The sequence below is a fragment of the Rhododendron vialii genome, chromosome 2a (assembly GCF_030253575.1).
Source record: "Rhododendron vialii isolate Sample 1 chromosome 2a, ASM3025357v1".
Classification (NCBI taxonomy): domain Eukaryota; kingdom Viridiplantae; phylum Streptophyta; class Magnoliopsida; order Ericales; family Ericaceae; genus Rhododendron; species Rhododendron vialii.
In genome coordinates this window covers 33429539-33573717 of record NC_080558.1, presented here as the reverse complement: position 1 = coordinate 33573717, position 144179 = coordinate 33429539, and the positions used below count along the sequence as shown (strand labels likewise).

At 38.6% G+C, this 144179-nt stretch overlaps 5 protein-coding genes across 11 annotated transcripts; 1 reads left to right on the top strand and 4 right to left on the bottom strand.

Annotated features, from left to right (window-relative positions):
* Positions 1–13105: 13105 nt before the first annotated feature.
* Positions 13106–13510, bottom strand: LOC131317451 (uncharacterized). The gene has a single exon (XM_058347005.1). The coding sequence runs from the start codon at positions 13508–13510 to the stop codon at positions 13106–13108; it is 405 nt and encodes a 134-aa protein (XP_058202988.1).
* A 16184-nt stretch (positions 13511–29694) lies between these two features.
* On the top strand, positions 29695–41399 carry LOC131312542 (DUF724 domain-containing protein 3-like). 3 transcript variants are annotated; one of them, XM_058340392.1, is made up of 9 exons: positions 29695–30549; positions 32652–32831; positions 34603–34699; positions 34780–34854; positions 34938–35009; positions 35093–35398; positions 38422–38496; positions 40235–40339; positions 40464–41399. In XM_058340392.1, the coding sequence occupies exons 1-9, from the start codon at positions 29914–29916 to the stop codon at positions 41150–41152; spliced, it is 2235 nt and encodes a 744-aa protein (XP_058196375.1). In that variant the 5' UTR covers positions 29695–29913; the 3' UTR covers positions 41153–41399. The 3 variants fall into 3 exon arrangements, with proteins under 3 accessions (XP_058196375.1, XP_058196387.1, XP_058196381.1); XM_058340404.1 differs by lacking the exon at positions 34780–34854 and having other exon boundaries at positions 29752–30549; XM_058340398.1 differs by lacking the exon at positions 34938–35009 and having other exon boundaries at positions 29752–30549.
* A 4575-nt stretch (positions 41400–45974) lies between these two features.
* LOC131315566 (small RNA 2'-O-methyltransferase) lies at positions 45975–66384 on the bottom strand. Of its 5 annotated transcripts, none has more exons than XM_058344702.1 (10): positions 66159–66384; positions 63350–63626; positions 61325–61411; positions 58496–58953; positions 56806–57051; positions 54533–55485; positions 53656–53807; positions 53465–53581; positions 52736–52873; positions 45975–46645 (listed from the first exon to the last, which is right to left on the bottom strand). In XM_058344702.1, the coding sequence occupies exons 2-10, from the start codon at positions 63620–63622 to the stop codon at positions 46235–46237; spliced, it is 2835 nt and encodes a 944-aa protein (XP_058200685.1). In that variant the 5' UTR covers positions 63623–63626; positions 66159–66384; the 3' UTR covers positions 45975–46234. The 5 variants fall into 5 exon arrangements, with proteins under 5 accessions (XP_058200685.1, XP_058200686.1, XP_058200687.1 ...); XM_058344703.1 differs by having other exon boundaries at positions 63350–63629; positions 66224–66377; XM_058344704.1 differs by having other exon boundaries at positions 66224–66374.
* A 6170-nt stretch (positions 66385–72554) lies between these two features.
* LOC131316965 (LRR receptor-like serine/threonine-protein kinase GHR1) lies at positions 72555–83142 on the bottom strand. The gene is made up of 3 exons (XM_058346547.1): positions 81287–83142; positions 78871–80412; positions 72555–73397 (listed from the first exon to the last, which is right to left on the bottom strand). The coding sequence occupies exons 1-3, from the start codon at positions 82338–82340 to the stop codon at positions 72811–72813; spliced, it is 3183 nt and encodes a 1060-aa protein (XP_058202530.1). The 5' UTR covers positions 82341–83142; the 3' UTR covers positions 72555–72810.
* Positions 83143–85284: 2142 nt separating this feature from the next.
* On the bottom strand, positions 85285–110030 carry LOC131316964 (obg-like ATPase 1). Its single transcript, XM_058346546.1, has 12 exons — positions 109749–110030; positions 106233–106400; positions 104237–104360; positions 103016–103107; positions 97391–97489; positions 96521–96634; positions 94804–94868; positions 93426–93542; positions 91674–91749; positions 90000–90092; positions 89285–89335; positions 85285–85655 (listed from the first exon to the last, which is right to left on the bottom strand). The coding sequence occupies exons 1-12, from the start codon at positions 109833–109835 to the stop codon at positions 85557–85559; spliced, it is 1185 nt and encodes a 394-aa protein (XP_058202529.1). The 5' UTR covers positions 109836–110030; the 3' UTR covers positions 85285–85556.
* Between the last annotated feature and the right edge of the window lie 34149 nt (positions 110031–144179).

The window sequence follows — 144179 nt, the reverse complement described above, 5'->3', positions numbered from 1 at the left end:
AGGCGTTAGGGTTTAAATCAGATTGCAAAAGTTTATGCGAGACGCATACACTTTACTGTCTTTCCTCTCCCTCTCCATTCTTGCGATCTACGTTCACCGTACTCTCCGTTCGCCACCGTTCGCCGTTCTCTCCGATCTCCGTCGTCGTTCATCATTCTCTCCTCCATCCCAATCTCCCTCCCTCCCCTCTCTCTCTCTCTCTCTCTCTCTCTCTCTCTCTCTCTCTCTCTCTCTCTCTCTCTCTCCCCGTAGGTATGTATATATGTATCGTGCATTAATATACTTGGATTGAAGCAGAGATTTAAGTCTCCAAATAGGACACGTTCTATGGATTCTTACTTTCAAACCTGTTTAATTGGCCTAATTAACCAGTTTGGGGTTCTTAGAACTAGTTCAGGTATTTCTCAAATTGAAAATTTGGTGCAGCAATATGAAAGGTAGATATAGGGAAAAATTACTTGAAAATTTTAATGTCAATTTCAGCTCTCCATGAGTTACGTGTTACAAAAGAAAATTAACATTATAAGTATCCCAAGAAAAGGATATTGTGATTGCATTTCAAAGCCTTCTAATTACTTGTAATCTAGGAAAAGAAAGAAAACTACGATAAGGTGCTGCTAGTATCATCACCATACAGGAGGCTTTCCTCCATGGACTCAGATGCCTGCCAACTCGTTGAAGCCAGAGATGCCTACCAACTCGTTAATGCAATTACATGGCTTGATCAAGGCCAGAGATTTTTCTGTTTTGGCAATTCGGTATTAGGATAAGGTTTTAATTTATTTGATGTTAATCATCCAGGAGTTTTAGTAAGTGAACACTGTTGCTCCTAACAATTTGTAATAGCTCGAACCCTCAAGCACCACCATGTAACACAATCACCCTCAAGTCAAATTGTAATCCTTAAGACAGAATCCAAAATGAAAATATGGTGATTAATACCTTAACATTTATGTTGTGTAAAATTCCCAATCAAAAACACCAAGACCTCAACCCCGTATAATTCCCGTGAAAACTTTCTCTTAACCTTCCCTTTGTTCCACAAAAACTAATTCAGAAAAGAGTTTTCAAAACTCTCCCCTGGCTCTCGGACAAAAAGCAAAAACTGAGGTGAGGAGAGTACACTAAATTCTCACGGCCCTTTTAACCAGTCTTTTTCCCCTCACCCCTGGCTCTGTCTACCTTCTCTTTTTTATAACTCCTACGGAGTCTTCTCTCCAAGAATTATAAATTAGCCACATGTCCATGAGTAGCCAAATCTTTTTTTTTTTTTTTGTCTTGTTATCATTTAATCTTCAAGACACATGCTCACAAGTTCTTCAGATACTCCCTTCACGTGCACATACTCTCACCCAGTTGACACTTAAACTATGCATGCAAAAGATCACTTTGTTTTCTTCTCTTTTTTTTTGGCAATCAATGTCATTTTAGTTTTCCTGTTAAATACACAATATACTAATTAAACCTTCCTACATATTTATCTCCAGCCACATATTTCTTCTCCATTTATCTATCTTCCCATTATCCCATGTAAAAAGACAAATCAATAAACATGGATAATTATACCATTCCTGAATACTCGATGGGGTATTACACTATTAGTGCTCTATTAGTTGTTGTAATTGGAAGCTATTTGAATACTTAATGATGCTGTAGACTGTACATTAAGATGCTTTGATCTCTGCAACAAATTTTACTGTGCGATGGGGTTAAGCATAGGGTATGATGCATGGTTGGACTAAAAGTTCATTTAGTTGACAATGGCCCGAATCAAATTTCAGCAATCTAAATAGTATTTTAGTTTTTTTTTTTTTCAGAGCAGTTCTACTGCTTTCCATGACATGAAATTAAATGGCTTTCGGTTCTATAGCAAAGAGATGTCCACACTAAATATCGGTACAACATCATTTGGTGCCACCTATTACAAAAGGAAAAAAAATTGAACGTCAACGCATTTCAACAAGACTTATCCTAATTAAAAATTGAATGTCAACGTACGTATTTGTATGTATATAGTGTGTGTGTATATATATTTGTGTAGAGGATATTTTTGTAATTGTGTAGATGAAGGCTATACTCACTAATGAAGACTGGAAGCATATTTTTCATGGCTGGACTTTTCATACTGTATGAAAATAATTTTCGTACTAGCATGTTATATCATGGATGACTCTAGTATTGATCTGAGGCCTACTGATGGCTCCTTGTGTTACAGAAACAACACCGTTCTCGTGTTGTATGGGAAGGCTATGTAAGTAGCCATTATCTTAGAACTTACTATGTCTTATAACACGAATTTGTTGTAATGAATTTGGAGAATTCGTAAAACTAAAGTATAAGTTACAATGTTATTCAGGGGAATCCTAAAGTTGAAAATGTGATGTTGATCTGTCGTTGCAATGATAACAATTTACGACAATTGGGGCGGCCTTCACCCCGCATTGTTGAGTTGATATACCAAGCTGGTTTTGGTGGAATTTTGGAGATGCCGTTTATAACTTTGGACTGTGCTTTCATCACCGCACTCATTGAGCGTTGGTGGCCAGATACTCACACATTCCATTTGCATTCAGGCGAGTCCACAGTAACCCTACAGGATGTGGAAATAATTATCGATGTCCCAGTTATCGGTAGACCGGTTACTGGGGACACAACATTTGACAAAAAGAATAAAAAATAATTATGCGAGCGTCTACTAGAGTTGGATCCACCAGGAGAAGTTATGAGTGGGTTTAAGATTAGTTTGAAATGGTTGCGTGATAACTTTGACGGAAAGGTCAAGGAGGGGGATGACGAAGTCACGGTATTGAGGAAAGCTGGGGGTTACATTCTACAACTTATAGGTGGCATACTTTTGCCGGACCAATCTAGTTCCCATGTCCACCTACGCTTCTTGTCTTTGCTTGACGACCTTCAACTTGCCAGTACTTACAGTTGGGGGAGCGCTTGCCTAGCCACCCATTACCATTACCTAGACTTCGGCTCTACTGTTGGATCAAAAGACTTTGGGGGGATGTTCTTACTCCTGCAAGTTTGGGGTTGGGAGCGCTTTCCTTTCCTTGCCCCCGCACGTAATGGGAAGCAGGTCATTCATCTTGGTTCTCCTCTTAGTGGACGGTACGATTTCTTAACGAAAGATGTCATTTACATTTAGTATTGAAATGTTTATTCTTCACTGATATATTAATGTTGCTTGGTATCATTCGACGCCATTGATATATTAAATTTGTAATGGTGAAGGTGGGACGATGAATTCCACTTGCCAAATTTGCCATGTTGTTGGACATTACCGATTCTCTTTAGACGTGCAGAGGCCGAATGAGGTTATTGTTTACGTTACTTTTCGTTACTTTGTGACAAATTGTTGGTCCTTTAGGAAAAGACTTGTGATTTGCGGATTATAAATAAAGTAGTTTTGTGCATAATTTTTAAAAAAATTTGACACCAAATTAGAGTTCTCAATTAGTTCTTTAACTCAGCGTCACTTAAAAAATATGCACAAACATATCCGATTTTTTTATCCAAAACTTACCCGTCTTTTCATATAAGACCAACAATTTGGGACTGGGGGAGTACTTATAATTTAGTTTCTTATGTTTTTTTTAATTGTGCTTTCTCAGGTGGTGTGGCAGCCGTATAATGAGGACTTTATCCAATCTTTGCCAAGATTTTGTAGTGTCCGAAGAGGTGTTTGGATGGTAAGTGTCCCACTCATCCAGTTCTCTCATGTTGAGCAGCACCAGCCAGAGCGGGTGTTGCGTCAGTTTGGAGGGAGAAAAACCATCCCCCCCCCCCCCCCCCCCCCCACCCGCCCCGCTCCTATCTGTCTCTAAGGGAGTTTCATGGTATGGATCTTAGGAATGGTGCGAAGGATTGGAGCAAGTCGATACATTTGTGGAATGATAGGGCCAACAATATTGTAAACTTTACCGATCCTGACATTCTTGCCTACCTCGCTGATGACCCATACCTATATTGGTATGAAATGATTGCCTTACATTTTATTAGCAAGATGGGTGCAACTACAAACACAGCGGTAATATATGATGATATTATTCTTCTTCATATTACATTTACTTTCATGTATGTAACTTTTTTAAAAATAAATTGTAATGCAAATGCAACTGTTTGATAGGCTTTCTATGTCGTACCTCCCTACTGAGGCAATTTAGGCAATCGCACAGAAAGGAGTCGAGTGCTTGAAATTCTAAGAGAAGTTATTCCAAAAGATAGCTCCTGAGCATAAGATACGGGATCAATAAGTAGAGGAGAAATTTGATGAGGACTATGACCATATGGACCCCCATTTACAAGCAGAAGAAGGGGTCCACCAACAGAACCAGCCTCTACCGCAACACCAGCCTCAGGGTCCTCCCGAAGAGACACACGCAGAATACCAATTTGAGGAACCCGTTGCAACAAGTAGTTCAGGAGGACCAGTGCACCCTTCAGAGCTTTCCACTCCTTTCAGTTCAACTATATTAAATATGGATGGGGTCTCGATGAGTCCGTTACTTAATTACTCACCAGCAGCAGGGGCAGGGGGTTCACAATCGTAAACTCCTTCTGAGTTTGATTGGGCCAACATGCAGATATCCACTGTTGGTGGTGGAGAGACCATTTATGAGTGTAGGTCGAGTTTGAAGAGGAAAAGGATGGTAGAGTCGCAGGATGGGGATTCACTTGGCCAAGTCACACAGCTCACAGAAACAATAATTCAGTCCGAGGAGACACCAGAAGAGGAGGGGGGAGAGGAGGAGGAGGAAGTTGACGTGGAAGGTGGAGGTCATGTTACCCCAGATGGGCCGCGTAGGACTGCGCGTGTCTCTAGGCCTCCACGTTGTGGTACTGGAGGACATCTTCACAAGAAGCATGGGGACACTAACCATGAGAAGGTCGTTGATGCTACAAGGGGTAGAGGTGGGGGTAGAGGTGGAAGTAAGGTTAGGGGTATGGGTAGGGCCAGAGGTTGAGATACAGGTTCGTTTAATTTGTTTTTAATTTTGTGCTTTATTTGTTTTGCATAATTGATTAGTAGGATGAGCACAACCCGACGTGGGTTTTGATTGTGGAATTTTTATAATTGTAATGGTAATTAGGATGGCAAATGGATCGGTGTGGACATTGAATGATTTTTTTGTTGTTTTTGCTATTTCTTTGAGACGCTTAGAAGTCGGGATAGCCTAACATACAAAGGAAGCTCTGCTCGATTTTACCTAGAATTAACTTACACGGGGTCTAAATTCACCAAAGCCAAAGAGTATTCACCCTGGTACAATAGATAGCAGACACGTATCCGACACGCGTGTCGAATACGTGTCCCCTATCCGACAACATAAATCCCTTCTAAGTTTTTGACAGACCCCTAGGTTTTTAGATTATATCATACACCATAAATCCTGTAGACACCCCAATCTGGGTCTCCCAATTGATTTACTTCGTTTTTCGATTTCTTGTTTCCCCGATGATGAATTGGATCGAAAAGCAATCTTGGGAATGGAAAGGTTTGAACTTGGAGTGATTGGAACCCCTTCTGAACCTTTTTAAACACTTTGAACCTCAAAACCCTAACCCTAGGTTTGACCAGCATGCATTGCTATAGCTCCCACGTGCGTTCGTCAATTTGCCATGTGTTGGTCAAAAGTCAAACTTTGACTGTTGACCAGCGCGGAAGTTGGTGGCTCAGGCGTGCGCCGGACTGGGTCTCTCAAGCGCTGATCAATACCTATCCCTATCACCTTTTTCCAGCTGGATTTTGTGATGATCAAGGGTCTACTGTCCTGTAGAACCCTATTTTCGTCGCCTGAACAGCGTTTACAAGGCTTGGGGTGCACCACCCTTACAACCACTCCCATCAACTTTTTAACCTCCCTTTTCCACCAAGCAACCACAACCAGCGTTGTTGGCTAGTTGTATGGCCTTGTTTGCCACCCACCACTCTCCTTCAACCTCCTGTAAATACCCCCATTAGCCTTTCAACTCAAGGGTTACCAAAAATCAAGCAAAAAGGACACACAAGCCCAAATATACTTGATACTTCCTCACTCTAACCACTTCCATACACCCATTTCACAAGCCCTACCACTTTGTTCAATCCATTTCCAAACCACCCAAGCAAAGGTATAAACTTACTACCTATTTACTATTTGATCCCTGAAGGGGGCTGACAGGGCTAGGATTGGTAATCAATACCAATTCGGCCCCTAAAAGTCAGCAAGGTTACAAGAACTGAGAACTGGCTCTCTCACGTGCGCTGGACCCATATACTCGCGCGTCTGTCATAGGCTGCACGCGATGGTCCACATGGGGATGGGATGCTGGTTGATTTCTGTTTTTGTGTTGTATTATAAATCACTGTGGTGCATATTAAAAATTGACTAGTTGTTCTGCATGACAAATTTATTAGATTAGCCTGGCATGCTTAACTGTTTGTTTGCTTTGGAATGCCCCTGGGTTGCTTCTGAACATGTCTCAAAGCCCAGGCATGCAAAAGCAATTCCTGGAAGTCCAGTCATGACCCAAGCGCGTGTGTCCCACTTCAACATGCGCGAGTTAATCTATTTCCAGAGGCTGCCTTTGCATGGGCAACTTGGCCTTTGGCCATTGTTTTAATACCCCCACTATTTAGTGGTTTATTTTAATTCCATTCATTATGTTTGTAATTATTATTTACTTTCAGAACATATAAACTGCTTGGTTTGCCTCCTGGGTGAGCACTGGTCATTCCAGAGCCCAAAAGGGGATAAAATTCAATCTGTGGTGAAACATTGACACACGTGCATGTGTATGGGTGTGGCGCGCATTGGTGGCTTGCATGCAAGTTGATCCATGCATGCAAGTTGACCACTGTTCACATCAAAACTTGTACAAATGCACTATTCTGATATTTTATCATAGTGTTGAGTTTTATCTCATTTATTTTCCAACATTTCATCCATCCATGCTATTTTTATCACATCCTGCAAGTTGTTACAGTTTTAATCCTCGATTGACTATTTTCCCGCCCTAATTTGCCAAAAATTGATTAATAAGAGAAGAATTACAAACTTTTTCACAAAATGACTTAATAGAGACCGATCTCTGGATTAGGCGAGAGGGGTGCATTAAAACTCTTCCTCTCTCGTAACCTGGCTCCCGAACCCAGATATGGTTATGACGGACTGGTGCTTTCACTTTTTCAAATCAAATAGCGCGGCAAGTGGTTCGAAATACGGTTCATTGGGTGTCGAACCTTCAAACCCGAGTGGCGACTCTGTATTCCAAGCTTGCGCTCCCTCAATTATGGGCCCTGCTTTAGGAAGGAATGGAATCCTTCCTAAGGGCATGCTGCCCACAGTGGCGACTCTTTTGGGGATAATCGAACCAATATTAATCCACACTTAAAGTTTAATGCGCTCGTGAACAATCCTTTAAAAAGTCTGTCAAAACAGTGAGCTTCGCGCTGCCGAAGGTTAGAATGGTGATTTAACAGGACCTTGTGTCTAGCCAATCTGATCTGGGACTTTTTCGATTGATCACTTGTGTAGTTTTCTCTAAAGATGGACTAAATAAAGTGAACCAAATTTGAAAAGGCATTTTGCGATTTTCTGATATTTCTCTTCTTAATCAATTTTTAGCATTTCTCATTTGCATCGATGTGGGATAACCCCGTTGGAGTGTTTTGGGCAATCCGGCACGGTTTACCGGAGCCCGGGGACCCCGAATGCCTAACAACCTTCGACGATGATAAGTCATTCTACCATTTGACTGTTGCTCTGCGATTATGCGGGCAACGGGAGGTATATCTTGGCTTTAGTTCGAGGAACCTGTTACAAGCCAAAATCAGCCTTTGCATATACAAAGCACTAGCACTCTTCAAACTAGGATAAGTACCCACAGGGTAAGATCTATTTGCAACTAACCCCCATATGTTGTCTACGTTTTACTACTTTCCTTATCGCATGCACTGTACATACATTTCGTCTTGCGTAGGGGCATGTTTTAGGGCGGCTTCTAGGTTCTCGTTCTTTCGAGTTTGTCTTAAACTTATTAGGACACTGCTTTAACCCGATGAAGAGTCGTGCATCTCGATGGTGCACGTTATCAATTTTCAAAGTCCTTAAATCAACGAGACTTTGGGAAATCAAAGCTCTCTAAACCTTTGTCGAACACCTGATTGAGGTTTCAAACAGAAAACGAGGAACAACAGAGAGAATGACATGATGCTTACACCAGTTAGGTAACAAGTGCCTTGTTACTTACACTGCCCGGTTAATAGCGCTGTGCCACTCACACCATTCTGGTTATTGTATCATGACATTCATATCGAGTTATTCCAACTTCAAAGTTGAAGCTCCAAACAGCGGAATGGCCAAAAGTTTAGGGTTCTTTTTGACATCCTTTAGAATCACTTGTTTCAAAGCAAGGATACGCCTTCGAAAAGAATTCTAAAGATTCTAGCAGTATCCGAACATCTTGAGGCAGACTCGTCTTCTAGTTTTAGAGTTTAGGGCGACACTGACGACGCTGGCTGCATTTGTACTTTAGTCTTTTATTTAGATTAAAGTTGTTGCAGGACCTCTATTGAGCATTCTTTTACTTTGCTGAAAGTTCTGAACCATTGCGCCACCAAGAAGAGTATCAAAGCAGAAAGGCAAACCCACTTGGGAACGTCTACATCAGAATCTGATTCAAAGGCTTGTCAGATTACAATCCCAGTCAGTCACAACGGAAGACTCTCCGCGTTCTCTGTTAGCCACTGTAGGGAGGTATTCCCGAACAAGTCCAAGAAAAGCCCGAGCACGGTGAAGTAAAAAGTCAACACACTGTAAACCAGCGATATGAGAAGTCAATGGACCAGAGAGGTTGTACGATTCTCGGAACAGTAACACAAGACGTTATTGGACCAAATACAAGGAAAGTGACATGTGATGCCACTATTCAGATACATTGTTCGGCAAAGAGCCGAACAGGAGGAGAGCATATGGTCTCCATTATTTCTTAAGGACCAGTTACATGTGAAGTAACTGGTCCAGGCCATCTGTTCGGCCATGAGATGGCCGAACAAAGAGAGAAGTCCTATTGAAGGGAACATTCTAGAAGGGTCCAGAATCACCGGTATTCCGTTAAAGGATGAGATCCCAAGAATATAGGATCTAAGAAAGATACCCAACGAGTATGGGATGTTCGGATCTTGTTATGGAAAGAGTCCTACAAGGATTAAGGAAATAAACTGATAAAGGAGACAAGAATCCTTGATATCCTGGGTTTCCTATTCGAGTTAGGAATCCTAGGGCAACACGGATGCTTGGCCAGCAAGCATATGCAAATCTATAAATATGAGGTAAACCTAAAGGCAAAAGGTACGCAATACACTGCATTCTTATTGCTTTCTTACTGATAATTAGGGTTTGAATGCTAGTACGTGATACTAACAAAGGCATCGGAGGGCCTTTGCCACGAGAGGCAAAGGTGCACTCACTCCTTGTCTGTTTTGCAGGACAAGGGTTTTATTGACAAATTAGGGTTACGTTCAAGAGGCACGTGAAGCCGCTGCATTCCAGTGCTGTTCAGAGCACTACTTGAATTTGTCCACCTACAACCACTCTTCAGTCGGGCTCTTCATCAATCATTCAGGAAGTGAAGCCCCCAACGTCACCGACTACTCATCTACATCAAGTACATCTGGAATGCCTGTCATGGCAGATCAACCACAACCACTCACTATGGAAACCATGCTCATGAACCTCCAGAATAGCATCACCAACATGCAACAGAGGGCTGCTCAGACAGATGCCAATATTACCCATTTGAATGACCTCTTTAACACTCGTCTTCCTCCAGCTATCCAAGAGGAAAGCGAGGCCGAAGAGGATGTTCATGAACAACCTGTCATGGTCGAAGATCCAAATCATCCAGGACGTCTCGTAGCTCTACCCAATCCTAGAAGAATTCGAGTACTTCCTCCAAACCCAAATCCAGCAGAGGATGGGCCTGTTCAGAGCCCTAACTTAACTGCTCTTGTTGCCAAGATGGCCAAACCAGAAAAATCTGTCTCCAAATCCGAGAAGATCAGTGCTGGAGGAATCAACTTGGATTGCCTTTGCCTATATCCTAATGCCAGGCTTCCCGACAAGTTCAAAATGTCTGACCTGGCCAAGTTCGATGGAAGTGGTGACCCTAAGACTCATCTTTATAGCTATCATGCCGCTATGAAGCTATTATCAGTCGAACCCGAGGCCATGTCTCTATTGTTCCCACAAACTCTCTCTGGGCCTGGTTTCCATTGGTTCCTGTCGCTCGACATTGCCAAGAGGAGGACTTGGGAGGATATTGGGGCTGCATTTATTTCGCAGTACAGTTACAATTCCCAGCTGAAAATGACAACTCGGGAGCTTGAGTCCACTAATATGGAAGCCAAGGAATCTTTTGCTGACTTCGTCAAGAGATGGAGGGCCAAAGTCGCTTTAATGACTGAACGCCCCAGCGAGAGAGACCAACTCCGTATTATCTCCCGTAATCTTTAGCCAGACTATGCCAGGCACCTAGTTCTTGTTCAAGCATATGCCAACTTTGAAACCTTCTTTGAGTCTGGCTTGGCCATCGAGGATGCACTGCAGAGTGGAGTTCTATCAAAAAAAGAATCTTCTAACCCTTCAAAATCAAAGCCTTGGGCATACTCTAGCAATACCAATGCACTGTTTGGGGGTGGGACTTCTCCAACACAGTAACCAGCGGCACTAATGCCGCTTCCTCCAATACTACCAACCACATTGCCGACGTCAATCAGGTGCAAACACCACAGAACAACTAGCCTCGCAATCAACCCCGTAGCTTTTCCGCCATCGAAGCACCTCTGTCTTCGGTTTTGGAGAAGTTAGTCAAGTTTGGGCATCTCATGCCCCTTGATCCAACCCCTCTACCTAAAAATCCATCACCCAACTTCAAAGCTAACCTCTACTGTGCCTACCACCAAGGGGCTGGTCATCTCACTGACTCTTACTTTTGCCTCCATCATGCGATCCAAGATTTCATTGATGATGGCACGCTCACAACACCCCCGAAGCCAAATGTCATCTCTAATTCCATGCCAATGCACAACGTTGTCCCGCATATCAGCCAAATATCCCTCAGCTCCACTCATATCAGTCCCAACTCCACTATATTCAACCCTACTGACCATATAATCCCAACAAACCAACCCAAGCCGGTCGTGACCATGCCGTTGGAGCCAGAAGTAGAACTCATGTTCATTGGAGAACCGACTCAGCCTATACAACTTGGTCCTACCTCGACTCATCGTGATCCCATCTTTGTAATGATAGATCCCAATTCTTCTTAGAGCTTCAGAAGCCGATTCAGGGCTGCAATGCCAGCCTTGCCTGAGGTAGAACCCAAACTCAACATGCAAGCCGTAGGTTGGGCCATAGCTGATAATATTGACTATGCCGCCCCCATAATCAATGAACGGACCGAACTTGAGCTTGAAGGATTCCCATTACATCCCAAGCAAGTCCCACTCCCCGAATATGTCCCATTTGATCAGGCCTTGAATGAGGAATGGTTGGCCAGACACAACCAAGCGATGCTCGATCCTTTGGATGGCATCTCCTTGTATATGCTATTTCAGCACCCCGAACCTTTACTTCCTGAAGAGGAATACTATTGGGATCCCGAGCTTGCTTGGCAATTTTCGTTGGGTTTTGACCCTAATCCTCTCCAAGGTTACGCCTTGCCAGATTACATGACTCACTTTGTAGAGGACGATCTTGTTTAGGAAGACCCTCGCATCTTAGGGGAATGCTTTGTCCCCTTTGCCGTCAATAGGCTTGTCAACTCGGTGTCTGATACCAAATATGACCCCGCTTTTTACATCATTGATGAGGGACTTCCGCGCCCCATAGTTCCTTTTCCAAACAGGGAGGACTGCAGTATCATGGTCACGGACCTTATCCCGCCAACTGATCTTTGGGATGTTGACGATGTAGTCAATGTCCAAGTTGGAACAGAAGTCTGGACCGTCAATCGCTCCTTGGCCGATGGCAGGCTTTGGGATGTTCCTTTCATTACCAATCCAGAGCCTGTTGCAGAGATTACGGCAGTTAAGGATTTAGACTTCTGGGACACACTGTTGGTGAAAGACTTGGCTGAAGATTTGGGATTGGACATGGAAGTGCCTACAAGTGCACCAACCGCTGATAAAGGAAAACACAAGCTGGGAGAGGTCCCTACTAACCTCTGGGATGTTAACCAAAACACTCAGGTCGTGCCCTCTTTGGGAAATATTCACAACGTTATAAGAAATGGACGGATTTTTCAGCCTGCTAATCTGCAGGCTGGGAGTTCATCCAACCCTTCTAACCAAAGGAACGAACCCTCTGCTTTCCCAAGGTCTGCACCATTTAAGGTACCTGCTGGCTCCCCGAGCACAGACATGATTCAGAAATAACTTGAGCGAATTCCCGCTGCCATATCAATCTTGGGACTAATCTGTTCCTCCCGTGAACATCGTTAGAAGCTTTGCCACACTCTCTCTCGCCTCGAGGTTCAAGCTGATATCACTCCTGAGGCAATGACATCTCTCATCCTCCCACCTACTTCCAAGCACACCGTGGTCTTCACTGATAAAGACCTACCAGTCAAAGGGGTCAATCATAACCACCCCTTGCATATCACTGTCAAATGCCGAGGACTCTGGGTTCCGACCGTCCTCATCGATAACGATTCAGCAATCAATGTTTGCCCCATGAGGCATACGACAGCACTCGTCGTATGGTCAAGGACACGCTGATGCTCAAGCTCGATGCTGAGGGCTTCGAAATAGACGTTGAGTTCCATGTTGTCGACATCCTAGCCACTTTCAATCTTCTACTGGACAGGCCGTGGCTCCATAGATCTAACATCATGGCTGTGCCGTCTGCTCTCCATCAGAAAGTCATGCTAGGACTTCCTATCAGCACATTAACCATCTGCGGGGATTCTGGGATTCGCCCCCTTAAGAAAGATGGTACTTCTGTTCTGGGAATCATGCACGACGCAGAGGACGTCAATATAGGAGGTTTCTCTTTTGACACATCCTTCCCACCTTAAAAAAGTTTGGTCCTCCAAACTTGGTATAACTTAGGAGTTAAATTATGCTAGTACCTTCGTCAAATAATTCAGGATAACGTTGACGCATGTCATCCTCTTTTTCCCAGGTTGCCTTGCCACTTGAGTGGTTTTCCCACCAAACTTCAACTAGAGGAATGGCTTTATTCCGTAATTGTTTGACTCGTCGATCCATAATACGAATGGGACGCTCTTCATAAGTTAGATTCTCTTGTAGCTCAATCGGAGGCCGAGTGAGTACATGCGAAGCATCTGCTACGTAGGGTTTGAGCATAGAAACATGGAAAACATCATGAACATTAGCGAGTTCAGATGTCAACGCGAGACGATAAGCAACAGGCCCAACCCTTTTGATAATTTCAAAGGGTCCCACATATCGAGGATTCAATTTACCCTTTTTCCTGAAACGTATAACTCTTTTCATTGGCGATATCTTCAGAAAAACACAATCGCCTACTTGGAATTCTAATTCTCTCCTTCCAGCATCTGCATAACTCTTTTAACGATCTTGTGCGGTCTTCAGCTTTTCCTGAATCAACTTGATTTTCTCCGTGGTTTGAAAGATCATATCTGGACCTGACAGTTGACCAATGCCAACCTCTATCCAACACGATGGGGATCTACATTGCCTCCCGTACAAAGCTTCAAACGGGGACATTCCGATACTTGCTTGGTAACTGTTATTGTAAGCAAATTCTGCAAGAGGTAGGTGTTCTTCCCAACTCCCTTGAAGATCCAACGAGCATGCACGCAACATATCTTCTAAAGTTTGAATGGTGCGTTCTGATTGTCCATCAGTTTGGGGGTGAAAAGCGGTGCTAAAATTTAACTGAGTTCCTAGTGCCTTCTGGAAACTTCGCCAAAAACGTGAAGTAAATCTTGTATCCCGATTTGACGTGACTGATATTGGCACCCCATGGAGTCGAACAATTTCTTGAACGTAGAGAGCCGCCAATTGGTCCATGGTGTGCATCGTTTTTACTGGCAAGAAATGTGTTGTCTTGGTCAACCGGTCAATAATCACCCAAATCGAGTTGTTTCCTTTAGAGGTACATGGCAAACCAACGATGAAATCCGTAGTGAGGTGCTCCCACTTCCATTCGGCTATCAGTAGTGGTTGTAACAATCCCGCTGGCTTTCGTCGTTCTGCCTTGACTAGCTGACATTGTAGGCATCGATTAACAAAATCAACGATGCTCTTTTTTAATCCCATCCACCAATAAACTTTCCTCAAATTCTAATACATTTTCATCTGTCCCGGATGAACTGCAAGCTTGGATTTGTGACACTTCTCCAAAATTTGTTGCTGAATGTTTGTTACGTTGGGAATGTAAATTCATCCTCGGAACTTCATTAGGCCATCAACGATCTTAAAGTCTGGGTGTGGTGCGCTTTCGATCTCTTGCGAATTTTCTGCAACTTAGGATCCTCCATTTGTTTCTGCTTAATCTCTTCTATGATTACTGGTTGAGCCACAATAGTTGCAAGTACACTGTCTGGCCCATGGATTTTCACTTCCAACTCCATCCGGTCCATCTCATTAAGTAGATATCGTTGCTCTGTGAGTAAGCAGTTCAAGTTACTCGTTGCCTTCCTACTGAGGGCATCTGCTACAATATTTGTCTTTCCAGGATGATACTGAATATTGACATCGTAGTCCTTGATCAGTTCTAACCATCATCGTTGCCTCATGTTTAGCTCCTTTTGCGTGAAGATGTATTTTAGACTTTTGTGGTCGGTATAGACGTCACAAGAGACTCCATACAAATAGTGTCGCCAAATCTTCAGTGCAAAGATCACAGCCGCTAACTCAAGATCGTGGATAGGATAATTCTTTTCATGTGTCTTCAATTGTCACGAGGCGTAAGCGCTAACTTCGTTGTGCTACATTAGTACGCAACCCAAACCCTATTGTGACGCATTGCTGTAGATGGCAAAACCTTTCCGTCCATTGGGAAGTGTAAGGATCGGTGCTGTAGTGAGTCTCTATTTCAACTACTAGAAACTTTGCTCGCGTTTTTCAGTCCAGACAAATGGTTCCCCCTTTCGAGTCAACTCAGTCAACGGCACTGCAATCTTAGAGAAGTTCTGAACGAATCTTCGATAATAGCCTGCGAGACCTAAGAAACTCCTTACTTCTGTCACGGTAGTAGGTCTCGGCCAGTTCACGATAGCCTCAACCTTCTGAGGGTCCACCGAGATACCTTCGCCACCGATAACATGTCCCAAAAACACCACCTTGCTCAGCCAGAATTCACACTTTTTGAATTTAGCTTTAGCTTCTGCTCCTGTAATGTCCGCAAAACCTTCCGCATGTTGAGCCTCATCTTTAGAGTATACAAGGATGTCATCGATGAAGACAATCACGAACTCGTCCAAGTAATTCTTGAAGATGCGATTCATCAAGTCCATGAACGCTGCAGGAGCATTTGTAACGCCAAATGGTATTACAAGGAACTCATAATGACCGTAGCGAGTCTGAAATGCCATCTTCTCCACATCTTCAATCTTCACTTTTAGTTGATGATATCCTGATCGCAAATCAATTTTGGAGAATACACGAGCTCCTTGTAACTGGTCGAAAAGATCATCGATTCTTGGTAACGGATACTTATTCTTGATTGTCAACTTATTTAGCTCTCTATAGTCAGTGCATAGTCTCATCGTTCCATCCTTCTTCTTGACAAAGAGGACAGAGGCACCCCAAGGTGAGGTACTCGGCCTAATAAATCCTTTGTCAAATAATTCTTGCAACTGAATCTTTAGTTCCTTCAACTCAATTGGAGCCATACGATATGGAGCCTTTGAAACTGGTTGAGTCCTTGGGGCTACCTCTATTGTGAATTCAATCTCTCGATCCACTGGTGTCCCAGGTAGATCCTCAAGAAAGACGTCTAGAAACTCTCGAACTATGGGAATATCATAAGGTTTTAACTCCTCTACTAGAGTTGATAAAACACTACAAAGAAATCCCTGACAACACTTTTTAAGTAGTCGTCGGGCTAGAGCAATAGATACTAAGTACGGGGGTGAAGTTACTCCTATACCTTTGAAGCAGAATTCACGATCAGGGCTTTCGATGATAACAGTTTTATTGGCACAATCAATGGAGACATGATTAACAGATAGCCAGTCCATACCGAGAATGACGTCAAAGTGACTCATCTCTAAGGGTATGAGATCCACAGAGAGACAAATATCGCCAAAACGTAAGTCACAGTCCCTATGGACTGTTGTGCAGATCGTACTGCTACTTATAGGTTGCGAGACTAAGAGTTCAAACCCAAGCGACTCGGGTTGAGTGGGAAGTTTCATGGAAAATTTTGATGACACAAAGGAATGCGAGGATCCAGAGTCTATCAATACATAAGCTAGTAAAGAACATATCAGCATGTTACCTGTAACCACATTCTCATTGTTACGTGGGTCCCCGAGTACCAAGGTAAAAGCTCTACCCTGGACCCGAGTATTGGGCTTCCCGACTCCTGTATTCTTGTTGACTGGTACTGCATTTGCTCCGCTTGGAATACTTGGACATTCGCTTTTGTAGTGCCCCTGACGGCCACAAGCATAACAAGTAATGTTTACACGACAAGCTCCAAAATGTTCTCTTCCACAGGTTCGACACTTTGGCGTTGTCTGATTTCCACCTTGTCTATTATTATTCGTTGGTCCGGTATTTTGTTTCTTGTTTGCTCCTCCTCCATTCTTGTTTCTAGTGCAAGTATTTTGTCTTTTGCGATTCTCAGTGAATCTCCTTGATTCTTCAATCTCTTGTTCCACCAATAGAGCTCGATCCACCACGTCAGCATATGTTGGCAGCCTCTTGGTCGCACAACTTTCCTAATTTCATACTTCAGTCCATCCTCAAACTTCCGAGCCTTCTTATTTTTATCAGCGACTATGTGCAGCGCGTACTCGGCGAGATTAGTAAATTCGGCTTCGTATGCGGCAACCGTCATAAATCCACGTTGCTTCAATTGTTGGAACTCTGTAGACTTCGCATCTTGGACCGATTGAGGGAGATACTTTCCTTTGAACAACTCGAGAAACTGCCTCTAGTTGATTCCTTGATTCTGAGGCTCAATTATTTCCCACCATCATTCTGCTTCGCCTTGCAACTGATAGGTTGCTAATGCCACCTTTTGTTGATCATTGCAGTGCATTACCTTGAAGATCTTTTCAAGGGCTAAAATTCAGGATTTGACAATTCTAGCATCCATCCCTCCACTAAAGGTCGGGGGCTTCAGTTTGTGGAACGCCTTCACATTTGGTTCACCTTCCTGTCTTGGAATCACTAGTGGAGGTGGTGGAGGGATTTCTATTCATACTGGAGGTGAGGGAGGCAGCTGCAGCATTTGCTGTTGCAAATTCTGAATGATGCCAGCCAAGTTGGCCATCATTCCCTCCAGCCTTATTAATCTGCCATTATTGTCCTCGGTTGGTAAGGTTGTTGACCCCGAGTCGTCACCGTTGGCCATTCTGATAACTAAACAACAAAAACAAGCATAACACTTTATCGAAAAAGCGTATATTATACCAATTTTATTGCATTGCACACGTTAATTTTATCAAATTCTGATGCAAATTCATACACATCCATATAAGATCGTCCCTGAGACTAGTAGATTCGGTACCCTCCATAGTTCTCCATAAGATCGATCGGGTCCATACTACAAAAGTTGTTATTGGTTACCCAAGTGTTCAAAATTTAAACTTAAGTGTTACTATATGACAGTGAATAAACACGTATCGAATTTGTCTATAGCGTGCCCAAGGTGTACGCAACCTATAGCTCTAAGTTTTAGAAAAAATATTTTGCGACCTGGCTCTGATACCAACTCTGTCACGACCCAAATTCGAAGGGTAAAATCCGTGACATGGCCAGTGATTTAAAAATCACCACAGGCCTTGATATCAACAACCATAAAATTTTATTCCAAAAACTCCCAGGTCTATAATTTAAAATATATTACGACAGAGCTCATTAGCGTTCGAACAGTACAAACTTTGAACTTCAATAAGTAAAATACATCATTGTGGCCAACACACACGTGTCACTTATCATCGCATCCTTTTATTATTTAGCCATAACTACTGGAATCTTCCATATATAATGACAACCTTCCTTAACCTTGAATACCTGAAAAGGTTTTATGAAAACACAAAACCAATTCAGTAAGTTACGATATACTAGGGTTACATAAGAAAACATGGGATAATTTGAATAAAGTATGCAAAGCATAATCTCAATTACCATAAAACGTGGCATCAACACAAATCCTGACATAATCCAAATAAAACATCCCTTAGACATATAATCAACAATATTTTTTAACAACTTCCAGGCTCGAATCCGAATGGGCATAATACCGGCGGTAGCATGAGGAGCGACCCCAGCAAAACAAGGGAAATGATATCAATTCCAAAGGGATACCCGGCTATATCCATCGATAGGCGCCAAGAGTAACTCACTGCCCATAATAACTCACTGCCCACAAATAACTCGCTGCCCAGATGTTGCCACAAAACTTTTTATTTCCTTTTCAAAATTAATCCCATGTTCCTTTTAAAATTCCTTTTTGCAAAAGGTCGTGCTTAATATGCACTATGTACAAAATGTCTATTTTTAATATATTCAAACATAACATTTTATAAAAACAAACATAAACAATTCGAAGAATTATGTAGCCAGAGTATATTCGTAACTCACCTTACCGCCGAAGCATAAATTATCGTACAAATAATCACTGATTAATTAACGGCACCTGTCATACCAATTTACTATTAACATTAATTAACTAATTTCTAATATAATCTTTTTAATAATCAAAGTATATAGATTTTTTTCAAAGCCCATAAAAATACTTGGAGACGGTATAGTCACGTGGTTCATACCCAAATATTTTTATGATTGTGCCTCCATCAATAGTATTGCTGCATTGGTAATTGATAATTTGATATTACTATTATATCCTACGAGAGAGAGAACAGGAGGGTGAGAGAGGCTACGAAAGAGATGATTACGGTTTGGAGATGTTTGGTGGTGATAACGGTATACAATAGTATGAGAGGTGAAAAGTGGTGGTGTTGTACAGTGGTGGTGTTGTACAGTGATGGTTCGGACGGTGGTGTTGGCTGAGAGCTATAGAAGTGAGAGTAAAACAAAATTAACTCTCGTGGGTGCAAGCCGTGAAGTAGAAACTAGAAGGAAATGGGACAAAGAAGAAAAGAAAAGGAAAAGTGAGACAGAAGAGAAAAGGATGGAATGGTGATGGCGGTGGCTGTCATGGCATACATGTATATATAATTTTCCTTAGTCTACTTCTTTTTCTTTTACAGCTGTGAGAGTGGAAGAGAGTGTGGTGTTTACCAGAGTGTAATGACTCGCCGGTGAGGTGGTCGGAAATGGAGTGTGAGCACTCACCAATTTCTTTTCCTCCTCCTTCTCTTTCTTTTCTTTCCTTCTCTCTTTTGTTTCTTTCTTTTGTTGGTGTCGTGTGTGTGCGATTGTGGTGTGAATGAATGTGAGGTGGAGTATGCCTATTTATAGTAGGATGGCAAGAGTCTAGAATTATCCTAGAGTATCTAATATAATCTAGCAAATCTTATCTAATCTTATCCAATCTAGCAAATCTTATCTAATCTTATCCAAACAAATCTTCTAATCTTATCCAAACAAATCTTTCAATATCTAAACAAATCTTTTATTATCTAGGAATATCCAATAATATTTAGACTAAATCTAAAAAAATTCAACTATATCTATTGAGTATCTTATCTGATTCTTTCCGGATTATTCCATATGCCTTGCGAGTTGTTAACAAGGTTGGGGAAATATTAAAAAAAATACCCTAATCTTTAATAAACCTTGAATCATGATCGATCTATTCCTTATATCTTAACGGTAAGCGGCCCACTAAAAGTTAGCTCCTTATTTGTTATTTTATTTTCTAACTCTTTTTAGCGTCTTATTTGTTTATAAAAGTTGGGGTGTTACAAGAAGCTTCTAAACCGACTGATGAAGCGGTTTTTGGTCACCTCCGGAGGAGGGGTTCCTCAATCGTCCATCTGATCCTCCAGCGGATGAAGCGGCTTCCGATGTGCTCGATTAACGACTTGTAAAACATAATGGTAAACTATGGGCACCGGTGTGGCTGTCTCCATCACCCCTCCAATGCCTAAGTCAGTCAATTTACTTTTGAAGAGAGTATGAACTGGGTATGAGTTTCGTAGTATTCTGTACCTTTGTGTTATGGCGGTGTGATCTTTATATAAGCATCTTGGGAGGAATCCCTTGGGATCGGGACTCTTAAGTCTTATCCACTCATGACGGGAATTGATTAGTGTTCATGGTGTCATCCTCACCTTAGGACTCCCATAATCCTTATCAGGTTTGAGGAGTCCCTTCACCTTTGAACTCTGTGATTATCATCAAGGTTAGGAGTCTTCATAGTGGACGAATCTCTGTGGTTATCCTCTAAGACTCGCGGCCTAATCTCTTTGGACGAGATAAGGTTCTGGCTACAAGTTTGTCATATTTGCCGATCTCACTTGGTTTGGTGAGCTGAGCTCGGTATTCTTCTATGAGCTACGCTCGTGAGCAGGCCTCTTTCCTTGGGCTGGTTAATAGAGGCTAGTTCTTATAGGCTAGATTCCATGTTCTTGGGACTCTAGCTTAAGCCCTTAGGGCTGTGCTGGGCTCTTTGATTTGAGCTGAGCTTTGAAGGTCATCTTATCCTTATCACCGACTTTTGGATATTTGTTAGATCCTTAAGGAGCAGAATTCCGCTGAACGTTACAATAACCGCCGAACGTTAGGAAAACGACCGCTGAACATTAGGAAAATGACCACCGAACGTTAGGGAAACAACCTTCAAACGTTAGGAAAACAACCTCCAAACGTTAGCCCCCAATACCATAGGATGGCACGTCAGGTAGGTGAAGAAAGTTCCCAGCCTAGAGAGGTCTCCACCGAGTCTAGGGAGGTCTCTACCGAGCCTAGGGAGGTTGCCACCGAGCCCAAGGAGGTCTCCACCAACCCCGAAGAGGTTGCCACCGAGCCCAGGGAGGTTGCTGCCGAACCTGGTGCATCCTATAGCTTCAGATGCGAATGGGTCCACAGAATGACGTGTCCATAGCAAATACTAAATTGGTCCGCGACCCCTCTGGACCTTTCGAACCCTGGATATTTTGGTCCCCTACAATAGCTCCTCAACTCCTTCTTCAAGCGGTCGGAGCTGAAGGAGGTGTTGAAATGTGGGGGTCGAACGATAGACAATCCTGTCAGATTTCCCAAAGCATACTAGTCGAACGCTAAGGGTGAAAGTGTCAAACCGTAGCGACGCATAGGGACGCCGAACACAACGGGTGAAAGTGCCTGAACCCTAGCGTTGCGTAGGCACACTGAATGCTAAGGGTGAAAGTGCCTGAACCTTAGCTTCGCGTAGGCACGCCGTACGCTAAGGGTGGAAGTTCTTGAACCCTAGCTTCACGTAGGCACGCCGAATGATAGGGGTGAAAGTGTTAAACCGTAGCGACGCGTAGGGACACCAAACGCAATGGGTGAAAGTGTCTGAACCCTAGCGTCGCGTAGGCACACCGAATGCTAGGGGTGAAAGTGTTTGAACCCTAGATCCACGTAGGCATGCCAAACACTAGGGGTGAAAGTGCCTGAACCCTAACTTCGCATAGGGACGCCGAACGTTAGGGTGAAAGTGCTTGAACCCTAGCTTCGCGTAGGCACACCAAACGCTAGGGGTGAAAGTGTTAGAACCCTAGCTTCGCGTAGGGATGCCAAACGCTAGGGGTGAAAGTGCCAGAACCCTAGGGGTGAAAGTGCCAAAACCCTATTTTCGCGTAGGGACGCCGAATGCTAGGGGTGAAAGTGCCAAAACCCTAGCTTCACGTAGGTACACCAACGCTAAGGGTGAAAGTTCCAAAACCCTAGCTTCGCGTAGGCATGCCGAATGCTAGGGGTGAATAAAAGGACGAGCAACTCTGCTCGGCGAGACAAGCACAATACCAGCCTCGGCGCCATTGGTGGTTGTAGCCTAATCCTCATGCATCCTCCAAGCTTCTCTCGTGTACAATTGTTATTCCCTCTTGGGTTTCTCATTCCCCAAGGTGTACCGATCCCTAAAGGGTTTAGGGTGAAGCTCAGTACAATCAAGAAGAGTTTTCGCTTTGGCGTGCTTCCTTTCTTTGTCCACAATCTTCAATACATTGGCTTGATGGGGGCTCAGAAGCCTCGCACGGCGACTGCCTTCATGCCATGCAATCAAGCTCAACCGAGGAGGATATTGTAGGGGCTCAAGGAATTGTCCACTACAAGCCACCACTATAATCATCACTCAGGAGCCGGTGCGCACGGGGAAGGTAATCAAGCCGATCGGCCAAACAGGGGCGCCCGTGAAGCTGATGAGCGGAGTCGTAGCAGTGCGAAGTTGGTTCGGGGTAAGCCCCAAAAGCTTGTAAGTTGCGTAGAACATTACCTCAATCGAACTCCCTTGGTCGACTAGTACACGTTGATCGGTAGATTTATCAATGGTAACGGTGACAACAAGAGCGTCCGTGTAAAGGGTTTGGATGCCGTTGAAATCTTATGCTGGTGGAGTGTGTCCAAACATGACTAGAAAGTTGAAAGTGGAAGAAAAGGGAAGAGAGGTATGGTGTTCAATTCCACAACACAGAGAGCTATGAGAAAGTTTCCCGAGCAGAGTCGCCAATTCTGGGGGGCTGAAAACTTCTTGACCTTTCTCCCCCTTTGTGCCAAACCGTGTGGGTGCTCGCCGAACTTGGAGAGGTTTTTGCCAAGCCTAGAGAGGTTGCCACCGAGCCCGGGGAGGTTCTTGCCGAGCCTAGAGAGGTTGCTACCAAGCCCGAGAAGGTTCTTACCGAGCCTGGAGAAGGGGTTTGCCAAACCCGATGAGGGGTTTCCCGAGCCTAGTATCTGCAAACTGGAGGGGAGTGTTCCTCCGGGGAGAAGTTCCGACGAACAAGTTAGTATGTGGAGGAAAGGGGAGTGTATTTGAACTTTCAAGTGAGAATATCTGGAGGAAGAAGGCCCTCTTACTTGGAGGGGTAGTCCACTATTTATAGGCAAACCTCGAAATGTTGAGCAAGTAGGTCGTGCCTTACACGCACATTGTACTGTTCGGATGACGTCATTTGTCAAAAGATTTGCTCTATCACACTTGTCCTCTACCTATTCACAAAAGCTTCCATAAGCTTATAAATCAACTTTTGGATATTTGTTAGATCCTTAAGGAGCAGAATTTCGCCGAATGTTACAATAACCGCCGAACGTTAGGGAAACGACCGCAGAACATTAGGGAAACGACAGTCGAACGTTAGGGAAACAACCTTCAAACGTTAGCCCCCAATATCATAGGATGGCGCATCATGTAGGGGAAGAAAGTTTCCAGCCCGGGGAGGTATCCACCGAGCCTGGGGAGGGCGCCACCGAGCCCAGGGAAGTTGTTGCCAAACCTGGTGCTTCCTGTAGCTTCATATGCGAATGGGTCCACAGAGTGACAAGTCCATGGCAAATACTAAATTGGTCCACGACCCCTCTGGACCTTCCGAACCCTAGATATTTTGGTCCCCCTACATTTTTCGAAGCACGTTAAGTTTGAGAAAGAACAAATTCCGTGTATAAGTCAGTTGGGAATGATTGAGGATGTGCCTCCGGGACTAGAGGAAGGACAAAACTTTATTGTTCTTTTCCGATTAAAGCCCTATGCAATGTCTTATTAAGGGGTATTGGAATTTACATGTCTTTTCTTTTACATGACTAGAGGCCAGGGCACACGCCATGTGTATGCAAGTTTAATTTTGCATATTTTGCCAAAAATCAAACAAATAATAAGCGGGAAACTTTTGTGCATGCAAAATTAGACTTGCACACGCATGGTGTGTGCTCCGGCCTTTAGTTATATTGTAATGCAACAAAAAAATTTGGTTTTATTTGTAAGGAAAATTTTGGATCGAGGCGGGGATCCTTGATGGCTGTTGGAGGTGAAGATGACTCCTGGTTCGAGGAGCGGGGCTGGGATGGAGGCAGATATTGGGTTCGGGAATCGGAGGCAGGGATAGTCAGATCCATCCTCGATTCGCCCCGTTGCAAACCCTAGTTCAAGTACACTGAAGGACTATCATAAGAGTCACACTATATTTTGGAAGGGGGGAAGAGGAAGGGGCGAGATGGAGAATCGATAACGGAAATAAGGTGCGGCTGGATGTGGATCCATGGCTTCCAAAACCCAATGGTTTTCGGCCTATTGGTGTGTCTAGTGCAAGAACAGGTATCAGGGTTTGTGATGTTATCAATCCTAAAAGGCATGTGTGGAAATTGGATGTCATTGATGAAGTGATGCATGGGGAGGATGCGAAGTTAGTTCCTTCGATTCCTCTCCCTATTGCAGATATGGAGGACCGATGGGTGTGGCATTTCTCTAGTTGTGGGGTTTATACAGTGACCTCCAGGGTATGAGTTTGCTTTAAGATTGAAAAGGTGGGGTACAGGACATAGTTCAATAGGAGGGGAATCGAGCACGCAAGAAGATGATAAGAAAATGTGGAATAAGGTATGGGGCCTTCCTATTCTGAATAAGATCAAACATTTTTTTTTGGAAGTGTATCAATGGTATTCTTCTGATTCGGGAGAATTTGTTTCGTAGAAGAGTTACAAGGGAGATGTTATTATGTATTAATTGCAAAGGTGATTGCGAGATTTTCCCACATTTATTTCTGGAATGTCAGTTTTGGAAGTCATCGCCTGTTGGGTTTTGTGTCGAGTATGAATGGTCAAGCATCTATTTTAGCTTGGTTTGATTCTTTGATAGAGAGATGGAAGGGAACAAAAGAATGAAAAGATGGGAGTAATTTGTTGACGTTGGCTGCTATGATTATGTGGAGGATATGGAAAATGTAGGAACGAAACTCTCTTTAACGAGAGTGCTCTGGACCCGTGACATATGGTAATTTTGGCTATTAGGGATGCTGAGGAATATGTTCAGGTGATGAGGGGTATGGAGACTGAACCAAGATAGCACAGTAGGGAGCATGGGGTGTTGGAGCAGTTTTGGCAGAGCCTAGCGATTGGAAAACTAACAAATAAATGTGGATGGAGCTTGGGTGCGAAGATCGGAGGGAATAGCGAAGGCAGGTGCGGGGATAGTGGTGCGGGACTTTAGGTAGCGTTTTGTGGCTACACGCTCGTTGAATTTGGGTGTTGTGGGTACTCCTTTATGTACTGAAGCTTTGGCATAGAGGGCAGCATTTGACTTCGCTCTCTTGATGTGGGATTGGGTTCAATTGTCATGAAGGGAGATTTGCAACAGTTAGTAAGGATTATTCGAGGTGAGATAGATTGTCCCATTGACGTAGAGGTGTGATCATAGAAGATATTAGAAGATTTAAGAATATGGTTGGTGAGTGCAAGTTTATTTTTGCTAGAAGATCGGCTAATGGTGTAACGGATGCTTTGGCGAAGGATGGTTTGTGAGGCCCTAGTGTTAGAACTTGGGAAGCTAGGCCTCCCAATTGGTTGATGAATCCTCTTGGACGAGATAGCTGTCTTATATTTTGCAATTAAGATTTCTCTGAGTTATAATAAAGATTCCTAAGGTTTTGGTAAAAAATAAAATCTAAGTGTAGCTATAACGATATTTAGGATAACTTATCTTCTTAGTGTAGCTATAACGTTTTTTGTTAGAAAAAAAAAATGCTTATCAAATTTGATGGAAGATTTTTGACTATTTTTGTTTTCATTTGATATTTTTTATAATCTGACAGGTATTTTGAAAGTGAGTATTTGAGAAGTGTGTGTAAATTTTGTATGATGTTATGGAATTTTTTTTGTTAATTTTTAATGTTCCAAAATTTCAATCCTTTTAGAAAGTCAAACTCCAATAATTAACAAATTTTCCAAACTATCCTTAGGAGTGTATACTCCCTCCATCCCGTATTGTTTCTTCTATGTGGGGAAGTCAACCTCTTACTTAAGAGACATAAAATTAAGAGCCCGTTCCAGAAACGATATAAGAACTTATTTTTTGTGTAATAAGAAGGCTTGTTCTTGAAAATAAGAAGGCTGCTACTTATTTTGGAAGAATTTATATAGGTACCGACCGGCCGGGAAGGGAAATCGTATCGGCAGCCGCGCCGGGCCGTCTCCGGCCACCGGACGGCCGATCCGAGCCGTCCAAAAATTCTTAAAAAAAAAAACGAGGGGGCCTACGCGGGAATCAACGGCATCCGAGGTGTGTAGGGTGCTTGATCCGAGCATCTCTTTTCCGTGTAGGGTGCTTGATCATATATCCACGGAAAAGGGGTGCTCGGATCAAGCACCCTACACATCTCGGATGCCGTTGATTCTCACATGGGCCCCCTCGTTTTTTTTTTTGGAATTTTTGGACGGCTCGGATCGGCCGTCCGGTGGCCGGATACGGCCCGGCGTAGCCCCCGGTACGATTTCCCTCCGCCGGCATCCATTATCATAGCAACAGTCTTATTTTTTGTATAAGACAACTTCAAACTCAAAAATTATGTGCTTACGCAAATAATTTTCCTTCCACTATGGATCTTGTTTGATAGATCTCATTGAGATCTTTAATACGGTGCAAAAAAAAAATTGAACTTTTTTTTTTATTTACATTATTTTTGAGTTTGAAAATGTGAAAGAAACTTTTTATTTGAATTTTGTGGAATGACCCTTCTTATTTTTGAATGAAAAGTGGCAAAATAAGTACTTATTTTTTAAGAAGGTTTCCGGAACGAAGCCTAATACATGTTTCCTAAAAATGTTAGATGCGTTTTTCAATATTACCATTTGTTTTCTACTACCTTTTAAACTATATTCTCTTTTATTTATGAGGATTAGTTCATACAAATGTACACATTTCTCTCTTTTAAATTTTCTTAAGAAAGCAAGCAATTGGGATATATTAAAATAAAATTCAAAGCAAACAAAATGAAACATAGAGAATATGAGTGTATTTCAAAGAAAACAACGAACGACAAGAAAAAATGATTTTTTGTTTAGTGACAATTGTTATTCTTTTTTGGAAAAATTAAAATTTCAAAGAATTTTATAATATTGTAATTAGAAAGAGGAAGAGGGAGCTTTTTTATTTGTTGTTAGCTAAAACGGTTTGAAATGGAAAAACATTTGATTGAGATTAGCCACAAAAGGGGTATTTTAATAGCATCTCTAATACACCTTCCATTTCTCCATATCTCCATATTTTATACTCTTTCAAAAAGGTGGGAAAAGGTGTTTTGAATGATGTATTTGCTCCAATTCATCCTTAATTCCTCCATATCTTCATTCCTCCTAGGTACAATTGCAGGATGAAAAAGGTTTGAATGACCAGAATATGGAGATATGAAGGATGAATTGGAGCAAATACATCATTCAAAACACCTTTTTGCACCTTTTGGGAAGAGTAATATATATATATATATATATATATATTTGGAGGATGAAAAAGATTTGGAGTACCAAAATATGGAGATATGAAGGAATGAATGATGAATTAAAACAAATATATGCACACACACAAAAAAAGTGTTTTCAAAGAGTAAAATATGAAGCGGATAAAAAAAAAGAGTAAAATATGAAGACATGGATGAATGAAGGGTGCCAAAAGTAAATTTCGAGGACCAAATCTCTAAAAAGAATGATGGTTCCTCCAAGATTCTCCCAAAAAATACAAAAAGTGATGAAAAGATGGGATAAATTAAATTTTCCATCAATATGTCATATCCGTCCTCCATTTTGAAAGAATAGAGGTGGATTGGAAATGCTCTTACTTTTTTGAAAAGTTTTGGAGTTCGTTCTTTTAAAAAATTTGGTCCTCCAAAAGTAAATTAATAAGGCCAAATCCCTCCAAACTCTAAAAATGACGATGAATCTCTCCAAAATTCTCTCAAAAAAGTACCAAAAAAAAGAGAAATAAAGTATTCTTTCCGTCTCTTTTTAAGTGTCTCGCTTCGTAACTCCAACTTATTAAGAAAATATCATCATTATACCTTTCACATCAACTTTTACTTCTACTTTCCATATTTACTCTTTATGGAGGCATCATCATTACACTTATTAACTTTTCAAAATAGAATCTACTTTTAGGGACAAAATGGAAAATGTACTAACTTTACAAAATGAACACCTATTAAGGGACAATCCAAAATGGAATACTGTACTTTAAAAAGGGGATGGATGGAGTATAAATCTTCCGTCGATGTGTCACATCCATCTCTATTATAAAACAGAAGGGTGTAGGGATAAATTGTTGTAACGGCTCAGATTTGTTTGATCCAAGGGTTGAGATGCATTTTTTCAAGTTTTATGAAAGTATTCACATTTGCCCATCATATTATATAAATGTCATCTGTTGTCTAAGAGAAAAAAAGAATCGAAATTCAAATTTCACAGCTGTGTGTGTGTGAGAACAATGAAGGGGGAAAGCAATTCTCCTTGCTTCCTTTCTTCAAGACATTTCCTCCCCTACGGGTTGACTAAGGGGTTCCCCCCTTGGACTGTCGAGCATTGGGACCGTCCACCGCCCACTCCTCCTGGACAGTCAAACCCCTCGGGAGAAATCAAATCGGGAGAGATATTTTTTGTTGCCCACCATGTGTTTGTTAAAATGCTCTCTTCTATTTTGTATACACTTCCTCCAAAATCTGGAGAGGTATTTCCCGTTGCCCACATTGTGTTTGTTAAATGTTCTCTTCTGTTTTGTAGAGCTGTAGAGACTTTGTGGAGGTTTTTTTTTTTTCCCCTTTTTGAACGGCGTTTTGCATAATTTCGTGAGTTGCTAATTTCTTCACTATACTGTTTGCGTATTCACTTGCTTCAAATCAATAAAAAAAATCTTTGCCGTTAAAAAAAAGAGAGGTTAATTTCCAGTTACCTAAAAACTGAAATAATGTCTTGAGCCACTATCAAGATTCAAAGGATATTTCAATTCCAATTGAGGTGAGTAGTGCCGTAGGCAAGGGCCGGGGTGGATAATGCCGTAGGCACGGGCAAACACTAGTAGGAATAAAGGTGGATTAGACGAAAAAATCAAAACCCGAAAAAATATTTATGCATCAGTAACTGGTGTTCCAGATTCTCAAATAAGTATTTATTTTTTAAAAAGACAATTTCAAACTAAAAAACTATGTGTTTAGACAAACAATGTTTCTACAAGATCTCATTAATATATTTTAAACGGTGCAAAAAAAATGTAAAAAAGTATTTGAATTTGAAAATGTAAAAGTATTTATTTTTTAAGAAAGTAATTTGGAACACTGACCTAATCTGTGAAAGATTATTCACCCTCACATCATGGTGAGATTTATACACTTTGTCTCTTATTTAGTAATATAATTAGAAGACGCTGTTATGCAAACACGTGTATTATGTGACTTTTTTTTTTTTGTAATATACGGTGTTTCGGATCATTTTGTGTACACCTTGAATTATTCCTTACAATTTCTTTCACGACTGTTTCACATACACATACATAATGCATAAGATAAGGTGGCTTCAAAAATTACTACCAAAAAATCAAACATAAAATCTCAAAGAGAGAACAAAATCACTAAATCCTAGTCCAAGATTACCGGGCCAACCCGTAGCATTCGCATTAATGTTTCTTAGCATTGTGTTCGACCCTGATATCCGTGGTGAAAAATGGAGTCAGAACAAGTGTCTCGACGGCACACATAAATAACTTTCCCCTAATCTCTCCACGTAGATCTGGCTCACCTCCCACACCGCCCAGTACCGCCAAAACACAAACCCTAGGCAGCATATCTCTGCCCAGTACACAAATGGATGATGAGAGTCCTCTCAACCACTTCTTCGCTACTCAACAAAAACGCAAGAAGCTAGTGATCCGTCGAAAGCAGGAGCAGCCAATGGCCCCCCGAAACGTTGTCGTCGGCCGCGGCCGCGGCGGCGTCGACCACCTCTTCTTCGGGGTAGGGTCCCAGGTCGAAGTGAGCAGCGACGAAATAGGTTTCAAGGGCTCCTGGTACACGGCCACCATCATCGAAATTGACCACAATACCCGTCCCCCTTCCTCTCCCTCTCCCACTTCCAGCAAGAAGAAGAGGAAAATGGAGCAGGGGAGGTACCTCGTTCGGTACGCCACCCTCTTGGAGAGCGAGGAGGACGAGGACGACAAGGAAACGCCAAAAAAGCACCTGAGGGAGTTCGTGGAAGGGGCCTTCATGAGGCCGCTGCCGCCCCCGACCGAGAGCCAGCACGCCTACGAGCTGAACGACGTCGTTGACGCCTACCATAGGGACGGGTGGTGGACGGGCGTCGTCGTTGGGGTACTCGATGACGGCTCCAAGTTCCAGGTGTTCTTCGACAACCCTCCCGAGCATTTCGAGTTTGCGAGGTCGGAGTTGAGGGTTCATCACGATTGGGTTGAAAACAAATGGGTCAGGGCTGAAAAGAAGGTTTGTGGCTGGTTTTTTGTTTACGTAGTTTTGTTTCTTGTTTTGATGTTTTTAGCTTTCTGGGTGTTATTTTCTTGGGAGATTTAGTGATAGGTTCACTATAGACATTTCATAAGTTCACACGACCTAAACCCTAACCTAACCCTAGGGTACCTTGTGAAAGTGCCTTAAACCCTAATCCTTATGGAAGTGCCTAAACTATTAAAATCCTATAATAAGAAAGTGCACCCTAAAATCCTATAAAAGTGTCTAAACCCTCGGGTACCCTACGCTAGGGTAATCTACCCTATCCTATAATAAAAAGTGCACATTAAAATCTTATGAAATTACCCAACCCCTCCTCTAGGGTACCCTAAAATGGACTTGAAACCTTACAAAATTAATAGGTGGACTTGTGGGCTTATGAAGTTCTCATAATGGACCTAAGACTAATTTTAGTATTTTCTTGGGGTTCTTCTCATGACTAAAAAGCTTTGTGTATTTTGGTGTTTGATAGCAAAGATGCTATTTCGGTTTAGAATCCAATATTTGTTGGTAAACTTTTACCCGTTGACAGGGGTACAAACAAGTCAAGCTGAGCTTGTTGTGTTTGAGCTCTAGTAAACAAGCTGAAAACTCAGGCTCGATCTCGGCTCGTTTTTGAACTAGCTGAGCTCTTAACGAGCCGAGCTTTTGAGTGTCAAGCTCGGCATGTTTAGTAAACAAGCCTAAAAGTCGAGCTCGAGCTTAACTCAATTACTAAACGAGTCGAGCCAAGCCAAGCCTTAATGAGCCGAGCCACGAGCTGCTCGCGAGCAACTCAGTTGGTTTGCAGCCCTACCCGTTGTATGGTTGAGTAATGTTTAATATGTGTAAATTTCATCTTGAATCTACTTCATTGGCTTTAATTTTTGGCTATTGTAAAAAACTAGGGTCACGAATCATCTTGATATTTACGGTGGATCTGCAAGGGCTGTTAACTGAACTAAGTTACTTGAGTTCGGCTTGTTACAAGGAAAGGTAGTTTGAGATCGGCATGTTTCACAAACAAATCCAAGCTTGAACGCATCTTTTGAGCTTGTTAACTTTTTGAACCTAAGCTTGAGCAACTTACTATTCGGATTGATAAGCTACCACTAATTTTTTGAAAAAAGATCTTGCCACTCAAGTTTGGCTCGCTGCTCTCGATCAACTCGACTAAAGCTTGTTTGAGATAAGGTCGACAAATAAACAAAGTAAGCTTGAACACGTTTTTGAATCTCATTTCTCTTCCAAACAAAACTTGAATGACCAACTATGTGGCTCCACTCAGCTAGTTTACATCTCTATTCTGGCTTCCTCTGAAATATGATTTTGTAGATATACTCATCTGTTTCCCTTTTATCTCTTAAATAGAGACAAAACTAAAACAAACCAAGCAAGATAATATGAAGTGATAGTAAGATACTAGAAAAATCTTGACCCAAATTTGCTCAAGAACTTGGTAAAGAGAGAATATTTACTCATATTTGCTTCAAAAATATTCGTAGTTGGCACGGATTAAGAATTATAATATCTACTCGTGTTGCATTTTTATTTTAAAAAAACGTTTCTATATGCCTCCTAGCTCTCTCGAATGAGGAGCTTCTTTGCTCCTCCGCCTCCGCCTCCTCCTCTGCCCCTATCCTTCCCCACCTTGCTTCATGCAACTAAGGTTTTGAGAGATATAATTATGAGTAATAAGGGCAACTTTTCTATAAAATTGTTCCTTTTAGAATTAGAGGTCCTTAACTTGTAAAACTTTTAATTGTGCGGACTTCTGGATAGTTTACCCATACCATACTAAACAACTCAATAGCATTGAGGTTGGACTCCAGCCCTTATTTCGCTATACTAATTGGTGGTCAGACGTATTGCTTTGCTTCTTAGTTTATTATTACAACATTGGACATATTCATCAGTTTGGGTTGTGGGAGCTCACAGTTTTCTTGTTTTCAGTTTCAGTAGTGACTTACTAGCATTGAGAAGAGAGATCATAGAAGTTGATAAATTAGTTTTTGGTCCCAATTGGGCACCTAGGCATTTAGGTGTCTAAGACAGACGGGGCTTCTCAACTCAAGTCCTATTGTTTTTTGCTTTTTCAGGCTCACGGATTGCTTGAAGATTGTACACCTAAAAAGGCTGCTGTATCTGCCAAAGGGTTGGAGGGTCAGAGCATAAAAGGCTCAGGAACAAAAAATCCCCAACGGCGTCATGGCAACTCATCTGTTAAGAGCATGAAAAACAAGAAAAAGCGTGTGAATGACCAACACAGCCACAATGAGGTAAGCAATGTTGAAGATTACATCTTTATGAGTTGAGAAGTGGTTATTTCTTTTGATTAAAATGATGAAGAATAAACTGTTATTTTGGTATAGGATGCGTTGTTATGTATGTGATAGCAGGGAGACAAATGCACTATGTTAGTAGCCTCAACCGTTACCCACATATCCGTGCATGTGGGTTTGATTCTTTTTCAAATCTCATTGCTGTAGTTTCTTTTTTTATTTGTTTGATCGGCAAAAGAGAGATTTTATTAAGCTCGATTAGAGTACATCGAGGATCCAATAGAACATTGGATGAAATACCCCCAGGGGCCAAGCCCAAACACCAAATGGGCCAAGCCCGAATCCCAAACATACACCTAATGGGCCAAGCCCAAACCCAAAAAAACTAAGAAACCAAACCCTACCAAGCAAACCCTAGCCGTCGCTAGCCCCAAGACGCCACCACTGCACCGCCACCTCCAAAACCTCCACCGCAACCGCCACCTACTGAACCTGCAAGATAAGACCTCCCGAAAGCACTGATCAAAACCCAAGTGTTTGATAATCATTGGCAACATCACACCAACCCGCTGGAGATGCAGTGAAAGCACCAGATCCAAGCCATGGCAACTCAGCAAACCACGACCCCGCAAGGAAAAACCCTGTTGAAAAGTGGGCATGGCTGTAATTTCTTGCCTTATGACTAGTTATGGGGCCATATTGCTTGCCACTATATATATTTGTGTGAAAAGACTGCTTGCAGCAATGCATTTAGTATTGAAAAGAATTGATTGCAGGAATGCATTAATTCATGAACCACAATCTATTTTGGAGTAAAATCTGGGTTTTTAGTTATGGTCACTTGAAAATAGAACTTCTGCTGTCCTATTTTGTTGGTCCATTTTAACTATTCCGGACATCGTAGAAAAATCGGTACCTTTATTGATTTATTATCTTGTAAGTGAATTTTAAAACTTTGTCTAGAAGAACTAATTGGGATCTTTGGAGTTTGCATAATGTATTAGATGTTCTGCTGCCAGGCAAAGAGCAGAGGGATTGGTGAAAAAAGTTCCACATACTTTTTTTCTCTAAAATACATTGTGGGTTGATCTCATTTAATGGCACAACTGCCAAAAACTGGCAATCACAATAGGACGGAAGGAGCATTTTCCTGTGTTGTACGAAACGGACAAGAAATTTTCCTTTAGTCAATGCAGAAATGTTTCGGATACTCTTAAATGTGATTGAAGTATCGACATTGACATCCTTAATTGAAGCCAGAGATGTGAACTGCAGAAAGCAAAGTACTGAATTTTGTTTTTGGTTTTGAATAGAAAATGAAAAATGGAGAATTGAGCATACTTTTAAGATTCGAAAGATACCCTTTAAGAGTGACAGTAAATAGTTTTAGTTACGATATACATTAGCTTTCAACTTAATGATGGTGTGGAGCATGTGGAAAGAGAACGTATGGGCTAAGCTCTAATGGTGCAATCCACATGAAATTATTTAACTCCATTTTGTTTTTCTGCTGACAGTTTTTTTTTATTTTTTATTTCCCTACTTTCCTTATTGGTGCGATATAGTTTTCTATAAATTTGATAGCTTTTCTCCAAGAAGCTAGCTTTGTTGTAGGTCTTCACTCATTTGTGTGAAGGTTAATTTTTTTGTTGCATGGTTCTGTATAGAAGTATGACTTTGGTAGTGCAATGTGATGCTTGATCTTTCATGGTTCATTAATTTTCTTTGTCTAATCATATCGTTGACAGTACTTGTTCTTCACCTGCAGGAAATTATTGAACCCAAAAGTGGGGTGAGCTCTCAAGGCAGAAAGAGGGGAAGACCAAAAAAACTTATGACTGAAAACCCTGTTGGTTTGGTCAATGGTATGTAGTAATTTGGAAGAACAATTTTTTTTGCTATTAATTATTTGGAAAAAGAAAGCAAATCTGCATAATGATTGCAGATGAGGAGAAAAATGGAGCTGAAAGTACATCAAATGAAATGGTGGTTAAAGAAAACCCTATAGGTTTGGTCAATGGTATGTAGTAATTTGGAAGTATAATTTTTTTTGTGGCTATTAATTATACGAAAGAAGAAATCAAATCTGCATAATGATTGCAGGTGAGAAGAATGGAGCTGAAAGTACATCATATGAAATGGTTGTTAAAGAAAACCCTACAGATTTGGTCAATGGTATGTAGTAATTTGAAAGAACAACTTTTTTCCTGGCTATTAATTATTCAACAAAAGAAATCAAATCTGCATAATGATTGCAGGTGAGGAGAAAATTGGAGCTGAAAGTACATATGAAATGGTTAATGGTTCTGCAAGTAATGATGGTGAACAATCGACGTTAGCAGGGATCAGTATTCAAGGGATACCGATTCTCAACCATGGTTATCCAGCGCAATTTCCACTAAGGCAGTATAACCTAATGGACAATGTTTTGGATTTTCGCTTGGCAAAGATTGATAACCAGATTAGTGAAACAATTGCGGGAAAGTCTGGTAGGAAACCTAGGAGTTGTACATCGAAGAGACGAAATCAACGGAGCAGGACCAACAAGAAATCTCCAACCCAAGGTAGGCCATGAAAAGAGTTTCTTGGTAGTTCTGTTTTTGCTTTGGCTTTTGTATTTGTTGTTTTATCTTTTTCTGATCTCTGTGAAGTCTGCCCATCTTTGCTTTGAATTAATAAAGTCTGTCAAACAATAGAAGAAAGAAAGAGAGGAAAAGAAGGTTAGGCCGTAAAAGTATGTTTCACCTGATGTAAGCTGGACTTTTTAAGTTTTCATGCTGTGTTGTGCTTGTTTATTTTTATTTTTTGCACTTTGACCCCTCTCCACTTTATACAGTTTGGAATTCCAGGAAAAATAATGGTCCTTTTGTTATTAATGCATACTGTCATGTGGTTGATTTATTGTCCTGTATTCTCTGTTTGAGAGCTTTAGTAGTATGGGAAAGATGTGAGAATTTTGTGACTACCTTTTCTCTAATCAGTTTAGAATCATGAATCTAGTTTGACTCAATCTTTTCTTGGCAATCTGATAGAATACTTGGACCTAATTTTTTCTTCTCTCTCTGTGACGGTGTATGTGCGTGGCTACTCTGTGTTAGATGCGTCTGTTAGTTGTTAGAAATTAGAATAGTACAATTCACAATTCGTATCAACAATTCGGTGGGTAGTGGATACAAACAGGCTGCCTAAATCAGAAATAGCTGCGAATCGTGATCCAAATCAGTGAATCGTTTGATTCACTTAAAATTTCCTGAATTCATTTTTGAAGAAATTAAATAGCCATCGTGTTTGGAGAACTTATTTATGTCCCCATCCCAATGGGTTTAAATAATCAAGTTATCATCCTGAAATTGCTTAGTTGTCCCATTATGCCCCTAATAATTTGTTGATGTATGTATATACACGATTTTGAAAACATATCATTAACTTCTTTGAAACAACATTAATAGCAACACGACTGCAATTTGCTCCTTTGTGTATAATCAAAACCCAGGACCTCTCGCTCTCCTCTCTCTCTCTTGAGATCGACCCACCCTGGAGAGAGACCAACCTCGGCGAACGGCGCTACGACGGTCCACTCCAGCAATCGACCCACCCCGGCGAACTCACAACAACGAGCTGTCCTAGTTACCTCGGCCAGGAGATCGAAGGATTGTGATAATGGTTGCTTTTGTGTAGGTGTATTTCGAATCTCAAAGCTTCATTGAACCAACATCGGAACGATGTTTCTATTAGGACGAACCAAATTGATGTGCTGCGTCTCGCACGGCGTCGATCTTTCGACGTTGATTTCGAACGACGTCATCATCAAGATTATCTTTCGACGTTGATTTCGAACGACGTCATCATCAAGATTACTTGCACACACGTGTTGGTGGTGATAGATCTTTTCCTTTAAAAAGATGGATCAATCTGGTTCATATGCTAATTAAGAACTCATATATTTTGTTTACTGTGGTAATGGTTGCTTTTGAAGGGTTGTGATAAATAATAATGTGTGCGCGCGTGTGTGTAGATAGGTCAATTGATGGAAAACCGCTTTATCATGTTTGGAATATTCTATTTTCTATTTAGAATTGAAATGATTGTAATTTTGAGCCACAGTTTCATGGTAAATTTGCAGCAATAATCCATGATAATACATGACATTGTTATCTTATCATGTTTGTGATTTTTGAGCCTCAGTTTTCATGGTTATGTGTGGTTCCCAAATTTATCGTGTTTATCAAATTGTCATTAACATGATGTTTGATTTATAATAAATTTGTCATATCATATCTGTGAAATATCTACCATTTTTGTATTCAACAAGTCAATTTTTTTTTTTAATAGTTTGATAGTTTTTTGATTTTGTATTTAGTTTTAAATTTTGTTTTGAGATTTTAGGGGAATGAAAATTTGAGAGAGAATTGAAAAGATTAGGTGAGAGAAAAGTTTGAAATTGGGATAATTAGAAAAGATAAGAAGAGAGAAAGGGTAGTTTAGGATTTATTTGAATTTGATGTTGGAAAGATAAGTTTTCAAACCCACTAGGTTGAGGACTTCAATATCTATAGAGGGCAGGATCCGTATTTAAGTTCCCCTTCATTTTTTTTCTCTTTGTTTGCTTTTTGGTAAAGGGTTCAAACTATTTTCTCAAGGTCTTTACTATTGTTATATGCCATCTTTTGTCTTTGTTTCTCCGTATGTAGTATATTATAGGTACTAAGAAAGGGAGATTTATTACGAGAGTGGATCGAAAATGGCAAAGATAAAGGGAATACATACAACCACCCTATAAGGGTTTGTTTTGTACTTTTAACTCTTTTTTACAAAAGGGACTATACTAGGATTCACGAACTCTAATCTCTTGGAAGTTGCAATAGAAGCAGCTTACCTAATACTCCAAGTTTCCAACATTAATACATTATTATCAAATCATCATTTAGAAGGTGGTTTTTTTTCTATTTTTGATTTAGGCCTAAAGCTTTCATTTGTAGTATATATATTTCTTTTACCCTAATCAATGAGCATATGTTTCCATGCACTATAGAAATCATAACCGAATTGAAACGATTCACGATTCAATTCGTTTCGATTATTGATTCGATTCACGATTTGACCTCTCAGTTTAATGAACTTTATTCCTATTAAAAGTGGGAAATTAAAGAGTTATCAGTCTTGGTTAGGATTTGAAGTGCTTCCTTGTGCTGGGAAAGCCAAAGATTGATTAGAACATCACCAAAAAATGAAAGTGTGTGTTCCTGCTATTGTAACTCCTAACTCTATAAGCTAAAGTAAACACGAAGAAGAAACCAAGGTAAGGAAGGGAATTCCCTAGTGTATATATGATTTGAACTGAAACCATGAAAGTAACAATGGACAATCTAGGTAAATATTGGGATATACGAGTTATGATCTTGAAAATGCACGAGAGATTGTGGAATATGAAAATGGTTTCTATTGTCAAACTATTAGGCTCAAGTTTGGGTTGTTTAATAAGGTAGCCAAAGCAAGTATGATTTTTATTCGCTAGCTGAAACTGCTTCTGTGTTGTAGAAATCCTTTTTTAATGGCTTTAATTTGTTTTTGTCTTTTTGTATTGTAGATTCTCGAGGTACATGCAGGGAAAAACCATCTGAACAGTTTGAAGATTTACCTCAGTTGATGTGGTATGGCTCAAGTAAGTTCCTACAAATTTGCAGTGAAGGATGTATTATGGAATTTTTTTAGAGATGATTATTACTGCTCCAGTCTAGACCTATAGTATTTTTTTTTTTTTACGAGAATAAAAGAGTCTAGTCCTATAATATAAACTTGAGCTTTTTTCTCTCAATATTTGTTTCCTAACTCGGCCCATGTGAGTTCAGTAATCTCATTTCTATCCCTGTCATGCATTATGTTAATGTCAGTTGTGTGAGTTACCCATTGCAATTTGAGGGACAAATACCGTTGGGGCGGTTTTGACTGATATTGTTCAGTGTGAAATCCATCAATTCTACTTATGTCCTGTTATGTTCCTTGTAACTGTTTCATGTGGGCCATGATTTGCTTGCACAAATGACATGGCCCTCACATGTTTTGTGTTTTTAACCGACATAGGATTCGACAGCGCTAATAATAGTACCGATAGTTTAGTTAATTAAGTCATCTTATGATGCAAACAATAACAAGGTATCATTCAGTATAGCATTTTTTTCTGGTCCAATCACACCAAATTATTCTGGTTTGAACTTCGAAGTTTAGCTTGCAATGGCATCTATGAGTATTGGCAGACATCAACGAATCGAAGGAAATATTAAAGGGGCCTCAACCTTGAAAGGTCTACAGCCTTTACTTCTCCTCGTTCTCTTCTTGTCTACCAAAACCATTCTTTCCTTCCTGTATGGAGCCAGAGTGTAGTATAGTTTACGTGTGCAGAATGGGGGTCCACCACTTCCCCAATTTAAACTAAATGGAACGTCCATTTAGATTCCGTGGAGGTCAGCAATGGCCACTGGTGGTGATAATTAAGAAGAGCATGGTAAGAATGAGTTGATAAATTGAATGATTTACATTTTGCATTGTATTTGTCTACTTTATATTTTATAATAGAGTTAGTCAACAATGAGATTGGAGGAGAAAGGAAGTGACTGGAGATCATTAGTAGTTTGAATATCATGGAATGATGATGAAAGCAATCGGTGGTAATAGCAGGCATCGTCACACCTGTTACCCAAATGTAGAAAAGAAAGATGTGAATCACACGACCGGCATAATAACCAAGAAAAGCAATGAAAGGATCAGCTGAATATGGTGGCTAAGGGTTGGAATATTGATGTGGATACTTCGCCCCCTGTAACAAACCCACAGGTACTACTAGTGGGCATTTATTAGTGGAATTTAACTCATGCCCCGCTCTAAGTTTAGAATCACGAGTTTTAGTTTTTTCTCCGCTTTATCTTGGGCAATCTAGTTAACACTTGGATCCTAATTTCCCTTGCTATTTGCTTCTCCACTCTCATTTTTTATTGAGGTGCTTCTTGTGCTGGAGATACGGAAAGATCTATCAGAATTTCGTAAAATCCTGGTTCTTTTCCTCTCGATGTAACACCTAAGTATTTGGGTTGAATTGAACATAGAGATGAAACCAAGGGACAAAGTGGAATCCCCCAGTACATATTACTCGAAGTGGATTTTTGAAGGCAACAAGTAACAATGGAAAATGTTGTCATTATGATCTTGAAAATTGTATGAGAGATGGTGTGGAATAAGAATATGATTTCTTTGTATCCTGGAATATGATTTCTGTCTATTATGGTGGCCGAATGAAGTATGATTTTCTTGCCCAGCTGAAACAACTATAGCATTGTACATTTCCCTTTAACAACGTAGTTTGTTTTCTGCTTGCTGCAACCATGTCATTTTTTGGCACATTGTAGATACTCAAGAAGCATGCATAGAAAAAGCATCTAATGAATCTAAAGATAAACCTCAAGAGATGTGGCGTGAAGGAATGAACTCTCCGTACAGTGTGGATGACTCAAGTAAGTTACAATAAATTTGCAGCGATGACTGTATTCTGATTGTCTTTTAGGTTGATTATATAATCATTTGCCTTTGCAGTTTAGCTATTTTTTGTATGATTACTATTTCCTCTTTCCTTTCTAGGAGCGCCTTTTGATTTGAATGTCGTTCAAAGTGCTGATGCTAGTGATGGACAAGATGAAAGTGCTGTGCGATCTCCTGCAATTGCTACCTGTGATAATAATGTGTCAGAAAAGGATAAAAAATCGCCTTTCGAAAAGCGCTCGCCCGTTTGGGCAACCCTTGAACGTATGGAAATATTTCAAAAGATGCCACAAAATCCACACTTTAGTCCTTTGGTTAAGTCTAAGGAAGATAGCCGAGAAGGTTTAGCTATAGGACAGATGGTGATATTTTCCAGTGTGGTGGAGAAAACATCGAAATTGCAATTTAGCGATCCTAGAAGCATAATTGATAGCAGTTTGGAAACTCTTTCTGATTTGGAAACTCATGGATTTGACGTTCACCCCATTAGACACCGTTTAAAGGAGTTGCTATCAAAGAAAGAAAATCAAGGACACCTTTTAGAGGAATCTCAAGAAATTGAGAAGAAAATCGCAGAGCAGAGTGTTGAGAAAGTAAAAATTGGTGAAGAGATTTGCGAGATCAATAAGAAGATGGAGGAGTTACAAGAAAAGCTTGCATTAGCTACAGCCATGGAAAAGATGACTGACTATGATATTGATACATTGAAATCAAAAATGGATGTCATACATCGAGATATTCAGAATGCCCAGCGTGATTTTGGAAGGCTTGCTGCAGCCCCTTGGTAAGTGGTGCTTCACGTGTTGGTCTCTCTCTTGGATATGCCGAATGATCATCGTAAGCTAAATCTTCGCTATATGTATGTTACAATTATGTACTCCAGAACTCCTATGCTGTGTATTTAGTAGCGCTACTTGTATTTGCTCTTTATCTAACGCTAAACTATGTTTTCACTTTCTTGTCAACTGATGAAGCACTTGGGTATGTAAGTGGATCCGATGTAATCTGAATCTGGTCAAATATGAGTTTTAGTCAGATCCTATCCGATAGTCGTACAAGTCCGAATCCACTAAATGTTGGATCAAGTTCGGATATATTTGAACCAATTCGGATGAAATCCGATCCAAACTAATCATTTTCGTATGGAAACTAAGCATTGCGATTTCAAGGCAGATGCTTCTGAAGAAGGTATTCAGACCCTGGAAATTCTCTCTAAGAGTCTGTCTCTTTCTTCTGTGTGTTTATCATATCAGATATCCAATTTCTGGATTCGGATCCGGATTGCCTTTCAATGGATCTGCGGAAGTCAGATTTGGAGCATATTTGGATTATTTTGTAATCAAATTAGGATTGCCTTTCAACGGATCTGCGGAAGTCAGATTTGGAGCATATTTGGATTATTTTGTAATCAAATTAGGATCCGGACCGAATCCAGTCTATTGGTAGGCCTACTTGGAAGAGGAAAATAAAGATAGGGAAAAGGGCAAGGCTGGCTTTTAGAACTCCACAAATAGGAATCTTAAATACAAAGACCTAGAGTTAATCAAAGCTTCACGAAGCTAGGAATAAGCTCTCAATGTTTTTAAATTTTGTTAGTATTTTTTTTTTTTCCCGTCTGGGTGAGCCGATCTCAGCTTTTCCCTGTCACTGTGGTAAGAGGCAATTTTTTTTTTTTTTGTTTGAACCTTTTTTAAATTTTTTGTTTGGCTCAAGAAGTTTTGCTAATGCTTTTGGTTTCTATTTAAGCCCAAGTTGTATGTGGTGTGTAATTGGATCTTCCCAGTTTTTGATGTCAATTACGGGCTCTTAATTAGCTACATTAACAATGCCTGTTGGGGATTAAGGGTTGAATATACTGAAAATGTGTATGGCCTGGGACATCAAAGGAATTCCATGCTGTGGAACCTCAGATCTGGTTTTGCACCTTGTTTCAGAAGGCAGGTTGCAGGAAGACATAAAAGGCAAGGAAAAAGGGTAATCTGAGAAATGTTGGTTTAAAAACACACTACTACTACTTCTATAATAACTTCCTACTCTTTTTTTGCAGTTTCTCGAATGGGGCATGCATGTATTTTCTTGGACATGGGTTACAGGTGTGTGTTCTTTGTATCTATGGACTCTTTCGGTGTAACTGGTTATTCCAAATTGGTTAATGGGCAGTTGTCAAACAACAATAATTCTATGTATCCCGACAAGTTACCTCGAAAATGCCCCAAAGGCACACACACACATCAAGTGAATTTGAACCATTGATTTCCTTTTTGGTGGCATTTTCGGGGTAACTTGTCGTGGTACACGTAGCATTTCGTTGTCAAATTGTAAGAGTTGTAACTTCTTTTTTGTATGGGGAACGTAAGAGGTATAACTGAAACATAATCATATATTTGGTTTGAGCTCTTTCTTTGTGAATTCTCTCCGGTAGTAGGATTCGATTTTATGACCACTCTTGTAATGCCTAACCCGATAGCAGTCACCCACCAAAATGCTAGCCACACACAATTCCATACCCTATTCCGTTAGGGAGATTGAGCAGGAGCAGCCCTCGCCCTACGGGGAGGGGTTTAAAAAGAAAGAACTAATATAAATACTCCTATCAAATTGTTAAATCCCCGTTTGAGAAACTTCTTTTCTTTTTTTGGCATTTTTTTTTTTTGAATTGTGAGTTATAGATTTTGGATTGTGGCTAGAATAGATTATGAATATGGTAAAGTGAAAGATATGTGCATAATAGATTTTGCAATAAAGTAGTGTTTGGGAGGATAATATTCAAAATAGATTAAGAACTGTTTTTTTACCATGTTATCTTGGTTATTTATTATGGGATTGTAGTGTGATGAATATTCATTTTAGTTTGAAAATAATTTTAAAATACTGATCATTAAATGATCTTCACAAAAGTCTCCATTTTTTTAAACACGAAAGTCCTACTTCTTGGTTGCTTATTTCAAGCAACCATTTGTACAACACATCCATAGGTCCGGGTCCATTGGTCTTCTAACAAGAAAAATAATAACAAATTAAAAAAAAAATAGACGGGTAATTAGGTCTTTTTACCCCAGCAGAAAATGAGAATGCAAAAACTCCTTCCTGATTGATTCTCAAATTGTGCCTCTATTTTGAGATACATTTTGAGAAAATGCATTATAAAATTTGGCTCCCAAACAAACAAAATATAAAAAATTGCATAATGTGGCTCCCAAACAGGCCCTAAGAATTACGCAGAGAATCAATTTGTGTGGCCAATCTATGTTTTTTTTTTTTTGGCAAATTTGAAAAGTTGTATTCAACTATGAGGCAAAAGCCTACACAACAAAGAGGAACACTATGGGGGCAAATGAGCGTCTACAGACCGGACAAACTATTAAAGAGGGCAATCAGAGCATAGAATGTGACAAATCTATGGTTACGGAACTTAATATGAGCCAAAAAAAATATACTCCCTCCGTCCCTTTTTAAGTGTTCCAGTTTGACTTTCACACATTTTTAGGAGTCAACATAATTATACCTTCAAAATATTATTTTGCACACTTACCTTTATAGAGGCATTATCATTACACTTTTACTCATCAACTTTTTAAAAGGGAATCTACATTTAGGGGCAAAATAGAAAATGTACCAACTTTTATCTACTAACTTTACAAAAGGACACTTATTTAGGGACATCTCAAAATGAATTACCACTTAAAAAGAGACGGAGGGAGTATAAGAAATTAAATACTCATCCTATTTCGAATCATCACTTAATTTGGCATCCATGATGTCATCGCGGATTAAGTTCCCGTCATCTAATTACATGAATGCCCTTATTGTGCTAAGGTTTCTAAGCCAAATAAATTTACATTTTTCTACAAGTGCAAAAAATGTAAACACCATTTGGAGATTTAAATGCTGAGAGTAAACGGTATGACTCCAAGTAATTAAAGAAAGAGTGATTCTATCTGAACTGAAGATTTTTCCACCATAATTCAAACCTCTTGTGCTCCCCATGGAATATTGAATGAGTGATTTTATCTGGGGAAAAAATAGGGCGCTGCTATTCACAGCCCTTTATTTTCTCCCATACCCCACTACATTTCGGTAAATGGTTGTTGAAAATCATAAATAACATTTCGGTAAATTGCTGTTGAAAACACGATTATATTTCGGTAACTACATGTTGAAAATATGTTCAATTTTCGGTAAACAATTGCCGAACATACATTTTCGGTAAATAGCTGTTGAAAAAAATATTATATTTCGATAATTGGATGCTGAAAATATATCTCAATTTCGGTAACTAACTGTCGAGTCTAATTGAAAATTTTTAACAAACTATAGGAGAAAATAGAGAACTGCGAATAGCAGCGCCGAAAAAAATTGTCACCCTCCAAAATGCCCTCATCTTCAACAAATTAAATCACAACCCCCCCCCCCCCCCAACATTTCCACCACCTCGTCCTGCTCTTGCACCGTCCTTTTACGGAGGTGACTTCAATAACAGTTAGTTGGTAATTCCTTTGCTGCTACTTTAGTGGTAATTCCTTTCTTGCTAATGGTTGCGCTCATAATCTAGCAAGGTTGGATCTTTAGTTAGATCAAGTGTTTGATCAAGCCCCATCAACAATAATGAAGGCTTTGCATAATGACCGTGATGGTCTTGGAGTTCATTGAGCTAGGCCCTTATGTACCAAGAAAAAATTAATTAATTTTCAAGAAAAAAAATTGACAGTTGATTGATTGCTAATGTAATTCAATCATGAATCTCAAAATGTTATTTTGAGTTTACGGACTTCCGTGATCAAATGTTTTTGAGTTACTAACTTCCACAAGCAAATGAATGTAGAAAGCTTACTGGTTATTAGTTACCAAAGAATTTTAATTGTTCTCAAGCATCTAGTAAATGCAGTGTATTTACACACTTGGAAGCTTATACTCCCTCCGTCCATTTTTAAATGTCCTACTTCGTAACTTCAACTTATTAAAAAAACATCATTATTATACCTTTCACATCAACTTTTTCCTTCACTTTCCCTTCTTACCCATCATCATTACACTTTTTACTCACTAACTTTTTAAAATGGAATCTACTTTTAGGGACAAAATAGACAATGTACCAACTTTTACCCACTAACTTTACCAAATGGACACTTATTAAGGGACAGCCCAAAATGGAATACTGAACTATAATAAAGAGACGGAGGGAGTACTAACTTGGGGGGGGGGGGGGGGGGGGGGGGGGGTGCGTGGTGTGTGGAATAGATAGCAACCATGGTGGTGAGTGGGTGGACGTGGGCTAGGGAAGAAATAATTGTGATTGGTGAGTGATGAGATTCACCCAGTAAAATATGAGGAAGTTGGGATTAAAAAAATATTTTAAATGGGTGTGAAAAGAAATTGGGGCTAGATAGATTTTGTACATGTTCAAATAGAATCATCACTTACATTGAACCAACTTTTTAGGACGGGACGAGTAAACTCTCAGGCCCCTATATTGCTCCGCCCATGAGACTCGTACACAACATGACACAATGCTCACCCATAATTCTAGCATAACATTTCCCCCTTTTTCCGCTGTGACCCGAATATAACATATGGGGAATAACTTCACAATTGATTCAACGAGTACCTCTGTCCCTGGAATATCAATATGTCATATCTTATATATAAACACTGAGAAATTGTTCTTTTTGCCAATTGGGCCAAGTTCCAGTAAATTGCATTTTCTTACAATCTGTGAGACATCTATATATCACCTTTCGCAATTAAACCTCTTCCCTAGCAAAATTCAAATAATCTAATATGCCCTGCAGCCCCGACTAAAAGTTTAAAGCAAAATACTCATCTGTGCACTAGTTCGAATTATTTGAAATCTCATAGAGCAGATGTTACTGTCAAGTGCTATTCCATTCCCATATGACACGGTACTTATGGGTCACATCTGCGTTTTTTGGGCATTCATCCCCCCTTCTGAAAAGAGCAATCTGGGAGGCAAATCCTGGTTCCTTGTCTGGGGCACCACCAACTCCGCTGAATTCAACACTGTAGTTGTGCCTCGCAGCAAGGTCAGAAGCCCAACGGCCAAACTGCTCACGAGTCCACTCAAACTTGTGGTCATGGTTACGAAACTTACAAGATTGTTGATGGTTACTATCGTCCGGATCTTCCTCTTGGGGAGTAGATCGCTGAAGTATCATGTTGTACTCATAGTTTGGTGTGGAGACGATAAGAATCCTCGGACAAAATTTACTTAGCACAATGTCGCCAAATAAGTATGCTTGATCTTCCTCCATGTGCTCAATCACCTGTTAATTATCACAACAATGGCCAATGTAGGAACCAATGAAACAAGAATTCATGCACAATATTGGGTGTACAACAAAATTCATCAACGTAAAGGTAAAGGTAAAGGTAAGTGTAAAGGAAAGGAAGCCAAGGAGACATTGGAAAGTCTACTGATACCCAGTCTGCGCAAGGAAATCATAAGGCATCCGAGACAGAGTCTCTTCTTCGAAAGATGAAGCTAATAATCAGCTCAACAGACATACGTCAATAATGAAAATTTTCTACTAGGATTTTGATTGGAAAAAAAGCTCCTAAAAAAATTTCACACAGCCCAAAGGGCACTGAAAGCGAAGACAGTTTGTCTTAAAGTGATGAATTGATGATCATGTGATCCAATGACGAAGATGTGAATCCAGTGGATACCATTTTTGACTCCTTACAGAAAAAAAGATTCAAATAACCATTTTAAGGTCTTTTGGATTTTAGGATTACTATATGCAATCTTCTGTCTTTGTCTCCCTCTACTTCATTATATGTTTTACCAAGATTATTCATCCATACACGTATACACGAAAATTGATGGAAACAAAATCTAAGGTATATCATACGAGAGCTAATACACAATACTACTCCCATTACGAGATTCCCAACATCATAAATTTCAGTAGAAACTATTGTATTTTGTACCCAAACTGAAGTCTATCCATACATATGTTAAGAAGACAATTCCCAACCAAAGTACTGAGAAATAACTAATGTTAGAATAGTGTTAGTGTTTGTCGTCGTCGTTGTCCCACGTGGGTCAGCTAAGCCTTCAAGGACTTATCGTTTAATATAAATAAAGATTATGTGTGTTAGGGTTAATTAACACCCTAAACGCTTTCTCAAACAACATGGTATCAGAGCCACCCTCACTCTAACCCTAACCCTAACCCTAATAAGTCTCTAATTCCGCCGCCAATCACCACTGTATGTTTCCGCCGCCGTTCGTCGTTGTCAGTCCAGCCGATCACTAGTTTACCCCATCCCAAAATCCTAAATCTGTAGAACACCAGTCGACTCTCAAAACAAACCCTAACCTACCGAAACTTACTGTTAAACCCTACTCAACCCTAATCGACACCAAATCACCACCACCCAACACTAATCGACCAGCACCCAACCATAATCGACCCCTACCCACTTCAGAAACCTATATCGACTCCTACCCACTACAAATTGACCTTCAAAATCATGAGACATCTAAATCGAGTACAAAATCATGTGGGTTTTACTCGAAACAATCTGCACAGGGCTCAAACTCATGATTTATGCTCGAAATCCTTCCCAACATGCAATTTTTTGCTTGAAACCTATTGCATAGTGCTCGAAATCTAACCCAGTGCTTTGGAAATCATGATTTGTTAGTCACCCAGTGCTTGAACATTGCGATTTGTTTGCCATCCACTTCTGAAAATCGCGGTATGATCTATTTGGTCTTCCGTTCTGTTCTGGTTTTGGGAGTTGATCGGCTGTTGCGTTTCTAGTTCTTTGGTATAATGTGGTTGATTGCTGCTTGGTTGATTGTTTGGTTGATTACTTTGATCTACTCGGTTATTTATCTTGGTTGCTCTGGAGGGTTGTCGATTGGTTGTTTGGTTGTTCGTATTGGTTGTTGAGATTCATTGTGATGGGTTCTACTTCTGCATCTAGTTCTAGTTCTGTTGTTGCTGCTAGTTTTCCTCCGAATTGGGCTCCTGAAATAATGTCGATCGCTACTATTCACTTGAATGGCAAGAATTATGTTACTTGGGCAAAGTCTATTGAAACATATTTTATGGGCTCCAAACAGTATACCTATATAACAGATGATCCTCCTAAGCCAACTAAGTCGACTCATGCGAATTGGGTGGTTGAGGATGCACAGATTCGTCTTTGATTGTGGAATAGTATGGAGCCCGCGATTGCTGGCACATTTGTCTTTTGTGATACTACTAAACAGGCTTGGCATCGGGCTAAGCAGTTATATTCAGGGGTTAATAATCTTCGCCGGACCTTTGATCTTCATCAGATGAATTTCTCTTTTGGCCTTGGTGATTTTACTTTGGAAGAATATTATGCTAAGTTCAGCGGTGTTTGTGAGGAGCTTAACATCTATTAGCCCCTTTCTACCGATGTTGAGGTTATGCGTCGCCACCATGAAAACTTGAATGCAGCTCGATTCTTGTCTGGCTTGCCCAAGTTTTTATATCATGTTTGCTGTCAACTACTGGAGGGCGGGAGTTGCCTCCTCTGAGTGAGGTGCTTAGTCGTCTTTGTCAGTCTTCTATATCTGATACTAGTCCTCCTCCCCTACTGCCTTCTGATCGCATCGCTTTGCTTTGGCCACATCTGCTTCTGGTGGTCACTATTTCTGCGGTTTTGGTCGTGGTGGTCAGGAGTCATGAGGAGGTGGTCGCAACTTTGGCTGTGGAGGCCACGGGTTTGGTCATGATTTTGGCCGCGGAGGCCGTGGGCAACATTTGATGGTCGTGGCCGAGGTTGGGTTTCTCTGCATTTCATTGTAATGGGACCAATCACACTGTTGATTATAGTTGGGTTCTTTATGATCTTCTGTCTGCGCATCAGGCTATTATCTCTTAGGATGATGGGAATTTATTGACTGAGGGCAATGTTTTAAAAACTGAGAGAATTGGAAAAGGGACCAGGTGGATGGGTCCCCGGTTCAACCATGGTCGAACCAGAGTTGAAACGTGATGTCATATTTATATTAATTATATATATTAATAGTACTAAATTAACTAAAAATAAAATATAAAGCATTTATGTATATGAGAATTTTGAAATGAGAGGAAGAAATGAACACCTGTTCAAACGAGCTGCATTTTACCATTTTACTCAATCCCACATCGGAAGTGAGTTAAACATGAAGGAAGCCCAATGTCTATAAAGCCTTAACAATGGATTGAGAAGATAGTTACGTGGGTGAATGGCTGATTCTCAACCTTTCCATGGGTCCCATGTACAGCTGGCCAGCATTTGATAGACCTAGTGTGAAGCGGAGCTTTAAATGTTCTGCCAATAAGTTCAAATTTTGATGCCTACCGGTTCGGTAAACCCGTGCACGGTTCCAACGGTTTTACGGTTCAGTCGTCTAGATCGAGTGGTTTTCATAAAATAGGCTGGTTTTGCAATTTTACCAGTTTTGAGGTTGGTCCGGACTGGTGCATAGGCCGGTCAACAGTCTAACCGGTCAAACCGTTCGGCCCGGTCCTATTTTTAAAACATTGACCGAGGGATCTAGCTCCGCTCCTCATGTGGTTACTATTCCAAAGGATGAGTACGTCTCACTTCTATGCCATCTTCTTCCACTGCTACGTTTGCTCATAGAGGTTCATCTTATGCTGGTCTTGCTTCCAATACTCCTTGGGTCATTGATTCTGGTGTCACAGATCATATGACTAGTGTCTCCACCATCTTATCTGGTTCTCGTTCCTTGGAAAATCTCCCCGTGTGACATTAGCTAATGGTTCTACCACTGATATTACTGGTTTGGGTTCTATTACTTGGAGTTCATCACTTTCGTTAGATTATGTTTTACATGTTTCTCGTTTTCTATATAGTCTTCTCTCTATCAGTAAGCTTACAAAATCCCTAAATTGTTCCATAACATTCTTTCCTGGCTCTTGAGTTTTTTAGTATCTCACGATAGGGAAGAAGATTGGTGGGGGTGCTAAACATTGTGGTCTCTATTATTTTAGTGACGACGAGCTATCTTCTTCAGTTGCACTTCAGTCCTCTATTTCACCATATCAGCATCATTGTTGTCTTGGCCATCCGTCTCTTTAGAATCTCAAGCGGTTGGGTCCCATCTTGTGGTCGTGTCACAGTTTTACCATAGTTGTCAAGGGCGAAAGGTGCACCGAGGCGCAAAGTCCTATTGGGCCAAAGGCGAGAGGCGCCCCTTTCTTAAGCAAGGCACGTCTATTCGGGAAAAAAATAGGAAAAATAGCATACACTAATATTTCACATAATAAGCACTAAGCCAATGAGTTTACCATCCAAAAGATACATAAAAGCATCCATCACATGTCAAATGGACTAAATGTCAAAAAAATTGTTTGACAAAACCCAGAACTTGTTTTTACATACGAAGCTATATATACGTAAAGAGAGGAAAGGAGAAGAGGGACAGAGGAGATCGATACAGAGGAGAGGAGAGATGACGACTAATCGACGGCCCTTTTGTTATCGAATCGGTTGTAGCCGGTAAGTGACTGAGAGCCCTACTTTTTTTTGATTTGCCCTTTTGTTTCTTTTGAAATCGACGGCCGAAGGTAAAATTTTAACCTAGACAACAAAATCTTAAGGCTGTGATCAATTTTGAGAGAAGCACGCCTTTTTGCGCCTCGTCGCCTTTGTTGCCCAGTCTGCACCTTATTCAAGTCGCCTCGCCTGGGGTCATACAAGACGATGGGGGTGCGCCTCGCCTAGGTGCGCACCTTTGACAACTATGGGTTTTACCGCGTGAAGTTTGTGAGTTTAGTAAACACCATCATGTTTCCTTTCCCCATAGACTAGAGAGTTTGGTGCCGAGATCTTTTTATTTAGTTCATTCTGATATTTGGGATCCTATACATGTTTCGTCACGTTCTGATTTTCGGTGTTTTGTTATTTTTGTTGATGATTATTCCGGAGTTATGTTTATCTTATGAAAGAGCGGTCTAAGTTGTATGCAATTTTTAAGCCCTTTTATCAGGAAATAAAAACTCAGTTTGGTGTTCCCATTCGTATTTATCGTAATGCTTTGTCTACTTTCTTTAATGATCACGATATTATCCACCAAACCTCTTGTTCTCGCACTTCACAACAGAATGGAGTCGCCGAGGGCAAGTTGCGACATATGCTAGAGGTCGCAAGTGCTCTTTTATTTCAACAGCAAGTACCCAAATCTTATTGGAGTGATGTTGTTCTTACTGCTGCATACCTTATCAATCGTATGCCGTCTATGGTCCTTAGGGGTCAGATTCCACACGCTGTTTTGTTTCCTGGTCATCCACTACATCCTCTACCCCCTCGAGTGTTTGGGTGCACATGTTATGTTCAGATTCCACACACTGTTTTGTTTCTTGGTCGTCCACTACATCCTCTACCCCATTGAGTGTTTGGGTGCACATGTTATGTTCATGCTCTGGATCTTGGACGAGATAAAATGGATCCTCAATCTGTCAAATGTGTGTTTCTTGGGTATTCTCGCACCCAAAAGGGTATAAGTGTTACTCTCCTCTTTGTCATGAATTTGTGTGCACTGATGTAAAGTTCAATGAGTCATTGCCCCTTTTCACACACCCCCCCCCCCGACATTTGACCACATCTTCCACAGCATCGCGAGATCCAGGCGTTTCTCCTAATTCTTTTTCTTTTCTCATTGCTCTTCGCAAAGGTACTCGTACTTCTCATCTCATTGCTGATTATGTCTCTTATGATCACTTATCTTCCTTCATCTCTTTGTGCATTTGCCACTTCTGTGTCGTCTGTATTTGTTCCTAACACTTTTCAGGAAGCCTTGTCTATTTTTGAGTGGCAGACACCGATGGAGGATGAAATGTCAGCCCCTTCATCATAATGACACTTGATAGTTGGTACCTCTTCCGCCTGGAAAAACCACCGTTAGGTGCTCACGGTCAAGTACCATCCTAATGGGTTTGTTGAGCGCCACAAAGCTCGTCTCATTGCTAAAGGTAATACACATACATATGGTGTTGATTATGCAGAGACTTTTCAATTATCTCACTAGATGACTTCACATAATTCCTTTTGCGATGAAACATGTTGATAAAGTGAATGGTTTTGGGGTGTATTGAAACAAACAGCGTATGATAGATATGTATCGTGAAACATAAAATATTCATCTTCCAGCGATTCACATACAGACATGAATCGACAGCTTGGTGTACTGAATCGAATCTGAATACCGTAAATGGTCTGAAATGTGAATGTCTAAAACTGTAGTGTACTTCAAAGTATTCAATTAAAAGCAAGAAAAGGTTGTAACGATACCCTTTGTTGTAGTTATTAAAACAAGCTCCATATCTAAGTAGCATTCATGGATCAGAAAGAGAGTCAAGTACCTCTAAGCAAGTGCCAATGTCGAATCCATACAACCTAGAGTCAAAGATTGTGATGGAACCATCATACAGCAGCACAGATTTTATAAAAGTACTTGACGCATTAGCATCAGAACTTGTACTTAGCTTTGAATAGAGTATCTGCATAGTCCAAAGAACAGTAGATGTAACCGGATGTGAAGCATAACAAGTGAACCATTCTACGAAAGAATCACTAGTTTAAATCAGCCACACAAACCATTTTATAAACAAGAGATAAAAAGAAAGATGTGCCATCACTGCCCCTGCACTTTACAGGAAACAAATAACTTGGGGTCAATCCAAACCAGGAAGATTCCTATGTTTTTTGTTTTTTTTTTGGTCCGCAGGAAGATTCCTATGTGCACAATTGAACATGACTTTATCAATGATTCAACATAGGCTCATAGCCACCGAGTCTAAAACCTTCTCCAAAAGTGTTTTGTGACATAGCCGATCAACAAAAAAAAAAAGTGTTTGTGGAATAAATCACTAGAAACCAATCAATTAGCTCTTTGCCCACACCTTGTATCAAGCAGAAATGGAGAAGGCCAGGGCCATACCAAAATCATGAATGAGATATTGGGCAAAAATTAATTTGCAATTATGATTAGCACCATGTTCTTCATACTATCCCTTCAGTTCCTACTTATGGAAATCGGAACAAGAAGAAGAAAAAACTAGATCAAAACTCAGATTGAACATATCTTTGACCTTTGCAGCATGCGCGAGACTCTTTCGGGAAAGATCAACACCAACAATTTTCTCCAGAGACGTCGGGAATTCTAGCAAAGATTCCAGTAAACTTCCAGAGCCACATCCAAAATCCACCTGGAACATAACCAGAAATTAAGCTAAAACCTTACGATCAATTTGGATGATAGAACAAATCCTAGGACACAAACCAAAGACGAAGCACAAGATTCTTTAATATGTTGGACTGCATAATCTACACGTTGCTTTGATAAAGGGGGACTGAATAGAGCCTGCTCCATTCGGTCCTCCAAGGGTTCCGTCACCCGCAACAGAGTTGTGGTGCACTCTAAGCTGCAGCCTCCTGCCATGTAAACATGAACAATAAAGGAACTTCAATAGGGGATCAAAAGTGTACAATGTACAATGAAGTGAAATGTATTTCCATTCTGTCCAGAACAAGGTATTCAGATAAACCTCCACATGAATTTCATCCACATGAATATCTTTTTTCAAGTGATTCATGCTTCCATTACCCTAGTAATATATGTCACGTAGACTTTATAAATGTCTAAGCTATAAAGTACCTGCATCACATGCTCGACCGTCAGTTACGGTTATGGGATCCGTGCCCGACATTTATTGTTGGACATTCACCTGACAGCCTATTGTGTGACACAAATTTAACATGAACTACGGTTAGAACTCCTATATTATGCATGGAGTGGCAAAAGGCACGTTGTAGACACCACTTATCCTGGCAAATAAAACTATAAAAGAAATATATTAAAAGCTTTACTGAATATGTTGTGTCCCTGCGTCCGTGAAATGAAAATTAGATGGACCCGACAATTAGACATATCCGTCCGACACCTATACTGTAATCCATTTAACATAGCTTGTAATTGGACAAGAGTACATTACACAGTAATCACACGGTGGATAATATTGATATTTCTAAACTTTTGCACATAAACGAGAGCGACAATAATGAAATTCTGAACATGGACTTCTCACCATTTTCATGGTGCAGCTAGCTGCCTAATGTGATGAAACTTGATAAAGTCAACATACTAGGTGAGAACTCACCTGGAGTTAATACCGGAAGAATTAAGGAAGGCTCACGAGCTGAAGCTACAATCAACTCTTGAGGAGGGAACTTCATATAGAACCTTGCAGACTGACCAACAGACATCTGTGTCACAACTGATTCAAGGCAGGAAATCACAGCACCAGACCCTATCTCAAACTCGAAATCTTCAGTGCTTTCAATAAGTTCTTTCTCATATTCTCCTCCAGTAACTAAACATATGGAATAGACTATACATACCAACCACCCATTAGAAGGAGAGACTCCAGAATCTGGACCTTTGAGGTCTATAAAGCCCACTTTATCTCCCAGCATTCCGTTTAGCTGATTTATACAAGCTGAATCTAGCACTCTGTCTTCCTCTTCAACCCCAATGCTCTGCCAAAAAGTGTACACTGATACGGCCAGAGAAAACTCCTTAATGAAGAGTTGGGAATCAAACTGGATGTCAAGAACGTCTCCGCAAGTGGTCAGCTCCTCTAAAGCCATATCTAGTTTCTTAAAATACTTATTCAACCAAGAGAGAACTCTCAGAGAAGCATTCTGAAAGGCATCATTCTGCTTCTTAAAAGATTGTTTTGGTGAACACTTAATAATCAAATCTTGACACCTGGAAAATATTTTTACTTCACAACTAAAAGTCTCTCTGGATCCCGTGGGTATACTACCACTGATATCATTTGCACCTTCGTTTCTTACTTGGTTACTTGACTCAGTAACCTTCAGCTTCTTCTGCGATCCAGGAAACTCTGTCAACGATTCCAGGGGATTACTGACGATAGAGAAGACAGGTTCAGATAAACGGTGGTGACAGCAGAATGTACGTAGGAGTTCTCTTGGGAATGAACCCCTCCAATTGGTTCGCGAAGTGAATGCTGCAGGCAACTCTGCTGCAAGTACTGCATCTCTGGACAACTTGTAAAGTCCACTGGGTGTTTTACTTACAAGTATCCTGCAAAATGTTACGTGTAACCTTTAAACAAAGCAAATTTGAAGATATTTAGTGGCTCACAAGGTTCACATGAAAGCATCATATGAGATGAGAGAATACAACCTTTCACCATCTAAGACACTGAATATACTTTCAAACTGAGTGAAAGAGCAGTCAAGTTCACACAACCAGCATGTTGCATACGACAATGGCACATGCTGATGGTGACCAGCATAAAGGGATATGATAAATGAATGCCTTGTTTGGATCACGATTTGGAAAAAAAATTCAAACTCAAAAAACACTCATTATCCCTACTTCCAATCATTACTCTCATTTCTCTCCCCACTCATTACCCTTATCTCCAATCATTACTCTCATTTCTCTCTCTATCTCTCTCCACTCATTACCTCTATATCTAATTATTACCCTAATTTTTCTCTCCACTCATTACCCAAAAACCAAATCCAAAAAATTTCAAATCATGAACCAAACAAGGCAGAAAAATGTCAACCTTCTTTAAGTATCTGTATGAAAATTTTGATTAGCACCGGTCAATAGCTTTATTTCTGTCTTTTAACTGATAGAAACAGTTTTTGCCACTTTTCCCTCAAAGTTAAAGGGGTATCAGATAGTATAGAATGCACTAAAATTATGTGACTCAATGAAATACCGTCAAACTGCAGCTATATTTTCTTATGAAAAGACCTCAAATTAGCTTGTGAATGACGGCTGTTATTCAGCTTAACCTTAAATATGAGAAAAAGAAATAGCAAGAAATAAGGTTACTCTAACCTGGATTATTTTCCCAACCTTTAGTGGACCATGAAGCTAATCTTCACTTTAAAAGCATAAGAACCTCAAACTAATTTTCATTAGTATGATCGATCATTAAGACGTGAAAAGTCATCCTCATTGCTTGGCTTTCAAGAAAGTCTCAAGTTCAAGTTTTTTGGTTGTCAATCAACTTCAAAGAATCATCAACGCGCGTGCGCTTTGGTTAAATAACTTACCCGAAGTACGTACTATTGGTGGTGAAGAAAAATGAGAACTAATACCCTATACAAAGCCTAGTAGCCTACATCCCAATAGTATATATTGACAAGACTAGAGACTAGAGAGACAATGAAATGAAACTTCCAGGAGATGATTGTACACATATGATGTATGCAAAAATAAACATTCAGATAGCTTTAAACGAGCAACAAGTATTTTCTCATCCAAAACAAAACATGCAAGTCAAGCATAGTTTTGAGGTATAAAATGTGCAAACGATTTTCAGAGCACTAGCAGTTGAAGAGTGCATGTGGGCAATGCATTACAAAAGAGTCAAGACAAGACCTGTAAAATGTGCGCAAGGACACATCCTCATAGAAGAGGTCACTAGACTTCCATTTGTATCCAATAGATGCCAAAATTGCATCACCATATATAAGCTGGCCAGATAAGTAACTTCCTCTTTTATTTAAAGATCCTTTGGGATAAACAGCTTCTGCTGAGTGTAGAAGTCCTGATGACAGATCCCCCAGGCATGACTTGGGAGCACAAAAGTACAATCTCATCTCTAACGAAGCTTTGCCAATAGTCCTGTAAAAGAAATGTATAGTTCCTTCAAATAAATAGATATTCATAGCCGACACCTCATTCCACTTAGAGAAAGGAAAGGGGTTTAGGTATGGAAAATCAACTCAGCTTTTCGAGTCCCACCCTACCATGACCTAGTGTAAATGTTGGGGCCGAACTTGAATTCGTTCGATCAACAACAAATTAAAGGAGTTTCAGACCTATCCTGCCTCCATTAGGTAAACTTTTATACAAGAATAGCCCTGTTAAATCTGACCTATCCTTGTTTATCTTCCGCACAAGGCAGACTCTCACCGCTCTCTACACTCGTCCCCCTTTCCTCGTCTAGTCTAGATATTTATAATTTTGCGCATGGTTACCCGAGTTTTTACGTGTATAAAGGATGTTCCGTGTTTTGTCATGGACATATATAGCATGTGCATGTTTATCTGTTGTACGTGTATGTCTGCGTTACCTCTTAAAATGCAGACTCCCCTTTTCCGATCAAATTTCGATAATCTAAGTCACTCAATGTGTTTAGAACGTGGTTTTAAGAATACCCGCGAAAAATCGGCAAAAAAAAAGACCAGGAAGGGCTTGATTTGAGCAGTTTTTTATTGAACTGTTCAATAAAAAACTGTTCGGATGAAGCCCGTCCCGGTCTTTTTTTTTTGTTGATTTCTAGCGAGTACCCTTAAAATCACGTTCTGATCACATTGAGCAGCTCGGATCATCAAAATTCGATCCAGAAATGTGAGAAATGGGGAGGTCCGCATTTTAACTAAAATGAGAACCACCTCATGTGAAGCGGACCGATATATATCTATCGAATCAGAATTTTTGAGTTAGGGATTATACACAGGCAGCTGTCCCATGCCCAACCTGTTTCCATCTCTAATTTTTCCAGACATGCTGCTCCATGCTGGAGGCTAGATTCCAGCTATAGCTTCCACAGATCCAGACATGGTTTCTTTCCATGCTTGTTAATCTTTAATGAGAAAGATGTGAGTTTGTGGATTGTTGAATACCCGAATGTGATCACCCATACATGGCATGGATAACAAGCATGTATGGATGGGATCATAACGATTTAAGAATAACAACTCTAAAATGACTGTAAGTTGATAATGAACCACAGTTATGTAAACACAGTCCTCTGAGATCAGCGTCATGTCAATATGGCAGTCACACAGGTAAAAACCCACCAAATGGAACCTAAATGGATCCAATAAAATTGGGGCTACAAGGGAGTGTACTTAGAAAATGTGGAAATTCTATGAACAATAGGCTGATTCTAATTGGGCCCTTTTATTTATCTCGACAACCCACCACCTCTCTAAGGGGTCATTGCCACGATAAGTGGGAGGGGTGGAGGAGAGACATAAGGTGGTGTATCCAGAATTAACCAATAAGTATATTGAAGAAAAAAATATGAGCAATAACCCTAATCGATTTATGTTCTCGTTACCTGGAAATAAAAACCGTAGAAGCATCACATAAACCAAGTTTTTGAGCAATAACATCCAGGTAATAATCATTTGGGGCAACCTTGAGCATCAAGGGTACAACAGCCTTTTCTTCTGAGCACGGAATAAGGATTGCTAAAATCCAAATACTTCCAGCCAAGCTCGACTGCTGGTTGAACAGAGTCTGCATAATCTCAGGAGGGTATGGATTTCCTCTCTGCAACGAAAGCTGATCTTCACGAGCAGTTACTGAACCAGATGATTGTTGAGCGGCCTTCAGCAGAAGTGACATAATCAACAGCGGATCTGACTCAACCTTTGGATTTATGGTTTTACACAAACTACCGAGCTTTGCATCATAGACAGCAAGGACGGATATCGGAACTAGACAACTGAGATGTCCCACTCTCTGCAAAGCTGCTCTAAAGTGACAGCTCAGGGGATGAGGAGATGAAAGGAACTTCACCAATGACACAAATTAGCAAAACATTGTCAATCAAAACTTCGAATGTCCAAATAAGCTGATTTAAGTACAAGTGGCCAACATATCCCAAGATCGATGAGAAACTGCATTAAATGAGCACAGTTTTTCCAACACAATTTTCCTCATTCCATAAACCAGAAAAAGTTTGATGCTAATAAAGGACTATGCATAAGCCAAAGCTGACAGTTTTTTTTTATCAAGTCATTCGGGTAAAAGACCCATGGTTCACAAAAATAAGTTGGGTCAACCAGAATGGTCTTACGTAACAAGAAGGATTGTGCTTTTAATAACCAAAATGAGTTTAGCTTGTTTTTCACACAATAACACGGGGAAAAAATCAACAAACTTTTTTGGAATGCACCATTTCATCAACAATGGCAAATGAACCCTCACATATGCAATGTTCTAAAAGTCGCTTGGCGCTAGTCGGGCGGTCGGCCACCTTCGAGCGATTAATCGGATTAATCAGCGATTAATCGGTGCATATTAATTAGTAATCGGCGATTAATCGTTAATCGGACCTAATCGGATAGGCCCCACTAGCTATTAATCGGTGATTAATCGCCTATTAATTCCTCGTTTTAGAACACTGCACATATGTAAAGTGTACATAAGAAAGGTTGAGTTGATTGTTGGACTTGTCAACTTTTTCAAGAGAGAGATCCACTACCCGTTACACACTTTGGGAATCATGGGAAATATAACAACGTATAAGGATGCCTAAATTGCAGTATCCCTCACTTCAGTCAACCTGCCAAAGTTGGGTTAATTCATGTATTTTTTAATATACGTATAAACAAAGCACCAAAGTAGTACCTTTTAGAAATTTCTTGTCCCAAAACTTGGACACTATAGTCATCCATACTACTAGGTTTGAAAAAGTTACACAGCATTCATCTTACCTCCATGGAGATCTATATCTCAGATCCTTCCTCTTTTAAAATTTGTTTTAAAACAAAACTGTTCCTTACCAATATTACCCCATGCGAATCAAACATGGGATCGGGTAAAATTAGAGATGAAATTAATCCAGGACAAATATCTGGGGACTAACAATCCCAGGACTATTAATCCCATAGGTTTTAATCTGCGAATCAAACAAGGCCTAAAAGTAAAAGGGGGAGGAGGGGATCAATGCTGGGACTTGGGAGGATGTTTCACTCGTGGCAGGTGCTTCTTCCTTTTGTACTTAGATTGTTCCCACACTTGTACCAGTAGGACAGTCTTAGTAATGTTTCTGTTGCTTCTACGACATTTTTTCATGTGGCTCCAATCTCATGGAATTCCAATATTTCACCAATTCTAATGGCAGGGGATCAATGGAAATGGCTTCATTGTTGACTCTCCTTGATGATTTTTCAGTGAATCCAAATGTTGGGGATAAGGTTTCATGTCTTCAGCCTTCGCTCATTCAACTGGAACATTTTCATGCAATTCCTTTTACCCAAGATCACAGATTATCTAGATGTTCCTCCATTTTCTTATCATACAAGAATTGGGAAAGCAGTATTGCCTCTCAGAATAAATTTTTTATGGCCTTTAGCACATAATAGTCTCCTGGCCAACAATAGATTTTGAAAAATGACACCTAATCACAACCTTTGCCCCAAAAGGTGTATCATGTGTAAGAGGATTAGGCATCTTTGAACCACTTATTCTTGCATCACCCTTAGCCTTGCGTTCATCGAACTGACTCTTTCAAATGATGGATTTCCGTTGATCAGCCCCCAATTCCTGTTCCCATATGCTTTTAACCAAACTTTATTGGTTTGGAAGTAACAAGAAAACGAAGCTTTGTGGTTTTGCGTTAGTTTTTCAATCTTCTGAGCCTCTAGAGGATAAGTGAGTTAGTTGTCTTCTTTTGGGGCATTAGTTTCTTCACCATCTAAGGGAATTCAGTTGTTTTTCAATTTCTAGGGATTGAAAGCAGCAAGTGATTCATAGTACGAGGTTTAGTTTTGTTCCACTTCTCACTTTTGTTTCTCTTTTCTTCTGGGGGCAAAAGCATTACTACATATCTTTAACAATATTTAGTCTATTTCCAATCAACAGTAATACTGCAAGGTTTTTTTCTCCACATTCTAGGTTCCTGTTTAACCTAGATACACTTGATGCCCACGATTTTAGAGGGATGAAAGGGCGAACAGTACAAAACAATTTTCTAAAGGAAACTGTACCAATACATAAACAAATATAAAAGCAGTAGTGCAAACAGGTAAGATGGTCACAATGTTTATCTAAGTAAGCTGAAAAAAACAGTCCAAATGTTTCAAGGCACTAATGGCAACAAGGGAAGTTTCTTATTGTGAAAAGAAATCGCTTTTGTAGTCCTCTATAAGAAACATACCTCATTTGAAAATAAATATGAGAGACGAGCAACCAATGCATCCCATGGATCCTGTGCAGCCGTATCAGTCGCAGGATTGATGCCAAGCTGCCAGAAGAAAAAAGACAGGAATGACAGCTCAAGAAAATAAACTTTTCATAAGTCAAACCATGGCTTTGAGAGGGGAAAAAGACAAATCATATAATCTGAAAGATCACGCAGAATGGAGAGCCAACAATACGAAGAGTGCCAAATAAACATGGTGGAGTGTAAATGCCATTACAAGCAGATAATGCCTAAGATTTGTCATTATACTAGCAAACTATACGCATCTTGAGCACATTATGCAGTACCTTTAGAACCTCATTTTCGACATACTGTAAAGTGTGAAATAGTAGAATATATAATGCAAAAACTTATATACGGATACATAAATGTAGCTAGAAATCCAACAACTTCAGTGACTTCATTTATGCTGAGTCCAAAGTGTTAGTCCTACTTCATGGTTACGTAATTATGGTGACTCGAACTTACCTCTCCACTGGGGGGTGTGGCTAAAGCTTTTGGGTCCCCAAAATGACAAGTCTTTGCACAATTGTAACACGCTTGCCAATAAAAGATGATATTAAGGAGACTCTCAACAGCTGTGTGGCCAATCCTTTTTCAGTCACAGAGAGAATCTGAGCACCTTTCAACATTGTTTCAGGGCAGGAACAAAAGTTCTAACACCAATGTACTTGTCAAAATCTATGCATGTGTTCTTTACTGGCAAATTTTGACGCGACAAGTAAAGGCAACCAGTATCATAAGCCAAACAAGGCCTTAAACCTAACTTGCTGAGAATTTCAATTGTTTTTACTGGGACGAATGGTCAACCCCCCCGATTATGTGAAGCGAAGTCCCACATCGCTTGGGTACCAAAGTAATATGAAGAATATAAGCGTGAGGGCACCCTCACCTCAAAAGCTAGCTTTTGGGGTTGAGTTCTACCCAAGACCGTCTAACATGGTATCAGAGCTGGGTATGCCAAGGATGGGTAGGGTGCGTGTCCCTGGCCTACAAGCGGCTGGTGCTGCCGAGCGAGCACGCTGGGCATGAGGGACGGTGTGAAGCGAAGTCCCACATCGCTTGGGTACCAAAGTAATATGAAGAATATAAGCGTGAGGGCACTCTCACCTCAAAAGCTAGTTTTTGGGGTTGAGTTCTACCCAAGACCGTCTAACAAATTAATCATACCTAGCCACCTAATTCTTTGAATAATCCCGCCTAGGCGCCTAATTCTCTGATTCATCCTGCCTAGCCCCCTAATCCCGCCCAACAACCTTGCCAATTAGTCACTACCTAGCCGATTAGTCACCAACTAATCCTGCCTAGCTGCTGACTAATCATCCCGCTACCTAATTCAGCACCTAGGCCCCCAGTTGAGGTGGCGGACCACCGCCTGGCGCTTAGAGGCTGCCTAGGCCGATTTTAGAACACTGCACGCTAGATGACCAAGCACATATTGAAGAAACCACTTCCTTTTCCATAAAATTTCGACATCGACCCAAAAATGAGCCACGCAAGCTTGAAATGGAATATAGTTGAAAGACGAGGATGTTGCTTTCTGTTCGGTTGAGGAGGCCTAGCTCACATGGGATGAGGCTAATCATCACTAAGAAATAGCTGACTATGCCTTTACTAGTGCTAATCCGATGGTGTTTCCCAATCTTCATTGGTAAAGGTTGGAAAGTCGGTATGGAGGTCCCTCTGCATAGATTGCCTCCCAGATATCCGGATGAAGAAGTAACGCACAATAAGTGAAACTCACGATTGATAATTGACAATCATCAAGACATGAGAAACAAAACAAAAAAACACATGTAAGCTGATCAATCGTCTAAATACGAACAATTTTACAACGCAACCTTAGAATTCATTTCAGTGGTGAAAAAAGTAAAGCAACATGCAGAACAGTTCACTGATTGATGAAAGATAGCAGCCAGAATTCTAAATCAATCAAACAAAACCAAAATGTACTCAGAAACTAATAACATGAAGCAAAACCTTTTCCAAAGCCATCTCTGCAGCAGACTGCTTCGCATCCATTTTTTTCCTGAATGTTTCTGATAAAACTGAAAACTCTGGAAGTTGCAAGCGGCAACGATATAGACTGGGGCCTTTCTGTGGAATGGCTAACCCTGGGCATCCATTATGAGTCGGTTCATGTACTTCCTCAACCGTATAGCATGCTTTTTCACCAAACCTCTTGTGTATTTCTGCCTTAGGTGTAAGTGGAACCTTCTTTACCACCAAAGCAGGGGGCCCTCCCATTTCCATCTATCTCCTCCAGATAAAAAGTTATAGAGTGTTAGACAACATCTATTAACACCAATACTGACTAGCATCCTGTGTGAAATATGCCAAATCGAAGTAAATCGCAGAATACAAGGTATTAAGAGCAAGTACTAAACAAGCTAAGCTTTCTTCAGCCAAGAAAGTGAATATCCAACCATGATGCAATACCCTGACACAGAATGTGATGTTCATTTGGATTTTGGAGTAGAAACTAATCCCTAAATTTGCCTTATTAACTTGGATTGCCAAGCAGAAGGCAACATAGAGTACAATTGATAATGTTTAGAAGCTCTAGAAACTGAGGTTTTTTCCTCTATTAGCACATCCTCACTTATTTTACCCAATTAAAGAAACTATTTGATGAGAACAACTAACAAGTAGGAAACTGTTGTTTGCAATTTACAGAAACCATTGCCTATGAAGTAACTTATCGGAGGTGCAACAAGTCCTAAAAGAAGGATTACAAACCGCTGTTAAAATAAACAACGATTAAAAGCACTGCAACATCATTGTTTATGCACCTTTATCATCTTCTTGACGACACCTCTTTTTAAGATTTAAGGAATCACATGCAAACAGAATGCACAATAGAGTTTGATGTGGTTAATTGTAATCTCTAGAATATGAGAGTGGATGGCCTTTACACCCATGGCCAATTTTTTTTGAGTTGGATGCCTTCACATGGTATCAGGGTTTCTCGAAGTCTTTTGTTTAAGACTCTCCTGATTGATTGCCCCGTTGTTTGTGCCTTAAGTGCACCTCGGTTCATCATGATCCCTATGTTATGGATCCTTACCTCCCAAGTCCCAACATGCAAGTCAGGGATCGCACGTGTTGGGGACTGTTAGAGTTTGTCCTACATTGATTAATTAAAACCTCCAAAACTAGTATATGAGCCTAGGTGGCCTCTCCACTCATGGTGAGTTGGATACTTTAACAATCAAGATAACAAAAGGGCATAAAAACATAAGCTAGACGACACCAAGACCTCTTGGAAATACTATGTTAGATCATCAATTATTCAAAGAGCTTAAGTTGTAAGGAAATGGGCCCAAAATGTAGATCAAGCTAACCTGACCGATATAAACAAAATTAAACAATAACTATGACCCAAACCAACTAAAAATGACTGGGACAAAGTCAAAGGACAAACAAAAGGACGATAGTGTGGAGATAAAATGAGCTTCTATAGATCAAGAGTATGACAAGAAGGGTAACAGGGGCTGGGGGATTCAAAGTCAAACGAGCTTATTTTCTTTCTTTGGATTGGACACCACTTGGAAAGTAATCATGGCCGTTTTCTGGATATCTTCCTTCATACGTTTATAGTCAATAACAAATATATATAATACAAAGGTCAAAGAGTTTACATAGTTGATTATGACATGTTGGTAACGTGGAAGTTACTAAAGTTCACAATACGAAAGAGACTAATCAAAGAACCTTGAGGAGAAAAGCTAAAGAAAACAGAAAGAGTTGAGATTATGGGCCAAAATTGAGAGCCACTTGTTGGCTTGTTGCCTTTCTGTTGTGGGCGGGGTGGTTGAGGACGGGTGGCATGTTGGATTGCATACTCTCACCAATGTTCTATTGTAGAAGGTGGATATATTGAGAGGGAGTATGCATTGTGAATAGCACTCCACTAAGATCACCACACATAATTGGCGCTCGGCTTTGGAAAATTACAACCGTAGTGATCGGATTGGGTGATGTACATTGCCCTTTCGTAATATACACTCCTTAAATGCCACACATCCTCCTAAATTAGTACAGACTACAGACCTTATGTAGATTCAGCCCCCATGCTGATCTTAAATATCTTAACATCATTATTTAGAAAAATAATCAAATGTCCTCAGAACAGCGATCTAATATGAGGGTTCCCTCTCAAATAAGTGAACTTAAATATAAACGAAGACTTCATTTTTGGCTCACTTACTGCACATGGAAGCTAGTCAAGCAACAATCAAAAGAATATACCATCCCATGAGGAATGCAAATCAACAGATGAAGGTTTAACACCGTCGATTTTTTACTTTCAGCAAGTGCCAATAGAGGCTAATTATGGTCTCCTATCTACCAATGGCTTTAATGTGATATTCAGACATACCTGAAGTGATAATAGAATCAAAGTTGGCTCATTGATTAGTACATTCGACGAACTACTCTAATACCTTGCATAATTAATTACCACAAAAAAGTATTCAGCAAGATTACCATCCTAGCACTGACATTTCGTTGATATCCTCTCTTTTTTTCCCGGGAAAACCCTAAAACCCCAAAGTTCCATGAATACATAACAAGTTTATTACAAGGGAGGAATTCATTATCACTACATACGTGGAGCCAAATACAAGAAGCAATGAATTAATCAGCTTGCATTCAATTAGCAGGAAATAGAAGTTGACAAACAAAACATAGAAAAGAAAATGCAGCGAAAATGGTAACAGTAAGTGCGAGTTTTCAGAAAAAAATCTGTTCAAGAATCGTATGAATTACGGACAAAACTAAACATTACCGGGGGAAAAAAAATTTCAGTAGCACCGCTCTGAAGTGGAGTAGAAATCGGAAACGAAACCGTACTCTACATCGGCAATGGCTTTGACAAATAGAGGAGTAATAGAAATAGAGAGATAGAGTGCCTAGTGGTGCGGAAAAGGTTTTTGGTTTCAGTAGGGACTCGTGAGATTCTGGGTTTTAGAGAGAGAGAGAGAGGGCGATTCTAAAGAAAGAAAAAGCAGAGGGAAAGCTGGGACTTGGGGTTTCTTCTTCTTTTTCTTTTTCTTTTTCTTTTTCTTCTGCCAATATTTTGTGCATGCTGGGAGTTTTCCTGTGGCTAGATTTTTTTGGTCCAGACTATTTTTTTTATTTTTTTATTAGATTCCAGTTAAATCTTTTAAATTAAACGTTGTCCCAGCGATAAAAATTGATGAAGTATCAAAATATAGATCAAAGTTATATAAAGAAAACTAAAGACAAAAAAAGTTTGGAAAAGACGGTCTTCCAGCGTCATTTCATATAACTTTTTCAATATAATTTCATATTTTCTGCTTTTGTGTTCTCTTCACGTAGACGAATGATATGATGTAAACATTTTGACAAAAAACTAAAAAGAAGTAATTACAAGTAAAATAATAGTACAAGCATAGTAAACTTTTAGTTCAAACACACTCTTGACATGGTTAAGATGTTTACATGCATTGGGTCTCAAAGAGCCCTTCTAGAGGGACCGTCGGGTTAGTGATCAATTGTGGGGCTCATTTTGGGCTCCCACACAGATGATCCGAACCGTTGAATATTTTGTTAAAATATTTTTTCGAGTGTCTTTGTAAAATTTCAAGCCAATTGGATAAATGTAGGCGCGTGGGATCCAGGGGCTCTACTGTCCCGACCAAGTGGGGCCCGCTCCGGTCTTACTCTACCGATCAGAAACGTTCACTTCATAGAGCTCGTTAGTATAACAACTCTGCAAAAAATCAACTTGATCAGATATCATTAAGTGCCTAATCGAGATATTTTTATCTTTAAAAAGAATGGATCCGAAACACTGAATCAAATTCATTGGAACCCATTATTGGCAAGTTATAAGTGTTCCAATCAGGTACTTAATGATATCCGATCGAGCTAATTTTTTGTAGAGTTGTTCCACTCGACGAACTCTATGAAGTGAACGTTTTCGATCATTACAGCGAGACCGAAGTGGGCCCCACTCGGCCGGGACAGCAGAGCCACTGAATCCAAGTGGGTTATCGATATGAAATAGTCAAGTCCTCTTTTTGCGGTCAATTCCTTAATGAAATGGTCAATTCCTTACTGTCAAAGGAATAACATTGTTTGTTGAGAATGATAGGTACAAAGAAAATAAGCAAAGAAAATAATTTTAAAATGTACATGAACAGCTCAAATGTACTGCACAGTGAATCTAAACCGTTCATATACATTTTAAGAAGTATTTTCTTTGTCGATTTTTTTTGTCTCTAGCACTCCTCTTGTTTGTTTGTTTGTTTGTTTTTGTTGGGAAGATAATAAGGACTTGGGAAGGGCCGAGGGGAGCTTTTGCTGTTAAGGCCGGTGAATACGCGTCAAGGCAACAGTGGTAATGGGTGTTTTGGGGTATGAACGTTCACGAGAATCATCAATCATCTCTTTGGACGAACACTGGGGAGTGCAAAGATGATTTTGTGTTTGTCTTTTTTAGTTTGTTGATTTCTCGTCAATTTTTTAGGTTTTTTTTTTCTCTCCTCCCTCTCAATATTTCATTGTTTATCAATGAAATATTACTACTTTCTTTCGCGATACAAAAAAATAAAATAATATATATATATATGCTTATCACCGCCCAATGGATACTGAAGGTATGTTTTGTTTGGAATTTTGAGGGAGATTTTTCGGTAATAAGTGGAGAAAGATATATTAAAAAATAATAATAATAATTGGAGAGAAAATTTATTAGAATTTGTGCACAGAGAAAAATGGTTGGGTCTAGAAACCCAAACCAAACACAGTCGGATTAGGTTTATGTGAAGACCTAAACCAAACACAATCGGATTAGATTTATGTGTTATGGATTCATGGTTTTTGGTCCAGACCAGCTTTCTCAATATAAGTTGATTAATTACTAATTAAAGACTTTGCTAATTAATGTACTCAATTCGATAAAAATGAGGCCCTCAAAACTTCTATGATCCATATATATATGGAAAAATTTCAAAATAGCCCCTAACCTTTATACCAAAATTCAATTAGACTTCCAACCTTTTAAAAACTTTAATTTTACTCCCAACATTATATTCCGTTAATCAAAACGCCCCCTTCCATCCGAACGACTAACAGATTCCGTTAAAGGCTCCGTTAAATATCGTTCCGATTGAATTTTGATGATCCGAGTCGCTCAATGTTTTCAAAACGTGATTTTAAAGGTATCTAATAAAAATCAGCAAAAAAAAATGACAACGAAGGACTTCATCTGAATAGTTTTTATTGAACAGTTTAATAAAAAACTGTTCAAATCAAGCATTTTCTGGGTTTTTTTTTGTTGATTTTTCTCAGGTACCCTTTAAATCAAGTTTTAGTCACATTGAGTAGCTCGGATTATCGAAATTAGATCGGAAAAGTGGAGGTGCAGACCGAAGCAAAATCCGGACGTCCGGACTTGAACAAAATCCAGATCGATCCACACCTCCCCTTTCCCAATCGAATTTCAATGATCAAAGCCGTTCAATATGATTAAAACGTGATTTTATGAGTACCCGCTAGAAATCAACAAAAAAAAAAGACCGAGAAGGGTTTGATCTGAACAGTTTTTTATTGAATAGTTCAATAAAAAGCTGTTCAGATCAAGCTTTTCCCAGTCTTTATTTTTGCTGATTTCTCACGGATAACTTTAAAATCACGTTTTGAACACATTGAGCGGCTCGGATCAACGAAATTCGATCGGGACGCTATTTAACGGAGCTTTTAACGGAATCCGTTAGTTATTCGGACGGAAGGGGGCGTTTTGATTAACGGAATATAACATTGGGAGTAAAATTGAAATTTTTAAAAGGTTGGGAGTCTAATTGAATTTTGGTGTAAAGGCTGGGGGCTATTTTGAAATTTTCCCTATTTATATAGCCTAAATAAATTTAGAGAAAATTTCTGTTATATCCCTCCGGCTTTAAGAAAAAATTCACTTTGGTCCTTCACATTTCAATTTGGACAAATGTATACTTGCATTTTGGAATTGGTTTCAATGTCATCCATGTTTTGGATGCCGTTTGTTTTTTGGACGGCAAATGGTAATGCGCCGAGCACATAACTGTTTTTTAGGGGTAGATTTGTCATTTCACTCCTCCCTCAAGAGTCAAAACTCATTCTCTCTCTCCTCCCCACACCAAAACCACGGTCCCTCACCAAGCAACTCCAGCGTCGCTGCAGTCGGCGGCGGAAGCTAAATCTTGATGTGGGTTGAAAAATCCGGCCGCCACCAAGTCCTCCAGGTCTTCCACCACCGACCCTACTGCCACCATAACAGCCACCGCCCTCGCGTCCACCCCACCCGCCACCGCAACCTCTTCTACCGAACCGGCCACAATCCGTCACCATAGCCAAGACCCAAGAGAGAGGGCACTCAATTGCAGAACAATGCTCAAGAAGAGAAGAGAAACACAAACCCATTCTTGAGAAACACTACCCATTGATAGATAATGCTTCTCTCATAGTACGTACTACTTCAGTACTTGTCTTGTTGTCTTTTGGAATGAAAAGAAAACTCCTTCTCTTGATATAGGCCATGGGCCACCTGCTATGCTCTGAACTAGTCCACTGGGGACTCATTAATGGGGGAAACATTGAATGAGTTTAATTTTGAGAGGCAAAGAGTCAACATTTGAGTTCAAAATAATCCATTGAGTTTAGTATGTGATGAAAATTGGAGGGAAAACCAGTTGGGGTTTTGCATTGGCTGGGTTGCTTCGTGGAAGGGGTGGAGATTGATGAGAGAGAGAGAGAGAGAGAGAGAGAGAGAGAGAGGAATGAACAAATCTGGGGAAAAACCAGTGCGGTTTTGCGGTGCTTGGTGAGTGACCCTGCTTTTGGGTCTGGACGTGGACCCTGGTTTTGGTGTGGGGAGGAGAGAGAGAATGGAGTTTTGAGGGAGTGAAATGGCAAATCTACCTCCATTTGCCGTTCAAAAAACAAATGGCATCCAATACATGGATGACATTGAAACCAATTTCAAAATGCAAGTATATATTTGTCCAAATTGAAATGTGACGGATCAAAGTGAATTTTTGCTTAAAGTCGAAGGGATATAACAGAAATTTTCCCATAAATTTAGGGAGCGACTATTCGCAGGGCTGAATTTTCTCCCATAGCCCGTTAAAAATTTTCAGTTATACTTGACAGTTAGTTACCGAAATTGAGATACATTTTCAGCATACAATTACCGAAATATAATATTTTTTTTAATAGCTATTTATCAAAAATGTATGTTCGACAGTTGTTGACCGAAGGTTGAACATATTTTCGACATGTAATTACCGAAATATAATCTTGTTTTCAACAGCTATTTACCGAAATGTTATGTATAATTTTCAACAACTATTTACTGAAATGTAATAGGCTAAGGGAGAAAATACGGGGCTGCGAATAGTCGCCTCCTAAATTTAACTAAGCCTCCTTTTTAAAAAATAGGCACAATTGAAATTTAGGGACCACAAAATAAGCTCAATTAGATAAAAACGGTGGAATTAGAATTACATTCCATTATAGCATTCTGTTCAAGGTTGAAAACAGACGACTCGAGAAAAGAAACTTTTCAAAGTTAAAATTTATCAAAAATTTTCTTTGGTCAAATATGTCTCAAGAAAGATTATATAGATTGGCTATATTGTCCATTGAAAAGGAGTTGGAGAAGAAGCTTGACTATGGAGACTTAATTAGTACATTTGCAACAAAAAGTGCAAAAAGACTAATATTCAAATTATTAATTTAAGTTATCTACGGCTCCGCTCAATCTCAGCCGTCCAAAAGTGTTTTGGATAATCCGGATTAAAAAAATCTATCAAATTTTAAAAAAGTTCAATTTTTAAAACTTTTTCTTGGATATTTCCCAAAAAACTTGCGTAAAAGTCATAATTTTTTCTTTTCCGATTCTTCTTATCAAGACGAACCTATATCACATAAAAGTTTAGCGTAAAATTAACAAACGCGAAAAAAAATTGAATAAAGACAAAACCCAAAAGTTGTAGTGCATAAGTTAATCACTAGCGTAAACGGAAAAATATGGTCACATGGCGCTGCAACCCAATTAACCACCACACACTTGTGATGGTTGTTTTTCAACTTACGGAAACCGTAAAGCCAAGTCGATCCCTTACAGTTCTCTATTTTGTAAACCAAGATCACACCAGTAAAACCAGACTTCATCATCCAGATCAGTCCAACAATTTTTGTGTACAACCCTAATGCTGGCCTGACATGAATAGTAGTAGTAATACTTTTCACTTCATGGCTTCTTTGTATACATGCAGCCGACGCCGATGAACTGATCATATCTCTTCCATCAAACTTGCAACTTTTTTTTTTTTTTTTGTGAGAAACAAACTTGCAACTTTTGTGTACTTGTGTTGTGTTCCATCTTTGACGCAAATTCCATGGTTGATACTTGCCGGATACCAGTGTCCAAAATTTGGGTCCTACTAAATGCAAAACCTGTCTCTGTTTGACGTACTTGGCTGAAAATTGGCAACAAAAGAAGAAAAGAAAAAACCATTACAAGTTTAGGTGTACTTAGACCAAGGATTGGCATACGGGCCTGGAACTCGAGGCAGGTTTTCCACATCGGGAAGTTTGGGTGTGTTGTGTGTGCCATAGGGGCTAAAAGGGAGCATTTTCCAGTAAATAATTGCCTGAACAGGCGGTTTTGTGGATCCCTCCGTATGTCATGTCCCAGTTCAAAGAACAAGGGCAAAGATTTAGCCTTGTTTACAAAGTTTAGACTGTACCAACCGATCGTGCGCCAACTTCTATGGCATCAAGTCCCCTTACTACTGTAAAAAAAATAAAAAAAAGTCCCCTTGCTACTGGCTTGCCATACTAACATATCAGTACCAATATTTTTCATGCACACTGGCAAAAAGAAGTTTAAACTATTTCAAGTGAATGTGAAATTTCACCACTACATGAAGAAAACCCCGACTGGATCACCATCATCTTACAAGGGGTGGGTTACACATTTTTGGGATTCTAATGCGTGAAGCCACCCATCGTGAGTGGTGATCCAGTCGATGATGCACGTTCTCGGTGCATCTAGCGAAACCGAGAAAATTAAATAAGACTAGAAGCCAATAGGGCAAAGGAAGCTCGCTGATGGCTTTTCAATGTCTGAGCCAAAGAAGCTTGATCTCCGATAGATATCTCATTGATGCCCACATTTTTCCAAAACCATATCATTTCACTTGGGCATAACCCAATCAAACTTCAGTCAAAAGCCAATGCAAATTAGTGATCATAGCTCATCCTTGCAAATTTTGTGCCCCCAACTTTACAACAAGGGTCAGTAAATTAGCACATCACACTAAGGTCCAACTAGAAATAATTCCAAAACGGGAAACCAATGAGCTATTTGATTCCCACCTAAGATCTAACTAAAAGAGTAGAAACCAAAAACCAAACCACAGAAAATCATCTCATATAGATGAAAGATCCTCATATATAGTCTTGATACCTGGCCTCTCGGAAACCGATCGGATGCATCGCAAAGCTATTCCAAGAACCTCCTTCATCCCCTTCTCTGCTGCCGGAACGTTCCCCCTCTCTGGCATCAACGCAACATCAAAACACTCAGGCCCACGACCTTCGGTCACCCTCAGCCGCACCCAATCCGTCAGATCAACTCCTCCGTCTTCGCCAGAGACCACGTCGCCAGCACATTTTCCAGTCAAAATTTCCAACAGAATCACTCCAAAGGCGTAAACGTCCGATTTGAAAGAGGGTAGCGGTTTCTTGGAAGTTGTCAGTTCTGGTGCACGGTAACCCAATACCCCTGCATCTAGGATCTGTTCGGTGGTCCCCGCTTGGGTCATGAGGCGGTGGAGGCAGTAGTCAGCTACTCGAGCATTGAGGTCGGGCCCGTCTAAAAGGACGTTGGTTGATTTGAGGTTGCCATGTGGAACAGCACGGTCAAAATGCAGGTAGTTGAGGCCACGGGCAATGTCGACGGCTATCTTCAGCCGTTGCGCCCAGGATAGTGGTGGGCCCTTTCTTCCAGGTCGATCTGCGAATTAAGGTTCATCAGAAATGCAAACGAAGTTGACCCAAATCTAATAAAAGTTGCCTATTTCAGGAATACAAAGTAACCTATTGGGATGATACACGGGCATGATAAGATTCTGCTCTCTGCCATGCCTTCTGTTATCCAACATTTCTAGAGAAAACACACAAACACACACACACATACACAAAGAGGAAGTTCTTCAGAATAAAATGAAACGGTTGGAGAAATTTTGAAAGTCATATTCCCATGCAACTTTAACCAAACAATCGTATGTACTAGAAACTACAGGGGCATTGATAGTTTTATTGGTTTACTTTTACAGTTGCAAAGCCATGGCACATTTTCAGTCACGTTGTTTGAGCAGACTAACGTTGAATTCAATATTTGTTTTTTGTAAGTAAGAATAAGATTGAATACACAATGTTTACTCAAATGTTCAAGAATCATATGAAAGGCATTAAGGCTATGTTACTTGTTGCATGAACTTAGTATGTTGTCTTTTGTGGGCTATGTTTTACGTGAATGCAGTCGGCTCTGGGTATGCATCGACGTGCCAGATTTTATGGAGTTCTCGTATCAAGGGCACTGAGACGGCAAAAAAATCACATTACTTTTCATGGAAATAATGTTCCTTAAGAAGCGAATCAATCTGAAGAATCATGGGGTCAAAGTGAAGTGGTCTGATGTTTGCACCCCTAACAAGGTGGGCTGAGGTTTAAGGTGCTAAAAGAATGGAATATAGCCTCAATGCAGATATACTTGCGGGCTCTAAGCGAAAAGGCACACACCTTATGGGTCAAATGGATCGATACCTACATTATAAAGGACCATAGCCTTTCGTATATGCCTCTTCCTCATGATCCCTCATGGACCTTGAGGAAAATTTTAAAGCTGTGGAATGTATGCCAGGGTTTTATCAAATATGAGATTGGTAATGGTGTTTCCACATTCCTATGGGTAGACAATTGCCATCCATTGGGGTCATTGTATAAGTTATGGAGATAGAGTTATTTATAACTAGGTTAGGTCTGTGAAAACAAGGGTTAAATCATTGATCAGCATGGTAGTTACGATGGCCTAAAAGGGGGAACAATTGTCCTACTGATATTGAGGGTTGAGGCCCATGCCCCTGCTAGTTTGGTCCAAATTTGTCCATTGAGGTTATTTTGTTGTGTACGATGCAAGTCAATTAGATTAAAGCTGCAAGTTTCCTATGCTGAAGGACTAGTCAACTACATATTTAGCATTGAATTACAAAATCAATTCAGAATTGAGAGAACCCCCTTACTTAGACCGAGTGATCCCTCTATTCAGCTTCATTGCTAGTCAATTACTTATTTAGAGTAAAATTACATAACAACTTCGAAGTTAAGACCTTGTTCGGTTGTGGGTTTTGGGATTTGGATTTTGGATTCTCTCTCCTCTTTTTACACCTATCTTCAATCATTACTCTTATTTTTCTTTCCATCTCTCTCCAATCATTATCCATATTTTCAATCATTACTCTTTTTCTCCCTACACTCATTACCTACAAATCCAAATTCCCAAAAAGAACAGGCCCACCTCCCCTTATTTAGGACTAAGATTTCCGTTAGTTAGAACTAAGTTCCCACCTTTTGCACTGGGTGATTCCCTAATTGCTATTTAAATAATGGACTCCGAAAAGAAAATACTTTGGCTAGAGGAAATAATAAGCCAAAATATAAAATGAACTTCTGTCGTTTTCTTTGATTGGCTTTTTAAAGGGATCATCTTTTTATCTAGTTTTTCAATCCAAGAAAAAACGAATATGTTAAAAATCATTAGACCAGAAGACATAAAAAAAACTAGGTACAAAATAGGCAAAATGAAAATAAGACACCCCAAGCATGGCGTTGAATAGTTGCCTATGAAAACTACGACATGAGACGACTTTAAACCAGAAACAACAAGATACTGTCTACCTTAATTTCCACTCCCTCCGATGCAAAATTGTAGTCCAAGAAGAAAAGTCGTGCAATTTTCGGATCAAAAGATAAAATTCTTGTATGCATAATTTCTCAATTTTTTGCACCAACAAAACAAATTTATTGAGATCTTTGATTTGGTGCAAAGAGATTCAAAATATTGTGGGCAAATTCAGAAGTACTTTCACTTTTTTATCTCAATATTCCACAATGTTTTCTAGTGGACAAAACATTTGGGACGGACGAAGTATTAACTGTATCATACAACAAGACTTATGATTATGTTTGTGGTTTTTGGATTGTAAGAGCTGTTATTTTAAACAGCAAAAGGAAAAGGAAAAAGTACACCATGATTGATTGCCTGGCAAAGTACAAGATTTGATTGAAAACAATAGCAAAGGGGTAGGATAGTCCAACAACATTAAGAGTTACATGCCAATGATATTATTATTATTCTTCCCATGAATTTGCAGTTTGAATGCTTGACTTCATTACAGTGAAATTACTAATTCTAAGTACCAATGAATGAAATGCTCTTTGTAGCCGATTAATCGACTAGGCAATAACCGGTGTGGTATATTTTATATTTTGTACAAGTATATTTTGTTAAATGTGTAATACTAAAAAGTACAAGATGTTAAGTGTTATTATTTAATAAAATATATGATATACAATTGACATATCAAACCCTAAATCAGCCAACGAAATATATGCACAATACATTGCAAAACACACCAAAACTTTGGGAGACGTGGCAAAATATTTTTTCAGGAAATGAAAAAACTGATCAATCTCCGGCGCCTGTCTTTTGCCCAACTAGAGCCTAGTGATTTTTAGAAAATTGACAAAAAATTACACACCAAAAACATAATCATAAAGCAGTTTAAGAATAAAACCAGATTGAACACGCTCTTACACTTCCAATGCTGTACAGGATGTTTTACAAATTAAGTCCTGCGAAGTAACAAACGAATCTAGAAAAGTGCAAGTAGCTATACAAAACCGGAATGATTGGAGAAATTCGTTCATTTTGCAGGTCCTAATGCAGTTCTACAAACAATTAGAAGGGTATATGCCAATGAACACCTCATACATTTGTCATCTTGCCATAATCCACATGGAACATTTGAAGCTCTAATATGGGAAAAACATTTGTTCAATCAGGTCAGATAACTAGGGTAAGAATACATATAACAACCATCACTATACCATCTGGTGTAGATGTCTCGTTGTAATAGTTGTTCAATACATTACAGGATGGCATGTAGATAATCCTCATGATCACCCTGTTTCTAGTTGTTCAATACATCTCTTGCAGACTTGCACAGATTTTGAATAGATGATACAAGTTTTTTATTACTGCGTGCAATGTTCTAAAAGTCGCTTGGCGTTCGTCGCTCGGTCGACCACCTTCGAGCTTCAAGACCTATTAATCGCCGATTAATCGGCTTGTAGCAATTATTCGGGTTTTTATTTATTTATATATTATATATAAATACTCCCCAGTGACAACTCTCATAAAATATTGAACATTCATCTATCAATCCAACAACATCAATTGTTTTTCAAATATGACATAGAAATCTCTCCTTTACAGAAAACTGTTAACATGATTATAACACCAGCTGGTACTGGGTATGGGCCGTTCATTTATTAGTCACTTACCAATTATAATAACTTTATTTATATACACCAAACAATACTACACTTCGTGTTAAGATTTAATAAAAAATATTACTACACTTTGTTACCAAAATCATTAACGTGTCAATATGGGTATGGGCTTTAAAAAAAAAAAAACACTAATGTTCGAGGTTGGTGGAGACGTGGAGTGAGAGGAGATCTCGAATTTGAGAGAGAGAGAGGCGATGGGCGGCTCGGAGATCTCGTGTTTTACACAGAGATATGATAGGTGACTCCGAGATCGATCAATCGATGACTGGGTGTTGAACAAGCCCTAAAAACTGTGATTCAAAGCCCTTAAACTGGTATGAGTATATAACAGTTACACCCCTTGATTTTCCAAAATTATAGATTTTACCTCTATTAATCGCCGATAGCCAATGTTCTAAAAAGCGCTCGGCGCTAGGCGGGCGGCCGACCACCTTCAAGCTTCGAGACCTATTAATCGGCCATTAATCGCCTTTTAGCAATTAGTCGGTTTTTTTTTAAAAAAAATATTCTACAACCTCCCTACCATCAATAATCACAGTTTTTCTAGTTGATGTGATATATCTTCTCTACCATCAATACTTACTAGTTACTACACGTCTACCGGTCTACACCAAACGGTCCAAACCATAAATTTACAATACTACACTACTCTGCTACTCAGACTCAAGTGTTAAATTTTGTAAAAAAAAATACTACTCACTACAGAGAGGGGGGGATCAAGAAATTACAGAGAGAGAGAGAGAGAGAGATTACAAAGAGAGGGGGATCAAGAGAGAGGGATTGAGAGTTACAGCAGTCAACAATGAGGCGCAGTGGCGGTGAATGGTGATGAAAGGCGTTGGCGATGACTAGCGTCGGCGATGAGAGGCGATCGTCGATGTACTGGCGTCGGCAGTAGGCGATGACTGGGTTTCTTCCCAAACCCAGATCGATGAGAGGCTGATCGAATGAGAGCCCTAACACAGTAATTCGAAGCCCTAAATAACCTGGTATGAGTATAACAGTTACCCCCTTCGTTTTCTAAAAATTCAGATTTACCTTGCCTAATCGCCCATTAGCCGATTAATCGCCCATGAATCGATTAATCGCCTATCGCCGCCTACACGCCGACCAATTAAGCGCGATTAATCGCCGCCAAAGTCCGATTAATCTTCTAGCTGCCTAATTCAACCTTTTAGCCATTAATCTCATCGGTCAGCCCAAATTTCCAATTAATCGCCCATTAATCGGCAATTAATCCCGCCTTTTAGAACACTGCCGATAGCTGACTAATCGCCCATTAACTGATTAATCGACTTATCGCCGCTAGACGCCGACTGACTAATCGCCGGTTAATCGCCGACTAACTCCGATTAACCTCCTGACCTACTAATTCAACCTTCTAGGCATTAATCTAATCGGTTAGGCCAAATTTCCAATTAATCGGCGATTAATCGGCGATTAAATCCTTCTTTTAGAACACTGACTGCGTGGTCATCAGGTCATCCAGTTCTATTTAGTTTCACCCGCACATGGAGGTTGGAGCCAAAGCTGAAGGTATTTAGAGTCTTAGACATTATTTTTATCCTGATAGATAAGTTATTATGTGTAAATAACAATATAAATCAGCCCTAACACTAGCTTAGCAGGCCCGCTCTTCTATGGTCGCATACATAGTTTAAGAGACGCATAACAAGCAACTGGTGGAAGGAGAAAAAAACAGCGCGAAAATGGAACACACTTTCAGTCACAAAACAACTACCGCAGTGTTGAAGGCAATCATAAAAAAAGATGCAAATTCCAATTGGTTCACCTCCTTAGAATTAGTCAGAAAAGAAATTAGTGTATCGGAACAAGGATAGGAAAGAAAATACCATAGAGAAAACTGGCCAGACTTCCAGGAGAGATATAGTCCGACAAAATGAGCTTCTCATGCTGCGTGGGCCCCCAGTAGTACCCTCTCAAGCCCACCACATTCGGATGTCTGATATTCGCAAACTTTTTAGCTTCCTTCGCAAAATCCTTCCTCTGTTTCGCAACACCTTCTCTTAACCACTTTACGGTCAAGAACATCCCATTATCAAGTGTTGCCCTGTAAGAAGTCCCATGGCTACTCCTCCCCAGTACCTCAGCAGGGGCCCTCGATAATTCTTCTGGAGTCAAAGACAGTGCATCATCAAGAAAATGCAGCTCCCCGGCTAGTCTATCAGGAGACCTAACATCCAATCTTGCAAGGTTCTCCACAGCATATGAATCCCCAGACTCGGGTGACCAAGAGAAATGGCTGGTTTTCGAAGGGGAAAGTCCAGTTACTGCAGCCATTTTCTCATCCGGACTGATAATAATCTCAGATGAGGATCCTTTTCGTGGTGCCAGATCAGTAGCTGAAACAACTAATGGGCCGGCACTGTCTCTTCCGCTATTTCTGGAAGGATTTGACGGGGTCCGTCTGTGGATGTCTTTGTTTGACACGTGTTGCGGAAGAGGCCTCTTTGATATCCGGATGTAGTGGATGAAGATAGCAAGAAGGATCAGAATAAACACAGCTACCACACACACAACTATCACCACCACCTTGATTATGTTTTTGATAGATTTCCTCTTGGGATTTCCAGTAGGGGAATTGCCCGATCCAGGGGGTCCATTTGGTATTTCTAATCTGGAATTTCCAGGGTAGAAAGAAGACAAAGGAAACTTCCTTAGATTTTCAGGGACAACACCAGAAAGATCATTGTATGATGCATTGAAGCTTTCAAGACTGTTTGAGAAGTTATTTGGCAATGGACCAGTGAAATGATTTTGTGATATATCTAATGAGCTTAGGGAACTCATGTTGGAAGTAGGGAGAGAACCAGACAAATTATTCATTGCAAGATTGAGAACTTTAAGTCCAGTTAAAGACCCAAATCCATCAGGGAAATACCCATTAAGCTGGTTATGAGAAAGATCAAGAACTTGAAGGTTGGTCTCAAAGGTGGAAGAAGAAGAGAACTCAATGCTTCCAGAAAACAAGTTGTTTTCTAAATGAAGTTCTTGCACAGTGGAAGATGTTAGCAAGGCAGTAAGAAGAGGTCCATCTAACTGGTTGAAACTGAGATCAAGGACCTTAAGTTTTGGGAACTGAGTAATGACTTTTGGGAGCGAACTGTTGAGAAAGTTACGGGAGAGATTGAGGTAATTCAAACGCAGGAATTGAGATGTTACCTCAGGGATGGACCCTGACAAACGGTTTTGACTGAGATCGAGGATTTCGATGTTTGCCCATTTTGCCAACCTGGTTAAGTTTCCTCCGAATTCGTTACGCGATAGATCAAGTACTGCACAGCTTCCCGTAAGCAATGGAAGTTCACCAGAAAGTGCATTTGAAGAGAGATTTAGAATGCTCAAAGTTGTTGATGTAATCAAGCTAATCGGCCCTGAAATGGGAACATAATATAGGAATAATTAAGGGGCAACTTAAACCAACCCATCAAGGAGCAATTAGTACTTGCGGTGTAAGAGGGCTGCTCCTGGATATAAATCAGTAAAGAGACAGAGCAAAAGCTATTCACAACTAACTGCCCAAACGGAGGTCATTAGTCTCGGTATATGTTTCTAAAATGAGTGTTCAGGCGGACTCAAAACATGGTAAACCACATGCCATAGATTGTGCTACAACAAGATTAGGCATCTGCATGTAGAACATACTTATTCCAAGTAACATACATCCAATGGCAGAGTATATTTTCTCGTATATCCATGTAAAAGAAAAGAGATTTTTGAGAGCATTACTACTATTTCTTTTTACATTTACAGATTTCCTGTTGCCAAGGATCCTCTCTTTAGATTTTCGTTTAGTCCGCGTGAGTTTTTCCCTTGCAGAAAATGTTAAGACAACAAATGAGAAATACGTTGGAGAATGCCATGTACAAAGTTTTAGAATGAAGACGTGCGTGTTTCAAAACATAGATTGCGAGGCTATTAGGATTTTATGGTAACAAATGCCGAAGTGCCTAAAAATATGCGAGAGTGAGTAGAAATAGGCAAAATTGTGTGGGAATATGGAAATGTGCCCTGGAATTTCAACTATGTTGGCATTGTTCCTACGTTAACAGTAGCCCACGAGGCTGTGTCATTAGCATGCCCAGGGAAAAAAGAACTTCATCTATTTATGGTTATTACACAATTATATTCCCATTGATATACGACTGAGTAAATAGATTCTTGAATAATAAATAAATGAAAGATTTATTATTGAATACGTAATAAAATTGAAATTTCTGCATACCAAAGTTGCCAGTACCAAAGTACCTGAGAGGTTGTTGCCACTCAGATCCAATTCAGTTAGAACCAAAGAATCTCCCTTCAGAAGGCCATTTGGAACAAAGCCAGAAAACCCATTGTGGCTAAGCTTGAGAACTTGAAGATCATAAACAAAATTAAAACTGGGCAATTCCCCAAACAGCTTATTGTAGCTCAAATCCAACACCTTCAAACTCCCAAATATCTGTGCATCACCCCCACTCACTAAAGACCCTCTGAGTGAATTATTGCTAAGATTCAAAAACCTAATAGTCTCTGATATACCCGGGAGAAACTTCTGCTCCAACGTTATGAGCCGATTCCCACTAAAATCAACATGAGTTGCAGTAGTAAGAAGTAAGAACTCTTTATCTAGTTCCCCCTCCAGCATATTTCCATGCAAATCAAGAACTTCAAGATGGGTCATTAGCTCAAAGCCTTTTGGGATACTCTGTGAAAATCCATTAAGAGATAAATTAAGAGATACCAGAGTTGACAATTTTCTCAGTGAAGATGGTAGTGGCCCGGAAAAGGAGTTTCGACTCAAGTCCAAAGACTGTATTGAAGAAAGCCCTGAAATCGAATCGGGAAGAGAGCCGGAGATGTTATTCCCCGATAACGAGAGGTTCGTTAGACTACTCAACTTACCAATCTCCAATGGCAAAACTGAGAAAAACAGATTGTTCGATAAATCCAGATACTCAAGGGTTTTGAAATCACCAATATTGGAAGGAATTTTTCCGCTTATCGAGTTGTTAGCCATAGAAAGCTTCACAAGCATGGTGAGGTTAGAAAACACACTCAGATCTGCATCAGCAGATAAACCCAAATTATCAAGTACAACTCCTGCGACGTTACCACCATTACACATTATCCCATTCCAAGACGAAGGGCACCCATTGAAGTCAATAGACTCATCATTCCACGAATCAAGCACATAACCAGTTGGGTCACGCTTGATTCCTTTCTTGAATTCAAGCAATGTCAAAATGTCCTGTGAGGGAAGCTGCCCCATAGCATTGACAAAAACTAGGGTTACCAGAAAAAGCCTAAATAGCTTCATTTCTATCCCAAGTTTTATCTTTCACCTTCAAATCCACTATGACGAACCAAAACGATTTCTAAGGCCTGGAATCCCCAGTTCAAAAGAAACCCAGACGGTATAGAGGTGATTTAACAACCTAAAGCAAAACCCACCAACATTTTCCTCAGTAGGCAACAAATTCAGAAGGAGAAACAAGAATCAAGCATCAACACTCAAACAGAGAAATCACAGTGTTCATCTACGAGTCTTGAAAAATAAAGGAGGGAAAACCTACAAGCAGTCACAATATGATGGAGACAAGTAACACAAACTGAGCCCAAGCAATGAATGACTGCAATAACACTATACAAACTGAGTCACTATCAAAGATTCAGACCTTGAACAGTTGAGCATTCTCTTACCATTCCCCTTCCATATGAGCAATGTGCCTCATTTAACAGGGTTCTCTCCAGATACTCAGTGTTTACAGCAAAAGAGAGCTCACTCGTGCTCAGATTGAAGCTTGGGAAAAGTGAAGCTTACGAGATTTGGGTATAGCTGAAACTTCACTTTTGCAGTACACTCTGAAGCTGAGCTCAGACCATTCTGGTACCACAAACCCACTAAAATGAAGCAAATGGGTCTTCAAATCTCAGCATCATTGCATTAAATACAATGGACCCAGAGAAGTTTTGGCCTTCGTTTTACCTTCCAACAACGCATCTAAGCTTTCAGAAACCAAAAGCCAAAAAACCCTCCTATAACAACCCTAATCTTTCTTTAATCGGAAAATACTTAAAACCATAAAGTAGAGGGGCCCAAAGTAAATGCCCCTGTCTTTCTCTCGTCCACTTTCTCTCCTTTTCTTTTAATTTTTAAATATTAGGGTATTAGAGTTCATCTGAACTCTCCCAACTAATCTTGGTTAACGACTCGACAAATTTTCAATAATTTGAAGGTTTTAAACTTCGGTTTTCATGAAATTTGATATTGCAACCATACTAAGAAAACTCCTTAATTTATTTCTCTCTCTGAAGAGGACACGTGGGAGCCCAATAGTCTGAAACCCTAATTTGTTTAAACGTGTTTGTTTTTGCATAAAAATACAAATAAACACCACCATTGTTCTTCTTTTTCTTTTTTTTGAGCAGAACCACCATTGTTCATTAAAACTCCATTTTGAGGGTCTTGTTTTTTAATAAATTCTTGTCTGCAAATACTCCACAGGGATCAGAAGCGGGAAAAAAGAGAGCAGTGCTACAGTCCCCGACCGGGAGATCCCGACCGAATTCCTAATGCCTCGTTGGGCCCACTTCGACCAGTATACAAAAAAATGAAGTGTTTGGATTGACTACCTACACATATTGGATGCCGTCGATTCCCGCGGAGACCCACTCAGTTTTTTTTTTTAGAATTTTTGATCGGCTCCGATCATCCGTCTGGTGACCGGCGTGGACCCGACGAGGCGTCGGGAATTCGGTCAGATCCCCCGATCTGGACCCTTAGACTTTCTGAAAAAAGAGTGTAGTTTAGTACTGGTAGTATTTGGCAGTAATCAGAGCTTCACCCGCCAAAAAGTAGAGAATCTCATGGTGGACGTCAAGGATTTTATTAAATCTAGTTGAGGTTGTAGGGGTCCTTTAGTGGGAAGTGACGCTGTGAAAAGGCATGGGGAAGAGTGGTCACTACTAGGACTGGAGCCCACACCTGCCCTTTGACTAGGGCTGTGCCTGTGCCTGCCTGTGTTTATTCATGATTTCCAAAGTTGTGTTTAAGTAGGTGAGGGCATAATGGTAAGGATTGCGTATGGGAAGCCAAGCGATATCTTTTCTTTTCTACAATTTCACGTGGGGTAGAATTTACTTTTTAAGATCTATATAATCATTACAGACAAATGGATATGGACAAGCCCAACCGGAAATCAAAATTGGACCAAATCGGTGATTTGGTTTGATTTTTCACTGTTTATTACTATCCCAAAAACCTCTCAAAACTTTTACCATACAACCCCTTTTTTCTCCTTATTATTCAATTTCTCACGTCCGAATGCACGGAAAGAAAATGAAAAGCGAACGCCTGAACAGCTTTCTCCACTTTTATCAATGGAAATGGACAAAAGGTGAAATACTCACTTTGTTTGGTTTAGATTTTAGAAAGTTATTTTTGAGAGTTGGAGTGGTAATGAGTGGAGAGAGATAGAGAGAAAGATTTATTGAAAACTGTGCCGAGAGTTGAGAGTTACTCTCAAAAAGTCCATCCAAGCAAAGTGTATTTTTGCCAAATTAAATTTCTACTCACTTCTGTTCGGGGGAAAAAAACAAAATAAAGACTTAAACTCAGTTGCTCCAACGTCTAAGAACAGATAAACAGCTTAATTTAGAGGCTTCTACTACTTTTTTTGGTTCAAGTTTTAAAGGATGGTCTTGCTATTGTCATGTCAGCCCACTGGGCTGACGATAAGCACACTAGAAGACAAAAAAACACGTATTTCTATGTACTTTTTATACCCTTTAATACACATTCACATACTCACTATAATGGACTGATTTTAGAATTTTCCTTTAAAGGAAAAAGAAATGAAGGAAATGACCTTAATTACTTACCTCTCTTTAATGGGCACTAAGATAATGAGAGTAGTAAATAACCATTATCCTTGATTCTGAAAAACAGAAAACTGCTATTATCCATCTACACAAAAAGAGGTTAACCATAAAACAATTGAGCAAGTTTTGTTGCTATTTTCAAAAACCATTGTGCAAGACAACTATGAAAAACTACTTTCTTCCACTTCGAACAACTTGAAAATATTCTTATGATCTGATTCCGTATAATGCATTATGTAAAAAATCCTCAGGATCCCAAGAACTAGACAACAAAAATGATACAAATATGCCCAAATTTTCAAGAACAATTCAATTGGACAACAAGCGATTGAAGCTGGACCCAACAATGATCTCAATTTGGTATTTCAGTGACTCCGATAGACAAGCATAACCACATTATCATTATCGATAAACTGAACCTGCTCTCTCAACTTCTTCTTAATCGAGTTTTGAGAAATAGATTCATGGTATTCCAAGTGGCCAACTATAGTAGGGGATCTTTAAGTATGAACAGAAAATAACTACAACAGCAAAACACGATACAGTAAAAATTTTCTTCGTAGAGCAAGTCAACGGAAAACAATGATGAACTTGTATACTCAAAACTTCTCAACACAATTCCATCTTAAAAGTTTTAATTAGTGTGTATATCTCACTTCTTCCCACCACCAGACACATTGAACTTGAAAAATATGATGTCTGCATCTTGGACCACATACGTCTTCCCTTCCTGCCTATACTTCCCAGCAGCCTATTGCAAGGAAGAAAGAGACATGCGTCACATGTAAAAAATTCGAGGAATTCTGGACCAAATGCAGAAGGAATAGACTGAAAAATTAAAGAAAAGAGCCAATTTTCATTCTACATATACACAAGTTAATATAGTAGTAACGTGAGTTGGGGCCTATGAAGCATGTGTACTTCACATGTTACTTCTACATGCAGACAACGCACAAGAAAGTGCACCATATGCTTTTCCTATAGTATATGCCAAACTACACAGATTGCCACAATATTCCAAGCCGTACCCCAGCCAAAAATTATACATCTTGTATACAACAGTGAAATTAGCATGCTGATAAAATCAAAGCTCTGGTCTGTTGGTTCATTATTACATTGAGAGCAAACATCAGTTTGTACCTTTCTTTTGCCATTAAACAATGGTTCAAGGGACACAAAAAAAAAAAAAAAACACACACACACACACATCACATAAAAAATACTGATTAAACCGCTTAGTTGTCCTTAACTTAATACGATAAGGGCGTCCTTACTTAAAGTTTTGTGTATATGAGTCCCCTTCAGGTAAGGGAGTCCTCATTTTAAATAAAATGCAGACGTTCCCTTTTCTCCCCTTTCCCGATCAAATTTTGATGATCCGAGTTGCTCAATGTGTTCAGAACGTGATTTTTAGGGTACCCACGAGAAATCAACAAAAAAAATGACTGGGAAGAGCTTGATTTGAGCAGTTTTTATTTGAACCGTTCGATAAAATACAAACAAAAACTGCTCGGATCAAGCTATTTCCGGTCTTTTTTTTTGTGCTAATTTTTCGCGGGTACCTTTAAAATCATGTTCTGAACATAATAAGCGACTCTGACATTGCAAATTGGTCGGGAAAGGGACGTCCTTAACTTAATACGGTAAGGGCGCCCTTACTTAAATATATATATATATATATATATATATATATATATATATATATATATATATATATATATATATATCAGGGCGATTCCGGAGACCCTTAAACCCCCCCCCCCCCCTCAAGTTTTCGATCGAATTTTGATGATCCGAGCCGCTCCATGTAATCAGAACGTGATTTTAAGGGTGCCCGCGATAAATCAACAAAAAAATGACCGGGGAGGGCTTCATCCAAACAGTTTTTTATTGAACTTTATTGAACGGTTCAATAAAAAACTGCTCAAATCAGGCCCTTCCCGGTTAGTTTTTTTGTCAGTTTCTGGCGAGTACCCTTAAAATCACATTCTAAACACATTAAGCGGCTCGGATCATCAAAATTTGATCGGGAACTATGAGATTAAGATTTGGAGGGTTTTTTTAAGAGTCTCCGGAACCACCCCGTGTGTGTGTATATATATATATATATATATACAGTCCGTCTCCCGTAAGGACCACCTTATTTTAATAAAATGCGGACCTCCCTTTCCCGATTGAATTTCGATGATCCGAGCTGCTCAATGTGTTCAGAACGTGATTTTACGGGCACCCGCGAGAAATCAGCAAAAAAAATGACCGGGAAGGGCTTCATCCGAGCAGTTTTTGTTTGTTTTTTATTGAACGGTTCAAACAAAAACTGCTCGGATGAAGCCCTTCCCGGTCATTTTTTTTGCCGATTTCTCGCGGGTACTCTTAAAATCACGTTCTGAACCCATTGAGCGACTCGGATCATCAAAATTCGATCGGAAAATGGGAGAAATGAGGAGGTCCGCATTTTAACTAAAATAAGGACTCCCTCATTTGAGACTAACTATATATATATATATATATATATATATATATGCCTAAGTGCATTTATACAAGTAGAAAACATATATTCTTTAACAGACATATACCAGCCATACATAAACCCCAGTAACCCACCATTTTGGATTTTGCTATATCAATGTACTTGTAGCACCCATATCCGATACTCCTAGACGCCCACCCAAACACTTCGTGTGTGAAATATAGAGGTACACAGCCTTACCCCTTCTTCTCCATGAAGGCAGATGCTCGATTCTCATAACCCACAACATCACTAGGACTGATAGCACTTGCCATCAATCAGTCTGCTAAAAGTTAAAACCATTACGAATCCCAGAAAAGTTTTTCCTTTGAACTTCCTTTGTCTAAGAGGTCATATCACATTACACATCCAAGGAGATGACAAAGTTCCATATGAAACTAGCTCATGTGCATCTCAGGGCAAGAAACAGAAATCATTTCATCTTTGGTTCTACCACTTCAATAAACTGGTCAAAATATGAATTTTTCATTGGTCCAGAAAATTTAGCAATCAATTGATATGCTATTTTTCCATACCAGTAATACTAGAGGTGGAAGAGAGAAAGACAAATGAAGCAAACAAGCATCAGAACCTCAGTAGCACGGACACTTCATTGGAGCTCACATACTGGTGTTGGAAACTGACACTCTTTGAACAAGTGTCCGACACTCAAATCAAACGTCTCCTATTTTTCTCAATATTTTTTGTTTGGACACCGGCCCAGGACACTCTAGGACACTCGCAAGACACATCGACATTATTAAACGAAATTGTAGATTCTAGATAAAGCACAAGAGCAGTTAAAAAAAAATAAAAAATTAAAGCTTAAGAAAGTCTTTTCTTTTTGAGTAACAAATGACCTTGTATTGACCATAAAGACACATAGACGATGTAATGCCTTTGTCAGAACACTTTTCTGAATGATTTTTCATAAATAAAAGTAAAGGACATTATTCCTACAATCATAATTAGAGCCTCTTATTTTTTTGGTTCTATTCATATCGTAGAACACACAGATTATTTTTAAACATGTCCCCAAAAGTGTTTATCCTCTAATTTTATAATTTTCCGGCCGACGAGTCAGTGTCATATCATGTGTCCATGTTGATGCTACTTCGATCAGAACCAAAGATGCCACAACCAATATAAGGATGAGTTCACACTATACTATTTATCTTCAGTATTTTTTGTCAACAACTTACTTTTCGAAATTTAAATTTTTGTCGTGATTTATAGCATTAGTTGTTTGTCTCTGAAGAATCGGAAAAGTATGAAAATGTGGGCAGAAGTCGAAAAAAGTTCATCTAAGATGACACTGTAGACAAAAGGTACCAGCTGTTTGGTATTTTCCTTTTTAAGTGAACATTTTTTAGCATTTGCTCATAATTTTTTTACTTTTCAGACTTCTCTCCTCGAGATGGATGATTAATCCAAAAAATAAAACGTGAATTCAACAAAAATTCAGAAAACACGACGAAAATACCAAAATATTAAGGTGAACTCACCCTAATTGCCCCAGGTTATGACATTGATTAGGTCAAATCCCTTGAATTCAGTTGATTTATTTTTTGAATTTTTGAACTGGAGTCATTTTCTGAAGAACAATTTCAGTTACTTTTTGCCAAAGGGTTGATATTAGTCAATACCGTATGATTTTTGCAGAACTGCAGATTATTTCTCTTCTAAGTAGATTACAGGTGAACCTGCCGATATGAGCATTCTCAAACCTCAATTCAGTTGGGGAAAATTGGAAGGTTTTGGGCTACTAATGGGGTGCCACATCACAATTCAAGAGCTAAATCCACAAACTTTCCATCCAACAAACCTAGAAATGCAGCTATTACTTAAGCAAGCAGAGAATAAAAGCACACCTTAACAGCCCCTTCAGTGCCAAGTTCCTTTAGATCATCGAACTTCATCACCTGATTATCATTGTTAAGACCAAGTAAGCACTTTCGAGCAGTTCCACAGAAGTATCAAATAGAATAGATGAAAAACCAAAGCAACAACATTATTGGTATCTTTAATAAGAAAATAAGCAACTCATCTTCAGTTATGCACTTTAAAAAGACGTTAATGAGCTAGATATTACCAAGTAAACATTTGCAAATAGAAAATCAACATTCACCAGAGGACCTTATGAGTCTCAGTGAAGACCGGAAGTAATGAGGGACAATCAAGAGGCCATTTCATACGAGGGTTGGTAGCAAGTTAAAAGGGGCAAATGGAAGAGTACAACAACCAAAATAACAGTTAATTAAATAAAATATCAGAACAAACACTCCTTATTACACAATCAGATTGATTTCCAGGATTAGTTTTTCAAGCAGTCTCTAATGGAAAACACGCTAGGAAAATGAAAAATCAACAAAAGGCATAAAATATCTCTTGATTTCAGTACTGATAAAGCAACGACAGAAAATAAAGAACAAAAAACACAATCAAAACACATCAATCAGAAAATAAAGAACAAAAAACACAATCAAAACACATCAATTAAACCACAAAAATATCACGAAAGAAAGAAAAATAATAAGTCAAAAGGTTTGCATTCTAAAAGAGGAAAAATATCGTTCAAGGAATTACCTCAGCACAGATGAAGCCTTTTTCAAAATCAGTATGAATTGTCCCTGCAGCCTGAGGAGCCTTTATCTGCCGTCGAATTTGCCAACATTTGACCTAGTAAAAAGGTCAACAGTCACATTCAGAGATCAAACTATCATATTCCGTATCATTGGTCAGTTGTATTGGACACTGGAAAAATAAAAGTTCAATACTGCAAGCGTAAGATCCAAAACCACAAAATGGTGCTTTGGTGGACAGTCTTCTATGGAGCTTTGCAAAAAAGAAAATACTCAACAGCAGACCAGATATTCGAAAAACGGAGAAGGCTATACATATTCATGTCATGCCTAGGGAAGTACTTTAACATACTTTCGAGACCTGATAGCCACAAAGACTCATTCCAACTTGAAGAGTAACTCAGTATGGACGTCCAAGAGAGAACACTAGCCACTTTTCAGCACGCATTCTTTCCCTTTATAAACTAGCAGGTCTGTTAGTGAAGACACATAAGGTGATTTAGTTTGGCCTCGGTCGAGATACCAATAATCAACTTGGTATCGACGGGTAAGTGACATACAGTGATGTAGGGCCAGTTTAGTGTACAGTTAATGAAAGCTCTTCCAAAAAACTAAAATTGAGCCCAAACCGGTTTTTGTTGGCAGAAAAAAATAGTATGATTCAGGGGCTAAAATAGGCTTTTCTGTAGGAAGCACAGATCCAAATGATACAGAATGAATCAAATCAACCCTAGCCCAACCCAAAAAGTTTTGGGATCAGGCACCATTTCTTTTGAGTTAGGGTCTGTGCTTGAGCTGAACTGATTTGTATATTCACTATCATTGCAAGTCCTTCTCCCACACTCCACTCTCATCTTGCGAGGAAGAAGGGCTATTCAAGGGTTAGTGGAGAGTCATGCGCTATGAAGCAAGGACACATCGCTGGAGGTCACATACTGGTGGCGGACATGAATGCTCCTCGAACACCTACCTGACACAAATCAGAAGCGTCCTACTTTATTTTAATATTTTTCAATTGGACGCTCTGGGTACACTCTAAAACATGCTTGGGACATGCTAGTACACTCTCGGGATACATTGGGGTGTCCAATGAAACCGTAGGCTCTATTTATAGCTCAAGGAACTATTCTTTTGTGTGCAAGACGATGGTTGCTAGTTTAAAATGACACGTTCGAACATAAAATACTTTTTGTTGGACCACTTTCGTAGATAATCTAGTACCAGACATGAATAAAGGTACAGTGGATAGGGATTTTTAATTTTTATAACAATTAGGGCCTCATTTCCTATTTATCATTGTGATTTAAACATCTACTGAGTACTATATAATAAGCATACAGAAATGTAACTTTCCAAGTGTTCCCAATGAGCCATGACATCCTTTTCTTGTATTGGTGCAACTTAGGTCACTTGTTTACTCACTAAACCATCCTTCTAAGGCTCACAAACATGCCTACATACATACAAATTACAACGTTACCGATTCTGGACTTGCATGCCTACCAAGATTGTTGAAATGTACTTGGGGAAGGAATTGGATCAAAACAACTCAGATAATGGCAATTACACCAGGCTGATCATGCAAGGCATTTAGCAGCATTTCAGGTTAGCAGAAAGCAACATAGGCAAAATCAAACAAATAGAAACTGAACAAGAACTGTTCAGGTTAATTTCATACCTCATCAGGGCCAGCTGTAAAAAAGTATATGAGGTTTATAGCTGCGAATCCAGTCTTTATGATCTTTGGAAGGGCACTGTAGCAAAATCCATATATAGGTTAGCTCAGACTTTTTAAATTAGAAATCTACTTTCCAAATACTCTTATTTCAGATAACTTACCATTCTAACTATCTTTTAGAAATGCAAACAATTAATTATCAACAAAATAGACTTAGATATGTATAACATCATCGGCAAATACAGAAAGTACTGATCATATTGGCAAGAAGATGGTTAATGAGAAAAGAACTACAGCCCCAATAAGCCTTAGATTCTCTTTCTAGATATGTATATCCATATGCCTATAGTTTTCATACAACTTGGTGTCTGTAAGGATGGCAAAAGAAGAATAAAATATATTTAGAATGTCATTTCTCTGTTGTATTCTAATACATATAAATCCAATAATGTCGAGTGGCAACATTAAACCAAAAGCATCTTGGATTTTATGTAGATTCCCATTCTATTATTACATTCTAATCTATACCTCAGCATTCCCGCTTTGCCTAGATGAGAAATGCATACAGGTACCACAATCGGGAATATTCTTCTAAATTGTGACACAATTGTTGCAATTTGCAAAGCAGAAGAAAGACAACTTGTAACAATTTTGAGTGTGAACCATGACAGTAATTGCAATCATCAGTGCTAGGAATTACGCGAGCGGGTACCATATGCACTTTTGGAAAATCAGAAATGCAGAATATTCATGCTCAGAAATTGTCCAAAAAATGTTCTAGAGAACTTTCTGAAAGTACCTAATACACCCTCACATAATTCAGACTTGAATCTTCTGAATTCCTTTATTCTAACTGTTGAAGTTCAGAAACCTTTTTAAAGAAACAAATTTTGCTATTTACAAAAATATTGAAACTGCTGTATCCTGTGTTGCAGAGTTTGCAACTGCTGAATCCTTCTCTGCCTTTTCTTCCCTTTCATCCCTCTCTGTGATTCTGTTTCTGCTGTTGTTGCCGTTTCTACGATTGCTGCGTTTATCCCTGTCCCCTAATACTTGGTGTCCCATAGGGTTCGAGTAGATTTTATTATTTTAAGATGTAATGAATGGTTATCCCCCTTCCCTCCTCTGTGATTATTTCAAGGTTGCACCGTTGTTTAATTAAGTTAAGTTGATTGGTTAATATGCAATATCTTGCTCATTACATGGTTTTGAATGGTTTATTGATTGTCTGTTATCTATGTAGTGATGCTATGTATGCTGAATTCGAAGGGGATTTGGCTAAATCTATAAATTTTCTGCGTTTATTATTGTGGTTCATGTCTAACATATAATAATACGATAAAGTTTGCGTGTCTGTCATGGGTCTTGTACTACATTTTTCTGAAAATGCCCGTGCTGCCATGCCCGAGTCGAGTCACGTGTCAGCCCATTTTGGGGTGTATCATGTATGGATTGCAAGAAAGTTCATAGAAAAGTTAGGTTTGAAGATTCCCATGATCTGTAACTTTTTATATATTACAGGAAATATTCCGAGGGCAAATTTTCCCACAGCTCTGGTGGAACAGTATACACCACACCTCCCAAACAGACTTACATAAAATTCCAGCACCCTGAAACAGCATACACCTACCAAATGTATCTCTGTGGCTAATGGAAATTAGCGAAGACCACACGCACCAGAAAACAAAAAGAAGCAACACCCTAAACAGCTGAGGTTGCTAGAGTTGCAAGGTTCCCAAAGCTGGAACTTACCTTTGTAGTTTGTTCTCCTCGCAATACTTTGCGGCTTCATCTGCAGGCATATCAGCAAGATTTCTCTCTAACGCACAGCTGAAAGGGATAATTGGCTCACCTCCATGCTCCTGCACCCTAAAAAAATAAAGCAAAAAACCCTTCACACGTAGCCTTACGGAAGAGAGAGCATAATATGGTCGTAAAATGCCGAAAACATGAACTTCATAGAAGCCCATCACAGTCAGATGCAATAAAATAGGTAAAACGCACTCAAGACCACAAATGGCATAAAATGTCCATTTTGTTATGCAGTTTAGTACGATAGAGAATTTTCTAGAGTCAAGTACGCAAGACTTGCAGTTTAGCCAAATGGAATTGTTGAGTGAGGGTCTAGAGCATGTGGACATGACAACCGAATAAAAATTTAAGTAGAGGAGTTTGTAGTCCTCGAAATATAGCTTCCGCAAAGGATACACTTGGTTCAAGTGCAAGTCCTACAAAGGCACTGTCAAGGGAGCTATATTAACTGCAAAAGCAGTTGCAGCAGTATTGGACAGCATTGGCGGCTTTATACAACTCAAACACAGGAGAGAGTAGTAAATAACAATAATCTATTCAGTAGAAGCTACAAAAGAACCTTCAACATTTAGGTTCAATTCTATTAAACGCTAATCATTACGAGAAGTAAGCCAAAACGGCCTAAATAGAAACTGAACAGCAAAATATAGAATTGAAATGTTGAAGAAAGCAACAAGCCATAGTTCTTACTCATGATCGAATAACCGAAAGTAAGAGGGTCACTTTTCAGTTATACAGTTCCAGTGAAACTCAAATGGAAGCGGCAAGGCAATATGACATTACTGATTTATTAGTTACTTGCCCATGTCCAAAATCATAGACTCCAAAGTTCAAAGCAACGGCAGGAAAGTAAACATTATCAACCACACTACTCAAGACGAATATCGTGTCCCAAACATGTATTCTACCAGTCAAGCGATTGACAGAGAGAAAATAACTTCTTCCCACTGAAAAAATTAAAACTATAGCTAGCTAAATTTCAAAGAGCAAATCCAATCTTGTAAATCCAAAAACCATAGATCTTCCTTCATAAAGATGAGTATGTATTACATTTACAACATTCTTTGATGAGTTTAAACAACTCTACCTGATTGTGAAAATCATTCTTGTCTACACTTTGTAACTGTCAATATTATGGAGAGTTTTTCCTTACAAAGCATGAATTACGGCCAGAAACTTGATCTTTTTCCTTCGATTATTCTACAAGATTATGGAAGGTGTTCTAATCAACACATTATCTATTTTTCCTTATGATCCACACACACAGATGCCTCAGAAGTGCATAATTATTCAATTTCAAACACAGCATCAAACTTACCATGTATGAATTTTTGGAAGAAACTTGTTCTTTTTTCTTTGATAATCTTTCTCATTCATGTTAACCTGCATGGCATATGTATATTCTGGTCAAAATCTCCACATCAACACCAATCTTCCACAATCCATAACGAAAACAAACTCCCATTTTTGAATTTGAAGTCCAAAGAAGCAACAAAGAAATTTGTTCAAATCAAAAGAGAAAAACAGAAACATGTGATAGGAAAACTAGACGTTTTTCCTTTTCCGTACATAGCAATACGAAAAAATATTAATGTAGCAAATTATGGTTTTAAGATGTCACTAGGATTGCATTTACTCAATCTTAGAAAAAAATTCAAACTACAGTGATAGGATACGTGAGTACATTGCAGAGCAGACAATGTTCATGGTATTCATAAGATATCATTTCCACGCCATACTAAAAGGAAATAACAAAGCAGAGTATCAAGGCCTCATCTCGATATATCCGTTGAGAAATAATCATCAGCCCTAATAAGATGCAATGGAATAAACATTACTAAATCATTTGATCCGATGTGTCAAATTGAAGGTGATGCAACTAGTGGTACCCTAATCTGAAGCGCCGAACAGAATCAAGTCCCAAATTTTGTAGGTAAGTTGCATCAAAGTTTGAATATAGCTTTCAGTGTTGATAAAAACTTTTATGTGGTCAAAAAAGCCCCATGATTCCTGGCTTTCGGTTGAAGAAGACTACTCAAATAGATGAAGTGTTGTGCAATTGATCTTCCTTTCACTTTCAGTTCGTTGATCTCTGGAAGCATTACGGCTTGTCCACTCAACTCGGATTACCTTGTCCTATTTGGAACTGCTTTGATTTGGGAATTGAATAGGACAACTTTTCAGTCCTCGGAGTTGTCAAAGTTGTCAGAAGGACAGAAAAGAAGAAATGACTTGCATTTGATGATGGAGCTGATAGGAGTTTACCTATTGAAGCCGCATTGCTAATTAAACTCATCAACGAGACGAGATGAAGCAGTATAGTAGACAATTTGCTGACCTCAAAGAGGTTATGCACTGAAGTCTCTCACAGCAGGTACTAGTATTTTTGAGGGTAATGGATTTTATTTTTTTGGAGTTCCTAAATTGGACAGACAAAGCCAGGTGTATGAAATACATTGATCATGTTTTGCTTCATAAGAGAAATGCCAAGTGGGTGGCTTTCTTGGACATAAACATGGCTGAAGTGGAGATTACAAATTGGACGTCATCTACACATTAAATGGTCTTCTTACTGCCAAACTTGAGGTCAAGTTTTTTTTAGAGGGGAGTCGATAGTTGGTATTCTGGTTGAAGGGAACACAGAATAGTCTAAGATATAGAATTGGTCTAATTATGAAAAATACCAGCTCCGTCATCAAAATGCACCTAAAAGTCCACATGACTTATTTATAGACAGAAGGGGATAATTGCCTCTTAAATCCACTGACAGAACAATTGATAAACTGAAGTCTATATAAAAAACAAATGGCACATAGTAATGTTAATTCTACTGCATCATACAGATGGCCTCCATTTAGTGTAAAATCCTTCAGTATCACTTCATGTAATTAAGCAACATACAAGGGATATGCAAACTAAGCATACGCTGAAAAGAGTAGATATCATCAAAAAAATGGTTCTACAAAATCCCATTTACAACAAGCACAGTGGCATGACAGGAATGTCAGCAGGAAAGTTTTTTTCAGATGACTTACCAAGTAAACAACAGGCTTAGCAGAAAGCAATTGAAAAGTATTCAGTATCTCAATATCCGCAGCTTTCCAGTCCCCCAGACGGACATCTTTTCCCTCTTCAAGCCATGTTTTGATCTATGGAGACAAGCATCACCATCATTAAACTTCTTCCAACCCAGCAAAGCTATGCCCCAATTACCTGGGTCAGCTACATGAATCTTGTTTTGCCAGTTAGACTACCTCTGTAATACGTTGAGCGGGATGTGCAGAAAGTGTATTGTCCTTTTGAGCACATAATGGTTCTATGTGTCAAATGGCCCATGAAGAATAAATAAAAACATACAAGCATAATTCATTGTTGACAATTGAGAACATCTTTAAAGATATAGGAGTAGCATGGACAGGCAAGGCACATACAGACGTCGGTTAATTTTGACTGAGGCTAGAAAATCAATACCAATCAAGCCACAAGTTCATGCTATGTTCACAAGATCATCACCTCAAAGTACCTATCCTCTTCTCACATGCAGTTATCCACATGATTCTTAGCATCATCCATGTAAATACACCTACTCTTCTCTTCAATATTGTTCGTTTTCGTTTCACATCACATGGTGTTCATTAAATATAATGCGCAACACTGTGTAAACCTTTTACAGATTCATGCATCATTTGCTTCGCTTTTGTATACTATGTACCCTTCTTGCGCGTTTCTAATACATACACATGCAGTTAATGTCAAAAACTTCAATGCAAAAAATGGACCAACAAAGACTGCAGACTGAAAAAAGGAATCAACAAACATAACTATCATAATAAAAATAGACTGAATTGCACAAGGTAACAGTGAGACCAAAGCAAAAGTATTTCCAAAACAAATAATCCGCATACCCTTTGACACAGCTCAAGCTCTATCTTCAACTGCTTGTCATTGCTCCTCTTCATGCTCTTTTCAATGTCCTCAATCTTCTTTTCCATGAACTCAAGGTCCTTCACACGCACAAAACACAAAACAGCCCATCCTTGTTTAGATGGGTTATCACTCCAAAATATGGAAATGAAAGAGGACATTAAAGTACATGCCAACATCTGAAAATCAGAACCGCTTCTTTATTTCTTTTAATGGCAATTGATGCAATGCCCCCAAAGCAGAAAGAATGGAAGATCTATAAATAAAAGTAGGATGTTGGATAAACCAATTTTCCTGGCAGCAACTAGCAAGAAATCTCGTCATTGGTGTTCACAAGCTACAAATCCCATTCAAAAACTGAGGGGATGGAACCAGAAGATTTATTAACAATGATCACATGCCACATAAATATAATTTGAAGTCGTATATCTATATATTTATTTTGTCTTTTAAGACTTTTGCAACAACAGCTCTTCCAGAGAAATGGGAAGTTCAAGTTGTTACTTGGAGAGAAATGTATTAGGGTGTTACTATCCCTTAATAACCATTGTTTATCTATTTTATAGAGATAACAATGCAAAAGAACAATCGTATTTTATCCAAGAAGAGATTGGATGAAACTGTGATCATCAACAACATAGTCACTGATGTTAAGGCTTGCTTGCTGTCTTGGAACAAGATGTCCAAATAGGTTAACGTGTACAGAGTGGAACATACGTAGAAGGTTATTGGTTGGTTAGTTTGGCTGTCTGCAATACATAGGCAACAATTAATCTGTTTTGGTTATATGGGCTCTCAAGGAACTTCCCTCAGCCATGTCTTTTGTGTGGTTCTTCTATAAAATAATTATCTTACCCTATGAAGCACGGATACTCTATTTTGGCCTCTGTATCACGTACCATACGCGTAACAGATACGGATACGTATCCGATACGTTTTTTAAAGTATCCGGTTTTCAAATTTATTTTTTGGTGTCCCGATACGTTTTGGATACGTTCGGATACGACGGGATACGTTTCGGATACGCTCGGGGGTAAATTTGTTATTACTTAAAACATATGGGTTTGAACTGTAATTAGGGTTATATATCCTTTATTTCCCCTCACTGACGAGAAAAGGCAGAACGAAAAGAAAAGAAAAGGCAGAAACGAAAAGGGGGAAGAAAGTGATCCATCTCTGTCTCTCATCTCTCGATCTGGACTGGACCTGTAAGTTCTACTCTCTCTCTCTCTTCTCTCTTTTCTCTCTCGTCTCTTTTCTCTCTCGCTGTGTAGTTACAATAGTATATAGCGATATATGGATACAGAGCTATAAGTCTCTCTCTCTCTCTCTCTCGTCTGTCTCTTCTCTCTCTTCTCTCATCTTGCTGTGTAGCACACACACACACACACACAACGCTGTATAGATGTTGAGGTTGTGTTGTCATCTGATATTTTTTTTTATAACAGTATATTGAATCCGAATGGATTCTGCTTCTGCTGGTACTGGTAGTAGCTCTGTTTCCTCATCCTCACAAACGAAAGCAGTGGATACTAATAATCCTATTTGGAGTTATGTTACAAAATTAGAGAAATTGGGTGATCAAGGGGGAAATACTTTGTGGCAGTGTAATTTTTGCAGTGTTGTCAAAAAGAGTTCATACACTAGAGTTACGGGCCATTTGTTGAAGTTGTCGAATGGAATTGGACCTTGTCAAAATGTTACAAAGGAAGTTCTTGCAACTATGAAGAAATTAGATGAGAAAACTAAAGCAAGAATGAAAGAAAATGCGCCAAAGAAAGTACCTCTACCCACTTCTACTAGATCGTCTGGTTTTGTTCTAGAAGGTTATGAGACAAAGAAACAAAGAACAAGTGGGAGTAGAAGTGAAACTATATCACCCGTTGAGAAGGCATTTGACAAGGGTAAACGTGATCAATTGCATGCGGAAATTGCTAGGATGTTTTATTCCGGGGGTTTGCCATTTAATTTGGCAAGAAACCCTTATTATGTGACCTCTTATCAATTTGCCGCAAACAATCCTTTGTCTGGATATTTGCCACCAAGATATAATTTGTTGAGGACAACTTTACTTCAACAAGAAAAGACAAATATTGAGAGATTGCTCCTACTGATTAAGGGAACATGGAGAGAGAAAGGTGTAAGCATTGTGAGTGATGGATGGAGTGACTCGCAAAGAAGGCCTTTGATCAACTTCATGGCTGTGACGGAGGGTGGGCCTATGTTCCTCAAAGCCGTGGATTGTTCCGGTGACACAAAAGATAAGTATTTCATTTGTGAGTTGTTGAAAGAAGTGATAGAGGAGGTTGGCCCTGAAGATGTGGTTCAAGTAATCACAGATAATGCTAAGAATTGTGCCGGTGCGGGACTTCTAATTGAAGGATTTTATCCTAATATCTCTTGGACATCATGTGTGGTCCACACTCTCAACCTTGCCTTGCAAAATATTTGTGCAGCAAAGAATGTGGAAAATAATCAAGTGACTTATGACGAGTGTTCTTGGATCACGATCGTTGCGGATGATGTTTCATTCATCAAGAATTACATCATGAACCATTCCATGAGGTTGGCTATCTTCAATGACTTCGTTCCTTTGAAGTTGCTCTCGGTTGCAAGTACTCGTTTTGCATCTATAATGGTTATGCTTAAAAGATGCAAGCTTCTTAAAGCTAGTTTTTAAACCATGGTTATAAGCCCGATGTGGAATTCTTATAGAGAGGATGACACGGGAAAAGCAAAGTTTGTGAAAGAGAAGGTGCTAGATGACATTTGGTGGGACTCCATTGATTATATACTTTCCTTTACCTCTCACATGTATGATATGTTAAGAATTTGTGACACAGATAAGCATTGTCTTCATTTGGTCTATGACATGTGGGATACAATAATAGAGAAGGTAAAGGTTGCAATATATAGGCATTAAGGAAAGCGGCATGAGGACTCATCTACCTTTTATGAAGTTGTTCACACAATTCTCGTTGATCGATGGAACAAGAACAACACTCCACTCACTCCACTTCATTGCTTAGCTCATTCACTAAATCCAAGGTGACTTCTAACTTCATTAGTTCACTTCATAAATAGTGTGAACATTATGTACTCTATTATTCATAAATTAAACTTCAACTTTTCTTTGTATTACGAAGGTACTATAGTGATGAATGGCTTCACAAGGGTCCTAGTAGAGTGCCTCCACATAAAGATGTTGAGGTGCACGAGAAAGAATGAAATGCATGAAAAAGTATTTTCCTAATTCGGCAGATCGCTCAAAGGCTAACATGGAATTTGCCAATTTTCAAGCACGGCGGGAGAGTTTGGGGATAGTGATTCCATCCATGATCGCTATGCAATGGACCCTAAGAGTTGGTGGGTTACTTATGGTGCAAGTGCACTTTTGCTTCAAAGCGTAGCCTTAAAGCTACTTGTGCAACCTTCTTCATCATCATGTAGCGAGAGAAATTGGAGTACTTACTCATTTGTGCATTGGGCTAAAAGGAATAAGATGACTCCAAAACGTGCGGAAGACTTGGTTTTCATTCATAGCAACCTCCGCCTCTTATCAAGAAGAACTCGGCAATACATGGAAGGACAAACGAAGATGTGGGACATTGCCGGAGATGCTTTTGATACATTTGGGGATGTTGTAGAGCTTGAAATTGCACAACTCTCTTTTGACGAACCAGAGTTGGGAGGCCGTAAAAACTACGGACGATGGTGATGATGGTGAAATTGGCGATGAAGCAATGGAGGTTTAGCGAAATGCAATGATGATTGCAATATTTTGGACAGACAATGAGAATCTTTTGACTTTTGATGATGTTAAATGAACTCTCTTCTTTGCTTGGCATGTGAATGGTGAACTTGTGTAACAGATAACTTTAGTCACCAATGGAATATTATTTTTATTTATTTTGATATTCAACGTATATCCAACGTATCGTATCCTACTTTTTGGAAAAATCATGTATCCGCGTATCCGTATCGTATCGTATCCGTATCTCATATCCGTATCCGTATACATGCTACTTAGATCTTACCAAAAGAAATAGCAATACAAAAAGACTCAGAGACCCGCGAAATTCTATTTGCCCCCTTTTTCTCAGTATCCTCGCCAAACTCATTTATTCCTTATTAATACCCAAATTACCCCCTCATTTCTCAATTCCCCCATTTTAAGCCTCCAAACCTTAACTTTTAGACAATCTTAACCACCAATGTTTACCTCCTTCAACCCTTCGCAACCATTCGCCACCCTCTCCTCTATCACCTTCAGCAACCTTGCTGTCTCTGGTGGTTACTTCTCCGGTGGTTTCAGTCGTGGTGGTTGGGAGTCAGGACTCAGGAGAGGTGGTCGTAGTTTTAGCCGTGAATCTGTTCGAGGCGGCCGTGGTCGTGGTCATGCTCTTAAGACATTGCATTTTCTGTAACGGCAATAACCATACTGTTGAGTGTTGTTGGGATCTTCATGGTTGTCCTTATGCCTATCATTACTGTTTCCGAGGATGATTGACACCTACTTAGCTCTTCCAGACCAGCTCCTGCGCGATTACTATTCTAGAGGACGAGTACCATCGCATAGTTTCTATGACTTCTCATATGCCATTTTCCTCCATTGCTGCGTTCGCTCTGAAAGGTCCTTTCGAATCTTTGATTGATTTGCTATCAAATTATCAATACTCCTTGGGTTACTGGTAGTTAGTGGCAATAATGGCAATGATTGGCGGTTAGTGGCGGTGATGGCAACAAAGGCGGAACATGGTGAGATAGGGAAGAGGTAAGGGGGTTGTGGCCTTTTCGGAGCTGCTCCCTGTCTCTCCCTTCTTTGTAATAGACACATGACAACTAAGCAAAAGAACCCTACAAACTTACCCCAAGAATAGCCTGAGCTACAGAGCCGACATGAGCCGAGCCTTGACTAACTCAAGCTTGGCTCATTTACCCAATGAGCCAAAACTCCCAGCTTGAGCTCATGCATTTACGTCACTAAATGAGCTGAGCTGAGCCGAGCCTCGAGCTGCACATGAACAGTTCGGTGATTCGTTTGCAGCCCTAAGCATAGTAGGTTATGCCCATTGGTCTATTATTCCTTAGTAGCACGAAGGAGGAGCGGAGTCACCTAAAAGCTCCTAAGGTTGGGAGTGCCTAAAGAGCGTATATAGATCATATATAAATATGTATATAAAATATCTTTAAATACTTAACCATTGCAGGAAAAGTGATACTTATTGAGAATTTTCCTGATCGTAAACAGTAATTATCGGAAGTTAGATATTTTTAATTTGCAAAACCTCTTGACTGATATGATGCACATAATCTTATTTCCACAATGGCAGAACTTCCTTAAAAGTAAGAGAATAACTGTCTAAACGGCTCGATAAGCTCCCATCTTAGTTAGGGGCGAGCTCCCGTCTCGGGAGCACATCCATTTTAGAAGGATCCTGCTAAGGTCTATTCTCTAATACAATATATTTGTGGATCGTAAAACAAAATTACTATTTATGTTTAGTTGCATGATCATAGGTAACAGAAAAGAAAAGTGCGCATAAGATGTAACTAATGCTGGATCTTTCCACAAACAACTCAAGTTTATCAAATATGGCGTATACCTTGAGACGCAATTCTTCAGTAATAACCTCTAAATCTCTCACAGGATCCACAGAGTCGTCAACATGGATGATATCAGGATCTTCAAAGGCACCTAAAATACAAAATACAAGTGAATTATAAAAAAGGAACACTGGATAGGCGGAGCAGAAAAGCAAAGAAACTTCTAATTAGTACCTAACACCTTTGCTTTACCCAACACACGGGGACGAGAAAATTTTCAGTAAAATTAAGATGAAGAGATTTCAAGGAAATGCCATGGCAAAAGAAAAGGCTGCAAGATATACTCAAAGATTCACTCTCTTTGGAAGCTCTCGGGGTGAAATGAACAAGGGTTGAACCGTTGAAACCATAAGGTCTTAGTAGCAACACAACCAATCATGTATGATTCTCACTCCATCCCCTTTCGCGTGGCATGGTTGACCAAGCACATAGCTTCAGAGAAGGTCCATTGAATAGAAGATTTAAAAAGATTTCATCTTTAGTTTTTTTTTCCCATTTGAGTAACTTTTTGGGAACTGTGAATGTTCTTGCATATGAATTTTAAGAAGGATAATAACGAAAGGAAGATGATTTTTGCACTCCACCTTTTCATAAATGCACTCCACAATTTATCTTTTAGTGCTTGTGCTGTGTGTAAGTTTAAGCAACAAAACAGTGCATTTTATAAAAAAGTGGAGTGCAAAAATCATTACCCTAACAGAAATTACCGAGAGATTACAAGATTCTGCAATATTGACATCTAAAATAGGACTGCCAGTGCCAGAAATGGAAAGTGAGACACAAAATAGAAGAGACAAGTAGAAACTACTCCAAAATCCACATCATTCGAGGGATGTACGGAGCTCAATCCTATTTGTTAAGGTTCAGAAAACATACACCAATGGACAGTGAGGTAAATAAATATGACGGGTCTACCAAAACCAGTTCATTCATGTTTTTAAATAAGTCTTGCAGTGAATAGAAAAAGATGAATTCTAGTAATCTAATATCCTAATTTGGACACATATAAATAGTCTTCTACAAGAAAAAACAGGATGGCAGATAATAATTTATCATGACAAGGACAGAAGAAAGAAAACTATACTATGAAATTGACTCCACAAAAATAGGCCTTGCAGCAGACCACTCAAATAGAAACCAAGATGTAATTTCTAAAACAACAATCCAAGAAAATCCACAATTTTAAGGCCCGTACTGCAGAAAAATGACAAGTGTCTCACGTAAAACATGGAAAATGCCGTCAACTGCACGAATATGAGATAAAAAGCTGTTCCCCAATCCTTGTCCTTCATGAGCACCTCGAACAAGTCCAGCTATGTCATGGATTTCTAAGAAAGCTGATACCTGTCCATAACCGAACTAAGTCAGAAAAGTAATAACTCTGAAAGCAATATAACCAAACCAAACCGAGCCTTATGTCCCAATCACTTGGGGACATGTTTTGCAACTGAGAGAGAGTGTCCTACAGCAATATTGATGGAGACAACAAAATCCCAAATACTTAATAGTTAATATGAATAACCTGTCAGCCAATTGCGAAAATTGAAGACCAAGATAAAATAAATTTTACAATCTTCATGGTTGTAAATATCCATAGGAAATGGAGACTGTCAAAAGTTTAGCAAGACTCTCTCTCTCCCCAAAAATAGCATTATTATCTACCTTTTGTGAGAATAATAGACTTTAGCATCGCACCGTCAGAATAATATTGGTATAACCAGACCATTTCACTGCCCTGTAATTTGCAATAGCTAGCCATATAGCATGTCAAACGTGGAGATGCTCTGAGCTTCTCCATTTGTGGGCTACTCCCTCTGTCCCATATGGTTGTTCCCGCACGGAAAACTCAACTTTTTACAGGGACACGCAATGAATGCATGTCTCCTAAGAAAGTGTGATTAGATTTTCAATAGTAGCCCTTCTTTTATACTCTTAAACTACTTTTAGTCATTTATGAGGGTTTTAATTTATGGAAATTTAAACAACTTTTCCTTTCAAAGAGGACAAGTATTTTAGGGCATCCCAAATTGGGAATAGTCAACTAGCAAAATAGCGCGGAGGGAGAATATTCTTTCCATACTTAATGTGGGTATAAAGTTCCAAATTTCATCCTCTAATAGTGAGGTACAAACACATACTATGTTCATCTATAGCTATTTTAGGGCATCCCAAATTGGGAATAGTCGACTAGCAAAATAGCGTGGAGGGAGAATGTTCTTTCCATACTTAATGTGGGTATAAAGTTCCAAATTTCATCCTCTAATAGTGAGGTACAAACACATACTATGTTCATCTATAGCTATAACTCCGTGCCAAATTCGGTAAAAGATACACTTATTACTGTAATTTAGCATGTCCATTTGTTTCTACCTCTCCCTCGTGGAATCCACATATCGACATTGCACTTGCCATCTTGTGAAACAGATATAAGAAATAGTGTTACCAGATTGGAGCAAGATGGCTAAATGTTGGCTTTTTGACACACTTCTTTAAAAAACAGCAATAGCTAACCACTTAGAGCAACCCAAATGCAATGGCCAAACCAATTGCCAAACAAATAGTCATCATTCACTTTTAGAGCTCCAATGCACAGCTAAAGAGACGGACAAAACTTGCCAATGGCTAAATCATGGACCATATTGGCATTTTCTTTGGTCATCTCTCAAATATTGAGCATATCTTCTTTCTTTTCTCTTGATGTGGGACCCACAAATGCGGTGTGATTTTGACTTTTAGCATGAAAATTAAAGAAAAAGCATTTCTTGCAGTGGAGCAAGGTTGCTAAATTTTAGTAACATTTTATGTACTGTAGCATGCCAACATTTTATTCCACCATGCCTCTTTTAGCCATAGTGCATTGGATTTGCTCTAAATATGAATGCATGCAACATCGAATCTTAACCATCTTTCAAATACTCTGTCTAACTCTTCAAAAACGGCCAAAAGCCTGTATCTTATGACATAAAGTCATAAACTCTTCAAGATGTCGAAGAATCACAGAACACATGTAACAAACAGATATACAAACAGTCCAGTCACAACAAATGTTAGTCCCTAAGATCCAGCAAATAGCAGGACAAGTACGGCAGAAAAGGGTCTTTCTTGAGCATTACGAAACTAGTTAAGTCCACTACTCCAGATCTCCACAACACACTGAGTAATTGCAAAGCAGACTATCTGTGAAAGAAAAATAAGATTTTCAAGTGTAGTACGAACCTCGCTCTTTGGCTTGTACAATTGACAAAGCCATTCAAATCGCTCATCAGGAACATAAACTCGAGCCTCATTGGGCTCAATGGTACAAAAAGGGAAGTTCTCTGCTGGTATCGACAACTTTGTGAGTGTATTAAAAAGAGTAGATTTTCCCACATTCGGCAATCCAACCTGAAAATTAATAAAAACAAATAGTTCAGCATTTTGATTATAACACAAATGAACTATGGTGAACGAAAGGAAAGAGATCGCAAACACAAAATGTTACGTTGTAATCAACTGATATTTAGGTGCTGTACCAGGCAAAAAAGATCATGTAAGATGGTGGAGAATCTAAAAAAACATTCTAAGGATATTAACACCAAGGACAGCACTGGAAATTTAGACAAGGGCTAAAAAGTTATGGAGTATGTCATCTCAGTTACCCACGTTCAGAGTGAGACTGTGAAAATGAAAATGAATTTCATTCTCAACGATGAAACCATTCGTCATGGGATAACTCGTACACCAGAAATAGAAACATAACAACTAACTCAAATTCCAGTAGGCACACACAGGCATCCTAATTCCTAAACATTTCAAGTTTGAAGAACGCATGATGCATCAACGGAACAACTAATTTTCAGAGTATGGGGCACCTCGAAATTAGTTTGTAGAAACTCATATCCAGTTGACTAATTTTCAAAGAGTACTCCGAGATGGATACCGAAATCTAAAAGGAACAAGAATATCCACACCAACATGAATATCCCTGCCCGACCGGTACAATTGAACCTTCAAAATTCAAACACATCAAACTGGGATTTACAAAATATCTTGACATCTTAGGCACTACCTAACTTTCATGCTACATAGATCACAACACATCCTGCATTCCTTCGAGCGTCTTGACTGTTTTGAAGGTTTATCAAAACATAATATAGTTAGCAAGTGTCAAAGTTGAGACCACGATGAAGTTCCACCTACGCTTCCTTGTGGAGCATCATCAAAGGGCGGGAGGAAAACTTTATTTATAGAGTGACAACACGTTTATATAGAGCCACATGGTTAAAACTTAAATATAACAATTATCATTTAAGGATTACGTAATATTAGGCTCCGTTCCGGAACCAAAAATAAGTCCTTATTTTTTAAGAAAACAATTTCAAGCTCAAAAATTATGGACTTATTGAAATCTAAAAATATGCAATATGGATCTTGTTTAGAAGATTCGATGAGATCTTTTATACGATGAAAAAAAAAATTAAAAAAATATTTTTCGTCTACTTTATTTTTGAGTTTGAAAATGTGAAATAAGCTGCTTATTTTTTAAGAAGGTTTCTGGAACGGGGCCTTAGTAAGACACATGCTAAATTGTACAAATAAACTCATTCTTTACATACAATTACATAATCAACTAAAACAATATGGACTTTTATGAATTTCAAAAATTAACGGGCTCATGCTCGCACAACCGTTGTAGCTACGGCACCACATATTTGTGACCTAGGGTAGGACTCCTAGAGCCATCATAGCAAGAAAACACCTTTCAGGCAACAAATTAAAAACGGAGTTACTTCCTGATTTCATGGGGGGAAGAGCTTACATGGTCTTAGGTGTAAACGAAACAATGTTCTGTTTTCAAAGCTGAAATGAAGATCTCCTTTTCTTCTCACTTCGCAAACACCATAACACACAAAGGAACCACCTCCCAAGCCTTCCTAAACCATCTCCTGGGGCAGTCAAATCTTGAAGCTGAAAAAAGCTGGGCTTGTTTTGGTTTGGGTTTTGAGGGAGGTTTTAAAGTGTAATGAGATAGAGAAAATTTATTAGAGACCATGCGCTGGAACTTTGAGTATCCCAAACGAACAAGCCCTTAGTGACTGATCCATGCATCACCCAGGAAACTCCAAAAACAAAAACAACCAAATACCAAAAAGACCTCGTGACAAAACTATGCCAAGGAAGGTGATTAACAGTGCCCCCACAACAGCAACACCAGCCAGGTAAGAATTTACCTCTCTTCCTTAAGTATTCACAGTCAAATGTTGGCTTTCAATTCCAGAGAATACCTATACAAATCCAGGGGGCTTGTTTGATTGGCCAGACTAGACGCGTGAATGGATTACAAATTCCATGGCATTGCATTTTCGGAATCTGTGGGCAACCGTTGCTAGAGGTATTGCAAAACAATTGGACAACGAAAGCCCACCACACTATGCACCACAAATACAGGTACCAGTGCAAATATGGATACGAATACAACAAACTCTAAACAAACGACATACAGATACGGCTGGGACATGCTTGTAACATTTGGTTAAATACATTATAGCCAATGTTGTCAATTCGGGACACGTATCCTTTACCTGTTTTTCATTTTATGAATTGTATTGTAGATACCCATATGTGAACAACAAGATAATAAATACACAATTACAAAATAGTTATACCTAATAACAAACTAGAAATCTATTCATAAGAGAAAAAAGAAGTTTTTATGACACAAAATTCTAAGTCTCTCAAGTGAATCTATCGCATTGACGATTTCGAGTGTCTTAGGCAAGGGAAGGGAAGAAGAGACCTCATCTGATTTCTTGACTTCTTTCTTCTATTCGAGCCCCAATGGATTGAGTTCGGTGTTTTTTTTCAATGGGTTTGAACAACGCCACAATTAGATCAAACGACTTAGAACGCATTTCGGGTAATAAGGTCTAACTTTTTCTCAATAACTCATCGTAAGATATGTACTGAATTGGGACACACGTATATATATCTAGGATACATCATCGTATCGTCCATCATGGGATTTCTACACACACAAAAAAAAACTAGATGGGATACGTATCTCCAACAGTTTGATATCATTACACCAAAGGACCTACAAACCAAAGTTTAATTCCTAAAGTTGCTAAGCATAGAAAAACTTTCATCAATCTAACCTCGTGCTTCTTTTTTTTACTTTGAAAGCAATCTAACCTCATGTGAAGCATCAATTTAGGATATGTGGTGGTAATCCCCTCACCACTAATGTGGCTCCCCAAATTACTAGACCGCCCAAACAAACATAACTTAAGGCAAAGGACAAATTGGAATTCACAAGTGTTCGAAAAAGTAAGTCCATACAATTCTAAAATTTCATAGAATGAGTGCAGTTCAAGAATCATATCAACTTGTGCTTGCGTCTATTCATAACAAAAATCAGAGAACTTACTTTTTAATCTAAGCAAGCAGTGCAACAGACTACATTCGACAGAAACTCGCCAATGAACCTCACAATCTAACATTAGATTTTTCGCAAATAATGTTTTCAAAAACGAAAGAAAGCAAGAAAGAAATAATCAAACGAACTGAGCTATGAAACGTGAATTGAATCACACGAAGTAGGATATGAATCACTAATTCTTGATGCAATTTTAATAAGATTTTCATTTCACTTCCCACAGCTTCTGAATAACCAAACACAACGTAACCGAATTCGACAATATGTGTGTGTGTGTGTGTGTGAGAGAGAGAGAGAGAGAGAGAGAGAGAGAGTACAATCCCAATCTTGAGGTGAGATGAGAAGCGTCCAAGGATGGGCCTCTCGGCAGGTGCTTCCTTCGATTTGGCAGCCTTCGGAGGCATTTCTATGAGAGCGATAGAGCGGGAGGGAGAGAGAGATATACACTGGAAGCTAGTCTAGGGCTTGAATTGCTTTGGTACAGTGACTGTGTTCAGCAAAACATGGACTGAGGAAATGGACGAAACCTTTTTTATACCCACTGCCCCTGGGTGTCATCAACCCTAAAAAGATGATGACTGAGCTCTCATCTAATATGCTCTCCCGTGCGATTTAGTTTGGGCCACTTGTGTGCTTTTTTTTTTTCCACGATAACGGTCAGAGTCGTTTATTTTAGAATTTGACATTGATAATGTAAAAAATAAAGTTGATCCAAATCATTTAATATGATTTTGAAATACATTAAATCTCAGATAATAGTATCAAAAGAATTGCAATCTAGTATTGCACATTTTTTTAAAACAAGTTAATAATTCATTTCGAAATCATATCAGAAAACATCCAATCAACCTAGTTTTTTATGTAGTCAATATTCTTGTCGAATTCTAAAAAATAAACAGTTACAATTATTATTGTGAGCGAGGAAAAAGCCCACAAATTATCCAAACTGGACGGCATGGGAGCTCGTCCAACAAGATGGTATTCATGCGTCGGTTCAACGCGTCATCGTCTTTCAAGTTTCAACGGCTTTGGCATTCAATCGAGGGGAGGCCCAGAGAGGGATTTAACGCAGGCCATTAGGTCCAATCTAGTACACACTATTTTTCTCAGGACTTGGGCTGAGGTTGGGCCTGTAGAAATTTTCACAATGTGAGGAGGACGTGTTTTATTTTAGGGGTGTGATAAACGAACCCAACGAGCTGAATGATTGATTGTTTAAGTTTGGTTTGGAAACTTAAGGAGCTTTAAAATATGTTCAAGCTTGGCTTACTTAAAAAGCAAGCTGACCTCAAAAAAGTTCTTATTGAACTAATCACAAATCGATTTTGAGCTTGAGAGTTTTAAGCATCGTAAGTTGAGCAAGCCGAGCAATGTCTTATTTGAGCTTGGTTTGAAAGCTTAACAAGGTTTAAAAAATATTCAAGCTTTGTCCATTAATGTAACGAACCGATCTCAACCGATCTTTTAACGAGCAAACATGATAATGCTATTTGCTCTAATGTTCAAGCTTTGTTCGTTAATGTAACAAATCGCTCGTTAATGCTCAAGCTTTATATGTGTTACTTTATTTTTTGTATCTACTAAACAAACAACAGGTAATGTTATTTGCTCTAATTTATTCTCATTCTCCTTCTTAAATAAAACAACTGATAATGTTATATGTGGTAGTATAATTCATGTATTTTTTTTAAAAAAAAGTAACATATAACTCTGTCTTGCAAAAAATATATATATTTCCAATATTGTATACATCAACGGGGTTAGTGGGAGAAGTTAGTTAGTGAGTTAGTCCATAGGGAGTTCAGAAAACTATCCATGGCCATGAACCCAAAAACCGCTCACGACGGTGCTCGAATCCTGATCTCTCACAAAGAGAGAGCCATGCGTTACCAACTGGGTTACAAGCCCATTTGTCTTTGCAAAATAATTAACAACCTGAAAACTTCAATAAAAGTTCTCTAAGAGATAAAGTTATATCTAGTGTGAGATAAATCAATATATAATGTTATCTGTGTTAACCTATTATCTGTAATTTTTTAAAGAATAACAGATAATGTTATTTGTATCAATCTATTTTTTTTCTCACTTCAAAAATAAAATAGTAGATAATGTTATCTGCTCTAGTCTAATATATGTAATTATTTATTATAAAAACAGAGCGATTTTCTTTAAAAAAATGTCTAGGCATTGTGGGCTACCCGCCTGGAAGGCTTTTGGATGGCCCAAAAAAGAGAGAAGCGTTTTGAAAATGAAAGAGTCGCCACTCGGATTTAAGGTCCGCTATCCGAGAAACCGTTCTGATTGAAAATGATTGTTGGAAATTGAAAATCACAGATTGTTTTGGGATTGGAAGCCAGGTTACGAGAGGGAAAAAGATTTTATGGCACCTCTCTCGCCCAATACGAGATCGGACTCTACTTAATATTTTGTGGGATTTATCTAAAATATTTTATTTCATGAAAACAGTTAGCAAGTATTTACAAGTACCAAGGGTGGTAGTGCATGCATGTGCAAGCTGTACAAGATGTAATAAGATGGTGCGAAATAACAGAAAATGAAACTGTTATTGGAATTACTCTTGGGTGCTCGGGAGTGGTCCTAAGTGCTCGGGAGTGCTGTCAAGCCACCCTGCAAATTTGGTTAGATCCAAACATATTCTAATGCTACCAACAGAAACATAAAGCTATTAATATACAAATGTGCTACGCAAGAGGTTTAAACAGCTAAGAATTGGTCCTAACCATCCAAACTTTGCTTCCTTGCAACTAAAAATAAAAAAAAACTGGGTTCAGAAAGGACCAGTGCACACCCAGTATCTACCAAACTCACATGAATAGCTACAAAGAAGGAGAAACGAGCTCCAGCAAAATAACAACACTCCTGAGCGCCTAAGAGTGATTCCAGTGCACTGAAAAACTTTTTATAACCTTTTGCTTTTGTTGTTAAACCAAGATCAGGTGGCTCACAACCAGTATGAGGAACTGGTATGAGCCACTGATCTCCCTCAAATAAGGAAAAACAGTAGGCTTCTAAGTATAAAATGAGATTTTATACCTTTGTGCTTGAACAAGACTTCTTGGATTGGTATAGTAGCTTGAATAATGGCTGAAAAATAGTAAAAGTAAGACTTTAAATGCTTTTGTGATTTTTGGATTTTCTTTGAAAATTATTTGAAAATGGAAGTTTGGAAAATGTTTGAGGGTGCTTGAGAACTAGGGTTTTCTAAAAATAAGGGAGTGAGAGACTGAAATTTCATGGTCTTTGCAAGGTAGAACATGGGGGTATATATAGGGGGAGAAGAAAATAGGTTTGAAATTTAAAAAATAAAGAAAATAAAATGAAAAATGGTTTTGGGGGAAAAAATGTGATGATTGCACCTTCTGCTGGCTCAGATAGGCCTGACTGTATTATAGAAAATACAGGTTTGAACGTTGAATGAAAAAAGTGAGGTGAGCGAAGAATCTCTTCACTCATTGGGTGTGACAGAGCTCCTAAGCGCTCGAGAGTGGTCTTGAGCGCTCAAGAGCGGTCCTGAGCGCTTACGAGTGGCTACTCAACTTCAAAGGGGCGCCACGAACACTCTCGAACTCAATTTTGGGTGTTTTTTGAAGAGTTGGAAAGCTGGTTGAGTCTTCTTTCTTACCTAATTGGTTTCATTCAAAAATATTTTATATGTTGAAATGTGTGCCCATTTTACCCTCAGGGTGTCGAGAAAAAAAGGGTTTTGGTTTTGAAAAAGACCAAGAAACATCATTCAAGCTTTAGCCAAGTCCTCTTTTGATTCTGTTTTATCATCGGGGAGCCTAAAGGGCACAAATTAAAGATAATTAATAAGTTCAAATTGGGGTGTCTACAGGCATACAAACAAAGTAGCATTTATAACTGTTTAATCGTACTTTCTGATAAGGTTTTAGTCATTGGATTGAAAAAATAATATTTCCTAAAAGCATCCCCATTGTAATGAGCAAATGGGTGTAGATAAGCAAATTTAACAACAATTCTCAAAATACACCCCACATTGTAATAAGCAAAGTTACAAGTCTTTTAGTAAATAACCAAATTCCACTCATTCCATAACCAAACTTAACAACTTTTACCAATAATCAAAACTCAAAACTCAATAACTCACAAATACCCCACATTGGAATCGTCTAATCGAGACGAATAATTTGGTGTGTGATTGGAACTCGTTTGCGATTGGACAAATGTGCATTGTGTATTATGGAGGTTTTTTTGGTTAAGGATGCAAAAGTAACTAATGTGAAGGTAGAGGTTGTTAAGTTTATTGATGGATAAGTGGATAATTAAATGCTGATGTGGCACATTCTGATTATTAGTTTTAATTATTACCATTGCTAATGCTCTAATATATATACCTATACTAATGTTAAAAAAAGAAGAAGAAGAAGTCACACGTGATATAAAACAGAGCGGTTTTCTTTAAAAAATGTATAAAATAGAGCAGTTTTCTTTAAAAAAAAATGTCTACGCATATAAACAAAGTAGCATTTATAGCCGTTCGATCGTATTTTCTGATAAGGTTTTAGTCATAGGATTGAATAAATAATCTTTTCTAATATATAAATCTACACTAATGTTAAAAAAAGAAGAAGAAGAAATCACACTTGATATAAAACAGAGCGGTTTTCTTTAAAAAAATGTCTAGGCGTATAAACAAAGTAGCATTTGCAGCAGTTCGATCGTACTTTCTGATAAGGTTTTAGTCATTGGATTGAATAAATAATATTTCCTAATATATAAACCTACACTAATGTTAAAAAAGAAGAAGAAGTCACACATGATTATAGTGATCTCATAATTTGTGCTAATTATGTTGGTTGAAATGGAAGGGATGACAATAAATCATTATTGAATAGAAGCTTTACTAATTCATTGATTTCATTCACATCCTCATAAGTAACATTTACAGTCGTTCGATCATACTTTCTGATAAGGTTTTAGTCATTGGATTGAATAAATAATATTTTCTAATATATAAACCTACACTAACGTTAAAGAAGAAGAAGAAGTCACACATGATTACAGTGTGATCATAATTTGTGCTAATTATGTTGGTTGAAATGGAAGGGACAACAATAACTCATTATTGAACAGAAGATTTACTAATTTATCGATTTCATTCACATCCTCATGCCAAACTGACCAATTACTCTTTGAAGATAGAATGTTCAAAATTGATTCTACAATTTTGTGTAATTTTCTTACCTTACACTTTAATTAAATTAGGAAACGTCTCGAAAGGAAGGATAATAAGTCATAATATTGCTTAGTGAGGTACTTTTTGTCTGATATTCTATATATCTTTCTAAATTTCAAATTTATAAACCTTGCTCAATTTTATATTTGAAATCTCTCTGCTCATTTATTTGTATTTGATTATTCAAACACAAATGCATATTAGAAATCAACCAAATTTCACGTTCAGAGATAGTGAAAGAGAGGGAGGAAGAAGTAGATTCAATGGCTCCTCTGCAATTAAAGGTGAGATACTAATGATATTTTTTTTATTTTAATATTTTTTCCGTACTTCAATCAATTGGATTTTGTTGGGTTCAATAAGCATGTTAAATTTTAGATTTTTATGTTCAGTTAATGCGTCACTGTGATAGATTCAATCTTTTCTTAATAGTATGGGTGTTCTAACTAGTAGATAGTTTCTTTTAATTTCAGGATATGATCCATTTATGGATATGTAGAGAGACAATTAAGAGGCAAGAAAAATGGTATGAAAACTACGTACATGTTTTTATTTAGACTATGTTCAGAATGCGTTGTGTCGTGCCTTCAGGCACGGGCATCCACTAGTATATTTATAAATGTGAAATATAGATAATGTTATTTTTTCAACACAATAGTTAATGTCCGTCTTTCTCTCTCCCCGCTCTCATTCGCATGGGATCATGTCTCCTCTCTCTCTCTCTCTCTACCCTCATTGGTCATCACCCACCACCAAGCCGACTGCCCCCCTCCCCACGCTAGCAACCTCATCTCTCGTGACCTAATCTCCGTCTTTATCTGTTCCCCCTCTCCATCTCCTCACATAACTTGTAAAAATAAATGGGTCCTCCAAATTCGAACCTAGAAAGATTTGTTTGAGTTGGTTTTCTTGAAATTGTGCCGGAAACAGAGACCTTGACGCATTTCACGGCCATTAGAGGCGAAAAATAGCCGTATTTGGAGTTGGGTTTCTTGGAATTGGCAAAAAAAAAAAAAAAACATACCCAAAACTTCATTGGCCAATCATTTCACCCCTAAACCAGTCCACCCCATCTCCACTGTAGGCATCACACACACTCCTCTGCTTGACCTCCTTTAGCGGACCCTCTTCTTCTTTCTTCCTCATCATCCCCCTCTCTCAAAGAAATTGTAACGCCCCGATTTTTCCAAATAAATTTTGGATGCATTTAATAATAAAATTTTATTGAAATAACTCCAAAATGACTCTAGTCTTGATACATATCTCAAGCAAACTCGATCTCTGCCCTTGGTATTCCTCTTGTGTCCAACTGCTTCTCCATTAAATCCTGCACCCTTTGGCAAATTGATCGCCGAAGCAATCGATTTACCATGACACATCAGTAAGTGATAAATCACCATGTAGAATAATCCAACAAAAATACCCCTCTTACTTTACAACTAGCAGGTAACAATATAATATCAAAGCAGGATAGTAAAACAGAAATAGCACATAAACCTATTCAGTACTATCCTTTAGCCTGACATGTAATCTAAGATCCCATCCGTGAGATCCTTCCTCCCCAACCGGTAGTCAAGCTCTGTCTCATGAGATCACTTCTTTTTGCTGTCGCAGATACACCTAAGTTATATACTGAGTGTGTATCCCAATAACTACAAACAAAAGGAAAGCTTATCATACCATAACATAACTAGGGTTCACCTATCTTAATCATCACTTCACAATCATCACTGGACCCTTGCCAATTTCAAATCATCACTAGACTATCTGCCAGTCAATTCAAATCATCACTGGACTACCTGTCAGTTTATCAATTCACATCTCACAATCTGTCTGAAAGCAATCTCTAACATCTTAAAACTTTTCAATTTATCCATTACCTAACAACGTCTAGGTGAATTCTATTCGCATACCACCCCATATCTCTAGGGTCCAATCTAGCATATAAATCAAGAGTCGAAACAATATACAAATAATCAAAGTGATAATTGAAATAAATAAAAAGCGTAGAGATCACGTAACTTTTTATGAATGGGTCATTGCCCTTAATCTTGTATGGCCAAGAAGTTAATCATATTAGCGGAAATCTTTATTTATAAAGAAAAATTATTTTGTACAATTACTAGTAAGTCTAGGCTTATTTTTATAAAATTAGATTGATTAATAACTAAATTAAATACATTAAATAGATAAAAATATTATAATAAAAAAATGACATTATTAGGAATCCTACGGTCCAACACGACATGTTCGGCATCAATAATCGGGTTTGGAGGGTCACGAGGTTATACTAGTAATCGAAAAATACGTTGTCAGGTCGGTACATTAACCTTATTTAATTATAGGACTAAACCGTGATTGTGTTAACATTAATAAGGCCGAAATTATACATTAAAGAGTAAAAAGGGGTTTTAAGTGAGGAGCTTACTATTAGTTGGGCAAATATAATATACCGATGAAATTAGAAGGGTTAAAGTGTAGTTTTTACAAAAAAAAATTGAAACCTAGGAGACAGTTTTCACGGTTCAACGCTGGAAAACAGAAGAAACAGCCATTTTTGGCCTTGCGATGTCCGATTCGATTTCTTTTCATTTCGGAACACAAAATTCAACTCGTAATCACTAAATATACTTAGGGAGAGGTAGGAGAGAGAATATAATACCTCAAATTCGATCAAAAAATACGGTGAACGGTTTCGGTGAATTTTGGCCGAATGGAGAAGACGACCGGAACGATAGACTTTAATTCAGGATTGATTTCGGACAAGTGGGTGACGTTGCTGGGATGCTTCGGAACTTGGTGGGCGCGTGAACCGAATTCGGGTTTGGGTGAATGTAAACCGGAAACCCCGCTTTTTTTTTTCTTTCTCGACCTCCATGGGCGGAGCTCAAACTCCCACTATTTTTTTTCAGTGGCGGTGGTTTGTGTGTTGTTATTTTCGGAGGGAGGGAGAAGTATTTATAGAGATGGAGTGGAGTGGGGTGCAAGGAATGAGAGAGGATAATGTGACAATTGAATGGTTGGCAAAAGATAAAAAGGTTAGCTGAAAAATAGAAATAGGGGGGAAGTTTGGCTTGGTGACTTGGTGGGGAGAGAGAGAGAGAGAGAGAGAGAGAGAGAGAGTAAAAAATTTATTTTGGAAAAAGTTATGGTGCGTGTGGCCCACAATACACACATGGAATTGGAATTTATACTATAATAAAATCTTTATAACTAATTTACTAAAAATAATCATATTGGAATAAATTTGTAAATCTTATAAAAAAAATTAGGTTGAAAATCAGGGTTGTTACAACCTACCCCCTTAAAATAATTTCGTCCTCGAAATTAGGGAGTATCTTCTGGTGGAAACAAACAAGGGTAGTTGGCGTGCATAGTATCTTGTCGTTCTCAAGTTGATTCCTCAATTCCTCGATGTCACCAAAAGATTCGCACGAGTTAAATGATTTTTCCTTGGATGCACTTCTCAATATAGTCCTGAATCTCTACTAGTTGTTCTTCAAAAGTGATGCCTTCGTTAAGTTCGACCTTTGCCCAGTCTAAGAGTCATTGGTCCTTTTTGTTGGCGTAGTTCTTTTGCTGACTCGGCGCAGCCAAAGTCGATAGCGACTGATCTTGACCCCGTTTTTTTTTTTTTGTCTCTTAAACTAACTCTAGTCCTAATAGGCTTACTTCTCCCAATTTTGTCCAACAAATTGGCGATCAACAGGGTTCCCCATACAAAGCTTTGTATGGTGTCATCTCTATGTTGAATTGATAGCTATTGTTGTAGGCAAACTCAACTAGAGGTAGGAGTTGTTCCTAGCTTCCTTACAGGCACGGAGTATGTCTTCTAAGATCTGGATCGTTCTTTCAGAATTCTCATCTGTTTGTGGATGGAAGGTAGTGCTGAGACGGAGATCGGTTCCCAATGTTTTCTGTGGGCTATCCTAAAAAGGGTTGACGTAAATCGTGAATCTCGATCACATATAATGGATACGGGTACACCGTGTGACCGCATGATTTCTCGAATGTAGAGTCAGCTGAGAGTGTCCATTGAATTTGTCATCCGCATTGGTAAAAAGTGAGCGGATTTAGTCAAACGGTCGACTATCACCCAAATGGCAGTCATGTCACAAAATCCATGATGATGTGTTCTCACTTCCATTCGGGTATAGGCAATGGTTGTAGGGTCCCACCGGGCTTCTGATGTTCCACTTTTACTTGTTGGCATGTCGAAACGTATTCGGCCACGTCCTTCTTGATTCCACCCCACTAGTGTTGTCGGTAAAGATCTTGGTGCTCCCTGGCAAAATTGGATTGATGAAACTCCTCAAGTACTGTTTCCCGAAGGGTACCGATGTCTGGTACAAAAATTCTTTCCTAGAAGCGAAGGTACTTATCAACGTGGATTGCCCATTAGGCTGCTGTTTTTTCAATTGATATTTGATGAAGTCACATTCTTTCTGCAATTGGCTGCAACTTGAATCCGCTAATGTCTTCCACCATCTTCCATTCTCTTATAGCTAAATTAGCCACTTGTCTTCGGTTCTTGCGACTCAGCGCATCAGCGACCACATTTGTCTTTCCTGGATGATAGGACATTGTAAAGTTGTAATCCTCCAAGTATTCCATCCATTTCCTTTGCCTCATGTTTAGCTCCTTTTGAGTAAACAAATATTTCAAACTTTTGTGGTTAGCAAATACCTCGAACCGCTCTCCGTATAGGTAATGCCGCCAAGACTTTAGGGCGAACACTACTGCTACCAGCTCCAAATCGTGAGTTGGATAGTTTCTTTCATGTGGCCTTAATTGTCAGGATCCAGATCCATAAGCGACGAGCTTTCCATTTTGCATGAGTACAGCTCCCAATCCATCTTTGGATGCGTCATAGTACACTGTATACCCTGCGTCTCATTCGGGAATGACTAATATAGGGGCGTTGGTAATCTTTTCTTTTAAGTTCTTGAAATGATTTCTCACATACTTCGTTCCATTCAAACTTAACCCCCTTTTTGGGTCAGTCGAGTCAATGGTTTACCCAAAATGGAGAAATCATTGATGAACTTCCTGTAGTAGCTAGCTAGTCCTAAGAAATTTCCAATCTCGAACACGGTTGAGGGTATTTCCAGTCCATGACCACTTCTACTTTATTGTCATCAACTAAGATTCCTTTCTCTGACACTACGTGTCTTAGGAATTTGACTTCTTTCATCCAAAATTCGCACTTGCTAGCTTTTGCATACAAATGGATTGTCCCGGAGTACTTGTAGGACAATTCTCAAGTGGTTTTCGTGTTCTTTCTCTATTGGAGAGCATACAAGAATGTCATTAATGAACACTACCACAAACTTGTCCAAGTACGGCGTGAAAATCTGGTTCATCAGACACATGAAAACAGCAGGAGCATTGGTTAGACCAAACGACATGACTACGAACTTGTAGTGTCCGTAACGTGTGCGGAATGTCATCTTAGATATGTCACAATCTCTGATTCGCGATTGGTGGTATTCGGATCTTAGATCAATCTTCAAGAAACAATCGACCCTTTCAATTGATCGAACAAGTCGTCTATTCTCAGTAGAGGGTATCGGTTCTTGATTGTGACCTTGTTGAGTAGGCGGAAGTCGATATAAAGTCAGAGTGTCCCCTCTTTCTTCTTGACAATTAGGGCAGGGGCTACCCATGGTGAGGTACTGGGTCGGATAAAACCCTTTTCTGAAAGTTTCTGCAGTTGTGTTTTCAACTCTTGTAGTTTTGTTGGAGCCATCCGATATGGGGCCATGGAAATTGGGGCCATACTCAATGGAGAAATCCATTTTTTCTTGGTGGCGGTAATCCTGAAAATTCCTTAGGAAAGACATCCTAGTATTGCAGATGATATGAGGAAGACCCAACTCCATACAATCCGTTTCTTCCAACATGAGGCTCACTAACCATCCAGAGAGCTTTTTATACCACCTCATTTTATGCGCGTTTGATACAGAAGCACATTTGATACAGAAGGGTCCTACCTACCCCCTTAAATGAGTAAGGTCTCACTTGCAAAAAAATGGCTTTTCACTTTTCTTATCACTTTTGATAATAGCGTGATGGGCTAATAGTCGACCCTTGAAGTCAAAGTCAATTCTTTTGTGACCAAACGTAGGTCTAAGATTCCTTTTATCCATCTTTTAGGGCCGAGGGGCGTACGGAATTTGAGGTTGGAGTGTAGGTGTAGTCGTGGAAGTAATTGCTCGTATGAGTTGCACAACCTAGTTGATACTTCGTATTGCGTTGGGGTTTGAGTTGACATTGATCTCGGGGTTCACGTAATCATTATTATTGACGTTGGCAACGTTGTCGTTGGCATCAAGGTTACGCATATTGTCCCTGCTAGTGGGATCGACAAAATGATGATGTCGTTGACCTTTTTGTGCCAATCTTGTAACGACTGCTCCACGAGGTTAGGTTCAAGGTCTTGAGGGTTTCTAAATATCTGGTTTTCAAAAGGGAGTGCGTGCAACGACATTTCTCACACTGATCCTACCCTATTTGACCTATTTTCGACTGTTATCAACCTAGAGAAAGAAAATTCCTCTTCGACAGGTACTCTATTTATTGAGTTGCCTCCTTCGACAGTACTTTTTCCTTCATTATCGAGGTTTGTCTCTTTGTCTTCTTTGCACTGGGATTCTTCGCCTTGTTTGATCGGTCAACCAATTATAAAAGGAACAGTTCCTCTATCGATTCCTTTTGATCGGAGTCAATATTGATTTCATAACTCCTTGGGTCTGAGTTGCAATAGGGAAATAAATATTTATATGATATACTTAGGTAGGATATCTTGTGATTTAAAGAAGTAAAAGATAAGGTAAATGTTTAGCTACTCGGATTTACGCTCTCAGAATGTGGTCTACCCAATCTACCCAAGTTTGAGTGTTGAACCTACACTCTGAAACCATTTGTAACGCCCCAATTTTTTCAAATAAATTTCGAAGGCATTTAATAATAAAATTTTATTGAAATAACTCCAAAATGACTCTCGTCTTGATACATATCTCAAGCATATTCGATCTCTGCCCTTGGTATTCCTCTTGTGTCCAACTGCTCTTCCATTGAATCCTGCACCCTCTAGCAAATTGATCGCCGAAGCAACCGATTTACCAAGATACAGACGTATCCGTGAAAAATATACCACCCAATAGAATAATCCAACCCAACTACCCCTCTTACTTTACAGCTAGCAGGTAACAATATAATATCAAAGCAGGATAGTAGAAAAGAAATAGCATATAAACCGATTCATTACTATCCTTTAGCTTGCCGTGTAATCTAAGATTCCATCCGCGAGATCCTTCCTCCCCAACCGCTAGTCATGCCATGTCCCATGAGATCACTTCCTTTTGCTATCGCAGATACACCTAAGTTATATACCGAGCGTATATCCCAATAACTACAAACAAAAGGAAAGCTTATCATGCCATAAAATAACTAGGGTTCGCCTGTCTTAATCATCACTTCACAATCAACACTGGACTCCCGCCAATTTCAAATCATCGCTGGACTATCTGCCAGTCAATTCAAATCATCACTGGACTACCTGCCAGTTTATCAATTCACATCTCACAATCTGTCTGCAGGCAATCTCTAACATCTTAAAACTTTCCAATTTATCCATTACCTAGCACCGTCTAGGTGAGTTCTATTCGCATATGTAACGCCCCGAATTTTGGGTACATTAAATAAACATTTTATTGATAAAACCAAATGGAGTCTGACTCGTTATTACATCAAAACTCCCATAAAAGTTCAGTATTTACACAAATGAAGGGGTTCTAGGGTTCCTAACTACAGCTCCACATGCTCCTCCATCCTAGCCAGCTCCTGATCAGCTCCAAAAGCCTTCAAGGTGTACTGTTCATCTTGATCATCTACAAGGTCTGACACATTATACCAGCGTCGCCACCAGTATAATATGTCAGGGTCACCAAAGGTAACACCATGTGCTATGAGAGCTCAATAGAATAATCCATACCCAATAACCCTTAACTTACAAGCAGTAGATCGTAATACTAACGATTTCCACATAAAACATGCATATCTAACAAAATAGTTCACAATGACACATCCACATTCGCTAATCAACTATCGTTTGTGTCCATGTTTTTTTTGAGTTTCTCCTACGTGACTCGTCATGGACCGTGTCACCATTTTCCTTTTCTCATAAACCAAATCATCATTTCCAAAATCGTTTTTACACACCCAACCTCGGTTCCGCCGCTCCGGGTTCCCGAGTATCCACACAATGGTTCCGCCGCTCCAGGTTCCCATTGGCACACAAAATTTGCATTGGCTCCTCTCCACGGATAACCAAGCCATACCTCGGTTCCGCCACTCCAGGTTTCCAAGGATTCTCACCATGGTTCCGCCGCTCCGGGTTCCCATGGGAACTCACACAACCTCACAATGGTTTCGCTGCTTCAGGTTCCCATTGGCACACAAAATCATTGAATTTGGCATTGGCTCCTCTCCACGGATAACCAATCCACAATTCAAAACCCTCGGTTCCGCCGCTCCGGGTTCCCGAGTATCCCGCAATGGTTCCGCCGCTCCGAGTTCCCATTGGGTTTTCAAAAAACACACCCACACAATGGCTACCACGTCCGGCCATTATGTAGTTTCAAAAATATTTTATCCAAATCAAAACACACATTTTCGTTAACCACACCCTAGGTGTCATGTTTCTACTTTCTTGGTTTTCATATCTCGTTTTCATGCATGGACTCCGCGGTAAGACTTTTCACATAAGTACACATAAATCATTCATTGGAATCTTGAAACTAAACTAACAAGATCATCCAACTCTATATTACTCAATCATGCTCATAACCATCATAAGATCAAACTATGAATACTCCTTAATCAAGTTAATATTTTCAAAATCCGTTCTTTCCTCCTTTGTGGGAAGTTCAATACAACATATGTTTAATGAACTGAAAGTCATTTATTCAATATAATAATACTACCTTTAGCAAAATAAGCTTACTAACTATCATGCATTTCAAACGTACAAATAGCATACATATTTCTATTTATACTTAGGGAAAGTAGATAGGGATATTCTACTTATACTTAGGAGTAGGAGATAGGGAGAATCTACCGTTCTTCTTGGCGGTAGATCGGTTTTGAGAATCGGCGGCGTAACGGCTCCGAAGTGCTTCGAAAGGAAGATAGATGGATTTTCTCTTCCTGGAAACAACTTTGCTTACTAAACTAGACTACTTTAAAGATCTAGGGGTGGTTTTTGGAGGTGGTTTGGAAGTAGCTCTCAAGAACTTCAAGAAAATTTAAGAAACTTGAACTTTGGAACAAATGAAGCTTAGAAATTCTAGAGAGAAGTTGGAGCAATGAGTGAAGGTGTGAGAAATGACTTGGAATGGCTTGCTATTTATAGGCCAAGGCTCCTCCCTCCCCTCTCTCATCCGAATCTCTCTCTCTCTCTCTCTCTCTCTCTCTCTCTCTCTCTCTCTCTCTCTCCTATCTTAGATTTTTGTCATGCTTTGGTTGAAAGATCAAGAGTTGCTTGCACTTTTCTACCTAGTTCTAGGCTTGCATGGCTAGATTTAGTACTTTGGATTTGATTTTGAAAGATTTAATGGAGGAAAGGAGGGGTTGTACAAGATTTGGTGATTAAAAGAACATAAAAGAACATTGGAAGATAGATTTTGCTTGGAGATATACATAACCATAGATTGAAAGGATGTAAGAAGATCATGGAAGATCAAGTCAAAGTACACACCAAATCTCCCTCTTTTCTTCTCTCTTTCTCTCTCTCTCGGCCATCTCTCTCTCTCTCTCTCTCTCTCTCTCTCTCTTGTACAAAGTACATATATATACTTCCATGTACAATGAACATATATAAAATTGTACTTAAGGTACTATGTGATCTAATGAGATTTCAAGGCCAAGATTTTCCTATTAAACTATTCTAATACACACATGTGTACCTTGTAATATTATAAGTATACATACAAATATATAAGCCCAAGTATATATATAATGGTACTTTGAAATCTAGTAAGATTTTCAAGTATCTAATAAAAAATTACAAGATCAAAATTTCCCATTAAAATAGTCCAAATTGGCACATGTTCTTATTATAAAATTAGATTATGTACTTAGGAAATCTAGGGTATTAAATCTACTAGGTACATACACACATATATATAAGTATATCATCACATGGGAAATCTAGAAAATGATTTAATTAATTAACCTTAGTACTTGTTGGCAAGACTAATACTATTATCCAATGAGTAATAATTTTCCTAGCGGTTATTGACTAGTGGATAAAAGGATGAAGTAATATCTACTTAAATAATGCTTATATGTCCTTTTAGGCATGTGTATATATACCTATATATAACTATATATTTGTACTTTAACAATCTAGCATAGATATCCTTTTAATGGAAAGTCTATTGTCCAATGGATAGAAGTTTCCCTAACTTTTGTCATCCAATGGGTAAAGATCCAAGATGACAAGTATGACTTGATTGACTAGTCATATATATATGTGTATGTATATGTATATAATAATAACCTAGGTCCAAAAGGTTTCATTAGAGTTTGAAATGTTCAAAAGGTTTAAAAGGTTCAAAAGGCTCATCTAGGGTTAGGAGAAAGTAACTAGATGAACTGGTAGTTCGGTTCTTGCAACTAATCCATTGAAAATTAATTCTACTTGCCACGTAGAATCTCTAGCCAAGAAATATAATTTTAAAAGACTAAAATCTAATTATGATGGATTATTAGAAATACAAAAGGAATTTTTGGAAGTGAATCCAAGTATTAAAATAAAATTCAAATTTTTAACGAAATTTTTACTTACTAAAAATCAAGATTGTTACAGCATACCACCCCATGTCTTTAGGGTCCAATCTAGCATATAAATCAAGAGTCGGAACAATATACAAATAATCAAAGTGATAATTGAAATAAATAATAAGCGTAGAGATCACGTATCTTTTTATGAATGGGCCATTGCCCTTAATCTAGTATGGCCAAGAAGTTAATCATATTAGCGGAAATCTTTATTTATAAAGAAAAATAATTTTGTACAATTACTAGTAATACTAGGCTTATTTTTATGAAATTAGATTGATTAATAACTAAATTAAATACATTAAATAGATAAAATATTATAATAAAAAAATGACCTTATTAGGAATCCTACGGTCCTACACAACATGTTCGACATCAATAATCAGGTTCGGAGGGTCGCGAGGTTATACTAGTAACTGGAAAATACGTTGTCAGGTCGGTACATTAACCTTATTTAATTATTGGACTAAACCGTGATTGTGTTAACATTAATAGGCTCGAAATTATACATTAGAAAGTAAAAAGGGGTTTTAAGTGAAGAGCATACTATTAGTTGGGCCGATAGAATATACTAATGAAATTAGAAGGGTTTTACAAAAAAATTGAAACCCAGGAGACAGTTTTCACGGTTCAACGCCGGAAAACAGAAGAAATGGCCATTTTTTGCCGTGCGACGTCCGATTCATTTTCTTTTCATTTCGGAACAAAAAATTCAACTCGTAATCACTAAATATACTTAGGGAGAGGTAGGAGAGGGATTATAATACCTCAAATTCAATCGAAAAATACGGTGAACGATTTTGGTGAATTTTGGCATAACTAAGAAGACGACCAGAACGATAGACTTTAATTCGGGACTGACTTCAGACAAGTGGGTGACGTTGTTGGGATGCTTCGGAACTTGGTGGGCACGGAGTGAACCGAATTCGGGTTTGGGTGAATGCGAACCGGAAACCCACCTCATTTTTTTTTCTTTCTCAACTTCCATGGGTGGAGCTCGAACTCCCACTATTTTTTTCAGTGGCGGTGGTTTGTGTGTTGTTATTTCCGAAGGGAGGGAGAGGTATTTATAGAGATAGAATGGAGTGGGGTGCAAGGAATGGGAGAGGATAAGGTGGCAATTGAATGATTGGAAAAGATAAAAAGGTTAGCTGAAAAATAGAAATAGGGGGGATGTTTGGCTTGGTGTGGGGAGCAAGTGAGAAAGAGAGAGAGAGAGAGAGAGAGAGAGAGAGAGAGAGAGAGAGAGAGAGAGAGAGTTGAGAGAGTAAAAAAAGTTGTTTTGGAAAAAGCTATGGTGCATGTGGCACACAATACACATATGGAATTTATACTATAATAAAATTTTTATAACTAATTTACTAAAAATAAACATACCGGAATAAATTTGTAAATCTTATAAAAAAAAATTGGGTTGAAAATTAGGGTTGTTACAGAAATTCAGTTCCACAATAGAAATTCTGCAGCCTCCAAATGATTTCTTCAATTTAGGGTTGCCTTTCTCTATGTCTAACCTAGGGATACAAAATGATAAGTAGGAGGAGAGAACAAGTCCAATGGGGAAATGGTTTAGGGTTTTGGACAAGTAAAATTGAAAGCTAATCAATTGACATGGTTTTGAGGAGCAAAAGGACCAAATGAGACTATACTTAGGGTTTGAAGGGGAGTCCTCATGTGGCTAAGAAAAAATGGTGATAATGGACATAACGATGATAGGGAAATGGTGATCGATTGAGGGTGGAGATTCGGTTTAGGTGAATGCAGTTTCAATGGAAGTTTTTCGGAGTGGGTGTGGAAGCTAGAAGGCAGTGGGTCACGATGGTTATAGAGTGAAGGTGGTTTGGTGGCAAGTTTGGGGGAAATGAATGGTGGTACGATAGTGGTGGTGTACGGATTGGAGAAGCAGATGCAATGAGATGATGTCGTGGACCGGGTTTCTTTTGTTAATATGCATTTTCTGGGAGTAGGAGGAGAGAAAGAAATTTATCCCAAAATGTATAGAGGTATTATAGTCATTTAGCATTTTCTATTAACAAGGAGAGTTGTACTTCACTCGAAAACCACAAAGAGGCAAAGTAGTCATTAGTAAAACACAAGAAGATTATCTGAAAAATGGTAAAACACAGGGAGGCTTGGTTGGTCTAATATTTGTGGGATAGAGCACCCAAGAGTGAAGCGCACTGTTAAGGAGAGATTTTGCCAAGGGTGGATTAAGGGTAAATTACAGTTAACCCCTGTAACTATGGTTCAGAGACACTTTACCCCCTTTAACTATTATTTTTGTCACTTTCCCCTCTAACTAAAAAAAACCCTTATTCTGTTTACATTCTGTTAGAAATTGGATAGCAAAAGTCATGTGCAAGTCACATGCCCTCTCATTTAAAATTTTCAGATGTTATTGCCCTCCCCTCTTCCAACTCTACAAATATGTCTATCCCCTCTTAAGCCCAGACAAACCAAGCCTCCCTACCCTGCACATCCACACAACCTCCCCTCCCCTGCACCTGATCGACCAACAGAGTTAGCTTGGAAATTGAAAGCCCGTCTACTCTCTCTCTCTCTCTCATGGAAATCAAAACCCTTCGCAATGGCAACTCTGTCATCGAAGTGGAGTCAGTTTGCGACGACAACTCTGCCGCTACCATAGTTGTAGCTTCGATTCATCTTCTTCGTCGTTGTTCGTCAGATCTTGCATCGTCGGGATCTGCCGAATTGGACCACTACGGGGAACCAGCCTAGGTTTCTCTAGCTATAAGGTCAGCGGAGGAGATAGTGCTAGGAAATAGGAGGTGAATCGGCGGCGGCGGTGGGCTGGAAAGAGGTGAATCGGCAATAGTGTGGGGCTGGAAGGAGGTTAAGGTGAATTAGCTGTGAGGTCAGCGGAGGTTTGATTGGTGGTGGCTTTCTGGTGAAGCTCTGCATTTGGGGATTTCCGGTGAGGTTTGTTGATAATTGCAAATTGATTTGTGGATTGTATGATTTGTTGCTTTATGAATTTAATTGGTGGGTTTTTAATCTAAATTTGTGTGCTGGTTGTTTGATTCTTATGTTTCAAGTTTGGATTTGTGGGTTAAGTTTTAGAGAGTGAGAGAAAGGGGTTTCCGATTATGAGTAGAAAATTCTAGGTTTTGTCGAGGAAAGAGAAAAAATGGCTTGGGACAATGCATATTCTGATTGAGGGCAATATGGGAATTGAACGGTTTTCGTTAACGGCGTCTAACGTATTTGGGATTTACATAGTTAGAGGGGGTTAAATGTTGAGTTTTATAGTTAGAGGGGGTAAAGTGCTAATCGGTGTTAGTTAAGGAGGGTTAAATGTAATTTACCCATGGATTAATTCCCGCCCATAAAAGTGGCGTAAGGTCCCTCACTCGGCTATTCGATCCATTCTTGATCAGCTAACTCAATTTACCCATTGCGACATATTTATTGTTTTGGAGTCAAACTAAAACAAACTAGTCATGGGACTGTTTACATTTATTTTTGGCCAAATTCTAAAAAGGAATTTGTTATTGGATTAATGGCCCAAATTAACATTTTGGGCCTTGGTTGAATTAGGCCTCGATTGATTTAGGCCTTTGGTCGAATATATAGTGGGCCTATTCTTAGGCTTTTTAGGCCCAATTGAGTTGAAGCCTAAATTAGGTTCAGGCCTTGGCCCAACTAATCAAAGCTCAGACTAGTTTTTTTTTGGTCTATTTAGCCCAATTAGACCAAGATTTGTTTTTCAGGTCTAGGCCCAGTTTTTCAGATTTATTCAAGCCTGAAAATGAAGAAGTCAAAAAGGCCATAAGCTACTTAGTCATGCTTGGGAAACAAGCTACCCACAAGCAGCTCAGAGGCTTAGAAGGTAGGGGTGATTATGGTTCGGATTGGTTCGGTTTTATGGTAAATCAAGAACCAAACCAATACCTATGAATTATGTATTTGGAGAACCAAACTAACCCATAAAGGACATAGAATTACCAAACCAATCCAAACCATTAAACTACGGTTCGGTTTCGGTTTTAAACCACAATTTGCTTTAAACTAAGCTATCATCTTCAAAAAAGTACTTAAAGTAGTTAAAATTACAAAGAAAATTACAAGAAAATTTATATTAAAACCAATATATTCCATTCAAATTACCAAAACACACTAACATCAACCAACTAATTACGAGTCGAATACCAACAATTGCCTTAAATTTTAAACTAAGAAAATAAAATACTAACAAGTCACTAAATGAACTAACTAAGAATACCAATTACTAAATATCATAAGATAGTTTAATCAAATAAAAGGCGAAAGATAATTCCTAAAATTATTTTTGAATTGAAATGAGGTAGCATAAGGGTTGGGGAGGAAAACTAAATATGTTTGGATGGATTTAATAGGCTCAATAAATTAGGAAAATATTTGACTCCCATATTTATTTAGTGAATCATAATTAAATTTTATATATACATATAATTAAATTTTATATATATATATATATATATATATATATATATATGTATTGTACGGTGGGATTGGTTTGGAACCATTACTGTGAACGTGAATCCATAAACCAAACCATATAACGTGGTTTCTAAATTTTTTAAACCATGACCAAACTATATTACTAAAACACCGAACCAAATCTTTCGGTTTGGATTGGTTTGGACTGGATTCATGGTTTGACGGTTTTTTTGCTCACCCCTACTAGAAGGTTCTCTCTAGCAAGCTGCTCACAAACAACTCAAAGGCCTAGAAGGTTCTCTCTAGCAAGCTGCTCACAAGCAGCTCAAAGACCTAGAAGGTTCTCTTTAGGCCTACACAAGTAGCTTACAAGCAGCTCATTTAGGCCTGTTTGGCCTTTGTTGCATGAAAAAAGAGGGCACAAGTTCCAAAAATGCCTTTTGTCTTGAATCTTCTTACATAAAGAACCAACTTAGAGCCTCCAAGGGACGAAAAGTAGCTGAAAAGTCTTCTCTTTTACAGAAAAATTTCAGCTTTTAGCCTTAAAAGGTCTCAAAAATCTCTTTTTAGCAAGTATCTATGCAAAAAGAGGCAATTTCAGGCATGAAAAAGTTACTGTTAGGCCTGAAAATGCAGCTGAAGGTTTGGAGTAAGGAACAAGGCTTGGGGCACATGACAGCAATGCATGAAGGCCTGTGGAAGCAGTTCAAGCAGCTCAAGGCCTGAAACTTTGCCTATAAATACCACAGTTGAAGGCCTTGGCAAAGGTCCCAACCAAACAAGTCCACGGCTTATCCAAATTACATTTCAATTGTCTTAACATTTCCAGCAAATGTCTTTATCTTTCATTACACTAGCCATGCCTAGTTGATTTTTTATTTCCTTGTACCAGCTTCGTTAAATTGTTAATGAAGTTCTTTTAATTTCATCGCACCTTGTTTTTTTTCTTTCCATTTTCAACAACGGTTAGGAAATTCTAAGTCTTTATCTCGACAATGACAAACCACGAATCACATACAGCCTCACCCCTTAGGCCGTACGCAATCGCTCTAATAGAAGTCAGATTTGAGGCATTCAGGCCTTGATACGAATTTGAACTGCAATCCAATCCTGGCACGCCTGCATCAGGCCTAAAACTGCACTATTCACTGTTCCTAGGCCAATTTTTACTTTTTGGGAACAAACAGGGACACAGTTCAAAAGTTAGGCGTACGGTTATGGGAAGTTAATTGTTAGAAACCCCTACATATATGTAATGATATTTGAATTGTACGTGGAGTTATTTAATTATTGGAAATTGTTGATGGATGCCAAAACTAATTCTTTATATGTCAAAAAAAAAAAAAAATTAGTGCATCAAAGCTAGTTTTGTACTCTATATGGTTACAAATATATGATGTACTAAACTTCTAGTATTAACAAAAATAATAATTTGACTTTAACATTAACCTTCTTCTTCTTCTTCTTTTTTTTGGTACGCTATATATATCGGGGCGGTTCCGGGGACACCCAAAAAAATACCTAAAAAAATACCTCATAGTTCCCGATCAAATTTTTATGATCTGATCCGCTCAATGTGATCAGAACGTGATTTTAAGGGTACCCACGAGAAATTGGCAAAAAAAATGACCGGGATATATATATATATATATATATATATATATATATATATATATATATATATATATATATATCGGGGCGGTTCCGGGGACACCCAAAAAAATACCTAAAAAAATACCTCATAGTTCCCGATCAAATTTTTATGATCCGATCCGCTCAATGTGATCAGAACGTGATTTTAAGGGTACCCACGAGAAATTGGCAAAAAAAAATGACCGGGAAGGGCTTGATCCAAACAGTTTCAAACAGTTTTTTATTGAACGGTTCAAATAAAAACTGCTCAAATCAAGCCTTTCCCGGTCATTTTTTTTGCTAATTTCTCGCGGGCACCCTTAAAATCACATTCTGCACACATTGAACGGTTTGGATCATAAAAATTTAATCGGGAACTATGAAATTGAAATTTGAGGTGTTTTTTTTGGTGTCCCTTGAACCGTCCTGTTTATATGTATGTATATATATAGTATACTAAATGATTCGTTACTTAAAGAGGGAAAAGAAACATTGCAGATGACTAGTGCAATTCCAATATAGGAAAGAATTGAAATTGAAAATTGGAAAGTGGAAACATAAATGATTACTAGCACAATGCTAGAATTGAAATTTTAAAAATAAAAGCAAAGCATTACCAATTGCAATTGTCAGATATATATACATAACATATTATAATTACTTATTAAAATAAGTAAATGGAAAACATACTGATTACATATAGTATATTATAATCTATAAAGTATATTATATACTTAAACTATAACGTACTGATTTCATATATTATAATCTATAAAGTATAATATATATATTAAACTATAAAGTATAGTATATACTTAATGAAACAATATATATACTTATAACATATCTTTAATAAAATAATCTAAATTTAAGCATACAATAAGTTAAGTAAGAAAGCACTTACTGTATCTATTTGATTTCAATTGCTAAATCAGGAAAGATACATGATTGAATGTTTACAAGTGTTTTAGTGGGTAGGAAAGCTGAAGTATTAACAAACTCAGCTCTTGACTAGGGTGATTACCAAAGAAATAGAGCTTCTGAAAATACTGACTTCTCTCTCTAAACTAAACTTCACTCTCTAACTTGACTTGTTTAGTACATCATTCTCGGTTCCTTTTATAGAGTAAGGATGTAACGCCCCCAATTTTGGGTACGTTAAAAAGACAATTTTATTGAATATATAAAGAGGGTATGGCTCGTTATTACATCATAATTCTCATAATTACACAAAGGGAGGGAAACTAGGTTCCTATCTACAGCTTCGCCTGCTCTTCCATCCTAGCCAGCTCTTCGGCACCAAAAGCCTCCAAGGTGTACAGCTCACCCTGTTTATCTACAAGGTCTGACACATTATACCAGCGTCGCCACCGATATAATATGTCAGGGTCACCAAAGGTAACACCATGAGCTTAAAAAGCTCAATAGAATAATCTAAACCCACTAACCCTTAACTTACAACAATAGAAATTATACAACAGACGGTAACAATAACACATCCACATTCGATATTCAACTATCGTTGGTGTCCATGATTTTCTGTGTTTCTCCTACGCGACTCATTGTAGACCGTGTCACCATTTTCCACTTTTCTTTTTCCAAATCAACGTTCCCAAAATTTGTGTTTAACACACCCAACCTCAGTTCCGCCGCTCCGGATTCTCGAGTATCCGCCGCTCCGGGTTCCCATTGGCACACAGATGCATTGGCACCTCTCCGCGGTAACCAAGCCACACACCCTATCTCGATTTTGCCGCTCCGGGTTCCCGGGTATCCGCACAATGGTTCCGCCGCTCCGGGTTCTCATTGGCACACACACACACCCCCAACTCACATAATGCCACCAAAATTGGTCATTATGTAGTTTCAAAATATTTCCTTCTTCAAACACTTTTTCCTTGTTAACCACACCCTAGGTACCATGTTTCTAACTTTCTTGAATTCGGTGTCTCGTTTTCATGCATAGACTCTGCAGTAGGACTTTCCACATAAGGAATCATAAAGCATTCATTGAAATCTTAAAACTAAACTAGCAAAATCATCCAACACTATATTATTTAGCATGCTCAAGACATTAATTGACGAGTTCAACATACTCCCCATCCCTTTCATTATCTCTAGAAAACACCTTTCAAGTATTTCATGAAATTCTAACATTTTAGGCAACAGATAACCTTATACACTTATGACAGATAACCTTAATAGTCAACAGATAACCTTATATACTTATGACAGATAACCTTAACAGTCAACAGATAACCTTATATACTTATGACAGTTAACTTTAACAGTCAACAGATAACCTTATATACTTAGAGAAAATGGTTAAGATCTTTGAACTAAAGACATTCTACTTTCCAACATACGATTCTATACTATACGTAGAGTTAGTAGGCTAGGGATTCTACCTTACTTCTTGGCGGTGGTCGGCTACGAAGATTTGGTCGTCGGTTTTGTGATTCGGCGGCGTAACGACTTCGGATTGCTTCGAAAGGAAGAGAGATGGGCTTTTCTCTTCCTAGAAACAACTTGCTAACTAAACTAAGCCATGTTAAAGATATAGTGGTGGTTTTGGAAGTGGTTTGGTGGTTGCTCTCAAGAACTTCAAGAAACTCAAGAAACTTTGAACTTTTGAACCAATAACACTTAGAATTTCTAGAGAGAAGTGAGAGCAAGAAGTGAATGTGTGAGTTTAAGCTTGGAATGGCTTGCTATTTATTGGCCAAGGCTCCCCCTCTCCCTCTCTCAACCGAAATCTCTCTCTCTCTCTCTCTCTCTCTCTATATCTCATTTTTTTATTCCAAAAATCAAGCTTTCTTGGAAGATCAAAGGCTAGTTCTAGGCTTGCATGGCTAGGTTTAGTCCTTTGGATTTGATCTTGGAAGATTTGTGGAAGAAAGTAGAGTTTGTACATAGTTTAAAATTAGTAAATGTACAAAATAGGACAATAGAAGTTAGATTTTGCTTGCACAAGTGTATCTCCATGGATTTTAAGTACAATGGAAGATCAAGCCAAGGTACAAATCTAATCTCTTCCTCTTTCTCTTCTCTTTCTCTCTCTCTCTCTCTCTCTCTCTCTCTCTCTCTCTCTCTCCCTTGCAAAAGTACACACACACACACACTTATGTACAAATAAACATAGAATAATAGGTACTTTGGTACTTGAGTCAAGGAAACTTAAAGGCTAAGTTTTTTCCTATTAAACTAGTTAACAAGCACATGTGTACTAAGTCAATATAAATATTCATACAAGTACATATATAATATATACATAGGTACTTATGAGATCTAGGAAGATCATCTTTCCATTAAATTAATCCAATTGGGTACAAAACCCCAATATAAAATAATATAGGAGTACGTAGGAAATCTTAAGTCTTAAATCCAATAAGTACATACAATATAAAATATAGGTACAACATCACATGGGAATTTAGAAATTGACTAGTTTATTAAATCCTAGTACTTAGTTTGAAAGACTAAGCTTATTACCCAATGGATAATAAATTCCCTAGTATTTATTGTCCAATGGACAAAAGTAATAAGGAAATTTTTATAGTTAAATAATCAAAAATATCCTTTAAAACAATTATATAATCTATTTTTATATAGATATTAGTACTTAACTAAATCTTTCAATGAATACCTTTAATATAAAGAATAGGGTTTCTATTATCCAATGGATAAAAGTTCCCCTAACTTCTATCGTCCAATGGATAGAAAAGGTTCACAAGGTTCAAAGATAGAAAAAAGGTCCATCCAGGATTAGGAAATTGTAACTAGGTGGATTGGGAGTTCGGTTTCTCCAACAAGTCGGTTAGAAGCTAACTAAACTTGCCAAGTAGGGCCTCTAGCTAAGAAGTATACTTTTAAAGGATTTTATTTACTCACTAGAAAAATACACAAGTGCTTTTACAAACATACTTGTCTTTAGAAAAGGACCATATTGTCCGGGGTTAAAAAATAAAATTTTATAAATCTCAAATCTAATTATGACGGATTATTAGAATTAAAAAGGAATTTTTTAAAAGAAACCAAGTAATTAAAAATAAAATTTAAATATTTAACAAAATTTTTATTGACAAAAAATCAGGACCGTTACAAAAGACCTGAGATTTACAAATGCTGTGTGACTCAGCCATGTGACTAAAGTTGGTAACTTTTCTCTTTCGGTGGAGATGTGACTAAAGCAGGTTCTGGCTGTCTTTTGAAGATGCTGACTGTCTCCACTTTCGGTGCTGAAATAACCAAAAGTAGAATTTTACTGTTCTTCAAAAGCAGGAAAAACTTGCTTTTCTGTAGTGCTAACTATCATGATGACTGGAAATAGTGCTTGTTGTCATGATGACTGAAAATAATGCTTCAGACTAGTGGCCAAATGAGTCCTGAGCATCCTGAAAAGTTGATCCATATGAAAAGCTGATACAAATGTTGTGTGACGCAACCATGTGACTAAAGTTGGTAACTTTTCTCTTTCGGTGGAGATGTGACTAAAGCAGGTTCTGGCTGTCTTTTGAAGAGGTTGACTGTCTCCACTTTCGGTGCTGAAATAACCAAAAGTAAAATTTTATTGTTCTTCAAAAGTAGGAAAAACTTGCTTTTCTATAGTGCTAACTATCATGATGACTGGAAATAGTGCTTGCTGTCATGATGACTGAAAATAATGCTTCAGACTAGTGGCCAAATGAGTCCTGAGTATCCTGAAAACCTGATCCATATGAATTTTTTTGGGATGTTGCCGTGGTTGATTCTTTTGAGAAATTATCATCCTTTTCTTGACTAGCTTGAGCTATTAGCTGCTGGGCTAACATTAATAATTGTGAGCACTTGGTTTTTGACTTGGATTTTGAAGGTCGAGAAGAACTAGGTGTTGGGCTTCCAAGCCTGACAGTGGAAAATGTAGGTGAGCTTGGTTGTGGAAAAACTGCTACCTGGTTACTTGGTTGAATTTGTGCAACTTGAATTGGAACCTTGACTGGAGTTGGAACATTAACTGGGAACTCTTCTTTGACTTGGTCAATGATCCGTTGATACTTATATGCATCCCACCATTTAACCAGATATTAGCGAGTAACTGTTTTGTTGACGATATTGTATCTCCATTTGAAAATCCATGGAACTTTGTATTTTGCCATAAACAGTAATAGAGCAGGGAACTGACTAATATGACTGTTTACTTGACACATGGAGGAAAACTAATTGACTTGATCCATAAGCTCAAGTGATAAGAGGTCAGGAATGGCTCCATTCTGATTCCACCACTGAAAGAATCAAGATGGAATCACAGATTTGAACTTATGGTCAAATGAAAAGAATCAAGAATGGGTAAAAGATTCATTTTCATGAAGGATGACCTTAAAGCATGAATCAATATAATCGTAATAATTATACTGAATCGGATGATTAGGAAGATCTCTGAGCAGTGATGGGTGTCTCCATTCATCCAGGCTGACAATATTGTGAATATAAAGAGAATGGTAAATGACTTTATTTGGATTGACTCGATCTATAATGGGTTTTATTACAATGGACTTGTGATGTAGAAGAATATCCTTGTAAAAGGAAAGTGTTTTGTCTGGATGAGCAGGAATGAAATGCCATCCAGGAGGGAAAAATGCTTTTACTAGTTCAATTGAGTTGTGAATATTTTTGTGAACTGGTTCAATGGAAAATAAGTTGGTGCTGACTGGTTTAAGAACATATTTTGTGGTTCTTGTAGGATAAGAAGACTTTGGTTGACTGGTTTGAATAGCTTGGGTTGGATAAAAAGGATTAACTGAAATATTTTGGCTGGGTATTACAACATTTTGACTAGATGATTGAATGTATGCTAATGCAGAATTGTACCCAGTTTTGGAAATTTGCCCAAGAGCTTGATACCTGTTTGCTAAATCAGTCGAAGGGAGAGCAAGCTAGTTTTTGGTGGTTTGAGCTGGTTTCTTACTTTTTTCTGCCATGGTTGAACTGCAGATAAAATAATAATAATTGTTTTTTAAATAAAAATTCTCTAGTAAAGAAATCAGAAATAGAATTTTGATCTCCTTTAATATATTCAATATCGAAATCAAAAATATTCAAAATTGACTGTCATCTGGCAAAGATTTGTTAACTGGTTATTTTCTTAACATCTTTTTCTAAAACATATTTTGCACTTTTGCAATCAACTCTGACTAAAAACTTTTGATTTAATATATCATCCTGGAATTTTGAAATACATAACACCATTGCTAAAATTTTCGTTTTAATAGTACTATAATTGCTTTATGTTTTATTCCAAAGACCAGAATTGAAACGAACAATCTGTTAAGAAAAAGTAGGATGGACTTTTTATAGGAGAATGCTACCATATCCAATATCAGAGGCATCGGTTTGAATAATCTTAAAGGAATTGACTGTAGGAATACTTAGACATGGTAATGTCTTGACATATTTTTTGACTTTCTAGATTACAGAAGTATGTATGGATGACCAAGGAGGGGGATTGTCTCTTAATCTTTCAAATAAGGGTTGACATATTTTCCTAAGGTCTTTATAAAATTCTGCTATATAATTTAAGGATCCTAAAAATCTTTGTAATTGATTTTTATCAATAATTTCATCAGGAAATTTATCAGCAAATTGAATTGCTCTATTGATTAGTATTATGGTTGATTGGTGAATATCATACCCTAAAAATCTTATTTTGGTTTGAAATAATTTAATCTTGAGAGCAGAGATAACTAATCCATTATGCTTAATAATATCCACGAATGAATTTAAATGTTTCCAATGTTCATCAATTGAATTTGAAAAGATGAGAACATCATCTATGTAGACTATAATGAAATGACTAAATGGGTTAAATATTTCATTCATTATATTTTGGAATTCGCTTGAGGCATTTTTTTAATTCAAAAGGCATTACGTTCCATTCGTAATGTCCAAAGGAAGTAGTGAAAGCAATTTTATACCTATCATTGGGGTGTAGTTGAATTTGCCAAAATCAACTTTTCAAATCAAATTTTGAAAAGATTACTACTTTGCTTAATCTATTGATTAAATCTTTTTTATTAGGAATTGGGTATCTGATCCATTCCAATATCGTGTTTAATGGTTTGTAATTTATGACTAATCGTGGTACACCTCTTTTTTTTTTCTGCATTTTTGTTGACATAAAGCTGGACATGACCATGGTGATTTACTTTTTCGAATAATGTTATTATCAAGTAAATTATTAATTTCTTTTTTACAAGTTTCCATTACTTCGGGGTTCATTTGAATAGGTCTAGATTTTGTAGGAATATTTTGTTCATTAAATTCTTTTATATATGGTAAAGTCACTATATGTTTTTTTCGGTGGCAAAAAGCACTAGGAAGGTTAGAACAAACTTCTTTTTTCTAGTTTATTTTTAAAATTTTCAATTTGTTGACTAAGAAATTTATTGGTAAATTGCTCTTCAATTTTTTTTATATCAAATTTCTTCTTGTCGGAATTTTAATTGGTTTCTTTTTTGACTTAATATGTTAATAGATGGAAATATAGAGTGATTTTTCAATTGTTTTAGTTCTCTTAGTTCTGATTTTGTTAAGAACTTAAATATTACTTGTTGGCCAAAGGGCTTACTAATAATTCCTTCATCATTAGATGTAAAAGGATAAAGTAAACAGATAAAAGGTATTCCTAAAATTACTCTATCAGTGAGATCTTGAACTAAGACAAAAGAAGTTCTGACACAAACTTTATCTTGACAGATATGTACTTTGGGTAACTTATATCTAATTCGCATCTTGCTGCCATTTGCAGAGCTTAGTTGTTCAGTTGTTTTGTGATAATATTTAGTAGGTACCAAACCTTCTTTGATACAATTTAAGTCTGCACCAGTGTCAATAAGAGCACTGACTTCTATTTCATAATCATTTATTATTAATCTGACTTTAGGATACCATTTTTGGTAATCTAAATAGTCAATATCTTCATCTTGATGATCGGACAGCTGATTAATTTTATGAATTTTGTCAATACTTTTATCTAATTCTAATTTTTTATCAGATTCTTTTAATTTGGTAATATCCTTTTTAATTTGATTCATTTCTTGTTTTAGATCTTGTAAAGTAAATTCTTTATTTATTCGATCTATAGTATCATTAAGTTTTACTACTGGATTAATGTATTGTGCTTTTTGCAACAAGAGTTGCTTAATTCGTACAATATATTTTTGTTTTAATTCAGAATCGTCCATTTTAATTAAATCAATTAACAATTCTTCTTCTAGTGAGTCTTTAGTAATTACATTTATTCTTTTAAATTCTTCTATTTCTAGTTTGCAAGTGTTTTCTTTGGTGGAGGGTGTGATACTATCTAAAAAAATAGGACAAGAATTCTTTTCCCGTTTTACTTTTATACTAGTGCTGGCATTTTTATAATATTTTTTTAGGTAATCGAAAAAATAAACTTTAGCTCTTATGTCTTCCATAAATCTTTTCCGATGAGCTATTATATTTGCTTGTTGACAAGGTGTATATTTATTAGCATATTCTTTTCTTTTTTGCTTATTTTCTTTTGACTTAAATTCTACGAATAATTTGTCAATATCAATACTAAAATCTTTATTTATGACAAATAAAGACGGATCAATAGGGTTTGAGATTATTTCTTTAAAATCAATTTGAGTTGGAGACCCTTGGGAGATGTCTTCTTCAAATTTTGACTGTGTAGAATAACACGATTTACTGATTTGTGAACTTGATTCAACACCTTTTAGCTTAACTCTAGGATCAAGTAAATTTCTATCTTGCCTAGGCATAGCGATTGAACTATTTGACCTGCTTAATTCTTTAATTCTAAGAGGCGGGTTTACTCTTTGTTGATCAAAACTTATCATAACTGTACCATCTAGGTATTGTTGAATATAGTCTAGATCAATAGTATCATTTTGCATTTTTTTATGGGTAACTTTCATTTTCACTAAGCCAACTGGCTGGTAATTGGATATCACTCAAAGAGATGGTTTTGGGTACTTGTATATTAGCATTAGTGCTACTTTGTATGAGTACAATTTTATCCTTTGGACTTTTGACTAAGGCATGAATATTCAAATTAGTTTTCATACATTTATAATAAATACAGTAAATTAAGGCAATTGATTGACTTCCTTCGAGCATTTGAGTAATTGCTCCAGCAATTTGAATATTTAAAGTTAAGACTTTCAAAATATTCTTATCTTTTAGACTAAGAGGTAAATCAGGATAACCGTTAAAATAAACTGGACCATTATGTAAGCTTGACTCCATTAATCCTAACAGACTATCACTATAGACTGTGAATCTACTATCTCTTAGGGATAATAAGACTGAAGAGTTTAGTCCTTTTCTTGTAAGGGGTTTAATAGCTAGTTGTACTAATCCTACATGAATATAGCTATAGCCTCTTTCGAGGTTTCGTTTGACTGATTTTTTTACTAAGAAGTGTGCAGCTTTCTTCTTGTTTAGTAATAGCATAAACCTGTTCTACAGTTTTTGCTACTTGATCAGTTCTTAAAGTATTTTCTGAAAAATTTGATTTGTAAATTTCTTTTATTGGGATTTTGGGTATATTCCAATTTCCTAATTCTGTATCAAATCTTGGTACTCATGTTCTTTTTGATTGACTATGTCTGAAAATTCAGATAACGAAGCCATTGAGGAGCTGGCTGAAGAACTACACTTGAATAATCTATTCATTGTATTTAATCCTAAAGATTCTTCGTTCAATATTTTAATCCTAAATTACCATGTTTAAGACCTATCCTGTATACACGCATACCATAGTTTTAATTCTATCCTTCACAACTGCCTCACACTAGGACTTACAAAAATGGATAGATAACAACTTGGGTGGCCATTGACAGAATGCTCAAACGATGATAGCAGAATTAAAATACTAATTGAAAATTAAATAGGAATAAAAATAACTTACAGATTACTTAGTGTTTACTCCTTCAACTATATCCTACCTGGCTTTGATACCATGAGGGGAAAAGAACACTGCAGATGACTAGTGCAATTCCAATATAGGAAAGAATTGAAATTGAAAATTGAAAAGTGGAAACATAAATGATTACTAGCACAATGCTAGAATTGGAATTTTAAAAACAAAAGCAAAGCACTACCAATTGCAATTGTCAGATATCCATATAGCATATTATAATTATTTATTAAAATAAGTAAATGAAAAACATACTGATTACATATAGTATATTATAATCTATAAAGTATATTATATACTTAAACTATAACGTACTGATTTCATATATTATAATCTATAAAGTATAATATATATTAAACTATAAAGTATAGTATATACTTAATGAAACAATATATAAACTTATAACATATCTTTAATAAAATAATTTAAATTTAAGCATTTGCTGAATCAGGAAAGATACATGATTGAATGTTTACAAGTAGTTTAGTGGGTAGGAAAGCTGGAGTATTAACAAACTCAGCTCTTGACTAGGGTGATTACTAAAGAAACAGAGCTTCTGAAAATACTGACTTCTCTCTCTAAACTAAATTTCACTCTCTAACTTAGGCTCCATTCCGGAAACCTTCTTAAAAAATAAGTACTTATTTTGCCACTTCTTATTTAAAAAATAAGAAGGGTCATTTTACAAAATCCAAATAAAAAGTTCCTTTCACATTTTCAAACTCAAAAATAATGTAAATGAAAAAAAAATTTAATTTTTTTGGCACCGTATTAAAGATCTCAATGAGATCTATCAAATAAGATCCATAGTGATAGGAAAATTATTTGCGTAAACACATGATTTTTGAGCTTGAAGTTGCCTTATACAAAAAATAAGATTGTTGCTATGATAATCGGCGCCGGGGGAGGAAAATCGTACCGGCTGCCGTGCCGGGCCGTCTCCGGCCATCGAACGGTCGATCCGAGCCGTCCAAAAATTCTAAAAAAAAAAACGAGGGGGCTAGCGCGGGAATCAACAGCATCCGAGGTGTGTAGGGTACTTGATCCGAGCACCCATATCATATATATACGGAAAATGGGTGCTCGGATCAAGTACCCTACACACCTCGGATGCCGTTGATTCCCGCGCCAGCCCCTTCGGTTTTTTTTTTTAGAATTTTTGGACTGCTCAGATCGGTCGTCCGATGGCCGGAGACAGCCCGACACGGCCACCGGTACGATTTCCCTCCCGGCACCCATTGGTACCTATATAAATTCTTCCAAAATAATTACCACCCTTCTTATTTTCCGGAACAACCCTTCTTATTCAACAAAAAATAAGTTCTTAACTTGTTTCTGGAACACAGCCTTAACTTGTTTACTACATCATCCTCGATTCCTTTTATAGAGTAAGGACTTGAGATTTACAAATGCTGTGTGACTTAGCCATGTGACTAAAGCTGGTAACTTTTATCTTTCGGTGGAGATGTGACTAAAGTAGGTGCTTGCTGTCTTCTGAAGATGCTGCTTGTCTCCACTTTCGGTGCTGAAATGACCAAAACTAGAAAAGTTTCAAAAGTGCCAAAAATAGTGCTCTTGTCATTATGATCAGTTTTGACTGGAATATTATCCTTCCATCATATTTTCGATATTTTATAACTCCTCATATGTCAGATTATCCCAATAATCTTGCCCATTATCTTCACTAGTGATCTCTTAGTCAGACTCCTGGTCTTCTCGATCTTCAAGTTAGAGACTTTGGTATTCTGTAACTAATTTTTGAAATTTGATATAAAAAATGAATGGAACTTCTTGAATATGCTCAGTGGATCTGATTTTTTGGATGGAATCTTCACAAATTAATTTGTAAATACTCTCAAGGAAATAATCATTATCCCCAAGATTATTTGCAATTGACTCGGCTCTGTGATGCTTGATATGTGCTCTAAATGTCTTGGAACATGGCCAGGGACATTCATCTTGAATAAGTTCAATTGGTGGATGGACCCTACTGAAAGGCCAATTTGCCGAGAGATACATGATGTGCTGTGCTAGTATCACATTCCCTGTATTTGTCCATTCTGGCATTTTACTTCTAATCAATACTTGGCATCTCAGTGCTCCATATTTTGCAAAGAGATTGTTGATACATACTGCCAATTTTCTGGTAACTCGATCAGTCTGTTCCGGAGAAGTGAAGATTATTTGCCTAAGGAACCCATAATCTAATAGGGTCATTGGACTGACTTGGATAATCTTCCCTTTATATAAAAGAACAAGGTCTTGAAAATACTGCATGTCAATACAGGCTTTGGGGACGCTAAAAATTAACTGACACGGGCAATCTATTCTTTCTAATGGGATTTCTTGGCATAATGGATTAGTTTTGGGGCAACTGACTCTATCTTGTTCTTTATAATAGTGGGTTTCCCAAGTGATGAATAATCCTAAAGGTGGTTGACTGGCTATTTTAGTAAGGGTTTCAAATTGAAATTCTTGAAAATGGTGAGCATCCTGTCTGGCTAGATGTTAAATATGGCTTACTATCTTTGATGGTAGTGAATTAAGAATGAGGGATAAGGATTTTGGAAAAGCCAGCATTTTGGAGGTCTTCTTTTGAAAGGTTTCAAGCACATTCATGCTTTCATCATAATTTAGTAAGGATGACTGTCTTTTCTCTACTTTTACCAG

Bases quoted from the DNA above. Each gene is read 5' to 3' on its own strand.
- LOC131317451 (XM_058347005.1), bottom strand. From the start codon at position 13,510: ATGAAAAGAGTTATACGTTTCAGGAAAAAGGGTAAATTGAATCCTCGA.
- LOC131312542 (XM_058340392.1), top strand. From the start codon at position 29,914: ATGGATGATGAGAGTCCTCTCAACCACTTCTTCGCTACTCAACAAAAA. The intron at 35,010-35,092 runs GTATGTAGTAAT...TAATGATTGCAG, and splicing joins CCCTACAGATTTGGTCAATG to GTGAGGAGAAAATTGGAGCT. The intron at 40,340-40,463 runs GTAAGTTACAAT...TTTCCTTTCTAG, and splicing joins GTACAGTGTGGATGACTCAA to GAGCGCCTTTTGATTTGAAT.
- LOC131315566 (XM_058344702.1), bottom strand. From the start codon at position 63,622: ATGGAAATGGGAGGGCCCCCTGCTTTGGTGGTAAAGAAGGTTCCACTT. The intron at 57,052-58,495 runs GTAACGAGAACA...TTTCTTTTACAG, and splicing joins TCTACGGTTTTTATTTCCAG to GACTATTGGCAAAGCTTCGT. The intron at 52,874-53,464 runs GTCAAAGATATG...TGGACTATGCAG, and splicing joins GTCTCGCGCATGCTGCAAAG to ATACTCTATTCAAAGCTAAG.
- LOC131316965 (XM_058346547.1), bottom strand. From the start codon at position 82,340: ATGAAGCTATTTAGGCTTTTTCTGGTAACCCTAGTTTTTGTCAATGCT. The intron at 80,413-81,286 runs GTACTTTGGTAC...TTCCCATTTCAG, and splicing joins GAGTGGCAACAACCTCTCAG to GGCCGATTAGCTTGATTACA. The intron at 73,398-78,870 runs GTATTTTCTTTC...CTTAATTCGCAG, and splicing joins TCTGGCCAGTTTTCTCTATG to ATCGACCTGGAAGAAAGGGC.
- LOC131316964 (XM_058346546.1), bottom strand. From the start codon at position 109,835: ATGCCTCCGAAGGCTGCCAAATCGAAGGAAGCACCTGCCGAGAGGCCC. The intron at 103,108-104,236 runs GTGAGACACTTG...TTTGTATTTTAG, and splicing joins CGGCATTTTCCATGTTTTAC to GTGCCTTTGAAGATCCTGAT. The intron at 89,336-89,999 runs GTAATTCCTTGA...AATGATAATCAG, and splicing joins AAGGCTTCATCTGTGCTGAG to GTGATGAAGTTCGATGATCT.